This window comes from Balaenoptera borealis (assembly GCF_965194805.1).
Source record: "Balaenoptera borealis genome assembly, chromosome: 15".
NCBI classification, from domain to species: Eukaryota; Metazoa; Chordata; class Mammalia; order Artiodactyla; family Balaenopteridae; genus Balaenoptera; species Balaenoptera borealis.
Window position 1 is genome coordinate 91,933,885 of NC_138871.1, and position 125,953 is coordinate 92,059,837.

The following is a 125,953-nucleotide window of genomic DNA, read 5'->3' on the forward strand; positions in this document are numbered from 1 at the left end:
CCAATACGGCCTCCTGCTTAGTTACAGACACGTCAAGATTTGCAGATGACGGATTAAGAGCCAAGAATTTAAGGGACTAGCCTTGGCCTCAGCGACTGTGCCAGAGTGAGAGCAGCTCCGCTGCCTGCCTGATGTCCTGTGACTCCAAAGCCGCCCCGCGGTGCCTCGCGCTAGCTTCCAGCAGAAGAGGACAAAGACAGGCACGTTTGGGCGTCTCGGAATCACGCTTATGTCAAACTAAAGAAAGTATTTTAATGAAAAGCAAACTTATGGAACTCACTGCCACAAAATGCGGCATAAACTACAGACATAAACGTGTCCAAAGGCATCTGTGAGGAATCACTCCAACATTTATAAACAACCTCAGGGATGACACAGCAAAATCAGGATGTCAGAGGACAACCTGAGTTTGGCATCTCCGAGCCTTCCCAACGGTTCCCCAGAACGCGGAGCCGGAAGGATCTGGAGTCCTTCTCAGGGGTTCCAGTTTTGTGCTCTCGGTGCAAAGCTCTGCACCTGGCGCACAGGTGGACCGGGCCACACCCAGTGCCGTCCACCTGCGCACAGGTCCTCGGCCACAGGCTCGCCTCGGAGGTGAGCTGCGTCCACAGGCCCAGCAGCACAAAGTGGTCAGGTGTGCGGCCGTATCCTCTGCCCCACACAGAGGAGGGTAAAGGCAGGAGAAGGCTTTGATTTAAACTTTTGTTTTGCATTTGTTTTATTTTGCCTATTTTTTCTAAGTAATCTAACATTACCTCTTTTTTTTTTTTAACATCTTTATTGGAGTATAATTGCTTTACAATGGTGTGTTAGTTTCTGCTGTATAACAAAGTGAATCAGCTATACATATACATATGTTCCCATATCTCTTCCCTCTGCGTCTCCCTCCCTCCCACCTAACATTACCTCTTAAGCCAAGTAATGAGAACTTACTTTGCACGCTGCGGTCGGTATTCCTAAATCTGCCGAGAACTATGTCGGCACGTGGTGGGCGCAAGACCAGTATTTGCTGAATGGACGGATGAATTACCTTATGGAAGTTAAAGTTTACGTTTGCTCTTTTCACTGTATTTTTAAATGCACACATGGAACCTTGCCTCACTGGGAATGCTGATCTCAGGGTGAAACATTCAAGAAAAAGAGACAGTTCTCTCAGGCAGTGGCAACTTTCTCTCCTCTCCAACCTCATCTCCATGCCCTCTCTCTGGGCTTCTTCGTTTTTTCACTATTACTGCAAAATGGCTGCTTCCGTTCTTTAGATTTCAGTTCAAATGACACCTCTTCGGAGAAGACTTCTCCAGCCACCTAGTGAAATGTAGGTTCCCCTCTACCCCTTGTCATCCCATCACTCTCTCAGCAATTCTTTCTTCCCTTCTTCTGCATTCTTTGTAACTTGCTAGTTTTTATTCAGTCCTCTATTAGCTGGCGTGAGAACGTCACTGGGCAGGGACCTGGTGCAGCGCTTGATGCACACAGAAGGTCCACGGCTCCGTGGAAGGACGGCAGCTGCCTGGAGGGAGGGGGGAGTGAGGCAGTGAATTTTAGGCCCCCTCACTGGTCCATCTGCCGCTGGCAAACCCTCTGGGCCCATTCTCCACATCCACCTCCAGAGCTATCTACGTAAAATACAAATCTGAGCACCCATGGTCACTTATTACAGATCACAGGAGAGAGTCCACAGAACTCAGAATGGCCTCTTCTCTTCTCGTTTCTCCCTTACGCTCTGCTCCAGAGAGGAACTCCTCAGATGTTCCATATACGTGATGATCTTTTACACTGAGATACCCTCTCCCTCCTTATCCCCCTCCCTCCATAGACCACCTGGCTCCAGCCCGACACATGCACTCCATCCGCCCTGGTCTCACTAACTGACATGCTCGTCGCCCCAACAAACACCGAGTCTTAGAGGCAGAAATCCTCACCTGTGCGTCCTGCGCATCTACCGACTCACAACAGCCGCAGCTGAATGTGTGAGTTCAAGTTTCTCTGCATGAACTCACCCTTCCCTGGCAGAAGTATAGAACTGTTTCTGTTTGATGTCACTGAAACTGAGTTCTATCAGGACCAGGAATCAGCCTGTATGTGATGGGTACTGAGTATACCAAATCCTCTTTGTCTAATGGATTGCATTATAAAAGTGGTAAAAATATTAGAGAAAGCAGTACTGCCATGTTCAAATGTCCCCATGATTATAAGTAAGGGTCAGGTGAGCAAAAAATAGATCATTCTTAACAATTCGTATCCTTAGCCAAACGTACATGTCTATCACCTTCACTTAGGAGCGGATTGTGTGCTGCCTCGGATTCAGCAGTAGCCCTCACCCAGTGGTCTGAGTGCTGGCTGGTCACATGGACAGTTAATACTTCAGGATATTTCAGTCCACTTTCTAACTATAGATTTTCCATGCAGCTGTGAACAAGTCACAAAATGCTGCTGCCCCAGACACTCTGTAGGATTTCGATGATGCTCTCTTTCACGGCATATTGTAAGAAATGATGAAATATAGAAAAAAAGACTTTTAGGACAGTACACGCTAGGAAAGACTTAGACATTTTTTATCAGTTTTTAAAAAAAATTTTAGACACTGTACTAAAAGGTTAACATACATTATCTTGTTTTAATACTCACAAAACTCCTGCAGTAACAGATTCTTGTCATGTCCCTTTTAGACATGAAGAAATGGGGTTCAAAGGGGAATCTCACCCAGGTTCACACACTGGGGAGTGGAAATCAGACCTGAGCCCATGTTCTCCTCCACCCTCCTTGGCTCTTTGGTCAGCAGAGCTGCTCTCACCTACTTTCTTACGGTCCAGACTCCCATGGCTCTGTGCTCCCACCTTGGACTTGCATATGCACATCTCTCACCCCAACAAGACCACCCCCCATCATTCAAGAGCGTTTCAAATATCACTTTGCCTACAAAGTCTTATGAGACAGCTTCAACTGGATATCATCTTTTCTTATTAACAGTATGTTGGTCATGACTTTACCGTATGATCAGATACTTTCTAAAGAGATGGTCCATGTTCAAGTCGTCTTTGTAATTCTACAACACTGGTTTTCATAGAATAGGTGCCTAAGTATTTAAGTGATGTTTTATGAGCATCTGTCAGAAAAAATACATAAAATAATATCTTTATTTGTCTTTTCAAAAATTTTACTTTGCGTGCACAATGTTCCCTGCATGATACTAAGCACTGGCGATATAAAATAGCTCCTGGCTGCAAAAATATGATCGTCTAATGGAAGATACAGAAAAGTAATGCAGGATATCTCGGAAACTAAATGGAGCGAGTGAGGTTGGTGCCGTGATAGGAAGAAGCAAGGATGCAAGCCTCAGGGAGGTGGGGGCAGGGTGTTCCCAGAGGATCTGGTGTCTGAGTTGGGAGTAAGGATGAGTTATTCAGTGAAAGCAAGGAGTAGAAGGATGTGGTTCTGGACAAAAAGAGCAGTTTGGGTGAAGGTCCAGGGGGCAAGAATTTGTGAACAGCTCCGCATGGCCGAAGCACAGATCTTGAGACTGGGGCTCCCTTCAGGGAGGCCAGCGGGCCTCGCAGTCCTGCCTGTCTGCCCCGAGCCTGGCACTTGGCTGCACAGAGCTGGTTGCCGGCACACACTCCCCCCGTCCCGCCGTCCACAAGGGGGGCCAGGGCCCCAGACCCTTGGCCAGGGGTTAGGAGTTGTTTCTTCCTGAATTGCTTAAGGGAAAGAAAGCATAACATGTATTAGTTTTCTGAAGAGAGCCTGCCCTTCCTCCTCACACTGATCTGAACCCACCCCTTGCAAGAGGACAAGCTGGGTGTTTGGCGGGGTGCTGACCACGGGAACTGGGCAGGGGTGCCGTGTCCCGGCTCCCGGTGTGCTCCACCACTTCTCCCGGGCCAGATGCAGAGAACCCAGTGGGGACTTCGGATCCCAGGAAAGACAGAGCCTGAGTGACAGCAGGAAGAGACCACTCCCCGCCACATATTAGAGCAGGACTTGAGAGCAATAAAGTTTTATTGCATTAAGCCTCTAAAATGTATGGACTGTTTGTTAGAGGGGTTATCTTACCCTAAAAAGCACTACTTGGTTTGGGAATATCTTTGGAATATGGCACCTTTTTGGCACATTTGGAAGAGCCTACATGACCCCAATCAGTACATGTGTCTCCTTTGATCAGGATATTTGATCTCCTGCAGAAAAAAAAAAAAAAAAATCCAGAAAATATATTGATGTGGGTATGTCGTATTGCTCCTCAGCATGACTACACTTAGTATGATATTCCCATGGGCAAATCTGACTGTTTATAAATTTGAGATGGGCTTTTTACCAAATAGGAGGGTCTTTTTTTTAATGTGTTGATGCGGGGTGTGTACATTTCAATTTACTCTCACTGTTGCCATCAAAGGTGCCAGACTGGAGCCTCAAAGGACAGATAAGTGTCACCAAGCCTCAAGACATCTTCCCCAGTTGGATTTTATAACTGAACCAGTTCCAAGGAACAAGGTAAGATCCACGCTCCCTTTAAGCCTTTTGCCTCTGCGGAGTCCTCTTCAGCTTGGCCCTGGGGCAAAAATCTGAGCGAGAGTCAGGTCATGCTCAGCGTGTCCCCAGCCTGTGCACAGCCTTCGGCCTCTATCGTTTCTGGACCAGCGTGCAACGTGGTTCTGCAAATCCAAAAGCGTGTATCGAGGAGTGAAAAGGGGGTGGATGAGCTACATATCCTTAGAATAGCATACTCCCTCTCATATCTGAGGGAAAGAACTAGGTAAAAGCTGTATTTCACTAATCCAGAATACACTACTAGGTAGCGTTGTTACTTATAAAGGGTTACATGTGTTATTGATACATTTATACTGAGAAGGTCAGTCCTGTTAGAAAGCTTGTCTTCCTAAATGCTTTATACAGTTTCTGGGACATTCCTAGCGTACTAACCTCATATTAATAGTGAAAATAACAGAGCTGATAAAAGTTAAACATTAAGCAATATTTCTTTATAGCACATAACGTTATCCTTTATGAAAGGTAATTGTTTTCTCTCTAGTAAGAGTTTAGTTAGATTATTAAATGATCAACATAATGGTTGAACAAATGTAACAATTCGTTTTATTTTTTTAATTTTTTTAAACATCTTTATTGGAGTATAATTGCTTTACCATTTTAAAACTTATAGTTCATTAATATATATCTACTTTAGAAGTCTTTAAAGTCAGTTAATAGTCATCTCAAATAAAATATATTCCTTTTGGGGGGGGAAAGAGAAAACTGATTGTAGTTGAAACATTGGAATTTTACAGTGTTTATAAATTAAAAAAAAACAAAAACTTTTTCATCTGACAACATAGATCTACAGTAAAACTAAGTTAAACACAGCTCTTCCCTCTTTGGTTAGTTTTCTTTCTATGATCCAACACAGTTTTCTCAAAATACTAAATCAAATCTAGAAAAATAAAACATTAGTTATTTTTTACCAGTAATGCTAGAATATAGTTTGTTGTGTAATTTTCTCATTTATCTTTTTTGGGCACTTCATAGTAGAAAGTTGTTCACTTTCTAAAGGAGGGAATTAAATTACTTAATATGAATATATCACTTCCTCTTGCCTGAAAACAGATGTGAAACTCAGTGATTATTTCAGTGAATTACCTTCAGCTTTTTGTAGGAAACGTGCATTATGCTGTTTTTAAACTTTGTTGGTAACAATCATAGAATTATATAGCTTTAGACTTCAGAAATCATCCAGTCCAACCACCATTTTGCACAAAAGATAGCGGAGAGTCTAAGCGATTTGCAGCTACGACTTCACATTTCCATGTGAACCGGTTTACAGTCCCCTCTGCCTTCACCAGCACAACTTAACTTAGCCAATCAGGTGTGTTAGCAATCTGCACGATGCACATATTTCTGGTTATCGGAGAGCTCCAAAAAGTTCATTCTGACAATACCACAAATGGAAAAGCTCAGTAGAGATTCTAAATCAGTGCACTCTTTTATTAAGTTGAAAAAGTCTGTAAAAAAGTCTCAAACTGAGGGCACCTACAGTCATTTCAGCACAGAGCTTTGCAAAAACGGATGAACTAACACATGAACTGTCTGATCCTCAAATGCCAGATCTCATGAATCTAAAGACTGACCAAGTACCAGTTTTGTCGCTGTTGTTTATACATCTAAATATCTAATAAGCTGGGCTGAAGCGTTGGCATATCTATAATTGGGTGGTAGAAGGAGTCTTTCAAGGAATCCATTTGTCTGTCCCGTTAAAAACTGCAAAATAAGAAAAAGGATAATAGTGATTACTAACAAGACTTCTTTGGTTGGTGGGGCAGTGGAAGATAGTTCTTACTGGTATTTTTTAGAAAAAATATCTAGCTTTTGATATGGTAAGATACTATTTAGAAAGAAAGATTATTTGTAAATTTAAAATAATATGTGATTGGGCTAATTTCTTTTCTTTTTTCACTGCAGCAAGATGTTTTTCCAAAAACAGATTCACACCAAAATATTTGACAATAGCAGCGTCACATGCTTCCATTATGCCGGAAAGGAGTCCGGCGCAGACAGTACCCGGGCTGCCTGCGGGATGCTGGTGAGTGCTGGCGGAGAAAGACGTCGCTAGGCGGTGCTCTCCCAAGAGGAGCTTAAACTTCCATTTACACACAGAAAGGGGAAAGGGAAAAAGGAAAAATACCTCATTTTATCTGCTTCAGAGCAGTTTGATATGAATTTTTACTGTTTCTAGAGTATATCTTGACAGAAACATTCACATTTTACTCATATTGCTTGGGGAGGGGGGGGGGACCTCACTGAGAAATCAAACCATCTCTGTTAAACACATACCCTTAAAAGGTGCGTGTGCGGAAGGGGCTGGACTTAGATGCTCACAGCTCAGTATCTTTCCTCTCTGTTCTGTTTACCCCACCTGACTCTGCCAAACTCTCTCGTCTTCCTGAGGAAACAGACCGAGGGAAGGGAGGGAGAAGCAGAGGCGCGGCGCGGGCCCTGCCGGGGGCGTCGAGGCCGCCCGGGCCGCGCCCGCAGCATCCTCGCCGGCCATCCCATCCACCCGCTGTGCGCTGCCCGGCTAATGGCTGAGGCTTTTAATTCTGGTCCCCACGCTCCCTTTCGGGTATTGAACTGAGAACACCTTTCTCAGCCAGATCGCCGACTTGGAGGATGTCCAGCTCCTGCCCAGAAAGCGCCAATAAAATGGGAAAGTGCGCAATTGATTGATAATACATTTTACAAGAAAAAAAAAATTAAAGGAGATAAATTGCTGAACTCTCACAAATGTGCCTGCCTACATCCAAAGAACCAAAACTTTCTGAAAGAGTCGGGCCTGGAGGGAGGTGACCCGGGAGCGCTCCCGCGGGCGTTTCCGGGGAAAGGGAGCGAGAGGAACCGGGGAGCGGGTGGGCGCTGACGGTCCAGAGCGCTGTCCTCGTGCGTGGGTCCGCGGGCTGGCGGGGGGGTGGGGGTGGCGGGGGAGGGGTGCTGCCGGTGTCCTGCCCGGCAGCTGTGCCCCGAGGTGCCCAGCCCTAACCCAGCCCCTGCCCTCCGGGCTGCCCGCCTGGGACCTCGGCCCCAGAGTGGTCCCCAGCCTCGCCGGCAGATCCCCCCAAAACGCACAGACTCCAGTTGACTTATTAAATGTCGAGGCAATCAGGCAGCTCCTTTTTTAATAGCCCAAGATCTACATTTAGACAAAAACAGATCCGAGTTCCTGGTAAAGGCGTTTCTTCTCATCCTGTCACAAGTGACAGGAACGGAGGGAAATAGACTGAAGGAGAGAAGGGGGGGTGAAGGGGAGGGACAAAGGGGAGGAGGAGGGAGGTGGCATGAAGGGGGAAGAGGCAGGAGAGGGGGAAATGGGGGAGGTGGGGAAGGGGAGGGCGAAGAGGGTAAGGGAGACCGACAGGGCGGGTAGAGATGGAGGAGAGAGGAAATGGGGGAGATGCGGGGATGCAGGAGGGGGGATGGGAGAGGCGAGGAGGCGGGAGGAGGGGAGCTGGAGGGGGATGGGGAGAGGGGGAGAGGGGGGAAATGGGGGAGATGGAGGAGGAGACGGGGGAGACGCGGAGGGGGCGATGGAGGGGGTGGGGAGAGGGGGAGACAGACGGGATAGGGAGACATGGGAGGAGTTGTTGGCGGGGGGGCGGGGGGGTGTCTGACGAAGATCCGCGCGGGGATACGAACACTTCAGCGGCTTCTAATTAAAGCCCCGCGCCGGGCCCTCGGGGACCCGCCTGACGTCGGCGGCCGCGGGGATAAGAGGCGCCCCGAGGTCCGAGGCCGGACTCTGCCGGCGCGCACTGCAGGCAACCGCGGGCTCCCAGCTCGGAGCTGCCGAGGCACGGCGTCCGCTTCCCCGCGCGTCCAGTGCGCTCCGCCGGCCCGGGCGCCGCCGGGCATGGAGTAGCGAGCGGGGCGCGCGGACGGACGCCGGGGCAGACGCCAGAGGACGCCCGCGGCTGCGGGGCGCGGGGACAGGTAACGCGGCCGGGCTCCTGCGCGCAGGTGGCCCCGAGGGCGGCGCCGGGCAGGTGTGGGCCGGGCCCCGTCCCCGGGGGCCAAGGGTTTTCCAGAGCCTGGCCCAGCGGGCGGCCGGGGCGAGGGTCCCGGCGCGGGAGCTCCTCGGGGGGGATCGGGGACAGCGGGAGGAGGGGGCGACCGCCACACAAAGGCGCTGCTGGAAACTTGAGCGCGGCCGCTCCCCGAGGGAGATGGGTGTGGGCCCGACCCTCCGAGCGGCCGCCGCCGCCCCGCTCGGCGTCTAAAGGGGACGGAAAGTTGTGGCGCCGCGCTGAGCCGCGGGGCGCCGGCCGATGCGCCATTTCCCGGAAAGTTCGGAGGCCGGCGGCGGGGGCGGGACGCGGGCGCAGGGCGGCCAGGGCCCGTGTCGCCCGCGCGCGGAGGGCGGGCGCACCCAAGGCTGCTCTCAGCATCAGCGCGTGGCACCTCGGGGAGGGCGCGTCCTCGTGGAGACCGCGGCCCGGCCTCCCGCCGCCGGGCCCCTGCCCGCCCTCGAGGCCCGGGGCGGCGCGGGGCGGCCCTCCCCTGGGTGGGCGGGCGGCCTCTGGGTCCGCAGGGCCGGGGCGCGCGGCCCGAGGGGAGTGGCCTCTGCCGGCCTCCCCGCTCGCCCCGCCGACTGGCTGTCCGGGTCTCCCCGCACCCCTGTCCCTGCAGCGAGCCGAGCTCCGGGCGCGCGTCGGATCCGCCCCGCCTGGCCGAGCGCAGGATGCGCGGACCCGGGCGCCCCCTCCTCCTGGGGCTGCTGCTCGTGCTGGGGGCGGCGGGGCCCGGCCGGGGGCTCGCGGAGACGCGGGAGGCGGCAGACAGGCAGACGCTGCTGCAGCTCATCGTGGAGATCGTCCAGGAGCTCAGGAAGTACCACTCGGGAGAGTCCAAGAGGCTGCAGCTCTCGGGCCGGCAGGACTACAGCCTGGGCCGCAGGGCGGTCTCGGACTACGGGGCTTACCCGGAGGAGCAGAGAGTGGGTGAGTGTCCCCGCCCGCGTGGCTGTGCAGACGGAGCGGGCCGCTGCCCAGGGCCTCTCGGGTGTGTGCGGCGTTGGCGGCGCGTCCGCCTGTCCTGTCTCGGGAGACGCTGGAAGAGCTAGTACTTGCTTGCAAATAGAATTGTCTTTGAGAACACATAGGTATTTTTAAAATATAAATACATTTTGACTGTTAAAAAAACTGGGAAATATTCTTTTTAGAGAAGGAAGTAGGAATTCCATGAATGACGCGTGGCAGATAGCATAACTATCCCGCCTCCCCTTCTCAGACGTGTGAGTGGCCACCTAGGTCAGTAATTTCAGCAGAGAACTGTCGTCTGTTATTTTGGAAATGGAAATATTTTCAGCAAAGCAGTTTCAACTGAGACACAAATTCCCATTCCCCGCCCCCCCCTCCCCATGGCAGAGCCTTCCCAGAGCGGCTGCCCCTTGGGAAATTACCAAGGAAAGCATGCAAGCTTTTAATGCTTTCATGACACAATTAGGTCAAATATGATAAGGTCAGTTTTATATAGACTGACTAAAGTTAGTTGTAAATGAAGACTGACATTTAGGAGATGTCTGAACCTTGCAAGTAAGATTCTTATGGAAATGTTCCCTCTTCAGATGAGGAGAATTGGTGGTAGTGTGACCATGTGCCATCGCATTACTAGTGCAGAACAGGTGAGTGAAAATGAATCCAGATGACTGTAAAAAAAAAAAAAAGCAGAAACAAGTCTGAAATCAGAAAGAACGTCAGTCAGGTTAGTTACCAGCACTACCTAGGCGCTGGGCCGGTACAGTCTTCCCCTGGGAACTGTACCTTTATCTCATCCAACCAGGTTAATGTCTGTTTCCACGCATTCACACCAGCCTTCATAAGAAGTGGTTTTGACAGCAACTAACCCTTTTTCTAAATATATACCTACAAGAATATATACCTATAGCAAATATTTTGTTTGAAGTATGAGATCAGGTTTTCTTCCTAAACTTTGAGAGGTTGTGGAATATGATTCCCAAGCTCTTCAAGATGAAAGTGTCTACGAGTGGTTTATTCACTGGAAGATAACTGTCACACATACACACCCCTTTCTCTTCCTATAGCTTTACAGTCCCTGCCTCTATCCTAGTGGTGGAGACTGGGCATTAATACCGGAGCTTGGAGAGCAGTTAATACGATTTGAGGAAAATGTGCCCTATCACCCGTCTTCACATTGTCACGTACTGCAATCACGGGGCTGCTGTGTTCAGGGCAGAATTTCCAGTAACTTTAAACATTCACTTCGGATCACATGAAAACATGCTTTTTTCAGGCAATTTAATAATTAATTTACTTTCCCTCAAACAGAAATTGTTCCTCGAGATCTAAGGATGAAAGACAAGTTTCTGAAACATCTTACAGGTAAGCTTTCCACGCATTACTTCGCTGCTCCCCAGCTCCTGGCATCCCGCAGCCCTCACAATCTGTTTCTTCTTCCACGTTCCAGGTCCTCTTTATTTCAGCCCAAAGTGCAGCAAACACTTCCACAGACTTTACCACAACACCCGAGACTGCACCATCCCCGCCTGTAAGTGACTGCATCCAACTCGCTTTAGAAATGCCAGTACAGGGTAGACGCGACTTCAGGCCCCTCCACCTAGGTGAACAGGCCCCTGCCTTCTGTAACCCGGGTTTGCTAATATTTACTCCCTGTTGACTATGCAGTCAGGGGCTGGGGTGAGTAGACCACTTAAGAAGATAAGTACAGGCAGCAGCAGCTAGTGCCAAACGGAACATGGTTTACAGTCACTGGAATGAATCGGCTCTTGGAAGGGGCTGGACTCTTCCATGCACGTTCTCGAATTCTGGTCTGATGCCTGTCCTTGTATCCACTCAACTCTGACAGTGGAACAAATGTTTCAAATGAGTTGCTAAAATGACTACTGCAGGGGTGTAAGGTAACTATGGTTGGCCCTGGGCCATCCCCACCACCCTGGCCAGAGACTTTTTGTTTCCACCAGTAGTTGTAACCCCATCACCCAGGAATTTTGCTGCTATTTCAAAATCCTGCTCTTCTGCTTGGCTTCATCACTAATGCAGCAATGCAGGTGCCCTCTTCTGTCTGGCTCTCTGCTGTAACTTCCTGGTTTGTCCACAACCAAATGTACTTCATTCCCCCAAAAGTGGTTCCCTGTGCTCCTCACAAAACATACAATGATGACAAGTAACTTATTCGCTAGAGTGACATCTGCTAGAGCCCTACACCAATTTTTTTTGTGTGTAGGGACCACAACTTTCCTTCCATTGAAGGCTCACAGGAGGGCAGTTGTACAAATAAGCCAGGTATCTTAGGAGCTGCTTTCAGGACTGTCCCAAGGGGCAGCGGACCAGACCTGCCCGTCCTGCTCAAAACAACAAGCTCCTTTCCATGAAGGGGAAGCCGCTCTGTGCAGGCCGCAGCATCACGTCATGGGGCTCCTCGTCTCGCACGTCCCCAGACATGGCAGGAAGACGGGCAGCGCCTTCAGGAGGGAGCTGAGGTGGCCCCGGTCGAAGCTGTCACAGGGACAGTGGCACAAGTCAACGGGCGGCACCCGTGTCCCAGCAGCCCCATGCTCCAGTCTCACCCTCTCATCGAGGCCACGTGGACCTGGGACACCTCACCTCCCTCTTTCCTTCCTCTGAAATGGAATCACCTTCTGTTTGAGAATTACTAACCTGCTTCTAGGGGTCAGAGAACCTTCTCATTTTGTTTCAACGTGTATATATTTTTATATTAAATCTTGTTTTACAATAACAGGATCATAGATTCTAAATTTGAAAGTGACCCTTAGGGTCATTGCTTGACTCCTTTCATTCACGGGCAAGGAGACAGACAAGGCACTTAGGCTGCGTGTGCCCCATCGCAGACGCCACAGGTGCCACCCACATTGCCGCCTCCTTTGCTGAGTGGGCCGCCACCAAGCTCCTAGTCACCCATAAGGTGAGGCGGTGGGACCAGGACCGGTCAGAAATGCCCCTGGGCCTGGAAGCAGATCTGTGCCCTGAACAAGTGGCTGCTCGTTGGGTCCCACCTCTCTCAGCCCATAAAGAGCTGCAGAGACAACCTGGCCCCTTCTGTGCTGCTCAAGGCTGCATATGCCAGTTCCCGGAATCCTGGCCGGTTAGACAGAAGGAGCCACAGACCTTCTCACTCAAGGTGTGGTCCTGGGGTGAGCTCCTGGGAAGAGCAGGACTTCTGAGTCCACCGCACCTGCTGAGCAAAGTCTGCGCCTTAAGGGGACCCCAGGTGGACATCAGGGTGGAGAACATGTGGCCCAGCGGGGTCGCGGTCGCCCTCAGGATCTCAGGGTGTATGGCAAACGCCAGTATCTCCTTTGAGCTCCTACAGTCCGCTGCTTCCAAATGTGGTCTCTTTAGGAAAACCACATCCTAAAAAACATGGCGCATCTGAAGAAGAGCAGAAGAGCCAGGAATCCTGATGACCTTGCTTCCAGCTGTCGGATGATGTTTTCCTTTGAGCCCAAATTATTATGTCCTCTAGATATTTAGCGGGTGCGTTTTTAGAAGACTTTTAGGTGCTTGCCTAACATGCTGTGCATATTTATTGCTGTCAATCTACTCATTCACTCAGAATTTCAGCTAAGAGTATGAATTCTTCCATCTTTAAGGAGGATTTTGTGACTCTTGAGAAGTGAACTTCATATTGAGGAATCCCTTTATGGGCGTGATTGCTGTCTCCTGTGAGGCAGCACCTGTGAGACTAATGAAACAGGAAACCATATGAGACGCCTAGGAAAACCAGTCTGCGCTCAGAAGTCAGCTCTCGCTTCCCTCCATCGTCCAGCCAGGTTTTTTTTGCTCTGGTACTTGGCTGTTGACCCACTGCCTTTAGAATTTCTGTGCGGAAGGCTTTGTGTTATGATTAACTCAAGAGGGGACTCGGCCTGCACGTGACCTAAAAGTTAAGTAACGCAGGGCACGGGAAGACCGTACTCTAGGAAGCAAAACGAAAGCTGTTTTAATGAGCCCAGCAGCTACTGCGAGAAGAAAACAGGCAGAGAGCAGCCGCGTGGGAGACTCTGCATCCCCACTTCCCACAGCCTCCCAGTTACACCATTTAACTTCTGTCACGTGATGCTAAAGGCCCCGAGGCACCATAGATTATTAAGTCAACAACTTCGAGCCACGATTGCAGATGACAGTCTATGTATTGTTTTCAAGGAATTCAGAATATTTAAAGGAATGAATGGCTTTAGCAGTTGCTATGCTTGTTTAAAATGAATGCTATTCATTTAAGTTGTTGAGGTAGCTGACGAGGGTGTGTGATTTATTTCCCTTGTAGACTATAAGAGATGCGCCCGGCTTCTTACCCGGCTGGCTGTCAGTCCGACGTGCATGGAGGGATAAGGTAAGCTGACAGCCCTGTTGCTGTGGCCCACACACCAAAGACTGGATGCATTTGGGACATGAAAACTTCATGGGAATTCAGAGACAGTCATTCCTTAGGTAAAGTAGGCTTACTCTGAGTAAGGCTGACAGAACACTCAAAATAGCTCTAGATACTGGCCAGCGGTAAGCACACAACACCCCAGGAAGCCACTGAGACCTGTCACAGGAGGACACGCTGGCCGAGCTCACATTAACCTGCACACAGCCCACTGGCTACTGACTTCAGTGCGTGACATGGTGTGTATCTGCCCACCCACTTCTAGGCTTTCACTCAAACATTCATAAATAAGTATATGACCAACCGCATCCATGCAAATTTTAGCGACGTATCTGGCAAATGTTTGCATTGAATTCTACCATTATACCAATACGCTTATAAAGAATAGCTAAGAATAGGTATCCTCTTTAAATGTTTCTATCAAAAAGTTATTTTTTCAAAGCCTCTGATGGTAAAAATATAAATACACATTGAGTTTATGAGCTAAACTTTTTACCTTGGCCTCTTGAGGGCTGACATGTAACACATAAACCCTAACTGTCAGCAAGAGTCAAGGGATGGGCTGAAAGGTTTTATTTTCCTGAGACAAACGCCATCGATTTCAGCCACAAACCATAACTTCACAGCTGGACACTAGCTGTGTGTCTTGGGTGCGAGGCACGGCCAGATGCTGGGTCTACCTCACACTCAGATGGCTGTCCCTTCGTCTCCTGTAAGTGGAGGAGGGGTGCCCACCATGGTGAAGGCTGTGCTGAACAACGTCTGCACAGATGCTCGGGGTCAGCCGGGCAGTGGGTGCTGCCCTGAGCTGCGTCCTTAGCGCGGCTTCTTCCCATCAGAAGTCCCACTAGCAAATGGGGGTTCAGTGAAACAAGTGGCTAGTGGAGGGTATCATCCCACATTTTCCACAAGCTCACTGAAACTTGTATAACACTTTCTATGTGGGGGAAGTGAAAGCACAGTTTTTAATGCCAAAGCTGAGAAATTCCTCCACCTTCACTTCTCATCTGAATGCTGTCCAGTTTCTCTTCCACTGCCCACGTGGCCAACAGAAAACTTCTTATTTTTAAAGCAAGGAATGGATTCTTGCAAGTCTCCCAAAGTACCTGCCCGGGGAGATGAGAATGTTGTCTTTATTAAGCATTTCTTTATAGTTAAAGCATCACTATTTCCAAAGATGAACCAGGCACATCCTTGGAAAACAACTGCCATCTACTTACAAGTGGGGAGACCAGATGTCCAGCGTCCACATCCACCAGAAGAACCGCTCAGGCCACAGGCTTCCTGTCTCCGTGCCCGCGCGCTAACCCCGTGCTTCCCCACAGCGGGTCCCCAAAGACTGCTCTCCTGCAGAGACAGCTCCCCGGAGCGAAAAGTCGAGAGTAATGGTACCCAGGAGCCTACGCCTGCGTGGAACTGCTCCCGAGCACGGGCCTACCTCTGCACCGTCTCAGGACGGGCACACCAGGGCCTTCCCAACACAACACGGAGACCCACATCACACTGGTCACCACTGTCAGTAACCGTGTTCGCTTTGGCCAAGAAATGGGTAGTTTAAAATACAGATATTTCTGCTAAAATAATTTTATAACATTTTGAAAGATTAACTTCTTCCAAGTCCAGAAGTTCTAAACCGCGGTAGCAAACTCTTCACTGGTTGGTGACGATGCAGTCAAGGGTTTCTGGGTACCCTGCCATCCCAGAGGGCAGAGCACACATCCTGCGTTAGCAGTAGGTTTTCCTTAAGTGGCTTAAGCTGTGTCCACATACCTTTCTTCTGCTGCCCTAACACGTGAAGATGTCAGGACAAAGCTGCAGAGTAAGATTCCTCTTCCTACTCCAGACCATAACCTCAACTTCTTAAAGGCTAAGTGTGAAAGAAGTAAGTCTTTAGAGGGGTCCGAGCACAGGGACCCGCCACACTTGTGGTCTCAGAGCAGAGCAGAGCCCGAGCCCGAGCCCTTCGCTCCTTCTTGCTGAAACTCATGACCTGATCTCCTCTGAGCCAAAGAGAAGCTGTAGCTTCCCAGCCATCCTCCCACACAGCAAGACAGCCTCCCAAACACACCCCTTCATTACCTGGACTTGCCGCTCGAGTAAGTTAGAAGTCTGAGCCCTGGAATATTTTCAGAGAAACGGAGTTTTGAGTAACAAGTATCCAGCTCGTTCTACAAAATGCAGCCTCACCTGAGCAGCCCAGGATTGCCCCAAATCAGCGTGGACGGAACTACTGAGGACTTGACGGCAGACGCGTCGACACTGAGCGCTATTCTTCAGATCCTAACGAGCGTTCTCTTCATCTGTGATTTTCATCCCTTTAGCACCGCAGGCCCGTGATGACTGAGGACTGAGTTACTTTCCAGAATAAAGCAGACACACATTTTGGAACACAGGGCAACACGCACACTGTAATTCCTCATATCTAGGCACACATTACGTTGCACGTAATTTAATGTATAGGTCTTCCAGAATCACTAAGCAACTGTGAATCATTCTTTGAAACCAAACGTGTTTGTTTCGCAGTGAGCAGAGAGCACCGTGCAGGAGCAACGGCCCAGGAACCACGAGAAGTGCCTTGGAGACCAAAGGACAGAACCCACTGCCTTCTGGACACACCCCGTGAACAGAGCTTTATTTTTGCAGACAGACTCTTCCATAATTCCTTTACCTTGAGTTTTGTGTGCTGACACCGTCTGTGGACACAGAGTCAGTAAATGGGTGTGCCTGACAGTAACGCTTGCCACTGGTCATTTTAGAAAACCGGAGAATGCTCCACATTTGATGTGTCATGCTGTGAAATGGCAGAGAGATATCTCATTTTCCTGATTAGGTGACATCACAAATATTTCTTTAGAAGCATAAGCAGAATCAGCAGAATCTAAAACTATATTTTCATATAGCATATGGTATTATTTAATATTTTATTACTTTTACAATTAAATTCCCAGAGTATCATTTGGAATTGCATGAAAAATTAAAAAAAAAAAAAGAGAGAGAGAGAAAAGAACTTCAGTTGTGGAGACATTGGAGTGTAAATCTGTGTACATGTTCAGGCTAATTTCATTTGTCCTTTGTATAATAAATGTAAAATAGTATCCAGATACTGTGCAATATGTAAATACTGTAAATAAAACGCAAGTAATAAATGAAGTGTTTGTTATAATGAAGTCTTCAAAGCGACTCTTTACTTCTGAACAAGTTCATCGTTGGGAATTCATGATTTACAGATCTTTTGAAAAGACTGAAATCCTGGCAGGATATCACAGAATATAAAAGGCATGAATAAATAAAACGAGAAAGCTATGAATTCTTGTAAAGGACATCAGCATTTTTTAAAGAGAGTGGCACTATATACTGGCGATATATTTCTTAACGTATGTGATTTGGTAGCGAATATTTCAAATAAGGTTGCATCCGTATTTCCTGTATGACTTTGTATGGAAACACTAAACTCTGTATTTCCTGTATGACTTTGTAATAGAAACGCTAAACTAAGAGGGACCTTAAGACTTCCAAGAAGCTCCAGATTTTTACAGGTGGATATATTTTGAACAAATCTGACTGGATCTAATTTTTTAAGACAAGTGAATTCAGCAGTGAGGTTTTCTGTTCATATGACCCCTAGTGTGGATACAGCCTAAAGACAAAGTCAACTTAGGAATCCTAGGATTTGTCTGAGAATCTGTATTTAAGACATATATGTAAATATTAAAGAAAACAAACTATAGAGATTTATTGATCAACATAAAGGAACAGAAAAGAGTAAGAAATTTCCTTACTTTGAGAGTATTAAGCAATTACGGAATGATTAGGGCACTAGGGTGTAATTTTTGAAGTGCTTTACTTTCCTGTTTGCTAGTTGCAGGTAGACTTTTTCCCTCAATTCTTTACTTTTTAGAGCTACCATTATCAAATTCTCAATCCACCCAACCTCCCACGTTTCAGGATAAGCCCTCCTGGAGCAATCCCGCAGGCCGCCACACACACGCCTGGCCAGTCTTCTTGCCGTGGCCTCCCCAGTGTCCCTGAGTCTGCCGCCCGCGGTGGCCTGGTGGGAAAGCTGCCTTGCTCATCCCTCAGGCCCGAGTGAGTTCAGGACTGAAGGTCCCCCATCTGGGACGCCTGTGATACTAGAGGCCATTCCTCTGAACTCTCCCTGCTTCTGAGCGACCGTCACTCGCACTGATCTGGGCCTCAGAGTCCTCCCAGGATTTCGGGTCATCGACGATGACCTGGGGTGAAGATCGGGAGTGGAGAAAAGCTGTCCCTCATCTAGCCATCCACAGGGGTCTGCTTTGGGGTGCTGGCCCCAGGGAGGAGAACCCACACTCCACTGAAGACGGGGGCAGAGGCAAGGCCACTGTGGCTGCAGGGCTGCCAGCTTCTGCCATGAACTGATTACTCAAGTGGAAGCAACGTGCTTACTTAGGCACTTAGGCTCCTCAGGGTATTGCCCGGCACTGAGCAGACAGGCACACATCACACATCATCCAAAAGGGACAGTGGAGGCAATGCTTTCTGATTCTTCTCCACCTGTCAGTAAAAAAACAGGCAGACACCACACTTGTACTTAGTTGTAGTTTTGTAATTTCCCCAGTTTATTTGAAAACAATCTTTTCTGACATATATTCATATGAATTTTAGATCAGTTATCTCCAAGTGCACAGAAATTACCTATATTTGCCTATAAACTAAGCACTGATAAAAGAATACTTATCAATACTTAAGCATTCCAACATAAAAGGACTTTTTCCCACTTACTATTTTTTTCCCACCTAAGCTGACCTATATTTGACATTCAGGTTAATCACATGCATGTAAAAGCAGACGTGGTCCCCAAACTGACCCTAAGGTAAACCAGCACACAAGTGTCCTTCTTCCCAGACATAATTACGTGTCCAGAGGCAAAGTGGTTCAAAGGGGAACACGTAAGCTAACTTCCTAATGAAATCAACTAGACAGACACAAACTAAGGAGTGAAGGTGCTGAAGATGAGTCACACAAATCTGCCGCCTTCCTGTCCTGTAAATGCACAAGTGTGAACGCTTCTCGCCAGCATCACGGGACACCGGGCCCTGGCATCAAGAGGTAGTGCAGGGCAGGGGCCCCGTCCACACAGAGGGAAGAGGTAGTGCAGATCTTGGAAGCGCCGATGGGCTCAGATGCTGACGGGCCCTACAGTAATGTTTTACTTCATTATGTTCTATTTTGCTGCTCTACTATTTTGTTTGTTCCACTATTTTTGTAACTGGGGCAAAGTGGGAGGTTCAACTAGTCTAAGAACATTTACCCCATAAACTGTCTGAATCAAAATTTTTTATTTGTTCTTCCACCAAACGCAACAACTGATTTCCATCTACAATTATTTTTTAAGGTAAGAAACAGTGAGTCAACTGAAGAAAGGGCTGCGGCCCTGGCTAGGGAATGGCGACACTGTGACACCTGAGAACGCAGGCCCGCGGGGAGGAGCCTGGGCCGCAGCAGGACTGGGCCCGGGTCAGCGAACCTTCTCCAGGAAGGCTCTGCAGCACCGCACACACTGCTGGTAGACGGCCTCAAAGTCAGCGTCATTTCCCTGAAAAGACAGGGAAAAGGAAGAGGAACGAAGCCTGCGTAAGGAAGAGGCCCTTCGGGAGGCTGCCTCCGACTCCGGACGTTAGGGCCCACAGACAGGCTGATCCTTGCGTTACCCCTGCCCTGAACCGCAGGATGGAAGCCTGTAAGCCATACTTACATAATAAGGGTCTTCAATGATGAACTGTTTCTGTGGGTCGTAGCTCCCAAGCAGTTCGATTTTCGCTCTGCAGTTTCTAACTTGATTACTTTTCCTATTCAAATCTCTGTAAAGTTGAAACATGAACTTCGTTTTCAGATCTATGGTTTCAAGGTAAACTGGGACATCTGCTAGGGTTTTATGAAGCCTCCATGTCAAAATCCAGCAAAAGTGACCTGATTTAAAGGGGAAATCAAACACTCGGCAGCTCTGTACGGCCCTCCGTGGGGCTGCGGTCATGGGGCTCTGTCTCTCAGGCAAGGGAGCTCGCAACAGCAGGGGATTTACACTAAACGTACAGCTTCGAGTCAGACAGTAATCAGCATTCTCCTGAGAAGGTGACAGAATGGAACGCAAAAAGCCTTGAGAACCAAGTCCCAGAGGGCGGGAGGTTCCACGCTAAGGTGTCCTGACGGTGGTCCTTGCACCCACTCCACTGCCTAGGGGGGCTCCGCTCCCACCTCCGCTTTCTCACTGAGCTTCGTGTGCACTGTTCCCGCATTAGGTTACCAAATCTCTATGGGGGACAACAGAGTCTAACGGGAAACCCGCGACGCCTCGGAGCACAGACCCTCCCCAGGAAGCCACTGCGGCTGAAATGTGAAGGGCAGGTGGGCGCAGGGGTGGCTCGGGCTGCACCACCAAGTGCCAACCATGTCTGGACATTTCATTAACAGACAGGGTGCCACACGGAGTTCTCTAACAGGACACTGCTGAGGCTACTCATGAGCTATTCTGTGAGAAAAATGAGGACAAAACAAAACTCACAAGCGAAAAACAAAAACAGAAAATCTATGCATTTTAACACAGTTCGTGATTAATGAAAACCTAGGTAAGCCTGTTGCATCGTACCTGTCCACCTACAACAGTGACTAAAGGAAAGAGTTTCTGTTAATCAAACACGTGCAACCTTTACGGGTTAGCAGTGAAGCAAGGCAGTGTGGTTCTGTGCTCACACCGAGGGCTCAGCTCGGTCCTCCCGGTGAGGGCAGACACCAAGGGCCCTGCAGGCGGACTGCTGAGGCATCTCACTCGGCAAGACCTACTGTGTGCCAGGCAGCACGGTGCCCGTCTTGCAACTGGCGCACGGTCTGCTCATATGTTCCCTTTGGTCACTTAGCCCGAGTCTGCCTCTGTATTTGTAAAATATATCGTATTCATTTATCTTTGCATGGTCACATTGTATCATACTGTTTGTTAGGTTTAATTTTAATACATGACGCCCGTAATACATGTAAGCCCACCTCAGACTTCACGAGGAGAGGCCCAGGAAAATGCTCTCATCATTGGTTACCAATGCCTGGCTGAAGAAATGCCACACCAAGTTCCTTGTTGCCCAGATCCATGTCCCCTGAGGTCAAACGCACATGTGAGGCGATAGGGCACGGTGGTGAGTGTGACTCGTGCCTCACAGAGCCTAGGCTAAAATTCCAACACACCCACCGCTGAATCTGTGAACTTGGGCAAGTAACGTAACCTCTCTGTGCCTCGAATTCCTCTTTGATAAGACGGAGCAACAGTGCAAACCTTCAGAGGATGCGCTTTGGCGTGCACAGCACATGATACGCACCATGCGTAGCCATTTTTATCTAATACCTTAATCTGACAGTTTTTGTTTTTTAAATTGATTAAGGCAATCAACAATTTAAATGAACTAAAAAGTCTTCTTTTTTGTTAGTCTTTTATTGGGGGTTGGTGTGGGGCAGCTGTAAGGGGGAATAAGATGAGAAACACAATAAAACACCATGCTGGCCCTGAATCATTATAGCAATAACAAACTCATTCTCCTGCAAAACAAAGCATCACCTTATATATCAGACTTTTCCTTATCAAAGGGTGTGTCTCAGTATAAACAGATGTATGAGACTTCAATTCTAAATTATTCTCTGGATTTCTTACTATTCTAAATAAGTACTTCTACATGTTGTGACCATCACTATATATTAAAAGTTTAAGGTACTAGAAAAGTCATTTTGGACAACAAACTGCTTAGCCTATTACTAAACTGAGTTGAAGAGAAATACCCTTTAAAAATACGATTACCGGGCTTCCCTGGTGGCGCAGTGGTTGAGAATCTGCCTGCCAATGCAGGGGACACGGGTTCGAGCCCTGGTCTGGGAAGATCCCACATGCCACGGAGCACCTAGGCCCGTGAGCCACAATTACTGAGCCTGCGCGTCTGGAGCCTGTGCTCCGCAACAAGAGAGGCCGCGATAGTGAGAGGCCCACGCACCGCGATGAAGAGTGGCCCCCGCTTGCCGCAACTAGAGAAAGCCCTCGCACAGAAACGAAGACCCAACACAGCCATAAATAAATAAATAAATAAATAAATAAATAAATAAAAAAATACGATTACCTCAGGTTGCTTTCATCCATACATAGCATATAATCAAAAGTGGCAAAATCTTCTTTGGTAACCTAAAAGTAAATGAGAAGTGAAAACATAATGTTTACGTTTAGACCAATCAAGCCTAGAGGATCCAAAACAGAACCTTAAAAAAAAAAAAAAAAAAAAAAAGGCTATACTTGAATCTGCTACTCACTAAGTTATAAATCAATTAAGGTACTTTAAAGTTAAAACAGTTAACCTGATTTCCTAAAATTGTATTGCAAATAAATTTTATTTTATACAGTTCCCTAGAATAATCATTAAGTAGTATAATATGTGGATGCAAAGTTTATACTTCATCTTCAACTTCTTAGAAACAAAGTATAATTCAGTTAACTTATTAAAATGTTCTGTATCTGAGCCCTAGTTTTCATTCTACAAGTACTCATCCTCAGCCCCAGTGACATGTATCAACTGCAGCACTGACGGCTGTCCTCGTGGGGCTTCCCTCCTATGCAGGGTGGGCAGCTCTCAGGAGTGACAATGCCTCACAGAAAAATAAAGCAGAAAAGAGGGCAGAGAGGAAGACAACATTTTAAGTAGGGTGGTCAGGCTCACTAGAAAGAAACACATGAGTAACTGAATCTCTGGATCTTCTCTATTCTGACTAAATATCCATAACTTGGACATGACACAGAAGAGAGTGCCACTCAGTATTTTTACTAATTCTAACCTAAACTTTGTACTGTTTTCTGACATAATTCATAAACATAAGCTCACTAAAATATAAACAAAAAACTCATGATTTTTTAGTAGTATAAATAATGACAGAATAAGAAAGGAACAACTATATTCAATTTTAATAACCTATAAGGGAAAAGAATCGGAAAAAGAATATATATATATATATATATAACTGAATCACTCTGCTGTACACCTGAAACTAACACAGCATTGTAAATTAACTATACTTCAATTAAAAAAATGGTAGGCAGGTAGGAAGGAAGGAAGGAAGGGAAACATGCCGTAATCAAGGATGGAAATAATTTCTAAGAATGCTTTCAATACTCATCTTCATCACTAAAAAAATCCTCTAAAATATAGTGGTACAATGAAACTACAAAGATTTTGAATTCCTGGTTAAACAGAGTAGTGACACTCTACTATAATCAGTGTTGCGAAAGAACCATAAATATACTCACTATTCTGTTAAAAATAATAAATTTTGGCTCTTAGTATGCACTTGCATTAGTTTTTAGTGTAGCACATTAATAAAGTACCGGGACCAAATTTTGCTAACATTCCCAAGGTACTAGCTTATTTTTAAATCTATTAGAGCAAACATTACAAGTTATTTCCCCAAATTAGTTGTCTGAGAAATGTCCTGGGATTAAATATTAAACATTGTTTTTAATTTTGGAATGACTGCAATTGCAGATCCTAAGAAAGACTTAGTAACTGACAGCTACATGTAGCTACATGATGTTTAGATGTTAAAATGACTGTGGAAGAAGAGGAACAGCTATAATTAACATCTTATAAAGAATGCATGGTAAAGGATTTCCGCTTGCAGCTATAAATGAAATAGCTTGTGGCAAAACAACCTTATTGCCAGAAAAAAAGTAGAAAACGCCCATCAAAACTAAACACTTCTGCACAATCATTAACGTGCTCCCATGACAGCCAGGCTCAGAAAGGCCAAAATCTCAACCGCGTGCACAGGACCAGGTATGCAAATTGGCGGGCCCTCTGCTGCTACAGATAAGCCTGGCTGCCTGAGAGGGCTGACCGGCCACAAAGGGCAGCTGGCATCTTGCTCCCGCCCTCAAGAGGACTTGCTGACTCTGGGCCCTGGCTAGAGCTCAGAAGAGAGATCTCAAACTTCCTGGATGCAGAAATTTTTAACTCTTAAAAATTATTTAGGCCTTCCCTCTAAACAACTTGTTACTTAGGGTTATATCTATTGTACCAATATTCACCAAAGCTATTAAAAGTGAAATTTTTATAACACTTATTATTCACTTAAAAATAATAAAAATGCATTACCTGTTACTATAACATTTTTATAAATGAAAAGCAGCTCTACTCTCCACACGGAAACTTGGGGAGGAGAGTGGCGCTGCTTTACAGTTTTGCAAATCTCTTTAATGTCTGCTTACTCAAGGCAGACGCTTCTCCTGTGCGCTTCTCCATTTGATCTGCTGAAATATGCAAACCCAGCCGCACACAAGTACGTAGCTTAAAAGCAGTATTTTACCAGCCATCGTGTAACTGTGGATATTCTCTGATGCAACACCAAAGCTCATTAGCAGTGGTTTCTTACAGGTTATTTGCAATGCAGAACATGAAAACATACGAGCAAACTCTTCCTACTCTGTCCAAGCTCACTGGTTATGGTTAGTCTGACCCTTTGAATGGATCCCTGACTCACACATTTTGACCTCAGGGGCCTAGGGGTCCCTGGAACCCACTTTGGGGACTGTGCTTTAGACTCTCGCAGGAGGGGCTGTTAGCAATGTCTGAGGACATCGTGATTGTCACGATGGGGGACGAAAGGGGTGCTCAGCATCGCGTGGGTCGAACCATCCGGCCTCCCAGGTCACGAGAAGCCTGGACAGAAGGCCGCTGATGGGAGGCAGAAGCACCAAAGGGCCAGTGGGCAACCTCACCGGCTGGAGATGCTGGAGGTGAAGCTGGCGCCCACACGTGTTCTCCTCAGAGCATCTGCCAAGTTCCTAAACCATTCAGAGAAAGAAGCCAAGAGAACAAGTGGAAGGCCGCACACAGCAGACTCAGCGAGGAAGGAAGAAGAACTACCTCAGAAGCTGCCAAACAGGAGCAGCCCTGTGTGCCGAACACCTCCCCAGCAGGCGGGGCTCCCGGAAGTTCACCCGAGAGGGGCCCGTCCAGCACAGCCCGAGCCCCGCGAGGCAGGTCCAGCAACCAGTCAGCTCCAAACCAATCCCTGCCCTACCCAAGCGGAGCCATCTGGGGGCAAAGGACCTTCACCCAAAGCTTCTACATTGTTTATACATCATGCTCAGCATTTAATCCAAACTAGCAAGCCTACCAAGCAATACAACAAAGAGGAAAAGAAAAGAAAAGCAGATTCACAGATGAGCCAGGTATTAGCTACTAGACTTTATTTAAAATAACTGTGATCGGAATTGTTCAAGAAAATATAGGGCAAGATGCAGAATTTCACCAGAGAGCTGGAATCAATTTAAAAAATCAAATAACACTTAAAGAATTAAAGAAAGTAACAGACACTAAATATTCAATAAACAGAGGCTTATGGACTGTTTGAAAACATAGAAAGATTTGTACATCACAAAACAGGTCAGTAGGAAAATCTCAGACTGAAAAACAGAGTGAAAATGATGGAGAAAGTAGAAAAAGCACAAGAAATTTATGTTCAAAATACATTTAGGCTGAATTTCAGAAGAATGAGGGCAAGAAAAATATACAAAGATAACAGCCCAGAATCTTCCAGCACTGATGAAAACCATCAAGACACAAATTCAGGAAGTGAATTTGACCACATAAAACTGCTGGTAACTACACACCGAAGAAAAACTAAAGACAGCAGAAGAAAATGACAGCAACTGCAGGAAACAACAAAAAGACAATGGATTACATGAATCCTTCCAAACAGTTAAAGTAGAAACACCATCATTGTTTGACAAAAGTTTTTTAACAGAAGAGAAAAAAAACATTAGCTAACTTGTTTTATGAGGCTGCTCGACCCTGACACAGTGTGTGATGCCAGGTGTGTATCCACCCGACACAGTGTGTGATGCGGGGTGTGTATCCAACAGAACTGCACACATACAAAAATATTCAGTGGAACTCAGCCCCGAACTAGAAACAACCCGAGTGTTCATCAAGAGTGGAACTGATAAATAAACTGTAGCCTAACTGTAAAATGATACTGAGTCCACAAATGAAGATGACTGAAGCTTTGCTATGAGCAACAATATGGAGAATCTCACAAAGGAAAATGCTGACAGAAGTATACACACTATAGGATTCCACTGCCATAAAGTTAAAAAGGTAGACGGCATTTTGAGTGGTGACCTCTGGAGTAGAGGGAGTAGAGCTGGTCGTGCCGTAAGATGCACTGAGCTCCCTGACATCTGTGTATGTGTCAAATAAAGTTTACTGAAAAGGGAAAGAATGTATGATAAAGTAAACATCCCCACAGAACTAACCGGATGTGAGAGTTCACATACCCCAGGGAAATGATTACACACACTAAAAAGAAAAAAGTAACCTAAATGTATTTTGTCTATAAAACCCAGGTTTAATAGAAATGTTAGAATAGTTCTCATACAAATTGTGATACTCACTAAAGATGAAATCTGTAGACATTAGAAAATGCTAAAAAATAACAAAGATCTGACGTGATACTGACATATCCTACTAGGACTTTCAAATTTTTAAAAAAAATCATTGTTGAGAAAATTTTCTTAAAAGCAACAGGAAAAAGAAAAAGAAAATATATCATGTGGAAATACTACTTCTAAAACTGGTAATAATTTCATAAGCAGTAACTTTCTAGCTTTGTTTTTTTAAGGCATGTGTATTTAAAATATTTCATTTGTACCCACTTTTATTATAAACTTAGCGTATGAAAAATAATCTGATCTTAAAAATAGAAAACATGGAAGTATGCTTGCTCATAATTCTGAAGGTCTACTCAAAATAAATCTACATTATTTAAAAAACAGAAAGTAGAAATTGGCAAGGTATGCAAAACCCTGAAGAGATTAGAATGGACAAATGATATAAAAAATGTTTAATCTCCAATGAAAATTCCACTTAAGAAAGGGTCCTTAAAATAGTTAACTTAAATAGTAAATTGTTAACATGCAGAGTCAACTGGTGTAGCCAGAAACTAGTTCACAGGTCTCAGTTATCTAAGTCAAAAATAATGTGTGTATTACTAATTTCTGAGACATTATTAACATATTAAAAGTGTTTCTATAGAAATTTTGTTCTGTGAATTTTCTGGCTCACACCTCAACAAATAAACCTGTAATTAAATCCAAGTTCTACCACTTTGCAGCTGCGTAACCTTCAATAAGTCATTTATTTTCTCTCCAGAACTGTTTCTTGATCTGCAAAATGTGTTTACCAACCATTCCTCTCTGTAATTGATAAAAATTGAGAACGGCCAAAATTTAAAATACGATGTTATATGACAAAGCAATCTGCAAAGTTTTAAATAGAGACAAAATTTAGTATACCAATGACTAAGGAATCTTTATCCAGTCTTACAAAAAGTTCTGATCCAAGCACTAATACTAAATTATAGTTCTCACACTGCCATCCATACTTACAAACATGCAATATATTTGACAACTGATTTTCAAAATATTTGGCTTCTCACTTTAAAGGCCTCAAAAGCTCATCTGACACCAAGCCATGACCTTTCTTGGCCTGTAGAGCCTACGTTCTGTTAGGATGGATACAAAAGGAAGTTAGCAGATTTTAGCGAGGTTTTTAAAAAATCCAACTGAATCGCCACAAAATAATCATATTGATAAAAATAGCAGTCCCTTTAGGACAACACGCTAGTCAGAAATGAAGCGTGTTTCTGTGGCAGCTGGTCCCTGGGGTTATAGAAGGTGCAGCACCAGCACCCACAGCAGCTCCTAGACTGGGAGGGACTGGACAGGCCACCTACGGACCCCGACGTCTCGCCACGAATGCTGCCACGAAAACCTCAGCACCCCACCTCCCGCGGTTCCACGGGAGTCTAGAACCCTGTAGCCCAATAACGTGCCCACCAGACCAAGTGGCTATTTAAATGAGTTACAATTTAAAATTCAGCCTCCATCACACTGGCCATATCTCAAAAGTGCAAGAGCCACATGCAGCTGGTGGCTTCCACCCTGGAGAGCAGATAAGGCACACCATCCTCCTCGCAGGACGTTCTGCTGGGCCGCATTCCAGAACCAAAACCCAGAAGGACTACTGCTGGTGCACAGGACATGCCTCCATAATAATATCAGCATTACCCTGTACTTCTAAGGCGCTTCACAGCTGGCAATACGTTTCTGTATTTATAACAGAAATTTATTCTAGCAACAACCTAGTAATGGAAGCAGACTAAGTCACTATGGCTTAAATGTTTAAAGACCTCACAGATAGAAAAAAAAAGAGATGACAGCTCAGGTCTTCCAGCTCTTAGCCAGGGCTCTCTCGACCATGCATTTTAATAAGTCAATTCCAAGACCATGCAAACCTTTCAGAACCGTGGAACCAGAATGGGTGTATTCTGGCTGGTTAGGCCGACCCTAAATAAACACACTCAAATAAACACACTCATTGTACATAAGTCTGGTTAAGCCTCTCACAACCTCTCAGGTTACGGGATCAACGTATTAGAAATTAAACAAGGTCTCTTCTACCTGTCTTGCTTTATGGGCTGTGTTAATGCCATGATCTCTTAGGCAGCTCACAGCTCTTGGATCTGGTGACCGGCCCACGTTCCAGTCAGAAACAGCGCCACTGTCAATGACCCACTGCAACACAAAACACACAAGTGCACCTTCAAGGTCAAGTACGGTACCTGCCGGGCAACGTGACTCATGGGGATACCATGCTTCTTCATGCAAGCCTGCCCCCGATAATCAGGAGGGTTTCCTAGTTCATACGTGGACGTTGCTGCACTGTCTATCCTCCACTGCAGGAGAAAAAAAGAATTTTTTTCACAATTTTCTGCCCCAAAGCCATTCAGGTTGGCCTCTTTAAGGTAGTGAACAGTACTTACAGTATCTGAAATGTTTTGATCAGTTACAAGTTTCCTGAAAACTGCTTCTGCGATGGGTGATCGACAGATGTTACCTTAAAAAAAAGGAGGGGGCAGAGTGAGCGTCTGGTTTGAGGGAAGCAAGGTACTCTTCTCTGAGGTGACCGTCCTGCCAACACCTGGCAGAACCTGGGGGAACAGCTGAGCCAACCTCGCTCAATGATTTCACACCAACTGTCCAAGTACTCAAAGTACAAATGACAAAGACCTCAGAAATCAGAACAGTTATGACCAAAACCATCGTTTTTCAGGTTGCTGTCACTGACCCAGAAGCGAATCGGGAAATCAACGAAGTGGGTGGCAACCAGTCTATTTTAGAATGAAATACAACAGAATAGAGTTTAAAATATGTATTTTCAAGCATACTGCACATAATACAGACGAATATTGTTTCATAAAATACACAAGCAAATGTGTTCAGGCCTAAGAGTAGTTCCACACAGACTTCTACCGCAGGACCCGTGCGGAGCCCTTGCTTGAGTGCTGTGGACCCAGAAGTCAGCCAGCTGGGGCAGGGATGGTCCTCCAGGCTGTCCAGTCTGCCCAGAACTTACATCAGCTGCAAGTTCACAGATCCCCAGAGCCACCCTCACTTCAAACCAGCTGGCCACTTCAAACCAGCTGAACCTTACAGGTTCAATATTTCTCCAGAAGGATTGCAGAATTCAGGAAAATGCTATACTTATGATTATAGTTTTATTATCACAAAAAGATACAGAGCAGAACCAGCTGAAGTCAGAGAGCACAGCAAAGATTCTGGAAGAGTTCCAAATAGGAAACTTTCTGGTCCTCGGGGACGTGTCACATTCCCGTCACCCATGTGTGACAGTACTCAGAGTACTGCCAATCCAGGACGCCTCCCAGAGCTCCGGTGCCAAGGATTTATTGGCGTTTCATACATAAGCCTAACTGATTGAATTACTGGCCTGTGGCTGAACTCAGTGTCCAGCCCCTTCCCCTCCCACATGTGGCTAGCAGCCTCCGCCCCGAGTTACCTCCTCAGCAAAAGCTGTGTAGGGCCATCCCTGAATCACAAAACTCTCCTATCACTCCAAGGGAATTCCAAGGGGTTTGAAGGTTACCTCCCAGCAGCCAGGATAGAGGCAAGACCTCTCATGAAATGGGGTCAAATTCCTTACTACACAGGGGAAGAAAGATAAAGGACAGAAAATCTTCCCTTAAAATATTTCTACCACGTGCCAAGCAATGTATTTATGGGAGATACGGAATTAGCTATAATAAAAACAAGAAAACAAATGCTGATAGGCAAGCAATATACTACAGGAGCACAGGAAAAGATTCTAAAAAGCATAAAGAATAAGAAAGTTTCTTATGAGAAAAAAAGAAAGAACAATTAGGGCTGGTCTTTAAAGGATGAAGAGTATTTAAATACTGGTTAACTGTAGGAAAAAGGTAATCTGACACCACTATGTTCTCTCTCATCTCCCACTGTGCTGGCTGGGACACAATTAACAGCACACATTCTTTAGACCTTTAAAACATTAAACACTTAATAATCTTGCCAAAATAAGGAGTTCCGTTCTTTTCTGCTATTACCCTTACCAATGGTATACATCTGACACTTCCTTGCACTTCAGTCTGAAAAAGGTCCAAATAAACGCTTTGAAGGAATAAAACTTGTATCTTTCAGAAGTGCACTGTTGTTAGTGTCCTGCATACAGGCTGCCAAGTGAAATGGCAAACAGCAACCTCAAATCCCCCCAGAACTCCACGTCTCACCCCCTCCACCAGCAAAGCTCTGGTCCAACACACAAACTCTCTCTGACTGTGGGTCTCCCTCCTGTGGCCCTCACCCCTTCTCAGTCCAATCTCAACACAACAGCTGAAGGCTTCTTTTTAAACCTCCCACCTCTGCTCAAAATCCTCCAATGGCTTAACTTGCTCAGTGAGCCCAAGTCCTCACACGGCCTTACCAGATCTGTCCACCACAGAACCTAAATGTGGGTCTGAAAACTAGGGCTCAGGACCCACCAGCTTTGTATATAGTTCTCAATGCTAAAAATAATTTTTTACATTTTTCAACCGTTGAAAAAAACTCAGAAGTAGAATACCTTGAGAATATTACATAGAATTCAAATCCCAGTGTCCATACACAATTACAGCCAAGCATAATCATTTATGTACTGGCTAGGGCTGCTTTTGCACTACAGCTCTGGTATGACCTACAAAGCACAAAATATTTCTCTGGCTCTTTACACAAAGAGTTTGCAGACTCCTGCCCCAGAACACTCACTGTATGTGAGGAAGTAACTTCTCCCCTGTGCACCAAGAACAGTACTACTTATGTATCCACTGGGAACTGAGAAGACACTCCCATTATCTCTGAGTCCTCAGGTACAGACGAGTGTCTGACTGAGAAGGTACTAGGTCACCAGGCCCAGAACTTCAGCTTCCCGGCCGTTTCTTGAACGTGGCCAGCACCCTCACTTCAAAACCTTTCACCTGCCTTCCTCTGGGTCCAGGGTGCTTTTCCAAAATACCCTACGCTTGCTTCCTCACCTCCTTCACGTCTTTGCTCAAATGTCACCTTCTCGGTAAGGCCTCCCCGGAACAGCCTACTTACAGCTGCACTCGCCTTCCTCTCCCCCTTTCTTCCTGCCTTACTGTCCTAACCAAATACTTGATTGTTGATGACGGAATGTGAGCTCTAGAGAGGCAGGGATTTTTGTCTGTTTTCCTCACCACTATATCCCTAGCACTCAGAACAGTGCCTGGTACCATGGCAGTTGCTTTGAAAAAAAAAAAAAAAAAAAAAAAGTGCTGAAGATAAATACTTACAAGCAGACATCTCCCATTAAGAACCACCATACTGCATTATGTCAGCCTAATCAACAATACTAAGTGAAATAAACAAGGCAATGGAATCCTGTTAGATGCCCAACCTGGGCTGAACTGCCCTTTAAATAAATGTGCTGAAGCCATCAGTCAGCCTTCAGTGGAGAGCTTAAAAATCAAATGATGCCTACTGTCAAAGTGAAACAAGGAGGCCTTTTACTTTTCCCCTAATAGAAATTCAATTCTGCAAATACCTAGTGTGCATCATATTTTGTCCTAAAGCTGGAAATACAAAGAGAAATAAGCCACAGTTATTGCCTTCAAGAGGGCTAAGTCTAGCTATAATCTCAGGAGGCTATCAAGTAATTATAATAAAATTTGTGTGAGGAAAGGTGTCTATAAAGGGTCATGGGAACAACTACCTCTACCTAGAGGGTCTGGAAAAAGTAACGAAGGGAATACTTGGGTCTGACATTTTAGAAAGGCTTTCCAGGCAAAATGCAAAATGGGTTCCCAGAAAGAAGCACACAATGGAAGGCACACTGAGCATCTGAAGTACTGGGGAACAGGCAGTCCAGAGGGTGTGTGGGTAGGAAACGGTAAAGGGGATAAAGTGGGAAACGCTGAGCACACTTCTGTGGTCTTCTTTAAGGGTGCACCTAAAGAGGAGAGGAAGGAAATGCAGGAAATGCAGACTCATCGGAAGGTTTTAAGTCACTGGGCTATTGACCATGTAAGCCTTCCTCTCTGGGGAATTAAGGAGATGGGGTGGAAGCACTGAGGTGCCCTATCAAAGGAAAAATCCTGAAAGCTAAAGGGAAAGTGAGCTCTATTTTAAGTAAGGGAGGCTAACTGTTGAAATCCTAAAAATGAAAATAATTCTGAGCTGGAAGGTACCTAAAGAATTAAAAATAAAAAATACCTTCATTTTCATGTAGAGGAATACTGGCACATGGGGCTGTTACATAGCGAACTCGGGAATCAGGTCTCCCTGGTTTGGCTTTTACAATCAAGAAATCCTAAACCTTTGCACTTCCCCTGCCTTTAGGTCAGATCCATTTGTGAGCACGGGCCAAGGAAACAAGCCAGCAAACCAGTGTTGTCATGGGATTCGGCGCATCAGGAGGCCCTTAAAGGACAGATCAGTCCAGTGGCCTCGAGTCTACCTGATGAAGGGGAAAAAGGGATTCTAGGCAAGTGCAATGCCAGGAACCCTGGCTTGGAGTACAGGTGCTGCAGGTGAGAAGGGAACCGGGCTTGGAGAAAGGACTGTACAGAAGCTAGAGGTCCAGGCATGCATAGAGGACTTCGGCAGGTGACAGGGGATCCGACTCGGAGACAGGACTGAACAGGGGACCCCGCTTGGAGAGAGAACCGGGCCCGTCAAGGACACCCCGCCTGCAGAGCTGCCCGGGCAACTGCGCCACGCTGACGGAGAGCGCGGCGCCCCATGCCACCCTCGGGTCTCCCCTCTCCGGCCTCCTCCGCATCACCGTTCCTGGTCCAGCGGCGCGGCCCAGAGCGCACGAAGCCCTCCCCAGCCCTCCAGGAAAGTCAAAGTGGGGCTAGATCGGCGCTGTCTCACCCAGACACACGAACAGCACTGACTTGGTCACCTGTTCGGCCATCTTCCCGCGCTCATAGAGGCGCCCACTAATCACGTCGGAACTTTTCTGGCGCGGCGCATGCGCACCGCGAGGGGCCCGCTGCGCGCGCCCACTTAGTCCTGCCCCGGCCCCACCCGGAGCGAGCGTGCAGTCTCGCGCTTGCGCAGTCTGGCCCCAGAGCCGCCCGCGGGAGGCGGAGCCGAGAGCCACCCCGAGGGCAGGGGGTGGGGCGCGGGGAGGGGAGGGATGGGGCGGGACCAAGAGCCACCTGGAAGGGGAGGGGCCCAATGGGGGAGAGCTGGGGTCACGCGGCTCTGCGGAGTGACCACCCGAGGGCGGGAGAGGGCGTAGCCCCGAGCCCCGGGGTCTTGGGGGCCACAGACTGCAGCCAGAGAGACGGGGCCTGATGGGTCCCCGAGTGTCCTCGGAGAGTAGGGAGTCAGTCCTGGGGTTCAGGTGAGCGCCCGTCACCTGGGCCGCGCGGCCGAAGGTGAGGCCCGCGATCAGGGGCTGGGCGGGGTCCGCACGGGCACCTCCTGGTACCCCCGAGACCCCCGCCCCCGGTGCCCGGGTCGGAACCGCTGCGCAAGGTCCGCTCTGCGGCAGGACGGCCGCTGGGCTGCCCAGTCGTCGAAGATGGGCTGCTTCAGCAGCCGCCCTGGGACCGGTGAGGGCGAGCGCACACCTCCCTTAGCTGCTGTTTTTGTCCTGCGAATATGTGTAAACTAGGTGCTTTGCCCTGGAAACGCGGGTGTTTACCTGCTCCCTCACCTGTCTCAGGTGTGCACCTCGCTAGACCGGTCCCTGCCCTGGGAGGCGGAGCCGAGCGGGCAGGGCCCCTCCTCTTCCTGGGTAGGTGTCCGCAGCTCCAGGGGCGCCGGAACGGACCAGGCTCGGGGTCGCAAGTGAGTACGGGTGTCGGTGACGCCGCTGAACCTCACCTGGAATCGGGACCACCCCTTACGCTTTAAAAAAGTTTTGCTGGGGAGGGTAAATGTTCGGTGAAAGAGGTAGAAACGATGTCTTTGGGATTTTTTTTTGCTGTTGCGCATCTATTAACACTCAGTTATCCCACAACTGTCAGAAGTTAAGAGGAACCGGCTCCCTGGACTCTCCACAAATGATTGGATCCATATCCAGTTGGATCACTCCATAAAGTGATTCAGGTTTAGCCCCAGTTGATTCAGTTCATAGAATGGCTCTTCTCGTTTTTCATTTTAGCGATTATCATTCACTTCGTTTGTAAATATCTAATATTTGAAAAGCCAAGTTATTAGTCACTATCTTTTTTCGTTCCCGACTGTTTTAGTGGGGGACATTCTGGACCTTTGTTGGACGGTTTGGGCTCAGTCTGCGCCTGGTTCGCGCAGCACGAGTCAGAAGGCTGCCGTTGTTTCCGGGCTCCCCAGGTGTAAGTGCCAGGCCCTCCACACCTCACCTGGCCCTGCCTGTGATCACCCGCAGTTCCGGGGAACCTCTTGGGGCAGAGTGGCCGCCTCCCTGGTGCTGTGAGCGCTGGACCTTGGACCTCTTTACTTTACTGTGGTGGTTTTTCCTTGTGTAATGAAATAGGAAACTGCTCTGAACAGGTAGATGACCATAAGGTAATGAGATTTACCCTGCTAGCTGGAAGTGTGTCATTTTCACTTCATCTCAACAAATAGTTCTGTGTCACCACTGCTGCTGCTGAGGCTGAGTTGCAGAGAATGACACAGACAGGGGACCCCTGCCCACAGAGAGTAGGAATCTGATGGCCCCAGAATGTTCTACCAAAGGGGTGGAGGTTTTCAGGTTTTCTTTTGTATACGGAACAGGCGTGTACTGCATTTCTGTCCTTGGGAGAGTCTTTATTGAGGTGTGGGAGATGCCTGAATTAATAATGCGTTAGTCAGAAACTCTGCACACACGCACTTCAGAGAAATAACAAGTCTCCATGGTGCTGTTTAGTTCTTTGTGTCACCTGCTATTGGAATACCTGCGCAGTGGCCGGCTGGAGGTTAAAATCAGTTGTTACTTCCATCCTGTTTATCATGCATAAACTAAGGAGAACTGGTTATCTGGTTTACAAGTGTTCTATTTAAACAAAGTTTCTTTAAAATGAGTTAATACTATCCCTCATCTTTTGTAAGATTAAAAAAAATATTTAAAAGAAATCTGTGCTCATCAAGAGTGATTTGATGCTTTTATTCCATTTAGGAAATTTTCTCAGGGGCTTTCTCACTGTTTAGAAAGAAGGATATGGTGTTTGGAAAGAGAACGCTGACAAGTCAAGGGGATGTTGCTGCCGTGTCGCTGAGTGACCGGTGGTCACAGACGTCTTTCTACAAGTTGCCTTATGTGCAAGTGTGTCATGATAAGACATCATCCTGTGCAGTTTACGACCTAAGCACACTGAATTTTTACTTTCGTCGGGGGGAGTTCATTTTTCACAGTCACTGATCAGACTAAAGTGGCATTGTGTAGTTCTGCTCTGAGCCAGGCTCACTCTTCAGTTTGAGAAAAGGTGAAGTGGTGTAAGTCAAGGGTCTCCTTATGCTGGAAGTTACGGTTCTTGTCACTCCATACTCTCTGTCCCCTGTCTGAATCCTGTGGTCAGGGGAACAAGAAAAGAGGCACAGGCCACGGTAATGTTTGGGGCTCAAATCATCAGTTTAGTTTGAAGTTTGGATTAAAAGGTTAATGACCTGACCAGAGAGACCAGTTTTGATTTCTAGAACTGACAGACTTTGTCTCCTTAAGACAAAGGAAGCAGTTAAACCCAGGCCACAGAGAGATAAGAATTAGTTTAAGAAACAGTGGTGTCTGCCTAGAGGGGTGGGATAGGGAGGGTGGGAGGGAGACAGAGGGAGGGGATATGGGGATGTATCTATATGTATAGCTGATTCACTTTGTTATACAGCAGAAACTAACACACCATTGTAAAGCAATTATACTCCAATAAAGATGTTAAAAAAAAAAAAAAAGAAACAATGGCCATAGTTATCAGGTGGTAGTGTCCGAGATGATAACGTCCTAGTAAAGCTAAACTCAATATTTCAAAGGCTTTCAAAAGATTACATAGGTACATAAAGTTTCTTTTATTTTAGCTAAGGTTTATAGCCACAATAAAAATTAATTAAAGAATTTCCTATAGGTAGCCCTCTCATAATTGAGACTCCATTAAGGAAAATAGTATATTAGATGCTTGTTGACAGAGGGAAAGTTTGGGAAGCCCTTGAAGTCTTAAAATGATGAGGTATTGGGGGGGGGCCTTTCCTCTCCCTGCTTTCATTCTAGACTGGAGGGCTAGACTGGAAGCTAGTCAGTTTTCTCACCCCAGGTGCCAGTTTACTCCAAATAGTATTCTAATGTCACTGTGGCCCCCAGTCACCCCAGCCCTGAGTTTATTGCCCTATGACCAATATGGGAATTATTTCTACATCTTAAGCTCATTTCAAGCTTTTGAGGTTTCCAAAGTAAAAATTTTCTCCTCAGTATTAAAAAAAAAAATCCTCTTAATTAAAAAACAAAGTCTTAGTATGGAAATTTTCAAATATTTCAGTTACTTTTTAAAGAAAATTTTACATCTGTTTTCTTGGCTTGAGGTTTGGCATCCATCCTTCTCTTAAGAGGAAACTCAAATATTTATAGATGATTTCCTTTGCCTTGGAATTCAAGAGACTTAAGAATTTTATGAATGTTGAGATGCAAACCATGACTTAATAGTGACCTTATCTTCACAACTTCAGCAATATAATGATATCAACATTCTGACCAGACCGTGCCCCTCTGCCTAATGGCACAGCAGAGGAAAAGTGGATGAGCCATCACTTGATGCTGAGGACAGGAATTGAGGCTTGTCTCTAAATCGTTGTTATTATTTGTTGGCTCTGACAGAAAAATTCACCATTATACAACTATTACCTGGCAATATGCTCTTATTAGAAATGTAATAGGATCTGTACTATTCAAACAAATTAGCCAGGTTCTTCTGGAATTCAGCTGAACGTGAAGGTGTCCTCACCATGACCAGCCTTGTGACACCCGGCTCGCAGTGACACAGGGCTGTGTCTAGCACTCAGGCTTAGTGATTGAGCTTTGTGGTCTGCAGGCATCCGGGCTGCATGTGAATTCCCCAGTCCAGTAGCTTTCCTTCCCATGTTTATAAAAGAGGCTCTGACCTTCCCTACACAGGATGTTTGCAATAGCAACTCTCAACTGTGGAATTTGCTTATTTAACTGGTTTAATTCTGCTTGGTTGATGGAGTTCAAAGTAGAAAGTCTTTTGGGGGTAAGGTTTATGTATCATTTACTAAGCTTTAGTTGCACGTGCCAGAAAATCTGATCCAAATTGGCTTTAGCAGAAAAGTATTTTACTGGTCCATGTGACTGAAGAGTCCAGAGCTGCTTGTGGCACCAGCTGTGGCCCAGCCCTGGGCTCAAGCAGTGCCGGCAGAGCCCAGGTTCTTTCTCCAACTGTAGTCAAGCGCTCCTCTGCATGGCTTTGCTCTCAGGCTCTCCCCAGTGGTGACAAAACCTTGCAGCAAGTCCAAACAGAAGTGCCTGTGAAAGAGGCAGTTCCGGCAGCTCCCACACAAGCCCTTGGTCAGATGCTGATGTGGATCAGCCTTGGTTACAAAGCTCTGCTGTAGCACAAGGAGGACACTTGGTCTAGTTCTGCAAATGGGTCCCCTTCAGGTGCGGCATCAGTGGAAACAGACACACTGTGCTGGTTCCGAAACCAGAGGCATAGATGTTCAGTAGGAAAAGGAACCAGTTTCCACTGAAGTTTATTAATTCAAGTCAGTGAGATGTACTGAGCATCTGGATATACGAAGAGGGCTCTGCAGGGGCACAAAGCTTTGTAAAAAGCACTGCTTCTGTCCTGTAAGGATTGCAGCTGAGTGCTGGACAGCTGTGTGGGTATGAGTATCAAATCGCAAACTCGAGTGCCGGAAATGTAAGCATTCTGTTGAGTCCTCGTTTTCAGTCACGTCTCAGAGCGGGTGTTAAGAAGAAGCATCAGGTGTGTGCCGTCTCTGCCCACTCAGATTTGCTTCTGGGTCTTCAGTTATCATTAGTTCTGAAGCTGGCCCCTGCTGCACTCACAAGGCCCTGACATCCCGGCTCTGATGGAACAACAGCAGAGTTTCCTGCAAGCAGAGAGCTGGCTCTCCCATGCCTTCTGGGCTGAAGGGCTCCTAGTGGGGTGAGCGCCACTCGGAAGTGGGGCTGCGTGAGGCTTTTTAGACCAGTGTGCTTGTTGGTCTCCTTACACTCAGATCTCCTTAGCTTGTGGTTTGGTTTGGTTTGGTTTAGTTTTGTCCTCCCTTTCCTGTGACAACCTAGAAAGGACTATTTTAAGGTACTATGCCATCAACTTGTACCACGCTTCCCTCTCACCCTCCTCTCTCTTAAGATCTAGGAAATGTTGCAGAGTCTGAGAGTCAGGGAACCTTTGCTCTTACTCAGCACACATTCTTCTAAACCCACTGGATTTTCTATGTAAATGAGCCTTTCCTCACAGGGTTTTGATCTTTAATTCCTAAAAGCAACAAATGCTTTATTCATTTAACAAATATTTATTGGGCACTTACTGTATGTTATTTTGGTGTGTGTTGGAGACATTACAGTTAATAAAATAGTCAATGTGCTTAACCTCATGGCACTTACATTCTAGAGAGGGAGATTAGGTTAGAACGATTAGACTAGATAGATAGATAGACAGATAGACAGACAGACAGGGTAGATAAAAGCCATGGTGTAGACTAAATATGGTGGAAAAACTTTGAGGCGTGTTATCAATGAGATATTACTTAGCGCATTTCTTTGGAGAAATGACCGTAGGTGTTCAGGACTGGAAACAGAAACCACAGAGGAAGCTGCTGAACAGACACCACCGGAACGGATATTCCCTGGGCGGGACTGGTGGCAGGGGAGGGGGGGAGATGTAATCAGATTCGGAGCATGTTGAAGGTCTGTAGGGTGTGAAGGTCCAGTAGGGTGTGCTGGTGGATTGGCACTGGGAATGAGAGAGATACGGAAGTCACAGTTGGCCCAGGTGCTGAGTGTGAGCTCCCTGATGGATGAAACCTACCTGGAGAGGAAACTCGGGGAGCAGGTTGGAGAGGAGGTTAGGGCATCACAGTTAAGTCTAACTGTGATTAATTTGAGATGCTTACTTGGATACTTGATTTCAAGGTCCAATCAGTAATTGATACGGTGAGTCTGGCATTTAGGGAAAGGTTAAAGAATAGATCAAGCTTGGAGGATTATCAGATATAAATGGTGCTTCAAGTCACAGGACCTGAGGTGTGAGTGTGAATAGGAAAGGTGGAGCCTTGGGGAAGCTGAGAGGACCCTGAAAGGGCTGGCCTCCACTTCTTGGCTCCTTCTTGGAGGCTGTCGATGGGAAAAAAAATGCACAATGTGAGAGTTGTGAGTTAAGTTTTATTTGGGGCAAAATGAGGACTGTAGCCCCGGAGATAGCCTCTCAGATAGTGCTGAGGAACTGCTCTGAAGAGATGGGGTGGAGAGGCCCGTATACACGTGATTTCGGTGAAGGGGGTACATGTAATCAAGCACACATTTTGGCAGAAGTTTGCTGCCAGTCACAAGGAGCACGTCTCTATCGATGATTTTAGTGCTTTTCTAGATATGAGAAAATGCGAGAAACTGTGCTCTTAAAATCTTCTCCTGAAAATATCTAAGTATCTGAAGGCCTGTTCTGCCAGTTCTTTCCAGAGCACAGAGGGCCTCATTCCTGAACTCCGCCCTGAGCTCCTTTCAGGGTGTGTTAAAGGTCAGCGACTGCAGTGACCTAATCTTTGTAGAGTCAGATGGCAAGTGACAATTTTCAGTTGGCAAGACAGACGAAGGCAGTGTTAGCAACCTTGGCACTGCTGGGTCCTCTGGGACCTCTGCCACAAGACATGGGGGCAGGTGTCTTCCTTGCTCCTCGGGTCATCCGTTGTTTTGTGCGGCCCAGGTGGTAAAGCTCTGCTCAGCTGCCCCAGGAAGGGCTGGCCCCGGGGTGGGGGGCTCTTGCCAAATCTCAGGTCTGGTCTAAGATTCAAGTTACTCATGGTTTCAAGTAGAAGCGGTGTTTAAAGTTGATTTTGAAGAATGAGTGGAATTTTAAGAGGTCAGAGGTTGGCATTTTTTTTCCTCTAGGGCCAGACAGCCCGTATATCAGGTTTTGGGGGCCACGAGGAAAACTGAGGCTGTGTATTGACACTTACACAAGAGAGAAAACAATCTTCCACAAATTTTTATTGATGAAAACTGAATTATAATAATAATTGAGAACTTCTTTTGTAATCCAAGTCTACTGATGGGTAGAATGTGATTCTCTTTATGGGAGAACGTTTTCAACTTGCGTTCACTATTTAGCGCCCCTTATCACGATAGATCACCAATGTTCAGCAATCAATGCTGATCTATGATGGGATGTTACCTATTTCATCTTTGAAAGTGTGTTCTCACACAAACTATTCTTCCTTTGATTCCTTTTTTTCAACCAGCCGTTCCCATGGGAGAACAGGTAGTGGCTGGTTGTGCCGAGTCCTCGGGGCCTCTGAGCTCCGACGCCCCTTCGGTCCGCGCTCTGGGCGGAGCGGTGGGGCTGCTGTCAGGGGCTGACGCCGAGCTCCCTCGGGATGGGGCAGGCAGGGCTCAGCGAGCGGCAAGAGGCCATCTGGCGAGCCCGTTTGGCCAGAGGCCCGGGAAGGCCTCTCAGAGTCCTCTCCACAGCCCCCTGCGCTCGGAAGCCAGAGGCCCCACTGCTCTGAGGACTCGGGCCCCTGCCGCACCCACGGGGAGCCCAGCCCGGCGGAGCCCAGCTGCCCGCCGTCCTCGGGCTGAGCGACAGCTTCTCCAGGGAGGGCTGCACCTCCTCACATTTCCCCCCAGGACTGTCCCTCAGCCGAGGGCGCCACACAGAGTGAACAACTCCCACAGTTAATATCCCCTCTTTGACCCGCCGTGTGCATCCCACCTGCCGTTGGGCTCTGCCTGCTACACCTTCTCCAGGTGACCAGGGGGTTACGGCCGGAGGCGTAACTCGGGCACAGTGAGGAAGGCACAGGGAGGGCCCTGTAACATGAAGCTGTTTTCAGGCACGTGCTAATAGGAGCGCTTGGTACAGCAAAGATCTATCTTTCTATCCATTTTAACATTCAATAAAAAGGTAAAACTACTGCCTTGCTTTTTTAGAAGGACCTGCAAGTAGTCTATTAGGAATGCAATGTAATCAAAGAGAAAGATATTAACATATGGTATGTTATATTTTATGTGTTTTTACCCATTTATCTACCCCCCCAAACTAATTAAGTGATTAGGATGTATATAAAACAAGTCTAGTCCTAAGTTAGAAAATAAAAATTACAGATACGTCTCCATCTTTCTTCTGCAGCAAATACCATGGAGAGATGGGAAGTAATTTTTAAACATAGTAAGTAGGGTTATGTCAGCTGCAGCAACGAGCCCCCACATCTCGATTTCTTAGCACGGGAAGAGCTGTGGTGGGCACCTTCCCCCGTGTTCTGATCCAGGGGTCTCCACCCCTCCCACTGCGGCTGTACCCTGGAGACCCCTTCAGGCAGCCAGTGACAGGAAGGGGGGTGCAGAAAACGCTCCTTCCCACTATCTTGGCGTCGAAGCGACACCCATTACTGTCTCTGGGCAGCCGCTCCCGGGGCCAGCGCTGTGCTGACGCGGGAAGCACACGGTGTGTGGGAAACTAGCTAACACAGCAGACCCCCTGCATGCGACTTGTTCATTCCGTAAAGAGTAAGGTTACATCATCTTAGATCCCAACAAAAATTAAGAAAACAAAGGCCTCATCTAGTCCTACGCCAGGAATCAAAGCACGTGCGTTACAAATGGACGGTGCACGTTAGTCGGTTTTCTAGTCGCGCTCCGGTTGCCTTGCTGATCGCCAGCTCGGTGCCTCCTTTGTAGCGACCCAGCGGAGAAGAGGCGGGCTCCCATCGAGTCTGTTCACACCGGTTGTGGTTTTCAGAAGCTGTCAATACCATATCGGAAACTTGGAAATGCCCCCTACCATGTACACTTTTTCTTGATCACTGTGGAATACCAAAAACAATTGTATGTCATTAGCCTGCTGCTGATATTAGTCAAGTCATGACTAACAGCTACTTCCATAAAATGTACTTTAAAGGCCCAAATATCTACATAAATATGCTCACTTGGAATTTTATAGGTTGTATTTTTTCTAAGACCTTCTAAATCCAGGCTGTATAACCAAAGCATTGATAATAGGAAAAGTTTAAAGACCACTAGTAAATTGACATAATTTTAAATGGATGTCTTAAGATTCCTTCCCTATTTAAAAATTATGTGCTTCTGAGAATTTTTCTGTGTTCATCTTTGTGTTTCATATTCACCATTGCAAGTGAAAGTAGAGAACCAAGAGTATCAACCTTTCAGTATCTCAGTACCATCATCAAAATGGGACAGTGTGATTTTAAACAAATACATGATGGAGAAGATGAAGAGCAACTTTATGTTAGTTCCCAAAAATTCAAATTTCAGAATTGTCAATGATATACAAATGCATATAATAACAACTGAATATTTACCGTATAGCCACTCACCGAGTCCCTGTCCTTTGAATTATGTGTGTGCGTGTGTGTGTGTGTGTGTGCCCACACGCTCGCACATGCGTGGGGGAGGGGAGGCTGTGTGTGCTCTCTTGTTTGTGTAAAACATAAGGGTACATTTTTCACTTTTCTACACCTCTTCACGCAAGACATGTTGTTGGCTGTGAGAGGTCAGATTTTAAACAAAAGACAACTTATGGAGTAATTATTCATAATGTACATATTTTTTTACAGCTGGAGTCATACGTTTCCACTAATATATTAAATATTTAATAGTACAGGATTCAATTTATGCTGAACAATCTTTGTTCTGTAATATTTCAGACATACAAAAGACTATTGAGAATAGCAATTTTTACATCCATGACTTACTATACACAGCCTAAGGGAAAAAAGTACAGTTTCCAATAAGCTTCCTATATAAGCCTTCCCCAGGGCCACCCCACCCCCCAAGTCAAATATCATTTTACTTTATTTTTATATATAAATATTTGTATAACATTTATGTAAATGTTTACGTAAATGTGTGATACCCTATATATCTTTATGCAACTTGTTTTTGCTGTCAATATTATTCACATTTTGCCATGTTGATACAGTAGATCTAGTTTATCTGAAGTTCTGTATAGAATACAATTTTAATACTACACCAAACTAGATATATCCGTCCTCCTTTTGAGGGTCGTTTATCTCCTGTTTGAATGTATTTATTTCTTTGTGCTGTTAAAGGCCCTGCCTCGGTGGCTGGGCTGCCGCAACAAGTTACCGCAGACGGTCGGCTTACAACAGACACGCCCTGTCCCGCGTGGAGGCGGCCCGTGGGCTGTCACGCGCTTGGAGGGACGCACCCCTCCAAGAGTCCTGCCTTCTCCCTCCCAACTCCTGGGGCCCCAGTGCTCCCGGGCTTGTGGCCGCACGGTCCAGCCTCTGCCTCTCTGGCCACGTTGCCTTCCCCTCCTCTCTGCATCTTCCCCTTTCTGTCTAATTAAGGACTTAGGGGCCACCTGGGTGGTCGAGAATGATTAACTTAATTCCGTCTGCAAAGACCCTGTTTCCAAATAAGGTCCGTTTCACAGGGTCCAGGTAGATGTGAATTTGGGGGCCGCCATTCAGCCGGGAAGCCAGTGCCTCTGAGCACGTCCAGGAGTAGTATTGGTGGGTCATCTCCAGCTGTCCTCAGAACAGCTCCCACAGCAGCTGCACTTACTCACGTCCCCACCAATGGGACAGAGGCTTCCCTATGTGCCCCGCACAACCTACACATGCTCATTGGCAGGCTTTTTTAATTTCCGTCAACCTAAAGGACAAGAAACGGTAATGCATTATGGTCTGGCTTTGCGTGTCCCTGGCTTCTAGGGAGTTTGATCAACTTTTCATATATTTATTGGCCATGGAGGTTTCCTCTTCTGTGGATTAACTAATTGAACACTTTGCCCCATTTTCTATAGTGATTTCATATTTTTATTGATACTCTGGGTGTGGTACATATATACAATGGACTATTACTCAGCCATAAAAAAGAATGAAATCATGCCATTTGCAGCAGCATGGATGGACTTAGAGATTGTCATACTGAGTGAAGTAAGTCAGACATAGAAAGACAAATATATGATATCACTTATATGTGGAATCTAAGAAAAGGGTACAAATGAACTTATCTATAAAACAGAAAAAGTTACAGATGTAGAAAACAAATTTATGGTTACCAGGGGTTGGGGGGAGGGATAAACTGGGAGATTGGGATTGACATATACACACTACTATATATAAGATAGATAACTAATAAGCATCTACTGTATAGTACAGGGAACTCTACTCAATACTCTATAATGGCCTATATGGGAAAAGACTCTAAAAAAGAGTAGATATATGTATATGTATAACTGATTCACTTTGCTGTACACCGGAAACTAACACAACATTGTAAATCAACTATACTCCAATAAAAATTAAAAAAAAAAAGAAATGGAAGAAGCAAAATGTCCAGAACTAAAGAAGGATTTAAGAATTCAACTTGATGAATTCTAAATTTTAAATAACAAAAGAAAAGTAGAAGATACTAAAGATATGATAGAAATACAAATTGAAAAATTCCAATTTATTCATAACTATAATAAATCAATTAACCATAAATCATATCAATCATAATAAATGTAAATAAATTTAAAATTTCTATATTAAAAAATAAAAGATCTTTATATATTCTGGATTCTAAATCTCTTGTCACTTATGTTTATGACAAATATCTTCCAATCTGTGGCTTATATTTTTATTTTTTAAATGTATGTTGATACAACTTTTTAAACTTTAATGTAGTTGAATGTATCTGTAGTTTCCCGTTATTGTGCCTTGTTTGTAGCATTCCTCCATCCTCAAATCATAAAGATATTCCCTATTCTTTTTATTCTAAAAGTACTAAGTTTTGCTTTTAATATTTAGGCATTCAATTACATTGAATTTTTGTGTGTGTGTATGATGTGATATTGTAATCTAATTTTATTTTGTTTTCCTTTGAATGACCTAAAGTCCCAGAATAATTTATTAATCTACCATGTCATCTCTGTCATATATATATATATTTTTTTTTTTTTTAACATCTTTATTGGAGTATAATTGCTTTACAATGGTGTGTTAGTTCCTGCTTTATAACAAAGTGAATCAGTTATACATATACATATGTTCCCATATCTCTTCACTCTTGCGTCTCCCTCCCTCCTGTCATTTATTTTTAAATATATGAGTATATATATATATGAATATTCCTTTCTTGCTTTTGTCATGAAGGTAGCATTTTTAATTAAGTGCTGTGGATTATTCAATAAATTGTGTTGTATATTTTTAAAATATTGGGTTCTTACTTCATATCCTATACCAATGCAAGTTTGAGGAGGGTCAAGTATTTAGTGTAAAATAAAAGCTCTGGAAGAAAATTTAGAATAATACTTGTATAATTTTTTTCTTAAAGGCCTTTAGTCACAATAATAGAAAGATGATAATGGTAGAAAGCCCAGAGAGATATTGCCATATAAATAAAAACAAATACTGAAAAACTATACATAAAAGTATAAAAACAAGAAGCTGAGATACAAACTTGCGACATGATTAAAATTATAGACAAAAAGAGTATGGCGGGCTTCCCTGGTGGCGCAGTGGTTGAGAATCTGCCTGCCAATGCAGGGGACACGGGTTCGAGCCCTGGTCTGGGAAGATCCCACATGCCACGGAGCAACTGGGCCCATGAGCCACAATTACCGAGCCTGCGCGTCTGGAGCCTGTGCTCCGCAACAAGAGAGGCCGCGATGGTGAGAGGCCCGCGCACCGCGATGAAGAGTGGTCCCCACTTGCCGCAACTAGAGAAAGCCCTCGCACAGAAACGAAGACTCAACACAGTCATAAATAAATAAATAAAAGAACGTGAATTAAAAAAGAAAAAAAAAAAAATAGATACTTTCTCTGGGGCAAGTACTCTAGTAGATGCTCCAGATAGTCTTTTAAAAAAGAAAGAAAAAAAAAAAAAAAGAGTATGGCACCAGAAAAATAGGCAAAGAACATGAAGAGAAAATATGCAAAACAAGATGTAAACCAAGAAAATTCTCTAGTATTCAGATTAAATTCAAATAAAAACTTGTCATCCTTTCTGATGTAAAAGAGAATATGAATTTGATTTCATTTTTTAAAAAGTAGAAAAACCATCATAAGAAAATTGAAAAGACAAATGGCAAAGAGGAAATCAATGTTTGTAACTCATATTCTAGAAAAAAAGGTTAATTCCCTTAATGTACAAATCAATAAGGAACAGAGAAATACTCTCCATAAATGGACAAGAAATAAGAAAAGATTTGACAGAAATGGAAAGATGCTCAATATTACTCATCATAAAAAGCAAAAGTACACTGAGAGCTTCATGACAAAGAAACTGGTACTGGAATTGCCACTTGCCGTAAACAACCAGAAACGGGACAATATATGGGGCATCTGTTTTCATGTTGGACAACAGGCGAGTGGGTCTAGGATCCCAGAGGAGAGGGGAAATTGAGGCAGAGTCCACAATTGCCCGTGTTTCTGCCTGGAGTACTTTCCAAGCTGCAGCACAGGGAGGGAAGCCCACCGTGGCATGGGTTCCTTCTGAATGGGAGAGACACATTGAGTTTGGAGAGGCTGAGCAACTGGAGTTTACAGACCAGATTCCCAGAGGAGAGTGAATCAGAGATGGAAGGGGCTCAAGAAATCTGCAGAGGGACCCTTGAGTCCTTGGCTGAGTAGGAAGCATTGTGTGAAGGGGACGCTTTCAAGGCAGGGCCAAGAACGACTCTCAGGAAGCTGTGAGGCAAACAGTCCTCAGAGCTTATGCAGCGTTGGGAGCAGTAGTTCCAACCAGCCGAGTGGAGAGAGTGTCACACCCGAGGACGTTCAGGAGAGAGCCCAGAGTCACATGGTAACTGCAGGCCTGGCACCGAAGACTACACACTCCAAGCCGAACATAAAAGCAAGCCTTGGAACGAGTGAGCTGATCTGCAAGTGACTCCCGGGCGCCAGCACAAACGCAGCAGCGCTGTTTAGAGACGACGACAAGATCTAGATCCACGACGTGGCAGCGCCCACAGTTCTGGCAGCCACCAAAGTTCACTAGGATGGGCAGAAACAGTGAAACATAACCCATAACTAGGAGAAAAGTCAGTCAAGAAACAGACCCAGAAAGGGCAGAGATGACGCAATCATCAGACAAGGATATAAAAACACTTTTTAAAATATGCTCAAGGATTGAAAGAACAACAAAAACACAATGAGGATAGAAATGGAAAGAATGAAAAACAACCAATGGGACTTTCAGGGCTGAAAATACAATCTTTGAAATGAAAAATTCATCTGATGGTCGGAACAGCAGGATTTATATGGAAGCCTCTTGATTTCTTTGACTCTTCTGGTTCCTTGTCCTGTGATAAAGGAATGATCCATCCCACATACTTCAGCGCTGGAAAGATTATGTGAGCATTGCTAGGATGCATAAACCTTCCTCTGAGTTTATGAATACCCAACCAATGCTGAAAACATAGAATGCTATACAAATGCAAATGTCCATTAATGGAAGTAATCACTCAATTCCTGAGTCTACTAGAATTTCACTGATAAGGAAAATCTGTGCAGACAGGTCAAACATTTTCAACACAATAGTCAAATATATTAAATTTTATATTATCTGTTATAGACAGTAGTAAAATACATCTTTTGTTCATTCTTAACATTTTAATATTTTTTGTTAATATTGTGGTGAGTTAAGAATTACAGGGAAAAGATATATAATTGGGAGACTGGACCAGATTTTAAGATCCTTTAGAATTCCATGATTTTATAAGTTCTGAGATTTTGAGAGTTTAGGGTTTCCCAATCCCAGTGAATTTCATTTACTAGGAAAATAGAGATGAAATGATCAATAAATAAGGATTTTCAGTTTATTTCCTTTGGTAGGATACAATTTGATAATGCTTAATTTTGTATGAGAAAAGTGAAATTACAACAAATTTCTAACTTCTATTTAGTAGATCTCTTCATTAAAATCATTTTTTTAATCTTTCAGTGAATAACCCTATACCTTCCAATTTGAAATCTGAAGCAAAAAAGGCTGCTAAAATTCTAAGAGAATTCACAGAAATAACTTCCAGAAATGGACCTGATAAGATCATTCCTGGTAGGTAAATAAAATACATACTTGTCACTTCTACACCTGCTCTGTTTCTTAAATTACCTTCTCAACCCTTGACTTCACACAGGTCCTCAGAGCACCTTTCTCCTCTGAGCCCGTCTTCCCGGCTGGGGTCCTGGGTGGCCTACCTCTCCCACCCGCCTTGTAAGACTCCCTCTCCTCCTCGCCTTTGCAGGGCCCATGGCCCTAAGTACCCTGTGTCCTTTTCCACTTCCACTTTCCTCAAACTCACAGGTCCTTGTCCTCAATTTCTGAGGACTTTCGCAAACTCATCTTGCAAACTCACTAGCTAATCTCATAAATAAATTTTAATTTTGTGTTTTTTCTTTCTAGGTAAGATAGTTATACTTTATAGTGGTTTAAGAAGACTAATCAATGATTCCCAACACAGCTACACATCTGTATTCCCTGGGTCATTAAAGTGCAGTTCCTAAACTCCCCCCGCCGACCTGCTGAATCAGACCCTGGGAGCAGCGTGGCCAGGAGTGCAGACTTTATCACGTCTCTAATGTGATTCTCCTGTAGTCAGGCTGACCACACAAGACCTGGTCCAGAGGCAAGCTTTTGGGAACCACTGTCTGTTCATTACTACTACCAGTTATTTCTAAAAGGTGTTTCAGAGAATATCTGTCTGATGCAAAGACACTCATATGCAGACGAGCGTAGGCAGCTGCGGGCTAATTTCCCTCTTAGTGCATAACTCTCATCCTGCATTAGAGAAACCAGTTTAATTTCTTAAGCCAGATTTTCTGAAGTTATTTAACAGACCTTTAAGGGTTGTAAGAATTTCTAATTTGTTGTTGTTATAGTAATAATATTAAGTGCTGTTATTTTGGCCCAGCCACTCCTCCCATCTTAAGAAAACAGCACTTCATAGAGCCTTGCTACTCGAAGGCAGATGACCACATCTGGGCATCACCTGGGAGCTTGTTAGAAATGCAGGACCTCAGGCTCCTCTTCGGCCTGATGAATCAGAATCTGCATTTATCACAAGATCTCCAGTGAGTTACATGCACGTACAAGTTAGAGAAGCACTGTGTAACACTTGAAGAAAATTCAACCAGAAGAACTCGATTTTCTATAGCTCTATTCTGAAGCAGGAGGCAGAAGACATTTCTCAATATACAGCAGCATCTACATACGTGTCAGGCTAGATAAGCTGTGTTTCCTACCATAAAAACATTTGGGTACGGATTATTTCTCGTGGATTTTGTCCAGCAAAATTCTGCCTTGCCTTTATTCTGCTTCCAGTCAAAGGCCACCCGACGCCCTTTCACTGGGTGTAGCTCAGAAAAGGAAAACCCGTTTACACAGCAGCCTGAAGAAGAGCGAAGTCCCGCAGGGCTGCGGGCTGTGTGTCTGATGGAAGCCAGAGAGGCCGCAGCTGCCAGATGACCAAGCCTCATCTTTCCTTGGGATGAGGAGGGAGGGCCCATTACGCGTACATTAAAGCTAAGGAGGTGTACTATGTGATAGGAGATAAAATCTAAAAAATATTTTAAAACAAAATGCCCAGACCCTTAGCCTTTCTTAGGCTGTGAGTTCACAGTCCTCTGGTGTGAGGGGCTCTGAGACGTAAGTGAAACTCAATTTAGAGAGTAAATCTGCAATCAGTGCATCTACATTACAAATGAAGAGCTAATTGAACAATTATTTAGGGATTATTGGTATTTTAATGTCCCTGAATCTGGGTGGATAAGATATAAAAACACACCTGACATTTGAACTATGTTCATTTTAAAAATATACTTCTGTTATACCTAATGTTCCTGAATAGAGGCACTACTCACTGTAAAAGCACTGAGAATGGCATGTGAGGATATTCTGCCAACAAGTGTTGTATAAACAAACCTACCTGATGTATAATGAAGCTGTCAACATCATTACCATGTGTCACACCCTTTAGAACACGAACTAAGGCACACTTAGTTGATGACCATCGGAGAGAAGAGAGCCTTACTTCTAAGCCTTAAGTACCAAGAGCTCCAGGAATGGTGTGTGTGTTACCCTACTCGTGCTCTCGGTTGAATCGTCTCTGAGAGTCTGTTATTAATTTAAATTTTGAAATGGTGTGCATAAGTGTATTAGAAATTTAGTGTTTCCTAGGGACACCTACAAAGCCTTTTTTGTGTATGTGAGTACACTGTCTGGTTTGACTTCCTTGACAGCATATTTGACTAAAATGATGATAAATTAAACTACCGTAAAAGTAACATTGGGATCCAAGAATAATTTCCAATGTTTAGGCTTCCTTTGTTATTTGAAAGATGTACTATTATGTAAATAAATCCACAGACTAGTAAGGCACTGAGTTTAGTGGGTACCTATGTTAATAACCTTCCTTTTATGTAACGAACTTCCCTGAAATGTGAATAAACCAATATTTTGTAAATTGAATTATATTTTCAGTGCCCTGGTAGTTATGTGTTATTCGAATACTGATCAGATCACTTTATAAAGTCAAAAAACTTTTTAAAGTGGCAAAATCATTTAATTTTCCTGGTTTTGAATCCAGATTTTCATATTAATAGAAGCTGAACTCAACAATGTGGCTCTAAGTTCAGACCTTCTGCTGCACACTGCATGCCAGTCCCTTTTGAAGTTTCTCCTTAATACTGTGTAGATCTTAATTTCTTTGAAAATACTTTTATAACTTGTAAAATTGTAAATTATGTTGTAAATTAATTGAAATCTCCAAATTATTTGTCCTGCTACTAGATATCAGTACAGTCTCTTCCCAGTGTCTCATTTCTTGTGCCCGCTGCAGGATTCTGAGCACCCGCCCTGTCGGCTTAGGGCCACCAAAGGCCTCAGGCTCCTCTGTCCTGAGGCTGTTTCCTCGCAGTTCCCTGCGCTGCTGAGGCCACGGAGGCCCTGGTCCCGGGAAGCAAACCTGCACGCACGGGCCTGCTGAGCTGTCGCCTGCCGGGTGCTCACCTGTCTTCATCTTTTGCAGCACACGTCATTGCCAAAGCCAAGGGCCTGGCGGTCCTGTCTGCGATAAAAGCTGGGTTTCTGGTCACCGCGAGAGGGGGCAGTGGGATCGTGCTGGCGCGCCTTCCAGATGGAAGTAAGCTAGCATCCCTTCACTGGGAGGGGCAGAGAATCCTCGTCCCTTTTTTGTTCTGTTTCCACTGTGAACAGGTTTTGTAGGGAGAGAGACAGGTTTTCCGGTGCCGCCTGGACCACCTTCCTCGGGCCGCTCCCTCGGTTTTCTCTGTGGTCAACCAACCCACCCGTGAGACTCAGAATATCCGAAGATGGGGCCCCCGTCTTTACACACTTCATTGTCCTTCCATGGAGCGTATAGTAAACACTGACATTGTATTTCTGTTGTTAAATATGCATTCTTATTCCTCGGCTTCACCTTACACTTGCTTTCTTTTGTTTCATGGAAGCTTTTTTACCCCATTGTTCCTGTGCGGTATCTTAAAAATCGAAACATTTTAAAGAACATCCCCAGGGCAGAATCATATCAAGATCAGTATAATTTGGTTTTACTTTCTGAGGCGAAATCTAATACTTGATTTTTCAGACATGACATCAAAATATGTTTGCTTGAATCCCAAGAACCAACATACATAATATTTAAAATGTGTGTAGGTGTGTCATAACCAACTAAAAGGCTTTTATATGAATTTAACATTTGCTGTTCAGTTATATAATTGAGCACATTTTTCTGTTAATAGCTCTTTTTAGTGTAGATAATTTAATTTTATTTTGAGGGAGAACGTGGGCCATCCACTGACAGGAGAGACACCTGGCATTTGGGGGGTGCACGGCCCCAGAACTTGAGTCAGTGGGATTTGTTGTCCCCTGTGAGGCGTCCCCACAGCAAATGAGAGTTCGTTCGCCCCTGAGGTTGTGGTTCAGATTTCATAGCTCTGGGCTTGGCTACGGAACAAAAAATGACATCATTCTCTTCTTCTCAAGAAAAGAAGCATTACCCAAATTTTCATGGGCAGATTCCCAGCAGTACAACCAGACAAGTAGGCACACTCAAATCGAGTCCACCGTGAGATGGGCTCCGAGTCTGCAAGGAGCCCCCAGCCCTGCAGGCCCCAAATGGTCATGGACCGGTGACTGTCAGAAAAGGGGGAGGAGCCGTCGACACCTGGGGCTCCTATCAGAACCTCAGGTGGACCTTCCTACTGGGTTAGATACCTAAGTTTCTCTCTCCCATCTTCCCAAGTAGCTGCTGGTCGCTCTGCAGAGGGTAATATAAAAGCCACCCAGTGGGGCACAGCAAATCCCCAGACCCTGGCCAGGTGGGCAGTTTTTAAACAGGGCCAGTCCCTAACATAGGAAGTGGAAAATAACTTCGAGATTATGAGACATTAATTTCTGTAATCAAAACCCCTCTAAGCCCAGATAGATTAGTTCTGGGTATATTCAAGCACTAGCCTGTCATCTAGAATACATGATAGCAAGAAAAATTAGGCTTAGGGAGCTACTGAGCATTTTCAGAAAGTACTTCATCTAGACTATCCCACCCACCCCCCCCCAATTATTTTTTTCTAGACTTGTTTAACACAATTGTGTCTAGATCAGGAAAAATAGGCACACAATAATCCTGAAATGTACCATATCATGGCAAATGGAATTATTGTACTTAGTTTCCAAATGTAAGGATATGTATCTTGATAGAATTTTAATAATCTTGAATTTATAACCTATTTCTTGTGCTTCTACTAGACACAAAGGGTGTCAAAACAGTTTTTGCCCTCCAGAATTTACAATAGAAACAGTTTAGTATTATGTTACCCTTAGAAGTGATTATAATGAACTCTTTTGAATCCATTTGCTCTCTTATATCTATGATAAAATACTAACAAAAGACTAGAATTCCAGCTCAATTATTTTGTAAAACATTATGAATACTGATGGTTGAAATTATCAAATGCTATGTATATTTAATTGGTGAGAATTCAATAGTTTGGTATTATGCATGTTTGTAGGGAAAGATTAGAAAACATAGACTTGTGAGTCTGTGCGGCTCATAATGAATACCTAACACCTTTCAAACCTTTTTAACTTAAAAAATTATATATATTTATTAAAGAACATTTAAAAACATAGGCAAAAATGCCAAAATCTCCTTATTTTAAGAAGAAACACTATTAATTCACATTTTAGCATTTTTCCTCCCCATATTTATGTGCCAAGGAGTTTTAGAGTAATGTTTGTTTGTTTTTATTAGAATGGTCTGCACCTTCGGCCATCGGGATAGCTGGGCTTGGTGGAGGATTTGAACTAGGAATAGAGGTGAGTGGGTGATGTGTGTACGTACAATTGCCCTATTCTCTAAAAGCAACTGATACGTGAAAGTTGAGTGATCTCCTACTGTTCTTGTTTGACCACCTATGGAAATTGTTCCCTTTTATTTTCTTGAATCTCTACCTGAAGCTATATAATGTTTATCATTTTTCTCCTTTTCCTTCATTGAGGGTAGAGTTTCTTTCATTCACCATCTCATCTGCTTCCATCTTCAGCACATCAGTAGAACACATATTCTCAGATCTGACAAACTACAATTGGCAGTTTATGGCTTCTGATTGCAGAGTCATGGGTGCAAACAGCTCAATGCCATGTATCAACATTTGTGGCAAAATCCAGTCTGGTACCCCTAATGTTCAAACTACTTCCAATTTTTTAAGTAAAGATTGACTTTGTATTGTTTCATTTTACAACTTTGCTGCTAATGATTATGGTTTCTAGCCCATTTCTAATCAAATGGACTCGAAATCATACCAGCACACAGAGGTCACTCCCACAGGGAGCATCTGCATGATATCAGTCTTTCAGCTGCTGCTTTATTGCTAAGTGATTGGTAAATCAAATCTCCTAATATTCCCAAATCATTTTCTTCTCAAATTTCAGTCAGTTTCTTCCTGAACTATCCTTTTATGAATTTGCTCTGTTGCCATAGTTTTAAATGCCCTTGGCCTTATTAGGAGGAAGTATTTCCACTACTGATTTTCATTTTTATTTGACCTTTACTTGCTGCTGCATAAATCTGTGATATAAAAAGAGGAACATGTTTTAGTTTTGCTATCATGACTGCCTTTTGGTTGTATATTCAACCAAATCATAGCCTTCAGAAACATCGCACTCGTGTGGAAAGCGTATTTCAGCATCTGTTGTGCACCCCTGCTCACACCTCCTGGCACTGTACCCAGGTGTCCCTCATCACTGCCCTCTGACCCCAGGCTTTGGGGCTCCATCTCAAAGAGCATTTACTTATATTTGCCATTTGTGGAAACTTTGAATGCAACTTACCCTCGTGGCTGTATAGAAATTAACTCTGGAATTCCATTTAAATACTGTACATGGAAGGTAAGTGTTAACTTTTAAAAATATCCACTTCAAGTAGAGATTAGAAGACTGTCCTAGGAGTTTGTGCCTCTTGAACATGACCTGACTTTGCTTCCCTGAGTGTAGCCGTAAGGTTAGAGCTGTCAGTCACTTTTCAGTGCTAATGAGAGGCCGTGCTGGTTCCCCACGAAGCATCTCAGACCTGGCCAGAAACACGCAGTTACCTTCTGGGTGCAGCTCTGGCCCAGGATGAGCGAGGGAGCTTGGGGGTCAGCGGCCATGCGCCCGCGGAGCTCCCATGGCTGGATGCTCTTGTCGCCCCAGCTCCAGTTCCAGTGAAGTGCAGCAGGCCGTGACCGACGCAGGCAGGGGGACCCACGCCCTCGAGTCTGCAGCCCCCCAGGCTGCCTGGGCTCCTCTCTGGCGTTCTTCTTCCGCCGCCCGCTTGCTCCTAGCGGGATGGAGCGCTCGGCACATGCGCCAGTCTGGAGACTTTCTTGCCTGGCCCTTACCTAGATTTTGAGTCCTTCAAACCTGTGTCCTCAGACTGGCCAAGTATCAAGCACAAGTAGACACCCAAAATAAATCTGTTTCTTTAAAGCACTGTATCATCGGTTCAAACTATTAGATGTTTGTTGAATACTTTAATTATCTGCCATTCTGTTTTGGAATGGAATAATTAGCAATAATGGCTAACATTCACATAAAACTCTCACATGTACTCTCATGGAATCACTTCCGTGCCGTAGGCACGCTGAGTGGCCGTCGCTGCCGTCATTGTGTAGGTAACTGAGTTACGTGACGCCTCCAGCCGGAGGGTGACAGGCTGGCCATTCGGGGGGCCTCTGGCTTCCTGGCTGCTTGCGTGAGTCTCCTCGCTTCTAGTGCCCCGTCTGGTCCGAACTGTAACGTCCACCCGTGTGACACGCCGTGGATTTCAGGGCACGGATGAGGTAGGCAGGGCGCACGTGATTATTTTCAACGCACAGAGGTGCTAAGCAGCTTGCAGAGGTGGTGTGTGGTTGTCTCTAACTGGTTTCACTGGACACAGAGCCTGAGACGGGGCTCATGGTGCACGTGACTTACTGAGCAAATGTTCTGGGTGGGGGGGAAACTCTAAGGGGCTGAGGGAAGCAGGACAGAGAAGGGGAAGGGTCCAAGCAAGGCCATGGTTCCAGGTAAAGTCGCCCTGGTCTGATGACGGGAAGAGAAGGCAGGTCTTACGAGAGAGGCAAGGGGGCTGGCGTTTGGGGTCGGCTGCTCTCGCCACCTGGCAGCACGTGGGTGTGGCGTGTGGTGGCAGGGCTGGAGGAGACTGCAGCGCCCCCCACGGTGGGACCAGACCCCTCTCCTGAGCCCAGGACCCCCTGCGAGCTTCCGCCCCCGTGCTGCCTCCCCCAGGTGGTGACCCCTTCATTACACGTGGAAAGCGGACTTGACTATCAGGAAGTCTAGATTTAGCTCCGCTTTGGAATCTCGACCAGGTTAAGGTTCTGAAGGTATGTGAAGTTAGGGACGTGTCGTTTTTTGACAGAATCTGTTGGCCTTCAGGAGCTTGGGCATTAGTTAAATATAGATTATGGCACTGGTCCACTCATGAGAACTGCTGAGAATTCCCAAGGTTGTGTAACTCACACACACCCACCAAACACAACAACAACAAATGAAAGATTTAAAAGTCAGTGGAGTAAGGAAAGATAATGCTAAGACTTGGTTTAAACACCATTAATATTTTCTTTCCAGGACAATTATAGCAGAGCCCAAAGGTCTGAAAACCCTGATACCTTGGATTATCCAATTGTTCGTTGTTTACCAAAATCCAGAATCCACACTGGGCCATCAAGTCAGATCAACCTCGCTTTCACCCAAGATTGTACTGTGAGAAAAATGACTCCGCTTTTTCCAGGAGAATTTGGATGAACTCTTTTACTTTAATGATGAGGAAGGCATCTAGGCTTAAGTTGAGAGACTACTGTTAGAGATCAGAGTTCAGTTTCCAAGTCCCCTAAGATTGCTGTGCAAGGGGAGGATCTGTTGGTGTGAGGAGTGGAAGGCGATGGGAACCCCTCAGATGTGGGTTGGACGTTGAGGCTGATGACGCCACGTACCGAGAGTGTGAAAGCTTACTGCCCACACGATGAGGCTTTCTGGGGAGTGAGACAGACTCCCGAGCAGAATGGCTTGAGAGATGGGAAAGAAGACCCTTCTATGGAGGGTAGGGATGGGGCTGGGGGACGGTCTCACTAGAACCACCGGAGGGAGCCCTGGGCTTTCTCGCCAGGTTGTCTGGATTTGGGGCTTGAAAGCTATCGCTTCATAACAGGACCACAGCATCGGGGACTCGGTGGCTTGGGTTCTAGGTGGGTAAACACTTGAGAGGGAGATGGGGCAGTGCCGTGTTGGGGACAGGGTGTCAGGGGACGAGAAGCCCTCTGGTTCCTGAGAACATTTCCCCCCCCCCAGCTTTTCCTGCATGATAGTTGTATTTTTTAAAATTCTTTTTAAAGAATTGAGTTTAATTGTAAAACTCACATTTTATTTACAGTTAATTGTATCTTAATGCAAACTTATTAAGAAGCCTCTATCAAATTCTTAAATGTCTGTCTTAACTGTTTATGGCTCCATTGCTCCAGTTTTCTTTCAGGAAATCTGTTTTGCTTTTTATTCTAAGCTGTGGAAATAAATCAAGAGCCATTGGCCGTACTGCTGCTCTTCAAACTGTGGTGCTTTGGACCTGGTTCTCTGATTAGTCATGTCACAAAAGAACACAGGATTATCTTACTCTTATTTCAGGAGAACTGAATTGAGACTAGACATAAAGTTAAAGGATTAATTTATTTTCTTTATTGACTCATATAGTTGTGCCTTACTTAACTATCCTAAGACGTACCAAGTAGAAGGAGACATAACAACTAGAGTATCCACAAGGTCATGGCTAGAGACTTATACTATCTGAGTGTGTATACTCTAAGCATTACGCAAAGTAATTTCATATATGTTATCTTAAAAAGTATATAAGATTTGGTTATATAATCTGGCAAAATTGCTTAGCTTTGCATGAGAAACGCTAAATAATTCTGTATCATTCAACACTATGATCCTCAGAAATTGTCCATGTATAAAATGGAATTAACAGTTGACATGAGTCACAGTGATATGTCTGGCATGCATCAATTAGCTGGCGTGTTTGGTCTGTCCTACGGAACTTGAGTGTGTTTTTTCATGAAGGAATTCAAATTAAACTGTATCAGGAATTCCACTAGGCCCTTCCAAGTGCAATCACGTTTGGTAATAATCGGATTCTTCTGTCAGCTGAAAACAAAGATTCAAAACATTTAAAGAACGATATAAATGAAGTCATCTTTTAAACATCTGCTTGGCCTTTGCATATTTTATTGAGATGTGGTAAATATGCCAGGGTTTACAAATGATTTCAACTCATCTTTCAAACAACCCTAGATTTGTGTATATGCATACATACATGTATATACATATACCTATACGATTATATATACTTATAAATGATTACTATTATACCCATTTTACAGAGGAGATTGGGGCTTTGAGCCGCTCAATCATTTGCCCCAGGTCATGCAATATGCCAGGGGCAGCAGTGGAATTAACACCCAAATGGTTTCCATTCTGAGCCCAGATTCCCAGCGCCAGGCCCTCAGGCCTTCTGTTCTCCGGCACTTGACACACGTGCTTGACCTCCCCGTGGTTCAGGGAGCAGGTCCTGCCCTGGCCTTTAACCATGAAAAGGCCAAATGGAGCCAAAATGCCCCAGATGGCCCGGTACTGCAAAGAGGAGCTGGGCTTGAAAGTCTGGCCTCCCCAGCCGGCGCCTCTCCCCTGGGCTCGTGGGGTGAGGGGCCGTGGCCTGGGCACCCTGCCCGGCCTCACCGGGGGTCCCGCCCCAGCGGAGGCGAGTCTGAAGAACACGCCTTGTCCCCAGCGACCCGCCCAGAGCGTGGAGACTCGCTCCAGCTTTGCTTTTACTTGGAGGGTTAACCCTGGTAATAGGCATAACTGCTGGTTAACTAATCTTCCTCCTGGTGTGCTGCACTTTTGGGGCGGCTCCTGCTTGGGGGTCGCTTGACCTGCAGGGGCGCTGGTGGGCACTAGACTCGGGCCCCCGGACCTTCCGACCTGCTCCTCGTTCTCGTTCTCCGGCTTGGCTTTGGTGAAGTGTTTAGTTTGAGGAAGCCTTTTGACCTTTCCCACCTACCTGTGTGTGACCTGTTCAGGTGTCACTAGGACACGTCACTCAGCCTCACTAACCCGTGAGGCTGCTGAGAAGAAATCGATGCCCGGAGACCTCCCACCACGTGCTCGATGCACAGTGGCGGCCCGGAGGCCTGCGCGCCGATTGCCTGCGGGAAGGTTAGCTGCTTGCACCCTCAGCTCAAAATACAGCACCACTCTGCTTTCATACGCTCTTTCTTGCTACATTACATATCGTATGTTGAGTTTTAGTAAACATATATTTTAAATGATATTTAGGCATGATTATTTTAAAATAAATGGCTGTCTACATTTCAGGTATCGGATTTGGTAATAATTTTGAATTATGACAGAGCAGTAGAAGCTTTTGCAAAAGGTGGTAACCTAACACTTGGAGGGAATTTGACTGTGGCAGTTGGGCCCTTGGGAAGGTGAGTACTCTGAAATCCCTTTTGAACAGCTCTTGGATAGTAAAGGCTTTAAAACTATATTGTTTTTCATTAAGAGAAACGAATTAAAATGACAGAAATTTATGATTTACACGTGTCCCAGAGGGTTTGAGGCTGCTTACAAATAATAAACAAAACACAGCCATTGTGATAAAATGAGAAAATCTGAAACTAAAACACACAAAAAGAAATTAAATATTTCAGAAATGCAGGCTGTTGTATCTACCGGAATCAACATAAAATTTACCTTTAAGCTTTGAAGGAGCCAGGTCGAGTCAATTTTAATTAACTGAGAAAGGGCAGCGTTGATCAGGGAAAAAAAGGGGTTTTTTTTTCAAACTAAATTGTGAAAAATTGAAATGGAAGTGTTCTCCTTGAGTGATGTTTACAATACTTAAAGTGTATTTTCCTTCTCTATTAATCAATAACTATTCTTGAGTTAATTGAGCAATTAAATATTTTAAACCCAGACTGTTTATAGAAGTTACTCAGTAAAATCATTTAAAAAGGTTTCTAAGTTCCATGAAAATACTCACTGCAGAAAGAACCACAGTCTTTTACTCTTGAGGTGTGTTTCCGTTTTAGGGAAGGAAGACAATATGGGAAAATATCAGCTGTGCGTGTGTTCTCCACGTGCATCACACTGTTCTACAGCCGTCTTACCTTCTATGTACTTGCCACGAACTGTCCGTCCTCTAGACCACTGTGAACACACCTAGCTTAGGCCAGCAGGAAGTAAAATATGTGAAAATGATTGAAGTTGGGGATGGGGTTGGTGGTGGGATGAATTGGGAGATTGGGATTGACATATATATACTAATATGTATAAAATAGATAACTAATAAGAACCTGCTATATAAAAAATAAATAAATAAAATTAAATTAAAAAAAAAAAAGAAAGCCCTATGGACGTGACCTCATTAAATATTCAATAAACAATATTTCTTACCCCCCCCCAAAAAAAATGATTGAAGTAAGTGCAGAGCAAGATCCTTCTTTCGGGTTAGAAGTACAGTGCCAAACAGTCATCCTTAAGTGAAGGTGCTTACAGTTCTGTGATGCAAAGCCTTCCGTTTCGCAGGAATTTAGAAGGAGACGTCTCCCTAAGAAGCTCAGCTGCTGTCTTTACTTACTGCAAGTCAAGAGGCCTCTTCGCTGGCATATCTTTAGAAGGTAGCTGTTTGATTGAGAGGAAAGAAACTAACCGAAAGTAAGTGCAAGGCAAATAATTTTAATTGATTTGAAAAACGTGCGATGGGAAAATAATACTTTGTAGATTCATGTCGTTCTTAAGAGTGTACAGAGTACCTCTGTACAGGCAAGTGTTGTGTCGGCACCATTTTTCCAACAACATTTGCTCACTTTGTGTCTCTGCATCACATTTCGGTAATTCCTGCAATATTGCAAACTTTTTCATTATTACTACATTGGCTATGGTGATCTGTGATCAGTGACCTTTGATGTTACTATGGTTATTGTTTGGGGCACCAGAAACTGCACCCCTATAGGATGGAGAACTTAATCAGAAACTGTGTGTATATTCTGATGGCTCCTCAGACTGGCTGTTTCCACTCACCACCACCCCCTGCCCCCAAGTTTCTGTCCCTCTCCTCAGGCTTCCCTATTCCCTTAGACACAACAATATTGAAATTAATAACCCTACAAAGACCTCCAAGTGTTCAAGTGAAAAGAAGAGTTGCACGTCTTTTACTTTAAATCAAGAGCTAGAAATGACTGAGCTTAGTGAGGAAGGCATGTCAAAGCCAAGATGGGCCGAAAGCTAGGTCTCTTGTGCCAAACAGTTAGCCAAGCTGTGATTGCAAAGGAAAAGCTCTTGAAGGACATTACAAGTGCTCCTCCAGTGAACACACAAATGATAAGAAGGCGAAACAGCCTTACTACTGATACGGAGAACGTTTTAGTGGTTTGGACTGAAGATCAAACCAGCCACAACATTGCCTTCAGCCAAAGCCTCATCCAGAGCAAAGCCCTAATTCTTTTTAATTCTGTTCAGGCTGAGACAGCTGAGGAAGCTGCAGAAGAAAAGCGTGAAGCCAGCCGAGGTTGGTTCGTGAGGCTGAAGGGAAGCAGCCGTCTCCATAACGTCGAAGTGCAGGGTTCCTCATGAGAGGTTTCCTATTGTTTCCTATTAGGCTCAGCCTTTGTCTTTCTTCCATAAGATAGAGACCAATTTTGATTTAAAAAACACAAGATTTGGAAGTACCCTAACAGGCATCGAGGAGCTTCCACTTTAAACTGGCATCTGGCTGATTTTTCCCAAAACTGCTCTTCTGTATTTCCACTAAAATATGTCTAATTGCCCAGAAAAAGATAAAAAGCTAAGACTGAGAGGACTAATTTTAGAACCTGGCAGGAATCCCACTAATAGTGACCCTGACAGGGCTGCCCCAGCTGGTGGTGGACACACGTCTGCCGCTTACAGCAGACTTGAGAGAAGTTGGGTACCAAGTCTGCGGTGCCCGTTTACCAAGAATCCCAGAGCACACGCAGAAACGTTCAGTGCAGACCTCAACAACCAGAAGATAGGAGGAATGGGGGGAAAGTAAGGTTCGCAGAACTCTCCATCTTGTAAAGTCAAGAGAAATGTTTTTACTTCTGGTTTTATAAATTTGAGAAATTTAAGTTAAGAATGCTTTTAGAAATTTGTGATTCTAGGCCTTTGGAAGATTTTCCAACTAAAGTTCACCTAAATCCTGGATAAACTAAAACACGTATACTTCTTAATCAGTTGCAGGGCTTCTAAACGTGTCAGGCAAATCCTTACATAATTTTGATACAAATAAACATTTTAAGGAAACTATATGTTCGCACCATTTTTATAAGAAACTTAAAAAGTAAAAACCTATAAAGATGTATACGTATGTGATTGTAATTATATGTGTATAAGTGTTTATATGAATATTTATGTGTTTATTATATGCATTTGTATATAAATGTTCTATATATGTTTTTATGTATAAGTGTTTGTATGTATATATGATGTGCTTTTATATTATTGGGAAAAGGATATAAATATCAGACCATTTATGGTGATTGCCTCTAGAGGTGAGCTTGGAGAGGTGAATTTAGAGGCTTTAACATGGGTTATGGCTTGTAGTTAGTGTTTGAAAAGTAGTATATATGAAGTGCTATATGTGAGTAAATCATACACACATACACAGGCGTGTGTCCTACATTTAACTCTAGAAAAGATCTCTGTCTGCAAAAGAAATGTTCTTAATATATTTCTTATTAGATTTTATTGTCAAGACATTCGAGCTTATGACATTTTATTTGGAGATATACCACGGCCTGCTGAAGCAGAAGATCTTTATGAAATTCTTGATTCTTTTACTGAAAAGTATGAAAATGACGGACAACGAATCAATGCAAGAAAAGCAGCACGGGAGCAGAAGAAGGTTTCTGTAATGCTTGGTTTTTATATTTTTCTTAGTAGCCACAGAAAATGTCTTTATATAGAACATTCTATCCTTGATACCAGGTTTCTAATAACCTACTACGCTTCCCTTGTCATTTCATTAACATAAAGTTCTTGTGAAAATGTCATAAAACCTTGACAGTCATCTATGCAAATTTCAGGAAGAAACATGGTTTTCCATGATTGCATTTCTGCAAGGATAGAACTTTATAATATTAATTAATAATACTAATAACTGCCACTAGCCCGGGGCCTTGACGTGCAGAGGGTTTTGTGCGCCTCGTTCTTCGAGTTCCGCACCTTTCGGAGCCGCGTGGCCCTTTCCATCCGGGTCCATCGCTCAGCGCCTCGCTTTGCTCCGCCTGCGCGGTGTCAGAGGTGCCGGGATGAGGGAAGCTTCCGGTTATAGAAGCGCGCCCCCTGCCGTCACCCGCATGTTGTCCAGTTCAACCAGATGTGGCCCAGAGCAGTACATGTGCTCTGTTAACGAGTGCACAGGATAACGTTTGCGTGTACACCCACTGGGGGGAGCGGGGGGAAAGCCTTATGTGGTCCTAAGTAAAAACAGAGTTTTAAAATCACGTGCATTTTTTGTTGTTGTTGTTCCTCCCAGGCTAAAGAATTGCCTTCAAAACCATTGTCAAGACCACAGCAATCGTCTGCACAAGTACAGCTGAATTCTGGCTCTCAAAGTAAATATTTGTGTTGCAATTCAAATATATTTATAATTAAGTAATCGTGAAATATTATTAAGAAATCAAGCTACATTTAATGATAGATCTAAAGTCATTACTTTGCATCAAATAGAAGAACTAATGAGTATTAAAGAGAGAAAAACAAATGCTCGGCCTCTTCTAAACATACAAGGCAAATTCTCATTCCTGTAATTTGTGAAAACGTCTATTCTCATTCAGAAAATGCTTTTTCCAATTGACAAAGTGATTTATCTTTAAAGTTTTTCTTTTTTTGTCATTTCTTCCAAAGACTATTATCCTGCTAATTTGAAATGGAAACAAAATAAGCCTATTTTTCTCATATACACATAGATTTATATTTCTGAATATTAATTTGACCATACATTCTTGGGAGCTCAGGGTTTCATAAGGTGGTTTTAAAAATAGGATAAATTCGTAAAGCACCAGGTTTTTGGCCTTTACACCTCTTTCCATCACTCATTTTTATGACAGTCACTCTTGGAATTCTGCTTTTCATGTATAGAGGTTACCAGTAAATAGCAATATATTAAAGTAGGCAATGTTTCATGTAATAATTAACTGTTCTGCAAGTGGCTTTGGGCTGTGGCTTTTGAGAGCACAGTGATGAATCTAACTTATCTCCTGCCTTTAAGGAACTTTCCTTCTAGGAGCAGAGATATTACAGGTGGAAAAGTAACTGCAGTTACTGGAAGGAAGTACCGTTGACCCTTGAATAATGCACAGGTTAGGGACACCAAGCCCTCATGCAGTCAAAAATCCATATATAACTTTTGACTCCCCCAAATAGCCCATTGCTGACTGGAAGTCTTACTGATAACATAAACAGTTTATTAACACGTATTTTGTATGTTATATGTGTTACATACTATATTCTTATATAGAGTAAGCTAGACAAAATATTATTAAGAAAATCATAAGGAAAAGAAAATACATTGTACTGTACTGTATATATTTATACCATAAGTTTACATTGTTTCCAAGATGAATTGTCTGTCAGTATGTACATCAATATTGTCTTATATGATACAAAAAACTGTAACTGTTTTATGTATTACTAACACTAGACATAAAAATGAAAAGATAATGGAAGAAGAAATTCGTATTTGCAGGTATAGTCACTCATGCATTGATGAAAAAGAAGCAGCAATGTGACTGCTTCACAGTAGCCTAGCCTATACACTCATGAATGAAAAGTTATGAAATTTTTATGGCACACAGTATTACAGCCATAGTGATAATACAGTATTAGAAACATTGTTACATTTTTTAAAAACCACTTACATGCGATGAAGTCTGATAGTTTCTCCAATTATGAGAGAGAGAGAGAGGGAGAGAGGGGCATACGGTACAGCAATGTAATTCTTTGAAAGCCAAGTTATAAAACAGTAAGAAAACTAACACATTATTAACTTTGTATTAAATATGACTCCCCTTATGCCTATGTGAGGATAGGCTATCCGCTTCTATACAAGTCTTGCCCATGATGCTCCACACGATGAACACTTAGGCGATGATGGTGATAACACAAAGACGTCCCATACAATGATTAGATTTTCACATGAGGACATTCACACATACACCACAGAAAAGTTTATTAACTGAACAGCATGATGATTATTTACTATTCGTGAAGTGGAGGTGGATCATCGTAAAGGTCTTCATCCTCCTCGTCCTCACGTTGAGCAGGCTGAGGAGGAGGAGGAGGAGGTTGGCCTCAGGGGTGGCAGAGGTGGGGGAGGGGCGGGGGAGGGGGAAGCAGAGGAGGCAGGCACACTCAGTGTAACTCGATGGAAATGCATCATAATTTCCGTCTGACATTTTTGCTTTTTCATTTCTCTAAAAATGTGTCTATAGGATCCCAGTCCTCCTTCCACTGTTTGCTTTAGTTTCAGTGCCCGTATCGTACAAGTTAAAAGCAGTCTTGAATAATCAGAACCCTCTTCCGGATTGTCTGATGTCAGTTTGTTTGTGGCACTGCTTCTACATCTTCTTCCTCATCATCTGGCACTGGTTCAGAAGCTCTCATCTCCATCTAGTATCTTTTGTTAATTCCTCCGGTGTGGTGTCTATTAGCTTTTGAAATTCTCCAAGACCCGTATCTTGAAACCCTTCACAGCAACCCCCCGCCCCCATCTATTTTGCCATATCTACAATCTATTTCATGATTTCCTCGATTGGCTCTGCTGTAAATCCTCTGAAGTCATGCACGACATCTGGAACAGTTTTCTCCAGCAGGAGTTTGTTGTTTCAGGCTTGATGGCTGTCATGACTTTTCCTATAAGAAATAGCATCTTCAGTGGCGTAAGCCTTCCAGACTTTCCTAATGTTCTCTCTATAGGCGTTTTCTTCCGTAGCATCAACAGTTCTTTCCGTAGAGTACCATGTGTGATGAGAGCCTTTAAAGGTCTTGATGATCCCCTGATCTAGAGGCTGGAAATAGAGACGTTGTGTTTGAGGCCAAGTACACAACTTGGTGGTCTACTCATGGAGTTGAACTCACGGGGTTCTGGGGGGCCAGGGGCATTGTCCAATATCAAAAGAACTTTAAAAGGCAGTCCCTTACTGGCAAGGTACTTCCTGATTTCAGGGACCAATCCAGAAAAAGGGTTCTCATGATCCAGGCCTTCTTTTTGTACAACCAGAAGATGGGCAGCTTGCGTTTATCTTTTCCCTTCTAGGCTTGGAGTTTAGCAGTTCTATAGATGAGGGCAGTCCTGATCATAAACTCCACTGCCTCTGCACAAAAGAGCAGAGTTGCTGTATCCCTTCCTGCCTTAAATCGTGATGCTCACTTCTCTTCCTTACTAATAAATGTCCTTGGTTGCATTTTTCTTTCTCAGAATAGGGTAGTTTCATCTGCATTAAAAACCTGTTCAGGCAGATGTCCTACCTCCTCAATGATTTTCTTAATGGCATCTGGGAACTTGTCTGCTGCCTCTTGGTCAGCAGAAGATGCTTCTCCTGTTGTCTTGACAGTATTTAAGCAGATAATTTACTAAAATTATCAAGCCAGCCTTTGCTGGTATTTAATTCTCCAGCTTTAGATCCTTCACCTTCTTTTTGCTTTAAGCTGTCATATAATGACTTTGCTTTTTCTCGAATCATATTAGAGTCGATAGCAATCCTGCACCCACATTAAAAACTGTATTTTTAATACAAGATAAATAGGTATTTCACAAAAGATGCAAGATTTATGCGCCTGTCCGTGTAGCTGCAGCAACAGCTTCAGGAATTTCCTTTTCTTTCTTTTTAATTTTTTTTTTTTGATGTGGACCATTTTTAAAGTCTTTATTGAATTTGTTACAATATTGCTTCTGCTTTATGTTTTGGTTTTTTGGCCACGAGGCATGTGGGATCTTAACTCCCCAACCAGGGATCCAACCTGCAACCCCTGCATTGGAAGGTGAAGTCTTAACCACTGGATTGCCAGGGAAGTCCCTCCTTTTCAAATTTTACAACGGTTCTTACACTGAATTTATTTATGTTGGAATAGTGGGGAGCTGCAGCTGCAGACCTCGATTTACAGTGTACATCAAGCAGTTCAGCTTTTGCTTGTAATGACTTTTCTCTGCTTCTTGGAAGCACTTCCAGGACCACTAGTGGCACTTTGTATGGGTCCCATGGTGTTATTCAAGGTTTACGGTATCATACTAAATACAATGAAAAATACACCAGAACCATGAAAGCGGACTTATTACAGTGACACACAGTTTACTGGAGAGATTGCTCCTCGTGTGGGGATGATTACGTGCGACCCTCGGCTCACCTTGGCGCTACAGCAACAGGAGGTGGCTACAAAACTATTGCAGTAGTGCAGTACGTACATTTGTGCACTTACGATTTAATACTGCAGCTTTACATTTGTTTACATGTCTCTCCACTGCTAATAGTGCCATATAGGGTCTATAAGTGTGTGTGTGCATACGTTTTGATAAATTTTAACTTTTAGTAAAAGATTTGGGTATATTTTATGGTGGCACATGATAAAATAGACTAGTATCTACATAAATTCCATGCATTCATGACACACCTAACATTTTCTTAATTCTTTTGATATTTCTGGGTTGTGCATTTCATCTGTGAGTTTTTTCAAATTGTGGCAAATCTCAGACAAATTTTCCAGTGTATTTATCGGAAAAAACCCACGCATAAGAGGACCCACGCAGTCCAAGCCCATATTATTCAAGGGTCAACAGTACATGATAAGTTCTGGGAGGAGGACCGGAAGTGTCAAAGTGCTGCCGAGGGCACGAAGCCTGTTCTGCCCCTCCCCCTCCGTGTTCTGTATCCATTTGCCCAGTTTTCATGCCCAGGTGAGAACTGGGCCTGAAACATGACTCATGGCCCTTATATTGATTCCTGGCTGTGCCTTTAGCTTAAATTCACCCCTTCCAGGAAGATCCTCAGGAACTAGACCTATTCTTCTTTATTACCCACCATCCCCCCCTAACAACTTACTCTGTATCCCATTCTCTTGGGATGCTGCTTTCTTCTTCCAAATGGGATAGTCTATTTTTCTTTCATGTTGTGCTGATTAATTTGTTTACGCTCTTATTTTCAGTAGCAAGATGTGAGCACTGAATCTACTTTTATTGATATTTTAGATCTGAGTGATTACATAAAATTTGACCCATGTGTATACTTTAAAATACATAGTGTTTCTAAAATTTCCTTGCTAAGAGAATAGGTATCTGTATCATGCTTACATAAAAATCCTGTTAGTCCTCAATATCAATTCCTTGTCAGTGTAGATTAAGAAGCTACTTACCTTATCTCAAGAAACTCCTCTCACCTAACAATGGAAAAATCTTGGAAGATTTGTTTCTCTTGCATATTCTTCCTGAGCATGTATTTTAAAATCTCACCATCATCTTTGGTCACTGGATCCCCTACCCTAGCCAGCCTTGGCTTGTCTGTTTCCCACAGTGATCTCGTGTCTTCTGATCTGTCGATCTGTGTCGGCAGGGGCTGGCTGCTCTCCCTACTTTTTGCAGTGTCCTTGCCAGCCCACCTTCTTGCCTGTGCACATTTCTGCAAACTCAACTCTATTCACCATATGTCCTTGTGAACACTCTCCTCTCCCTTGACGTTTTCAGCTTCCTTGTTTGTTGCTCGGTTCCTATTTTGTTCACATGCGCATCACCTTTTCTCACGCAGCGGATCATCCCCAGTTGCGAACACCCATTTTTTATTCAATAAAAGGAAAATTTTAAACTGGTATCTATTTCCAACCTTTTATTTTTTTATTTATTTTTTATTTTTTTATAAATTTATGTATTTACTTATTTATTTATGGCTGTGTTGGGTCTTCGTTTCTGTGCGAGGGCTTTCTCTAGTTACGGCAAGCAGGGGCCACTCTTCATTGCGGTGCGCAGGCCTCTCACTATCGCGGCCTCTCTTGTTGCGGAGCACAGGCTCCAGACGCGCAGGCTCAGTAGTTGTGGCTCACGGGCCTAGCTGCTCTGTGGCATGTGGGATCTTCCCAGACCAGGGCTCGAACCCGTGTCCCCTGCATTGGCAGGCAGATTCTCAGCCACTGCGCCACCAGGGAAGCCCTCAACCTTTTATTTTAAACCTGACCTATTCCTAAGTTCTTTATTAAAAAACAAAATCTTAATTTTTAATTTTTTATATATCCTCACATATATAATTTTATATAAGTACATACGTGGTTCATAAATATGGTTTTTGAAAGCATTTTTTTTCTTTTTCTTTTAGGAGTCATTCTCTTTTTCCCATTTCTCCTCTGTCTTAACTTGCACGGCACCCTCTTCCATACTCATCCCAGCACACCCATGTGAACAACAGGAGTGATATTTTTCTCCGTGTTTCTATACTCCTACACGTGGGCACGTGTGCAAACACGTAGATACGCATGGGCAGAATATTTTGCTGTTGTCTCACAAAAATGCAGTCGTATTATTTATGCTTTACTGTAGCTTGTTTGTTTGTGGGTTTTATTTGTTCCTTTTGCTCAACAGCACCTCATGGAAATCCCTGAATCAACTGATACAACTCTAATTAATTCTTTTTAAAGGCTATTTAATATTCCATCGTGTAGATGTACATATTTTATTCAGCCACTCTCCTACTGATAGATATTAACTTTCAGTTTTTTTCCCATGCCGAGCAATGCCACAATTAATATCTTTTAAAGTTAAGTTGTCTACAACATTGACACTTTTTAAAAGATAATTACCAGGAAAGGACATGACAGGTCAAAGGATATATTTTTAAATTTTTAACAGATTTGGTAGATTGCTTTTTAAAAGTTTTTACTACTGCAGAGTCTCATTAGCCATTCCCCACCGTATACACTCCCCACCATATACACTCCCATCATATACCTACACTCCCCACTATGTACACACCCCACCATATACACTCCCCACCATATACACTCCCCACCATATATACTCCCCACCATGTGCACCCCCATCATATACCTACACTCCCCACCATATACACTCCTCACCATATACACTCCCCACCATATACACTCCTCACCATATACACTCCCCACCATATACACTCCTCACCATATACACTCCCCACCATATACACTCCTCACCATATACACTCCTCACCATATACACTTCCCACCATATACACTCCCCACCATATACACTCCCCACCATGTGCACCCCCATCATATACCTACACTCCCTACTATGTACACACCCCACCATATACACTTCACACCATATACACTCCTCACCATATACACTCCTCACCATATACACTCCGCACCATATACACTCCCCACCATATACACTCCTCACCATATACACTCCCCACCATATACACTCCTCACCATATACACTCCTCACCATATACACTTCCTACCATATACACTCCCCACCATATACACTCCCCACCATGTGCACCCCCATCATATACCTACACTCCCTACTATGTACACACCCCACCATATACAATTCCCACCATATACACTCCCCACCATATACACTCCCCACCATATACACTCCGCACCATATACACTCCCCACCATATACACTCCTCACCATATACACTCCTCACCATATACACTCCCCACCATATACACTCCTCACCATATACACTCCTCACCATATACACTTCCCACCATATACACTCCCCACCATATACACTCCCCACCATGTGCACCCCCATCATATACCTACACTCCCTACTATGTACACACCCCACCATATACACTCCCCACCATATACACTCCCCACCATATACACTCCCCACCGTGTGCACCCCCATCATATACCTACACTCCCTACTATGTACACACCCCACCATATACAATTCCCACCATATACACTCCCCACCATGTGCACCCCCATCATATACCTATACTCCCTACTATGCACACGCCCCACCGTAACATTCCTCACCATATTCATTCCTCATCACTGCTAGTGTTGGAGTGTCTTGAAGTGTTTACGAGTCTGAGGGTTGGTTATATCTCCGTGTTAATTGGATTGTTTTTGTCCCTATTAGTGATTTAAATATTTTTTCATACTATTGCTGGTATTTGGAATTTACTCTTGTCTGAAAAGTCTCTTTATTTCATTGGTTAATTTTTTGCTATTGGAATATTTGTTGCATTTTCAACTTGTAGGAGTGCTTTGTATATTAAGGGCTTTGTCATTTGGATGACAGTTTTTTTTTCTACATGTATCATTTGTCTGTTGATCTTATTTCTCATGTATTTTACTATATGAAAGTTTTAATTTTTATGTAAAAATATATCTGTCACCTATTTTCATAGGTTTTGTATTTTTTAGTCATGGTTAAGGTTTTCCCTCCTATACAAGATTGCATTCATGGTATCCTAAATTTTCTTGCAGTGTTTTATTCTTGCAATTACTGGATACTTACTCTTCATATACTTTAAGATCATTTTACCAATACTCCCCTCGACCCCCAATATGCAATTCTAGTTGAAGTAATATTATGTACTTACATGAATTCTGTGATTTTTTTGATATTAATTCCAGTAACATTACATATATAAGCTAATAAATTTGGCATTTGTATGACAATCTTCCTGTTTTATGCTTTCCATTTGTTGAGATATTATTTTATGTCTTTCCTAAGATTTCATAGTTTCTGTGCCTTTCTTGTTAAATTTATTCCTAAATACTTTGTGATTTTGGTTTGCTGTGTTGAATGGAATGTACTTTCCCATTTATATTTCAGAGTGCTTATTTTAATAGTTGAGAAAGTCTTAATTTGCATATATTTTGTCTTATATATGGTCACCAACCCCAAATCCCTTGTTTATAGTCAGTTGTTAAAAATAGATTCTCTGATATTTGTACCCTCTTCCCCACCTTGCCAATGTTTATTTCTATATTTTTCTGTTCATAAACTTCTGAGGCCACTGGCCTTCAAAGTGGTGTACCTCTATCCTTAGGGGGAACACAGAGACTGCGGAAGTGCACCTGGGCATAGGTAATTTAAGAGATACAGTTTACAGATGACCAGTTTCCACATGTGTTCTTTCTTAAAGCCAGTCCAAGTGAGAACATGACGTGCAGGCTACCCTCTCTGTGTTCTATCCTTTCACAGTAGTTTGTTTTCATACTTGAATAAGAAAAGCAAACCCCAAACCATCTTAATCATACTACAGTACATTGTCCCCAAAAGGTAAGAACAATGATCCAGTTTGAAATATGGATGTTAATGTTGGTATAGTTAGTTAAGTCTGATGAGCAGTAAATACTTTGTAGATTAGGTGATTTACATTTTTTTTTTTTTTTTTTGCTTTCAACAAAGCTGAAGAGAGACCTAATGGCACTGTTATCTGAATTTATAATAAGAATAGTAATTAATATTATCATTATATATTATTTTTTAAATCACATAGCTACTTATCACCAAAATAAAAAATTATAATAGTAATAGTTTATTATTTCATAAGTAATATTTTATTATTGCTATTGTTTTGATGATAGATCACTATGTGATTTTTTTGGTTTTTTTTACCTCTATCTTAGAAGGCACATAAAAAATTCTGTTACATTCCTATAAAATATCTCTTTCTTTCCCTCTCTAGTTTTTATAACAGCCAGCTTTCTTAACACCTATATCTTTAAAAAAGAACACTGAAATACAATTTTATGTTGAAACTATGTCATTCCAGAAATACTAGTCATCCTGTGTATATGAACTAATTTTTAAAAGTCTTGTCCACTTATTGAGATTCATTTCAAATAACGTTTTACTTTCCTGTTTAGTAAATTAACAAATTCATACTATATTTAAAGTTTTGATCAGTGTGTGCTAATAATGATCATGATAACTCAATCTATAAGAAATTATTTAATAGATGATCATGTTACATAAAATAAAATTTTAAAAGTAAATTTATGTACAAATTTTTGTTGTAGAAACTTACATAAAGTACAATATTAATACATTGCTAAAAAATCTTTGGGACAAATGAAATGAAAATATGATTTGAAGGTTAAAAATTAAAAACATCTTGTTGATTTTCTTTAATGAATGCTGATGGGTTCAGATCACTATCCTATTTAGATCCTTTTATCCAAAAAGGGAGTGATATGAATGTGAATTGATATTGAAATATGCTAAAAAGTACACCCTTAAGCTTACAGTTAACAATTTTAGGTATCAATTTAAAAACATACAAGTGAATAATTGCTGTTTAAAAATTATTTTAGATGTTAAGCAAGCAAGAATGTCTGAAAATCACTGGCTTGGGGATTACAAATTTTCTTATTCGGGTATTTTCTGGAAAAAGAGGTGCCTGTGTTTTTCATGAATGTGTAATTGCAAGGCCATGAGTTGTAGTTTATGTGCGTCTGGTCATACGGATATCAGACATTTACCATCTGCCTTACGTTTGGTCTATTTTCAGGTAGAAAATAGGAATACCTGAGGAATATTCAGGTATTCCTCTTGATTTAAAGATGATAAAATAATGGTATTTCTATCAGTTAGAGTGATTTAAAATATTTGCTTAACAGAACAAGCTTTGACATTCTTGGGTATTTTATATACTATATACTAATAAGTTTTCTAAATGTTCCCCCTCTTTTATTTATCTATTTACTTTTTTTCAGGTAACAGAAATGAATATAATCTCTATCCTGAAATTTCCAGCTACCGTGAGAGAGTTGGTAAGTAAAAATATCTCTGTTTTAAAAATGATTCATAACCATCTTATAATCACAAACTTCCTAATTAATCTGGCAGGTTGTGAAAATACCTGGGAAGTTGTTCAGCACCGCTTCTTTGATTTATGGGTTATCCACGTTATCCTGAGAAGCACTTCATTTAAAACACGCTCCGCACGGTTAGAATGATTAAACTTGATAAGGTCAACAGACAGGCTGGACTTGCTTGGGGAAGGGGGCCCATCGGGACCTGAGGGATAAGGGACATCGGCTACAATTGAGCAGAGGCTGTGGTCCCCCCCCCCCCACCAATGTGGATCCCCCCCAAGAAGGCCTTGGCAAAGTGACTCTGGGAAGTAGGGTTCCTTTTCTCAGATTTCTCTAAAGTCTGTACCTGTAGTCTAGATGCCTAATAAATATTAGAAATATCTCTTAAAAAGCAATGAGGGAAAATGTCTAATAATAAGAAACAAAACCCTAACTGGGCTCTGGAGACACAGGCACTGACTTACAGCCAATACTCTCATTCACTGGCTGTGTGATCCAAACACAATGTTACTTCCCATGGTTGGGTGGTTGGTTGGGTTTTGCTTTTATATTTGAGAGTAGGACAAGTTAAGTGGTATAAACAGCATGTAATAAGTTAATATAAATATTAATTTCTTTTAGTTCTTTCTGAAAGTATAAGAGATTTTGAAGAAGAAAATGTAAGGAAAGATTTAAAGTCTATTTAAAAATTAAATCTTACTTTACATTACTGTGTGAAACAGTTAAATTCTTACCAAGGACTTCCTTACACCTGGTCTATCAGCCTTGCAGGGAAAAGTCATGACCCACAGTCCTGAGGCTCAAGTTGAAAACCCATTTGAGCGGGACATCTGGCTCCCCACAGCCTGTCCCGTGCCCACAGACGAGCTGCAATTTTGCACGGGCATAACGATAATTCTCCAGATTGTACGTACTTTTGCTTTGCACCCTTTGGAAGCTCCAAACCACCTTGTCATCTGGCCTCTCGGTGAAGCAAGCCTGGAGCGTCCACAGCCCTGTTTACTGGGGTTTTTTGTAACTGAAGGTCTGTACCTCCTCGGCCAGCCTCCATCATCCGCTTCTCACCCACCCTATGACTGTCAGTGACACTTTGGGCACAGTGGACAGCTCTCTATTGTGCGGCTGTCCTGTGCTGTGTGGGTTTTAGCAGCCCCCATGGACTAAGCCCACTCGATGCCAGTAGTACCCCCTCCCCAGGTGTGACAACCACAAATGCCCCAGACTTTGCCTTTTGAGAACCGCTGGTCTGGTGGCCTTGCCTGGGAGCCTCATCCGGCTCACTCGCCATTGACCCTCACACTCCTACAGAGGACGTGGTCGCCAAAGTTATAGACGCCACACGTAGCCTGGAGGGTCGTGGGTGCTAGGATCAAGTCAGCCACCCAGCTCATCACTGCAGTAAATGTGAAACAAAACCAAAGCTGTGTTCTCTTATTTCTGGTTGCTTCTTGAAGGGGACCTTCCAAAGGCTGAGATTCTTCTTCTGAGTCATGTCTTGGGCCAGATGCGTCGGCTGCATATGGGTTACATGACGCAGGCTCCGCTGAGAAGTAAAATAGCAGCATCCCGTGGACGCAGACTTGCTAATTATGAGCCTCAGAGCAGCTGCCCATCACCAAAGCTGATTGTAGTCTGTTTCCTGTTAAGCGTAGCCCTGATTTGGGAGAGAAAAATAACCTCTATTTGAATTAAACTTGACTATTTTGATGAACATTGTCAATTGCTTCAGAGATCCTCCAGATTTTTTTGAGTGCAGGAATATAAAACTTGAAGTCATATATTACTCAGAAGGAAGGCGTCTGTGAACACTGGCTGCTATAGTAACCCAGTGGGCTTTGCGTCCATGGTTTCCAGGGTGGTCTCCCTTCCTGGAAGAACGTATCTCCTTGGCTCACCTTTTCTAATGAATTTTTTTGTGGGCATTAAACTTCTCCTTATGGAAATTATCACAAATATTTACAGTAAAGAGGAACTTTAAGTCATTTTGAGCTTATTGAAGAACAAGCTAGCAGCAGGGCATGGCACTGAGCGGCCTGTGAACGGGGGTCCCTCCTGGGAGCACCTGCCCTTACTCAGGCCCGGCTCACTCCTTTGTTTTCATGTGAATGAACTTTCCCAACAACCCCTCAACTCCCGACTCTCCTACACTCCTCCCAGGAGGTAGAGGGATTTGCCTGACTGGTGAGTTGGGTGAGGAACTTGGCACACCTCTGTCTGCCTGTCTTAGCCATATTCTTCACTAGCTCTACCAGCCATGACACCTCCCTCTCTGCCTCACCTCTGTTCGAAACTCGGGTGGGAAGAGGAACGCTGACTATTGGCCTCCTCAAACCCAGCAGCACTGCCTTGTCCTCTGCTGCAACTCAGAACCATCTGCTTTGCCCTTCTACCCATCTTTCCCATTATCTTATTTGGAAACCGCAATTCAGAGGCAATGGCAACCCCTGGTCGGGGGGCAGGGATTGAACCAAGTCTGTGATCCCCTCTGTCTTTTCTTTAGGTCATAATATCATTCTTCCTCTAATTTATTCATCATAAAATATATTTCTAAAACTGCTAAAAACAAATTCAGTTATCAGTGATGACCAGGGGTCATCAGCATCGGATATTCTTATTATTTGTACAGTCTGGATAACTCAGTGATACAGGAAAATATAATAGTTCTCCTTGAAAGTCTGCCTAACAAAAGCAAAATGCACTGATGAATCTAAGTTCAGTCTATTGAATGCAATTTAAGACTCATATGGTTGCTGAGGACCCTGGGGTATAATCTCAATAGTGATTAAGATTGCCTGGAGACAGACTTCCGAGATTCAAATCTCACCCCCTTGGGCAAATCACTTAACATCTGCAAGTCTCAGGTTCGTATTCTGTGAAGTGGGGATGCGGGAGCTGCCTCCTAGGGAGTGAGCAACAAGGGTGCTCATGACAGTGCCCGGCTCAAGGAACAGGAGCTGCTCTGATTATAGCCACACTGAATGACACCTGTTATCATGGTGATCCCCATTCCTATGCATCTTTGATTTTGTAATTAGTGCTACAGATGTGTACATGTGTGGCAGCTAAGATGGCTGTGGCTTCCAGAACATTCCCTGATATTCACAAGCACTCTTTTTTTACGTGCTTCTTTCTATTATCCGAAATGTCTGGGAGACAAGAGGTGGAGGAGGAGTTACTCAAGGGTTTTCATTAATTAATATAGGAAAATAGTTTTAAGAATGATTTTTTTCTTTAACATTAACTTACATTCTTCTGATCTAATCACGATGAGGCATGGCATTTCTGCACGTCCCATCTCAATGTAGTATTATAGCTACTTTTCAAAGTACATAGTAATGACTGTTCATTCATATGTGTTAGTAGTCATTTAGCTGGTTTTGATTTTATCCAGACTATATCAAAATTTTATTCTTTTAATGACATACTTTTAATCTCATTTCTTAAAGTTAACAGGTTAAAAGTAAATACAGTATAAAATATAAAAATATACAGAACTTTTCTGTTTTATAGAAAAAAACTGTACCAGTAATATCGCTAATATAATTAATTATATTAGTTATTATTAAAGTTATTTCTTTAGGAGAACTCAACTACATGGCTCATGCTTTATTGAAAGAACTGTAGCACCATCTTGTGTGAGATACACATTCAGTGCTTCAATAAATGTAGTTTAACTAGAGTGTTGACTATTTTCATTTCTTACTAATAGGCCAAGGTCACTTTATTTTTTCTTATTATAGTATTATAGGCTCAAATAAGTAACTGGATTTAGAATTTGGTTATTTATATTTTCAGTACAACTGTACTGAGATGCATTTAACAAGCATCTAATTGCACAAAATTATATGAAACATGGAAATACCGAATTCCATGTAGCTGAGTACCCAGAAAGTATCTGTTTCTTTAGATTTCTTATGATGCTATACAGTTTGTAATATTTAATGTCTTTTATTTACTCATGTTACCCACTCAATTCTCAAGGTATTTTTTTCCCAATATGGGTTGAAGTTCTGATTAAATATATGTAGACATGCTTCTTGATGTGCTAATTTGAATTTCATCTCTCTTTTGAGAGAAAGGATCAAGTAAGTACAGAAATGAAAACAGCCGTAAAAGGCTGGGGAAAAGAAGTGTCTACTGATGAAACAGCAAATGCATCCGAGCTGGAATCCTCATTATCAATGACCACAGAGCACGGTTTTTAAATTGGATCTTTTATGATACAATCAAGAGCATAAATATCAGCTTTTATCTAATAGCTATAATTCATTGAAGCTACCATGACTATTCTATTAAAATTGGAAAAACAATAATATTATCTTATAGTTTAGTCAAAATTTAAACAATTATAACCACAAATATTTGCCAAACACCTATTTAAGTACATAGCAATATGCAGTTTGACTTGTGTGGATTTAGGAAATGTTATTACCAAATATTTGCTCTTTACAAAGAAGAAAAGCGTAAGTTTAATAAAGTGATGAAAATCACACAGACCATGTGCTGTGAGTTCTGCTGGCCTCCGACATCAGAATACCAAGCCCTGAGTTGTTAATTTATGTCTTACCTACACATACTTCCAGTTTTTCTCATAAAAATGTGAATAAATACTTTTTTCTTGTCTTAGGCAATTTGAACCAACCTATAGAAGTGACAGCACTATATTCTTTTGAAGGACAACAGCCAGGAGATTTGAATTTTCAAGCTGGAGACAGAATCACAGTTATAACAAAAACAGATTCACATTTTGATTGGTGGGAAGGAAACCTTCGAGGTCAAACTGGCATTTTTCCAGCCAACTATGTTACCATGAATTAAAGTTTATATTATTTTCTTCTTTGAGAATTACAAAAATATTATTACTATACTGGTAGGATTTACTATTCAGTTAAACAATGTTTAGTATAAGTTTAAAAACACTTCTGTTTATTCCATAAACTTTTATCCAGTATGTAAAAGATTTTGTTTATATATATATATATAGAGAGAGAGAGAGAGAGAAAGAGAGTGTTACATATCTTTAAATACTTTCCACTGATTTTTATCACAGATACTATTTAATAGTTTAATATCCTCCAATTTATATGGTCATATTTCTTTTGTGTTCATTTTCAAACATCACTAAACATTTGATTTGGCTAGGTGTATGATGACTTTATTTTATCTGGAGAATCTTAAGGATAGGGCCATGAATACTAATTTATATATTTGCAAAGTGACTAGAAAAGAATAAATCAGCTTAAATAGTGTATTAAGTAATACTTAGAGTTGTAGGTATTAACTAGAATATTAATCCTTAAAAATTATCTATAAGAAATACACTATGACAAAGAAATTCAACCACTATGCATTAAAAAAAGATGACATCTGTTAACTTTCCTTCTTTACGAGGTTACGCTTGTTCATTGGTAGCAGTAGAATAAAGTTATGTTGATATGGTTCCATTGTCCCTAAATAAATGTTTTTAAAATGCTAAGTTAATGTCTTGACTTTGTTTTTCTTATTTTCTTTTTGTAAAGTAACCAGAGGTCTGTGGTTGGTCTGGATGTTAAAACCCACCTCCATGACTATGCTACTAACCTCTTTTTTTCAGCTTTATTAATATATAATTGACAAAGTTGTAAAATATTTAAAGGGTACAACATGATGCTTTGAAATACATATGCATTGCAAAAGGATCCCCACTTAGTTAATTAACACATCCATCATCTCACATATTTACTTTTTTGTGGGTGTGAGAACACTTAAGTTCTACTCTCTTAGCAAATTTCAATTGTACAATGCAATATCATCAACCATAGTCGCCATGCTGTACACTAGATCCCCAGAACATATTCCTCGTAGAAACTGGAAGTTTGTATTCTTTGACCAACATCTCTTAATTTCACCCACCTCCTGACCCCTGGTAACCACCAATCAACTCTCTGTTTCTAGGAGTTTGGCTTTTTTAGATTCCCATATGAGATCATACAGTATTTGTCTTTCTCTTACTGACTTATTTCACTTAGCATAATACTCTCATGTTCCATCCATATTGTCGCAAATTCCAGGATTTTCTGCTTTTATTTATATACACCACATTTTCTTTGTCCATTCATCTGTTGATGGACACTTAGGGTTTTCTACTTTATCAGTATATAATGACATTCTTTGTTCTTACGACAGTATTTGGCTTAAAGTCTATTTTTTCTGATATAAGTATGCATGCCATCTGCAAACAGAGATAACCTTACTTCTTCCTTTCCAATTTGTGTGCTTTTCATTTCTTTTTCTTGCCTAATTGCTCTGGCTAAGGCTTCCAGTACTATGCTGAATAGAAGTGGTGACAGTGGGCATCCTGATCTTGGAGGGAAAGTTTTCACATTTTCACCGTTGAGTATGATGTTATCTGTGTGCTGGCCATATATGAGCATGTTGTTTAATATCCACATATTTGTGAATTTTCCAGTTTTCTTCTTATAGTAGATTTCTAGTTTCATATCACTGTGGTCAGAAAAGATGCTTGATGTGATTTCAATATTAAATTTATAAAGACCTGTTTTGTGCCTAACATAGGCTCTATCCTGGAGAATGTTCCATGTGCACTTGAGAAGAACGTGTATTCTGCTGCTATTGGTCTAACATGTTATTTAAAGACAATGTTTCTTTATTGATTTTTCTGTCTGGATGATCTATCTATTGGTAAAAGTGGGGTATCAAAGTACCCCACTATTATTGTATTGCTGTCTATTTCTCCTTTTAGTCTATTAATATTTGCTTTATATATTTAGGTGCTCCTATGTTGGGCACATAAATAATTACAAATGTCATTGCCTCTTGTTGAATTGACCACTTTATCAGTATATAATCACATTCTTTGTTCTTATGACAGTATTTGGCTTAAAGTCTATTTTTTCTGATATAAGTATAGCTACCTCTGCTTTCTTTTGGTTTCCATTTATGTGGAATATCTTTTTCCATCCCTTCACTTTCAGTCTGCATGTGTCCTTAAAGCTGAAGTGAGTCTCTTGTAGGCAGCATATAGTTGAGTCTTTTTTTTTTTTAATCCATTCAGCCAGTCTATATCTTTTGATTAGAGAATTTAGTCTATTTACACTTAAAGTAATAATTGATAGGTACGGACTTACTATTGCCACTTTGTTCATTGTTTTCTGGTTGTTTTGTGTTTCCTTTGTTCCTATATTCCCCTCTTGCACTCATTCTTTGTGATTTGACACTTTTCTGTAGTGGTATGCTTAGATTCCTTTCTCTTCATCTTTTGTGTATCTACTGTAGATTTTTGCTTTGTGGTTACCATGAGGGATTACATAAAACATCTTATATTTGTAACAGTTTGTTTTAGCTTGATAACAACTTAGCAGACATATTAAAGCTCTGCATTTTTACTCTCCCCCCCCCCCATTTTATGCTTTTAATGTTACAATTTATCTCTTTTACCTGTGTGTCCATCAACAAGTTCTTGTAACTATAGTTATTTTAATGCTTTGTTATTTAACCTTCACACTAGATTTATAAGTGATTTAACCACCACGATTACAACAGTAGAGTATTCTGAATTTAACTCTAGCCCTAGACTATTGTCACAGCTTCCAGTTTTGATTCCTTGCTTCCACACTGCAGCCAAACGATACTTATGCTCCAGATTTTTATCCTGCTTTGTGTTCTTATAGACTTACATTTTATACATACATGTGTTGACTTTTTTATAACATAATTCTTAAGGCATGGACAAAGAATGAAGACTCGCATTATCATCACCCAGCAAGAAATAAAACACTCTTCCCAATCTCCCTCCCTTTCTAACTCAAAGGTAATCATCATCCTGAATTAGCTGTTTATTAATTCCATATATTTCTTTATACTTTTATTACATATGTATGTGTCCCTAAGCGCTATGTGGTATTGTCTTGCATACTTGTAAGCTTACAAAATTTAAACTTTTAAACTTATAAAAATTATACAGTGAATGCACTCATTTGCAATGGGATTATCATAAATTATGATGTATACATTCAAGGAATTAAAAGACAGGGTGGAGAATTTCAGCAGAAAATTGACACTACAGGATAGAAATGAAAAAAATTGGAATTGAAAAATAGAATAAACCAAGAACACAATAAGTGGATTTAACAGTAATTTAGACATGGCAAAAAGAGAATCATTGAACTGAAGGTAGGTCTAAAGCATAGTGAGTTGAAAAAACTGAAAATACAGGAAAGACTTGTCTGCTCATTTTTCCACACTGATTGGATTACAAGACTTAATGGTATTTTTTAAATGTAGCAAGTTAAGCAATTCTTCTCATTTTTTTTTTTTTTTTTTGCAGGCTTCCCTGGCTGTTCTTTTTTGTTTATTTTCATGTGTGAACTTAAGAATCAACTTAACCATCTCCAGAAAAAAGACTTACTATTTTTTTAGTGGGATTGTGTTAAATTATATTAATAATATATATACATATATATATAACGTAAGGAAAATTGTCATCCTTATGATGTTCATTTGTCCAAAGCAAGGATAATGGATGTCTTTCTATTTGTACAAGTCTAATGTTGTTTTTAGAAGTGTTTTAAAGTTCTCACATGATATTTGCATATTTCCTGTTAAGGTTACATCTCGGCACTTCATCATTTTTGTGGATATCTTAGTTTCGCATCTACCTACTTTAAATATCTCATCATCTCATTAGTTTACATGCCTCCCGTTTCACCAAAGGTCCTTGAGGAGAAGACCAAGTCTTATTCAACTTTGTATTTAGTGCCCAGCAAAATGCTCTGTTACTGAATGAATTTCCCTTTCTCAATTGAGGAAAAGAAGAGAAGACTCAAGAAAATTAAACCGTTTGCCAAGGGTCACAGACTGTTAAAAAGAACTGGAACTTAAAATACAGTCTTCTGAGTCTACAGAAACAGTCTATATTTAATGGAATTAAACAAAATCCTCCAACCATTATTCATATATCATATTTGTTTTACACTTAAGACTTCACTAGTAGTCAGCTTTTGTAAAAAAGATAAATTTTTTTTTCTCATCCAAGATGTTCATCAGCATTTCTTCAATATTATCTACAATTTGGAAATTTTATCAAGAGGTTCAATTAGAATTAAAAATACTTAAAAAAAAAAAAAGCTAGAGGCCTAAACACCTTTTGAGTTTTGTCTTTTGCCATCTAGAGTATTTTCTGTACACTCTCTCTTCAATTTCAGTATTCTCATTTTCCTGCCTATTTAAGTACCTCGTTAATTTATGGTCACATTGGGTGGCCTGGGATTTGAGACTCAACATCGTGTGCTGTCAGTCAGGGCTGCATTTACAAAAGACAGCAGTAAATTTGAACAACTACCCCCCCCCCCAAGTGTTTCCAACATCACCAGGCCTCTTCTTTTTGAAGTTGTGTCCCAATGTGGTCTTACCTTACTGCTTCTAGGAAAGGTAAAATGAGGCCACGGGGTTTCCTGAAAACACGTGTGACACAGTAGCCAACTCAGACCAGAGAGAGACAGCAGGCAGGAAGACGTCGACAGCACAGCCCGCTGTGGGGCAGTTAGGACGGCTGAGCCCAGAGCGCTGGACACCGAAAGGCAGATCTCCCTGCCTCAGAATGGGGCGCATTTTAAATCTGACTGTCACAGAGAATTTATGAGATGGTCCCTCTTCCCAAAAGCTTGAAGTGTAAAGATCAGACCCCTCAGTGCTTGGCATGGTTTTGTGGGTAGACATCAGGCTCAGCCAGTTACCTGCTCTAACAGCTTAGAAATTCACTCCTGAAGACACTGGCTTGGCAGGGCCCCGAGGAGGCCTGCGTGAGCAAAGAGCCAAGCGCTTGGCACCTCATACGAGTTCAGTATTAGCTCATCCTTCCCGGGACAGTACTGGCCGTTTTCACAGAACACCTGTGTTATGGTGCACCCTGTTTTCCATGCAAAAGTCATGCACAGATTTTTTTCTTTTTTAGCTAAATTGAAAATTGAGTAAGTGATCCTTATGTTGCATAATAAAAAGCCTTGCACTTACCAACAGAAGGTAGTTCTTTAACAAAAGTAATCCATCATTCTAGAACCTCCCCTGCAATCAGATTTGCCCTAAAAGTAATGATAAAAATGAACAGGGCAATGCCTTCTACTATGGATATAACAATTTATTTCGTGGCTTTAAAATTAAAATAAATTTTACAGAACTACAAAGAAAATCCAGCCCATTCATTAAAATAAAATGAAATTGTAACAAATGTACCACATTAATGCAAGATGTTAAAAACAGGGAAAACTGGGGGTGGAGGTGAGGGGGACTTGGGAATTCTCCATACTAGGGGCTCCTTTTCTTCTGTAAACCCAAAACCTGCTCAAAAAGTAAAGTCTTAATTTAAAAATAACATGAAACCAATTCATTTGATCTTGTAACTTAATCCACTCATAAGTAAATTTTAACAGCTGAGGAAAATATAATTTCTATTTTTCTATGACAGTATTAGCCCTTGTTTTCAAGATTCAAACATCACTATAATTATAGCATGTAATTTAAACCTTTCAAGAAAATTAGAAGTTACAGGCTGAGGATATTCTGGGAGAAGACATACCACTTTTTTCTTTCTCATAGGCAAGAGCTCCTGAAGGCCGCATGAACAAAAGCATGGATTTTGAAAGAATGTTCAATTCCATGTGAAATTGGATCAATAATAGAATTTCTGAGTCTTGGTAAATTTTTATCATAGCCACGTAACAAGCTTTTGGGAGGATTAAATGAGCTAATGGATGTGAAAACTCTGCAAACCTCCAAGGAGAGCAGCAGCAGGGCAGGGCTGGAAGCACTGGCTTCTCCCTGGGGGGGCGGGGCGGGGGGCCCTCCTCCACACACACTACCCCTGAGGGCCAACACTCCTGAGCTCTACGACAAATATAAGTCGGATCCGAGGTAGGGAAAAATGTTTGGAACACTTTAAAATGCTATTTCCCACAGCATAAGGAAGATGCAAAAGGTCATGAATGAATTTTTTAATTTCACACGTATTCGAAGAACGTTCAACTGAAAGTTCCCACTGAAGTCATCTAGGAGCTAATTGATGACTACTTTGCGGTGGGGGAGAAATGCACCCGCAAACACAGTGGTGGTTTCGGTCATCCCTGTGAAGATGGGGCTCATCTAGTGGGCAGAGCCCATGTTCCCCTAGTGATACTGGCAAAAAATCTGTCCTGGAGGAGATTCTTCGGTAACAGGAGAGTGAGCCCAGCAGTTAAGACTGCAGGCTCCGGATCCAGCCTCCATGACTGGGACCTCAGACAACTTATTTAATCCTTCTGTGCCCTAGTTGCCTTATCACTGACGGTCACATGGAGCACTTAGAACAGTGCCCAACACGTGAAAAGCTCAATAAATATTAGCACTTCTTTGCAACCAGAAGAATGTCTAACTGACACACTGGCTTAACCAGCTTTTTCAAGCAATCGCTTGTACTGGCAGTTTAGATAAGCTATATCAAAAAGGGAAGAAACAATTCTCTCCTGCTCCGGAATGCGTTGTCGTATGTATACTGGTGATGGGGCCAGCTCCTTAGACGCAGACGGGGATGTTTCCTCCAGGTTTGATAGTCACAATAGCTCCTCAAAACAAAATTCTGCTAAGCCCGGGTCCTCCACGGGTCTCACTCCTGTCGGTTCCTCCTGCCACCTGCTGGGTGAGCCCCCAGAGGAACGAGGCTTCGGCACAAACAGCTTCACACCTGGCTCTGCTGGAAGGAGCCCCTCCCCCTCCTGTTTTCCACCCTTGGGCTGATTCCAGCTGCAGGGCGGGGAGGACTCTCAAGGCTAAAAGCGTGGGCGGGTTTTCTTTGCTCTTTGGCAGCTTCCCTCATTAATGGGTCAAATGTGAGTTATGCTGAAGATTTAACATGACGGTAAAAATTGTCAGTTACGGTTAAGAGCAGGATACTGCAATCTCAATTTTAAAGAAAGTCATATAAAACATTTCAAATTTGAGCTTCACGGATATTTTCTCAAGCCAGGTGGCAGTAGTAAGTGAAAAAATAGACCTTTTATGCTCTCTTTCAAGACATTATGAAATAGTTTAACACAGCAAAAGAACAATCCATTGCTCTAGAAGTCTTTTGGAAACAAAAGCATTTTTAAAAATAGTTACTTTCTTAATTTTCGTTGTAAACTAATGAGAAATTAATGAGAAGTAGTGGTAAAATAATTGTGATTTTTTTCAAACACATGAGTTGGTATTTGGAGAATGGTTTAACATTTATTTTCTTAAATAAAACATTGATTTTCTTAAATAAAAACTTACCTTTTTCTTAGAGTAAATGACATCTACTCAAAATATATATGTTACTAACTCTTCATAAATCACCATTTTTTCTCACTTGGGAAATATCTAAGTTTTCATTTTGTAAAACCAAATAGCTATATTAAGATATGTTTAATTATTTTTATTTATAAAAAGTGATCTTTTTTTTGAACTCAGGCTTACATATAAATATTTCCTGTTTTTATTTATGTCAAATGATACCAATTTTCCATTTAAGATGCCAATACAAGATTTCCTTTTGAAAAGTGTTAAGTAACAGGGAAGATGGTTTTCTGATGTGGTAAAAAATCTTGTGAAATTATATATAATCACTGATGTTTGAGAAACAGTACCTTAGGAGATATAGGCACCCGCTTTTAAGAAATGTGGCAAATATCTGCTTCCTCTTAAACCTAGAATTTCACGAGAAAGATGCTGTTACTGCAGTAGAATTGTTTAGAGAGAACGTGTGAAAACGAATGACATAGATCACTGTGAAAGTCAGGTTCCATGTTTGATCTCCAGTCTACAAAACAAACAATGCAATGTACAGTCAATGAAACACATTACTGATTTAATTTCACTTAAGTTAAATTGGGGGGAGGATATAAAATAAACACAATCTGACAAATGCAATACTACAGACTAATGTTAATGTTATGGAAAATTGGAATAATAATTGCCCTTCCTGACCCTATTTCTACTCAAAATTTTCACTAGCGTGTTGGATTTCACTATAAAGGTCTTGGTTATCACATTCTTAGATTAAGCAAATTTGGCAGGGATTACAAATATGTAAAATGACAGTTCAGTATATAAATGTGTTTACGAACTAGAGTAAAAGGGCAAATCTAATATAATCCAACTACAATAAACACGAGTCAGCATCTTCTTCCCCTCCCCACAGCCCATTCCCCCGGTTGAATAAACAAAGGTGGCAAAGGAATAGTTTTAAAAAGCAAACATGGCAATTCAAGAATTTCCATACTCTTAATTCACAGTCTATCTTCAGCAAGATATTGGGTTGGCCAAAATGTTATTGAAAAACCCAAATGAACCTTTTGGCCAACCCAATATCTATCTTAGGCAAAGGAAAGGAAGGAAATCTGTCTTCTCAAAATACGGTTTTCTCCTCTTGGGACCTGAGAAAAGTGGGCCAGCCTGACACTGTCTCCCTGGTTTGATCCTGCAGTGTCCTTCGGAATGCAAGAGTGTGATTAAGTGACTAACGTCAGCATGGATGCTGACGAAGGAAACCACACAGGTAAAAGCATGTGGGAGCGTCGGGCATTTCTGGGGGGCACCCAGGAGAAGATGGGCATGTCTGACTTGGAATCGTCTGGAGTTGGACAGGTTTTGTGCTTGTCTGGAATCCAATCTCTGTTATAGTATTTTTGGAAATGCCTCTCTATGTACAAGAACACAAATGAACATCTAAGGTCCCATGATGTTGGCATTCACCTCCAGGGAGCAGTTTCCAGTAAATTTAACAGCAGTCTTTGGAGATCACCATGTAAATAAAGCATCATTTTAAACTGCATCAAAGAACATGAAAGTGACATAAAATGAGAGGAAAAACCACAGAATGAAACTAACTGTGTTGCAGGTGAGTCAACTGGAAGGGGAAGGAAGGAAAAGTGCTAACCTAACTTTGACAGGATTTTGACTGAAAAAAACAAACTTAAAATTATGCACTAGTTCTACACTGTAGTTAGTAAATGTGTTCAGTGGTGTGGGGTAGCAATCATAACTCTGTGAGCGCTAGGACTGAACAAACAAGAAAGCCCTGTTTCTCATCCTCAGGAAAAACAGTTACAAGTACAGCAGGGAATAAGGCGAGAATGAGCCCTTGGTTTGGGATTAGGATCAGAGGCATCCCCACGAGCTCATGGTTTTTAATATGTGTACAGATAAATGGACACAGAATGTCCACACCATGCATTTCCAGCTCTGTCCCCTGAGACAGCCCAGGAGCCATGGCACCCTGGTTGTCGTGAGCTCACCCAGCACCCCCACCCCAGATCCTGGCTTTGAAATACCATTAAAATACCATCTAAATATCAATAGAATTGGCTGATTCCTGGGTTGGGGGCAGGGTAAATACAAGATGAGCCTGGGAAGTCTGTGGGACCAGAAAGTAAGGAAGCGCTCAGAAAGGGTCTGCGGATGTGGGGAGGGCCAGGTATGCACTGGGGAGAGCTCCCAGTGACCTGAGCTTGAATAATCTGAGCAAAAAAATAATGAAAACTTTCTATTATAACCCAGTAAACAAACACCCAGAGTCGATACTGATATAAATAATTGAATAAGTAAGTAAATGGGGAAGAAGGGCAGCTCTTCCTCAGGGAAGATTCTAATCAATAATGTGAAAAGAATCAAGAAAATATAAAATAGCCATTAGAACACTACAGTAATCATTCTTGCAGGCCAGATCCACTCACGGATGCAAAATTAGAGGCAAGGGATTCATACATATCTTCAAAGTGTCTCCCCAAGATCTTTGATTAAAAGGGATAAACAGTAACCTTACAACGGAGAAGCCCAGTAGATAGTACTTCAGCCAAGTGACCAGGGCTAACACCATCAATAATAACATTGAGAAGCAGTCTGCAAAGTACCTGAGCATACTCTCCAAAAGCACTTTCTCAGTGTGAAAGATGGGGAGACTGAGAAATGTTAGATGTTGAAGGAGAGCAAGGAGACAGATTCCTGGAACAACGAAGGGCATCGATGGAAAAACATGAAATCCAAATAAAGTCTGCAGTTAATCGTTTTGATAACTGATAAGATATTAACATTGGAAGGAGATGGGTGAAATGTATGTGGAAAATCTATGCAGTATTTTTGCAAATTTTCTGTAAGTCTAAAATTATGTTAAAATAAAAAATATCCAATTGCAATTGACTTTTGTGCATGAAGAGTTTTTTAAAAGTTTTGCACGTTTTTAATCATTGCTTGAGTATGCCTTTAAGGCCCGAGCCTCTCTACTTGGCATTCTTAAGGGTTAGGGCTAAATTGCTGTGCTTGGCTGGGTTGTTATTGTATTTGGCTTTTCTGTATGTTTTTATATGCACGTTTACATTATTTCATAACTGTGCTTTTATTATCATAGCAGAGCAAACAGCGCTGTCTGTCTTCAGACATAGCTCTTGTGGGACTGCATAGCAAAGGGTGGAAAGTGGAAACCAAGGAAGGAGACTTTGCCTGAAGCAAGGGGTCCTTCTCGCTTAGCTTAGCAGGTCACCTGGTGGTCCTAGGGCTGCTGTGCTCACGTAGGAAGTGAGATTTCTGGGAAAGCTTCCCAGACTTTGACATTAGTTTGAAACAAAAAGAAATCAGTCCTGAGTGATTTCTCTTTCCTTTCTCAGCCTGGACAGAGCCGTGCTGTGAGCGCACTGCGCCTGGACCAGCTTGTTCTGCCGGTGGTTTCCAGACGTCACCTGGTTTCCACGTATGGTTAAGGTTCATGCTCAGATAAACTCTGTGGGGCCAGTTTAGTATCTGATAGACTGATCCCTCCGTCAAGTACCCCCAAATCCTTACTGGTTACAGTGTAAATCCATAGGACTTGTGTCATACTAAGAAAAGAGTGATTAAAGAACTTAGTTAAAAACAATAAAACAAAATTTTAAAATCTCATGTCATTATTTTATATTCACAAAGGTGAGCAATGTTTTTTTTCTTTAGCATGTTGAATTGTCCACACTTTCACTTAAGTCAAATAAAAATATTACATGTGTATTTCAGTCCTGGCAGGTACCAGGTACTTTCCAAACCATTCTCTCATTTAATCCTCACAGCTGAATGAAGATAGTACCATTGTGCAAATATCAGTGGTGAAGAAATTGGGTGTCCTGCCCAACATCACACCGCTAGTAAGTGGCAGACTCAGAGTTCCAAAACAGGTGGGTGTGCTGGTTCCAAACTTACATGGAGGCTCCAGTCAGCCCTGAGACTGTGGGGAAACCAGCTGTCTCACCGATGGCTCTCAATCATCTACAGGTAGGGGCCTTTCTACCATATCCTGTCTGGGTCCTGAGTCTGAAGTAATGTATATAGAGTCACATAAATTTTAAGTCAATGTGATATGCTAGAATTAGACTGCTGAGCACAGTGGTAAATACCAGACCTGGACTCAACTGCCTACAAGCTCTATGATTTATGTAAAGGACTTTCCATCTTTGAACCTCAGGCTTCCCATCTGTATGGGAAACAGGTATGAAATGAGATAATGCATGTAAGTGATTTCATTGAGTGCTGGGCATTTAGGAAATGCTCAATAAGCATTACTGAAGTGTTTTTACTATTGTCACGTAAAGTTTGCAACTTGAACTGGCGATCATCGTTGATTAATATGCATAAACCCAACTGGGCGCTCGGATGTCAGTCACCCGTAGAGCCGGCGTGCTTTACTTAGCTCTTGCCACTTTCTGGCACGATCATCAGTAGACATGATCATCAAGGAACATGAAAGTAGGAGATCCTTGAGCATCACACAGGGCTGTTAATTCAGGAATCACTGCACCCAAGGATTTTGTGGGTACCTTCTGGTTCTAACTGTAGTTTCTGAGGCATGCTTATTGAGGACTGAACCTACCTCTAATGCACACTGTATTCTCTATGCCTGTTTCCATCTCCCTATGTCCCTGATAGGACGGGGCTTTGTTGTTGCGCCCTCGGAGCTTAGCCTACTAACCGACCTGCACTAACTGCCGGTTAATAAATGGAAGTTGGGTAAGTCTTGCAATTCCCATGTTAAAATTTTGTACCTACATATATAATAAGACAACTTTCTAATGAAATCTATACTAGTCTATTATGTTAAATGCCTATTCGACCATCTATACATTCGATCAACATGTGTTTATTGAATACTGTGTGCCAGACACCGCTCAAGGCAGAGAATAAAAAAGACAAATATCCCCGTGCCTCTGTAGTGGTGTGAGAATTATTACTGTATTGGTGCAAAATAGGAGGTTCTAGCACTCTTGTCACTCATCAGGGTCTAGAAAAATAGCACAAGGATGCATTAGAAGCAGTGTTTGGTAAAACAACTCTTTCTGATGCCATACTATGAAATAAAACTGAAAGTCATCCAGGTTGCATGAAATCTTCTCAGATCACCTCCTTCCTGCCCCAGACACCTTGAAGCCAGGTGTTTCCCACAGCCAAAACCCAAGCCTGCTGGTAACAGTCTTTTTCCTGCCTGCGAGCTCCTGAGGCGCACTCTGTGTCTCGCTCGTCTTCTCTCCTCAGGTCTATCACAGAGCACACGTCAGGTTGGCAAAGCCCCAACGCAACTGAAGTAAGTCTGTAGCTTGCATTCTTGCGCTCTTGCAAAGCGGTTGAAAACAAAATTAAGGCAGAAAAAGCCATAAATACATATGGGTGTAAGTTTGAGGAACTCAAAAATAATCAACAGACTAGCAAGGCTAACTTTTAGTCAGTGTTTTGGACTTTTATCCCCCTAATTATTCTAAAATGGTCACATTGCTTTATTCCCACACAATAGGCACAAAACAGAGGAGGAATACCTCCTTTTACAGACCTTGGTTTTTCTGAGATGCACCCATCTCTCCAAAAGGCACCCTTGATCTGAATTTATTTTTATAATTACATGCACGTTATCTAAAAGAAACAAAGAACATGGGAAAGGATAAAGTTTAAGATAAACTTTAAACTGTGGGAATGCAGACAACACAGCTGGAGAAAAGAGAATGACAGGGAGGGTTGCTTAGTGTCTCTGCTGTAATATACTCACCCCAGCAAGATGACCCACACCATGGAGACTGGAACCAAGGATGCAAGAAATGAGATAAATTAATTTTATTTTTAAATATTTCATGAGTTTCAAAGTACGTGAAGCCCAGGGAAAAGCCAACTATTGTTGGCCGTACAGGTAATAACATTTAACTTTCAAAGGCCCTTCGTGGTTCAATATTATTTTATTTACAGCCATATGAACATTATATTTATTAGTGTTGAGAAATTCTGAAATATGACACAGCCGTTACCATTATGATTATGACAACTAAATAACAACTCAGAAAAGTGCTTACAATATATTGTTCAGAGAAAATTAGGATACACAATTTTACATGCGTTATGACCAAGTGAAATGTATACATGCTTGGAGGTTGGAAGGGAAAATACAGGTGAACACAGGCTGTGTGTCAGGGTGCTGAGGTTGTGCAGTAAAATTTTTCTTTGTCTAACATTTTATATCATGTTTTATTTTCTTAATAACAGCTAAAAAAGATTTCAAGCAGAAATTAACTTTTTTCCAAAGGGTAAAAATAAACATAACCAGGATATTAGTTTGCTCTTCTTTGTTCTGGTGTACCTTTGCCAGACAAGCTGGAATTTCTCTCTTAGCACCTCCGCAGAGATTATAATTTCAGGGTCAGTCCTGAGGAGAGAACTTCCCATGAGGTTACACGGTCAACCCCGTAGAAGCCAGGTCGGTGCATTACAACGTGGATGAGTTAATGTGTCACTTAGGTTCTGAAAGTTACCTGGGCAGCCCTCCGCATCAGTACGTTTCCTGTTTAAGTCACTAGAAGTAAATTGTCTCTTACTGAATAGGAGTAACGGTGACTACGTAGCAGCTGTTCCCCTGCTCCCCGCCTGGGTGACAACGGAGGGGTAGCCCTTGCTTGGGCCTCCCTGCCGCCCACTGCCCAGGTCTGCCCTGGGGTGGCTGCAGCAGTTAAGTTGGGTCCACTTGGTCCGGGTTTTTAACTCTCAACAATATTTGAAGGGTTTCTTAAATATAGGACTTTAAAAATGCTATAAAATATTTAGTTGAAAAAGATTGAGTTCATACTATATGCATGCAGGCACAAACCACATAATTCTAGAAACAAGGTGATTAAAGTCCTTAAGTTTCTGTTTCCCAGGCAGTTACAATGATTTCACTAAGGCTCCCACATTCTATGGAATGGAAGTTCTATTTTCAGTTTAATTCTTCTCCCAGGAAGAAGTTCTCAGTATTGTGAGCTGAATACTGCTGTGAGTGGTAATAAGGGACCTGAGGTAAGAATTCAACAACACTGTAGCATAGGGAACTCCACACAAAACTGAACACTGGATACAGAATGAAATCCATCCTGGACAAAAATTATTTCTAACTACTGACGACGCTGCACTTTGCCCAGCCCTGGGCTCCTGGCAAAGAGCAAAGGTTAGGCATCCCCCCTTTGTGTTCTGAGAAAGGACCAACTGCCAAGAACACCTTCCCCACACCTGAGATGAGACCCCCTTGTTCACCAGCGACAAGGCCACTTGTCCACGTTCCCGTTCTTTGTCCCATAAACGGTTAGCTGAACTGCTTTGTCGCCACTGCTGCAGGAAACACACCTGTCGGCTTGTTAACCAAACTTTGGCTAAGATTCGCTCCTCCCCGTGGCCCCTGAACTTGGACCCTCCCTTGAGCATTAAAATGAGGAATGCCCCCTCTCACTGCATCTCTGTGGAACAGCTGACCTCTGATCTCCTGCCGTCAGGCTTGCCCACACCCGTCTTCTTATCCTTGTCGACTCCTCCCCAGAAAGACCAAGACTCTTCTGCCCAGGCTGGAGATGCTTGAAGATCTCACGGTCAGAACCTCCCCTCCATTGTCATAAAGTCCCCTCCTCGAGGTTTGTTTGATCTGACACCACGCTGGTTGAGAATTACACTAAGTTCCTAACCACAACGAAGAATAGCAAAGAGGGCTCACTGTCTGTGATGTGGCGACCTATGGACCAGGGAGCCAGGAAAAACAAAAACAAACGAGACGTTTGAAAACTTACAGCTGACGACATAGACAAATAAAGCAAGCCTTGGAGTGTAATCTGCAAGAACAGGCAAGTCTTGGTTGGCTCAGCACAATGCTAATTCTTGGTGGCCAGAAGTGTGGGATTTCACAGGGCTCACGTGGCAGGAAGTGGAAATGGCCTTTGTAAATTCAGGTCCTCTGAAAGGGGACAACTAGAGTGCTTGAAAAGCAAATCAGCCTTGGAGAAATACTTAGCTCTCTTTGAATCCTGGTGGAGGGAAAACAGGATAAAAGAGAAAAAAGTCACTCCAGAGTCTTCCTGAGCACAACGCTTCAGTTTGGGGCTTCAGTCCACATGCCTCTGTGACCCCCAAACCCTAATTCTAAAATGTAAAGGCCAGGACTAGATAGAGCAAATACACATCCTCTTTGGGACAAAGGGCTTTAAGGATGGCCTGGGTTTTAGGGCCATATAGGCCAAGATCCAAAATTTCAGGCCTTTACAAGATATTTTGGTAGAAGAGTGACAATCAGATGTGCTCTAATGTCAGGGAGTGGTGGCCAAAAAGGGGCCACAGAGGAATTACTGTGGAACTTCCAAATGGCTTGGATGTTGAAGGTGAGAGCAAGGGAAGAATGGGGTCCATTTGCTCGATGGGGGACTTGCAGCTCTCCTTTGGCTACGTAAATTCTCATGTGCCTCTTAGACATCCAAAGGGGTGCTCTCAAGTCAGACCTGTGTCTGCAGACCTAAAGCCCAAAGAAGGCTAACATCTACCTGTGGAACATGCATTTACCTAAAGAAGAATACAGAAGAGGAGGAGGGAGACCAGGTCCTGGGAGAGCTCTGTGAGGGGCAGAGCAAAAGACTGGGGCTATGAGTAGCCAGCGAAGTTGGGAAAAGCAAGAAGATTTAAAACCAAGAGAGGGCTTCCCTGGTGGTGCAGTGGTTAAGAATCCGCCTGCCAATGCAGGGGACACGGGTTCGAGCCCTGGTCCGGGAAGATCCCACATGCCACGGAGAGGCTAAGCCTGTGCGCCACAACTACTGAGCCTGCGCTCTAGAGCCCACGAGCCACAACTACTGAAGCCTGTGTGCCTAGAGCCCGTGCTCTGCAACAAGAGAAGCCACCGCAATGAGAAGCCTGCACACCGCAACGAAGAGTAGCTGCAGCCCACCACAACTAGAGAAAGCCTGCACACAGCAATGAAGACCCAACGCAGCCAAAAATAAATAATAAGTAAATAACTAAATTAAAAAAAAAAAAACAGGGCTTCCCTGGTGGCGCAGTGGTTGAGAGTCTGCCTGCCAATGCAGGGCACACGGGTTCGAGCCCTGGTCTGGGAGGATTCCACATGCCGCGGAGCGGCTGGGCCCGTGAGCCACAACTACTGAGCCTGCGCGTCTGAAGCCTGTGCTCCGCAACGAGAGAGGCCGCGATGGTGAGAGGCCTGCGCACCGCGATGAAGAGTGGCCCCCGCTTGCCGCAACTGGAGAGGGCCCTTGCACAGAAATGAAGACCCAACACAGCCAAAAGAATAAATAAATAATAACTTAAAATTAAAAAAAACCCTTCTTTAAAAAAAAAAAAAAAAAAAAACCAAGAGAAAAAAAATACTTAAAATGAGAGGTACTTGTCAAGAGGACCAGAGCTACTGGGATGGCAAGTGAGGTGGAGGCAGAGGAGAGCCCCTGGGGGGTTTGGTGTGGAAGTTAATGACAGTCTAGACCACAGTCCTTCCAGGGGCGGGTACAAGCCAGAGCCCCCTGGAGTGGGGTGAGGGCAGGGTGAGGGGAACTGCGTGGAGGGAGGCCCAGCGGGGAGGCAGGTGAAGCGTCCGCTGTGAAGGTGGCGGAGAAAAGCGCAGAAGTGGGAGCATGTGGGCAGGAATGACGCCTGCAGGGCCCGGAGGGGACACCTGAAGGGTGGGGCTTCGAGAAGGTGGCCTTTGATGTGTTCAGACTCATCCAGTTACTGTCTCAGGGTGAAAGGCACCCTGTGCTCAGAAATTGTTGGGCTGGTAGGCTTGGGCTCAGAAGACCAGGGCTTTCCCACCTCTGATCTCATGTAGCTCAGTCTCTACATGAGACGTGGGAGGTTCAGGAGAAAAGAAAAAGCATAAAGTGGCCACCGTGGGGACTCGGCGTCGTTTCTGGGTGGCCCGCAGGGCTGACTGAGAAGCATGGTCTGAGGCTAAAGGGGCCCGTCTCCAGGCCTGGGGTCACCCTGGGCTCTGTGGGGCAGAACCAGAGAGGCGTCCACGGCTCCGGGCCGAAGGGCAGGTCAGGCAAACACGCAGGGCAACCCCAGGGAAGGACGCCCACCTGCCCGGATGTCCTAGACAACGGACACAAGGTGCTGGTGTGGTTTACTTTCAGAGTTGTCACCTGACTGGTTCAATTCGGCGCTGATTCTTTGGTTATGTATTATTTGCAAGATTCCCCTTCAGGGGCCAGCTCCTTCTTAGAAGGGGCTTAGAGGCCACTTTAAGAGCAGACAGTGAGAAAAGACCAAAAAAGGGGTGGGAGGACACTCTTTGAGAGGAGAGATGCCTGGCTTCGCTCTGGTACTGAAGACAAACTGTGTGTGTATTTTCCCCAAGAGAGTCGGGAAGAGGGAGGGATGCATGGAGGGGGGACGCCCTGAGAGACAAAGGGAGCCACTCAGGTGCGGGGGTGGCTCAGCTCAGATTATTACAAGTCCTTCAAGTCTGCTTTGGTCAGTAGAAAACACTGTGACTACCTCTAATATTACTTATTTAAATATATGGACATATGGAAATGTATCTCAATAAAGTAATTCAAAGGGAGAATGAAATTATAATAAAAGTTACTCATTGTATTATGAATCATAACGTAATCTAAATGTCCAACAGTAGCACTGAGCGTAAGAGAATCACATATAGTCACTCTATAGGGCATCGTACAGCATCCAAATAAAATCTAAATATGGAGCAGCGCATTATAGTACGCACAATATACTAGAAGTGAAATAAATACCAGAATATTTTTTCTAAGCAATGATTAAAGTGAGGTAAACATGATTATACATATGAACAAGAACTGGAAAAGTGTGTGGGAAAATGCTAACAAGTGACTTGTTAGGATAGGGAGAATGTCAGCGAAAAAGAAAAGGAGTCTGAGTTTGTTCAGTTTTTACAGTCTTGTTTCTGCATGAGATGATCTTTGAAGCTCCACCCATGCCCGCTCTGGTTCACCACAGGTGCATGTCGTGAAGACAGAGGCTCGATGGCGGTAGTCACACAGGCGTGCGTGTATCTATGTCTGCAGACGGGTCCTGGTGAGACCACCGTGGACGTGCCAGGTCCTGGTCCCCGAGGAGGAGCGCTCCTGCTGTCACCGGCTGGGTAACACCGGCTTGGCCTGATTCTGGTCTCTGGAACCCACAGAGTCTGCTGCCCCTCCTGTGTGCCCAGGGCCTGTCTCGGTTCAGAATTAACTTCTATTTAGTTTGCTCTCTATTAGATACAGGTTGTGAGCTAGTAATAAAAAATACATTTTAAGGATTGGTGGTTTTTTTAAATCAACCTTCTCTTCAGGCTATGGTGAGTTATTGGTTATGGGAAAATGTCTATATAGGCCATAGAAGGGCCAAGACAATGTAAAATTGGAAGGTTAAAACAACTCTGAAGTAACCCTCTCTTTCTTTACTTCCCCCAAAGCTAGAACATTTTAGGAGTCAGATGTTTTCAGAAGGGAAATAACGTCCCAGGGAGGACTTTCTGCAACTCCGAGGAGCAGATCTTTGCCTCGTGGCCTATTTATAGCGGCTCTGAGCTTTGGGTGAAGGGAAACGTCGTGAAAGGAGCTTCCGTAGGCAGCTGGCAAGACCTTGTCCTCCAGGCCTGGGGAGGGTAAGAGTCACAATTCTGTGCGCAGCCCTGCTGGTCCAGACACAGGCGGAAGGCGGGCTTCGGTGCAGTGCTTCTCAGACAGCGGGAGCTGACCGCAAGCGGGGCGGGAGAGGCAGAGGGTCCTGGTTTATGATAATGGTCAAGCAAGTAAGGTTTTACAGCTGATTTTCCAGGAGTGAAGTAGACAATCCCAAGCTCTACCAAGGAGCAGGGAGCAGAGGCCAGGTGAGAGCTGGTAGAGCAGCGTGAAGGCCTGGGGGGGTCCCAGGGACTGAGGAAGCCCTTTCTCCACGAAGAAAGACCACTGGGTGTTCTAGAAAAGTCTAGACGTTGTCCAGTGTGAAAGGGACTCTCATGCCCTGGTGGTGAGAGAGCCAAGTGTGGCCACTTTGGTAAACAGTGTGGCAGCCGCGTACAAAGTCAGACACACACCGATGCTGCGGCCCGGCGACCAGCTCCTACGTGTCCGCGCAGGAAAGGCGAAAGCTCAGGGCCCCACAGAGTCTGAATGCAAACGTCAGCTGTACCTGTAACCGCCCCAAACTGGAAGCAACCCGGAGTTTCTCACTGACGAACAAGCTGCGATACATACACTCAACGGAATGCTGTTTAGCAATAAAAAGCAATGAAGCATTGATTCACGTAGCAAAGAAAAAAGAAAAGACACAAGGAGGGAAGTCCAAGACCCTTTGAATAAATAGACATCAATAATAACAGAATGTGGGGAAATGGTCACTTCAGGGCACCCTCCCTGGTCTGAACGGATTTCCGACCATTTGGTTACAGTGGAGGAATTGCTAAGGGTACTCAAGCAGCCAGAGACTCTTGCTGTGGTGAAATGGGAAAGCACAGGTGTAGGGTTCAGAAAGGCTTGAACTCACCTTCACAAGCAGTGACGTGACCTCAGGCAAGTGCCTCACCTGCTCTGAGCCCCAGGCAAGTCCCTCACCTGCTCTGAGCCCCAGGTTTCTTCCTGGGCTGTCCTAGGCATTCAGTAAGTGTTTCTTCCCTCCCTCTCAGCTCTCTCACTGAGAAAATAGTGCCATATTTCCTTTACTTTTCTTCTATCATAATTATAGCAACACTTACTTTCTCTCCAACTTAATTCTCCGATATTTTCACCAATCATAAATCTGGCCACTTGCAGCCCATCCACCTGCTGCTGGGAGCACCTTGCCGAGCGGGCCGCTGCCCTGTAGCAGGTGAACAACAGTGGTTCTGCGAGCTACGGCAGGTGAGGAAGAGCTGGCGGGCTGTGGCTGGGGGTTTTGCAGGGAGGCTGGTAGAAGTAGGTGCAAATAGAAAATTGCAAGTGGTAACACAGAAAACAGAAACACAGAAAATCCACAGCCGTGGGTTGTGGGACAGACCTCAGAGGTTCCTCAGCTTAGCTGGCAGTTCTTGGACCCAGGGTCACAAAGCTCTACCAGTCTGAGTAATTGTGTCCTATGATTGGGTACGCACACATGCCTTCTAAAAATTTTAGATTTTATTTCTGATTGTGGGTACAATCACATTACATTAAATTTGGCATCATAAACATGTCTGAATGTCCAGTTCAGTGGTGTTAAGAGCATTTGCATTGTTGGGCCACACATCCCTAGAACGTCTTCGTCTTGCAACACTGAAACTCTGTGCCCATTAAACACTAACTCCCCACTCTCCTCTCCCAGCCCTCAGCAAACACTTTTCTACTTTCTGTTTCTTTGATTCCTTCTGTTTTTTTGTTTTTACGTTAGATTCCTCATACCAGTGGAATCACACAGCATTTGCCTTTATGCTGAGTGAGATAAGCCAGTCACAAAAGACCCTCAAAGTTCATCCATATTGCAGCATGTGTCAGAATTTCCTTCTTTTTTAAGGTTGAATAAGATTCCATTGAGTGTGTATACCACATTTTCTTTATTCATTCATCTTCCAATGGAAGCTTACGTTGTTTCAACCTCTGTTCTGCTGTGGATAAACCTGTAATGAACGGACATGGGCGTGAGATCCTGTTCAAATTCTTGCGGGGATAACCCCAGAAGTGGGATTGCTGGAAAATATGTAGGTCGTTCTATTTCTAATCATTTGAGGGATCGCCATACTGTTTCCGTGGTGACAACATCAATTCCAGTTTCTCCACATCCTTGTCAACACTTGCTATTGTCCACTCTTTTGAGTGCAACCATCCTTGGTGGGTATGAGGTGGTATTTCACTGTGGTTTCGATTTGCATTTCTGTAATGATTAGTGATGCTGAGAATCTTTTCCTGTATTTATTGATCATTTGTACATCTTCCTGGGAGAAATGTCTGTTCACGTCCTTTGCCCATTTTTTAACAAGATTATTTGTTTTGTTGTTGTTGCTGCTGCTGAAGCGTACATGCTGTTAAATCATACAATTACCTTCAGTTAATAAAGAAACGTGGTGACTTTTTCCCTCAAGTGATACATGCACCTAGAATCTGTCACCTGATATTAGGGTTAATACAAATATTAAAAAAAAAGGAAAAATGTATCATTTTGAGATTTCATTTAGTTGAGGCTTTCTCCACCTCAGCACTACTGACATTTTGAACTGAATGATCTTTGTGATGCATATTCTGTGCATATAGGTGTCTAGTATCACTCTAATCCCCCCCAGTTGTGACAAACATGTCATCAGACATTGGCACATGTTGGGGGGGTAGGGACCTGAACACCCCTGGTTGAGAATCACTGGCTTAATTGTATGAGGATCCAGGAGTCATTGTGATACCGAAGCCTCATTGGAATCTTATTCTGGGTGTTACCCAGGACGCTAAAGTCCTGTTTTGTCAAGGTTTTCCTTTCTCACCCAAGCAATATTTCATACTGGAGTGAGGATGATTTTGTATGCCTTGTAAGCACGTGTGAGAGGGTCAAAAGAAAGATACCTACTAACTCTCCTTTTGAAGGTTCTCCATTGGTTAAACTTTTGGGATACAAATGACTCCAAGGGAAAATGTTGATATTGCAGATGAATTTATACTTTCTTTTTACTTAAAAAAATCTTATCAGCAAATGGTTTGAAGCCAACATGGAGATACAATTTGTTCAGAAAACAACTAGGTTAGTATTATTCCAATTATATTTGACATGTGTACTGTACTCTAAGAATATAAATATAAAACATCTCTCTCAAGACCACTTATAAATAGTTCTAAAAAAATAAACTCTCCATGTAATTGTTCTTCAATTTTGGCATGCGCACATATTCTTTAAAAATGACAACAAAAACTCTCCTTTAAATTTTTCCCTGGTGTCCACTTCAGCAAATTAAGTCTATAGTTTACAAAAAATTGTTTAACACAGCTGACATGTCTTCTTAACTGCATTAATTATTAAAGAAAATATCAAGTAAGTCATCATCTCTTTCCTACAAGGTAATGGAGTATCATATACATATTACTGTATATTTTTAGCATATATGCACATGACTATAATACTTCTACAGATCAATTTGGCAATATATAATAGTATTAAGAAAAGAAGATTGTTTCTTCCAAGTCTGAAATGAACTAAAAAATTATTGCATTGCTATTTTTATAAACTGCTTTTTAGATTTTAGCATTTCTCCATTTTTAAAAAAATCCCTGAACATAATTTTAATTATTACATAATATTCCATTTTTCTCCACTTGCTAAATAATTTCTTGTTGTTATACATATGGATTATTTCCAACTTTTCACTGTCGTATACATCTTTGTATGTAAAGTTTTCTTGTAGCACTCATTTGCCCAGAGAAATTTCTAAAATACTAAGTCAAAGGCTGTATTTCAACACTTTTGATATATATTAACAACTCTTTCTTTAACAAGTTGTACACATTTGTTCAACATCAATATAAATAAGTATTTCCAATATGACATGTTTCCAAAAAATCACAGAGGCATGCTGCTTATAGAATTATATAGGTATGCATTTAAAGATGAATACATTTTTGTTTATAAAAGTAGAGATGTTAAGCAAAGAAGTAGCTGAAATAGCTAACATCCACATGTTTCCCAAAGGCTTTTTTAGATTTTCCAAATGAAAACTAATAACTATTTAAAAACTAAACAGTCCAATGCTTTTGTCTTATACAATTTTTCTTTATTTAGGCAAGTCGGGTTTCTTTCTTAATAGCTATTGTTACTCGACATGATATGATATGTTGACCACAGGATTCCATATGCAGATGACACACTCATAACTAATCAAAAATATAGGCTCACTTGTTTTTGTTTTTAAACATAATTTCTTTTTTATTTTATTTAAAAAATTTTTATTATTGAGATATAATTGACATATAACATTGTATTGGTTTCAGGTGTACAAGGTAATGATTGAATATTTGTACACATTGTGAAATGATCACCACAATAATTCTGAGTACCTTAAATATTTGTACACATTGTGAAATGATCACCACAATAAGTCTGAGTACCATCTGTCACCTTGCATAGTTACAATTCTTTTTTCTTTTTTTTTTCCTTGTGATGAGGGCTTCGATTGTGTATTTCTGTTTATTCTCACAACTTTGTTAATCACCACTTTTATAGTTTTAACTATTCTCTTCCTAAAGTTATCTTTTATATTGGCCTTAGGGGTTATTTTTTATTTTTGTATAAGTTGAAATAATTGTAAGAATACTATAAAAAACTTCACCCTTTTTCTCCACTTGTTTACATTTTGCTTCATTTGCTTATTATTTTATAGATCTTTATTTGTTTTTATATGTGCATATTATTTTTTCTGAACCATCTGAGAGTAAGTTAGAGACAGTGGACCACTTTATCCTTAGATACTCAGGTGGATATTTCTTAAAAGTGAGAATTCATGGTGGAGGGACAGATTTATCTAATGCTATAAAACAAATTACACCAAAAGTTACTCGACTGAAACAACGAACACTTCCGTGCTTTAGGGATCCAGGGTGACATAGCTGGGTCTCCTGCTCTCGCATCATCAGCTGGGACTGCACTCTCATTTGGAGGCTTGGCTGAGGCGGGCATGGCTTTCGCACTTGTTCTATGGCTGTTGTCAGGGTTTGATTCCATGGACTTTTGGACTGGGGACCTCAGCTCCTTGTGGCTGTTTGCCCGAGGCTGCCCTCAGCTCTTCGCCTTGTGGGACTCTGCACAGGGCAGCACAAAACGTGACAGCCGGCCTGCATCAGAGCATGCAGAGGCGAGAACAAGAGAGCAACAGCAACGAGGAACTCAGAGTCTTTCAGATGCCTCTGCTGGAAGCATGTCCCGTCACTTCCTCCACATTCTGTTTATTAGAAGTGGGTCACCAGTTCAGCCCACTCTCACGGGAGGACTTTGCACAAAAGCATGGGTACCAGGAGACAGGATCATTGCGGGGGCACCTCAGGGCTGCCTACCGCAAGAAAGATTTGATCAGTTATGACCACCCATCTCTAGAGAGCTTCCAAAAGTTGAATAACTCTTTTGAGGCTGAATGCCACAACACATCTTCCCAAATCAGTTTGATTATGTGTGCTTTATGTTACAAAAAGCAACAAAAACTAATAATACTTTCACATATTTATAATAGAAACACATTTCTATTGATGAATTATTTAACTGGAGTATTAATTTCCCTTAGAATAGTTCACATTCATGGTCCTGGAGGAACTGGAATACAAATCGTACTCCTAACAGTTTCCCTTCCCCAGTGAAGAGCAGTGAATATTTGGAAATAATTAAATAATTTGCACATTTTCTTTAAAAGAGATATCGTCCTGTTTGTTTTCCTGTAAATACGCAAAGGAAGTTTTATACAACTCAGCTACGCAGGCTGCCTGATTGCCTCTCTACCCCGTCTTCAGCTAGATCAACACGCCAGCTGCGTGGCTGAAAGAGCAGCATGTCGCTGTGTGGGGAACAAGAGTGGGCCTGGGACACGGAGCTCTGGGCAGCGGTGTCTCCCGCTGAACTCGGGCACCCCGAGGGCCTGCCCGGGACTCACCCCCATAAACACACTCATACTCCTGAGACAGATGATGGCTCTCGGTTTGGGGCTGTGCCCACTTATTCCTTCCCTTTTTTCCTCTTAGTCTAAAAGCGTGTAGGGAAACCTTGAGCTAGGCCCAGTGGGCGAAAGGAATAAGATGCCGTCCCTGTATTTAACTTGCTCCTAAGGCCAGCAGGGGAAACGAGGCATGCTTACGAATAGCTGCGCTGCGGGTTGAAAATGTGCACAGAAGGTCCCCTTTCATCGAGAAGCACAGGAGTGAAGACCCGCGAGGTTCAGCGGTCAGTCAGGAGTGACTGCCTGCTCCGGTGAGCCCTGGCTTCCTGCCCCCCGCGCGCGCCCTGCCCCTCGTCTGGGACTACGCCCCGCTCTCTGAAGTTCTCGCGCCTTCCGCCTCTGCCTTATACAGCACCCAGCACCGAACAGACCAGCGCACCGACTCCCCTTTCGGGTTCAAACTCTGCTCTAGGCACTTCACCAGGCCACACATTTCACCCACACGTCAGCCCTAAGACACAGATATTGTTATTTTTCTTTAACTAGAAGAAAACTGAAGTTTAAAAAAGTATGTCCACATCTTCTTTACCCATTCATCTGTCGATGGACACTTAGGTTGCTTCCATGTCCTGGCTATTGTAAATAGAGCTGCAGTGCACACCACTGTGAGGCAATTATACTCCAATAAAGATGTTAAAAAAAAAAAAAAAGACAAGCAGTGTCACTTCACCTCGGAGAATCTGAGCTAGCCAGAGCTGACTCTTAGCGGTGACTTGCCCCTTTATTCTAGGAGGTGCTAAGGTTAGCCAGGACAACGTAGTATTGACATTTTTGGTCGCACTCGGGGGTGTATGTGAAGAGCGTGGATGCCCCCAGCCATGGACGTGGGGAATGAAGCAAGGCAGGTGTTTATTCGAGGTGCTACACAAGAGTCACTGATCTTTCTCTGTGGAGGGATCCATCCTTTGAGCAGAGGTTTGCAAGTGGGGAGGGGATGGGGAATTCCTGTGAACTTCAGTGGCGCTGCATAGACAGAGGAGGTGATGTTTTATGTCTTGATGAAACATCAGGGCTTTGATCTTGTCTGACATCTCAGCCTCTCACTGCTCCTCTAAGGCTGCAGCAAAATGCTCACTACATGAAGCTATGACTCAGCTGTGTTTTCTGGTTTGCAGTGATGTCTCTAATACCCCTTGACTGTTTATACTTTATTGGGACTAGGAGGTACTAAAAGTTCCTCTCCAGGCACTGTATCCGTCCAAACACTGTGTACATTCCCTCTCTCTCTCTCGCAGCTGTTCTCTTTTCCTAGAGGCTGTGTGAGAAAATGAAAAGGAAGTCAGTTCTGATGAAACGCAGAGGCGTCTTTTGGTTCTAAAGGGATCTGAGTTGGCTTCAGCAAGCACACGGCCATTAGTGTGTGAATGGGACTCAATTCTGGACAAGATGAGATTGCCAGTAGAGACAGCAGTCACCCTGCGCCAGCCGCCCAGGTAACTGTTTGTCCTTTGCTTGCACAGCTCACCACGTGTGTGCATGAACACGTGATATGCACTCCTGTGTGAATCGTGTACAAATGACCATGCACACACTTGTATATTCATATGCATGTGTGCACTTGTGTGAGTGCACATGTATGCATAACATTCATGTCTGTATATGTGTGCATGCATGTGCACATGCATGTATATGTGTGTGCGAGCTCATGCATGCCTTGTGTTTGATGTGCATGCTTGTGCATGTGCCCACGTGTATATGTGTGCCCGTGTGTGTTTGTACATATTTCTATGTGTTTGTGTGCATATGTTTGTGCATGTGTGGCACATGCATGTGTGTGTGGCACATTTGCTAATTTAGCCTCCAGACATCTGACAAGAGTCAATCTTTCTTATATTTTTATGTGGGTATAAATTCATTTTAATTCCTTAACATGGACATTTGTGCAGTTATCTGGATCATTCCTTCCCAGTGAAGGTTTAATTGCTTCACATCTGGAATATGTCAAGTTTATCCTTCTTGGGATCAGTGTCATAAATGTTCTCCCCTTGGGTCAGTTCAAGAGTCTGCTGCCAACATGATGCTCTCTGGTCACATGGGTTCACATGAGTTGTGACTCCATGGACATATGTTCCTGCGGTTAAGGCCTCCTTCTTTTACCTCCGTTTACATATCACTCTTTCCTCCGCTCTTTTCCCTCTGCCTCTGTCTCATGTTCTTCCCAGGGTCTCGTCTTGCCTGACTTCTTTTGGGCAATGGAAGCAGAGGCCACGGAGTCAGTCCGCCTGACTTCTGGTCCCGTCTCCACTTACTTGCCCAATTAAAGCTGTGTTCCAGAGGAGGCTTCATTTTATTTGGTCTTGGATTTCTCAACAGTTAACAATATTTAGGTATATTAATTTAATTACAGGTTTGTTTAAAGAACAAACAAGACAGTATATGTCAGTCATTTTGTAAACTTTAAGCTCAGATCTTGCTATCATTATTTACTTATAAAATGCTCCACTCCTTGCTTCTTCCTTGATTGCTGGCCTGGATATTGAATTAATTCTATCCTTTCTATTTAAAAAAGTTATTATGTGTGAAATTGCTGATATTAGACTATTTTCACCTCTAAGAATGTCACTTTCATGTGGTTTATCCTACTAATTAAAAATATAGCAAAGTGATACATTTGCATTGTCTAAAACCTAAACAGGGCCAGTAGATGACAACATAAAAATGCTGTTTGTGTCTCATTTTGCTAGGGGGTTAGTTTCTCAAGAATAAGCATATCTGCTCGTTTACGTTCATCTCTTTTTCACCTGGAGATCGTTTCCCTTAAATGTCTGGTGATGCTTTATTTTCTGTTCACAATTAACAGTGTCACTTCAAAAAGGTGATCGGAATCTACATTGTCATTAGTAAGGTTTGTCATTAGCAAGCGGCTTTCTTTGGGGTAATTTGATAGGGAGTGCTCACTATGTTGAAATTTCCCAGATATTAGAAAGGGGTGTCTTTGGTCTAGACTCTTTCCTTTCTCTAGAGGAAAATCCCTCCTCTCCTCTCGGAAGGAGGGCGCACGGTTGCTGGTGTTTTTCTCCCTGGTGGCAGGGAGAATGGGTGTGCAGGGAGGGTTGGGGTGAGGTCCTGAGGGTCCACCATTCCAGGTACAGATTTTAATAAATCCCTCTCTTTTCAGAGAGCTGTCTCAGTTCTGCTCTGGATGCCTTGAATCTCAGCATCCAGAGCTCCTCCCCACATGTGTGGACTGTGGTTTCCTTCACCCTGTGTGAGCTCCAAGTCAGTTCTCGTCTTCTGCCGATTGCTCCTCCACCCCCTATGATAGAGACACTGTGATAACAACGCTTTCTTGGAAGGAAAGGCTATTATGAGGGAGTACTTGGTCCACCATCTTTGATCTGGAAGGCTTTCTCCTCTAACTAATAGCAAAGATTGAGAAAATAAGCAGTAACTCAACTTTGGGGACAATGTGAACATCTTGAGGCACCAACTTATTGTGTTTCCTGAAACTGGTGATAAGAGAATAGTTAATTACTTAGCTTCTGCTTTGTCTTAAATATATTATGCCAGGTTTTTGTGGTATTATTCACCCTCAGAAAGTACAGATCAAATTTTGATACAACATTTTCTTGGAAGAAATTACTTAACTACTCTTTAATGCCATACTAACAGTGTCACCAAATCTTTATTTGAGACAAAATTGATTCCTTTCTCTATATAAATTTTTCTCCATATAAAGATATTGTACTTTGAAAAAAACATATATTATTTGGGAATTCTGATGTCTTTATTGGTTTTCTTGAAGTTTTTGGATAAGACAAAATGACCTGATACCATATTCCTGTTGAACATCTAGCTGTGGGTGCCGGAGGAATGGGAAATTTTTAGAGGAAAACAAGGACGTGGTGGTAACTATCACTGTTACCCTTTCACAGAGGCGTAAACTGAGGCTCAGAAATTTTTCAGGTGGAATTGAAACTAGCACCTGATTTTATATTTTATAATTGAGTGTTGGTTCTCTTATACCACATGGTATTCCATCCTTTTGAGTTTCTTTGCCAAGGCTGACTAGCTATGAGCGTCAGCCCTCACACGCTGAGCAGGCATTTATGTCTCTTATCTTCTGTTGGGGTGCGGTGTGCAAGTAAACTTGGCAGGAGTCTGTACGGCCGCCTCCCGGTGTTTGTCACGTGGGTCTGCACGGCGGCTTTAGTCCTCTGTGTCCTGGGCTGTATCCTCGACAGTCTCGTGGCGCCGCCTGGTGGCCGAGGTCCACCCTGCAGCGCCACCCCGTCCCGGGAAAGGGAAGATTCCAGGGCCCCGTCCTGTCCTGTTCTATCAGAATCCTCCACCTCCAGAGAAATGGGATCCCACATGGAGGCAAATTATCTGATTCAATTAGTGAGATCTGAGAGGCTGAATACCTTTGAAGTCATCAGAGCCAGTAGCTTTCAAAATGCGTTGAGGGAACTCCAAGGAGCTTCATAGACTACAAATTTTATATTTAAATTCCGGTTTAACCACTGTGTTTCCTCCACTTCTTGGCATGCTTTTTCATGTTTTAATATTTCTGAAGTCAGGTCACACCTTACAGTTGCTGCAGTGAGGTCTCTGATCTCTGGCGAAAAGTATCAATTCGTGAGTGGTGAAGGTTCAGTTAACAGGATCTCAACATCAAGAACGTCCAGTTTACAATCATTAACTATTCCACAATGTTTAAATGCAAGAGGATCATATTTCTTCTTTTTTAGAAGTCAAATTAGATCTAGCAGAAGCTCCCATATATCAGGACGTGGAAAACTCCTGTTCACAGAGTTTTGTCTTCTGCACCAGAGCCCTGGACCCTTGGGCAACCTGAGGAAACCCAGTAGCACCTTATTCCTCCCCCTCCAGGCTATTGTCTCGCTCCTTTCGCTATAACTGCCAAGTGCTGGTCCTTCACAGGACAGGACGGGGGAGGGGGGCAGCTGCCCCTGGTCTCCTGGGAGGGGTGCTCCTCAGAGGACCTCACAGCGGTCCGATGCTGGTGGCACTTTTCTCCTTAAACCGTGTTCTGAATTATATTTTGTCTCAGGGTGGCCTTCCTGTCTCTTGTCCTTGCTCTGGCTTCGCATGACCTTGACCCATTAGAGCGATAGCCTTGCTTCTATGTATCATTCTGAATGCTGTCCTCGATTAAAACTTCATTCCAGTATTAGAGCCAATAGAAAAATTAACTAAATAGTTCTTCCATTTCTATATCCACTATCGCTGATAGTTTGTGTTTTTTATAGTTATTTAATTGTCATGCTAATGGACTTTTTTCCCTTCAGTTTACCCGCCTGAAATAATTCCAGCCCACAGAATAAAACACTGAATATTTTGGTAGGTGTTAGGTTAATTTCTGTAACTTTTCCTGATATAAATTGAACTTGCATTGTTTTGTTTTCCACATTTGCTTTCATATAATATCTGGATAATGCTTCTCTGGTCAATAACACTGTGATGGTTAATTTTATGTGTCAACTTGAGGCCAAGAGGTGCCCAGATTAAACGTGATTTCTGGGTGTGTCTGTGAGGGTGTTTCTGGCTGAGATTAGCACTTGAGTCGGTGGAGTCAGTCAAGCAATGGCCTTCCCTCCACAGTGGGCATCATCCAGTCTGTTGATGATGTTTCCATCACCCAGAAGGAAAAGCAGAGGGAGGAGGGCTCACCCCTTTGCTTCCTGGCCACCCGTACTTGGCAGGGCAGGGACCTCTCTTTAACAAGAACACCCAGGGCAGAGTCAGCAGCACCCTTGACCAGGGCAGGAGCAAGGGGTGTGAGAGCCCCGCACTGAAAAGTAATTACTATCAGTATTTGGCAGGATTTCTTCCAGGATAAGCTTTTTAGTCTATTTTGTCTTCTGCTTTGTTGTTTAAACGTTATGCTATACACACTTTTCATATATCAAAAGTATTAATGACATTTATTGGCTAAGTCAAATCTCATTTAACCAAAATATACAATTTATTTAAACCAGTTCCTTATTTGGGAGGCTTTTAATAACTTTATTTCTTCTTCACTTTCTTTTTGCCTTGTATATCTCCAGACAAATATGTTTAAACAAATTTGATCATTTAATTTGGATAGATATTGTGAAGTGGAATTAATAAGGCAAAGAATATAAACTTTTTAATAGTTCGAATGTATATTGCTGCCTTTCTCATCATATAGATATAGTACCATTGTATGTACAGCTCATCACTAAAGCACTGACAATCTTGCTTTCTAAGTTTTTAAAATTCATAATTCGTATTTTATTCTCATTTTTATTAATTCTTTATAAATATATAGGTTCTATATTTCTAAAAAACTATACTGCCCAGTGTTATAGTGTTTATAGATTATTCCTAATTACATGTACCTGACTTGGAGGTTACTGTCTGGAGAGTTTAACCTTGAGGTCCTTAATGGGAGCTATAGTCACTCTGTATTGTTATAATATTATATAAAAGTGTATTTACAGTCACAGGCGCTGACCTCACTTGTGAAGCCATGTCTCGCCTTCACTCTGATGGTCCTGTGAGTTGTCAGCACCACCTGGTAGGTCTGGCTTAGCACGGTGACTGTCATTGGAACCGTAGGTAGCCCTGCTCTCCCAGTCGATACCGTACTGTCTTCTTCGGTTAACCTTCCAGCATCCAGCCACAGGATGGCATCATGAGCTAGGGAAACAAGCTAACTCACTGGTTTCTGATCACCGTGTATTCAGGTTAAGAGTAGGCTTAAATTCTATTCAAAAAATGCACAGATCTCGGAACATTGACTCAGAGGGAAAAGTAGCATGCTTGCTGGAAGGAGTTGACCTTATTTTAATAGAACCAATAGCAATGTTCTGGGCCACTGTAAGCCACTGGCTTGATATAAATTAACCAAAGAACTCTTTAGCATATGGTTTAATCATTCCAACTGTCCAGAAGTCCGGGGATGATAAGGAGTATGGTAAGTTACAGGTATTTATAGGGTTTTAGAGAGCCCTAAGTTACCATAGAAACAAAATGGCTTCCCCTATTGGATTCTAGATGGTTAGGATGATACAATCCATTAAAAACTGGGATGATATAATTCAGTAAGACCTTGATCACCATGTCAACGTTTGTTTTAGCCATTGAGAACACTTTCTTACCTTCTGATGGCAGAATTTCTAGAAAGTCCATTTCCACCAAGTCCCAAGTCATGATGGCCCCAATGGGCTTCCGTGCCTTAGAATAGATGTTCTTCATAAAAAATTTTTCTGACAAACAGCACTCCTTTATGTCATTTCCTGAATTAATTGACCCTGTTACAAGTGTGATAAGAGTCCAAGATTTCCAGTATACACTTTTGTTCAAATGAGTTTGCTGGCATGAAGAAACCACCAGAGCAGATAACAGCCAGGTTAAGGATAACTCCACCGGGCACACTGATTTTCCTGTGGCGTCTGTAGCTCCTCTCAGTTTCCAACTTTCTAGTCCTGGGAGGGTTGCACACTGCTGCAACTGTCAATAGGAGGCCCTGGGCAGAAGTAATGCGGCTTCAGTTTCCCCAGTTCCAACTTTATTAGCCCTTTTTGTGGTTTGGTTCTCAAATTCATGTCCTCCAGCTATTTCATCTTGTTCTCCAGGATGCATTACAGAAATCTGTTAGGTAGGAAACTGCAATGACTCTGATAAACCAGCAACTTTTCAGGTGATACCTTAGTTCCCATCGACGTTAGAAGGCCTCTGTTCTTTCAAATGTGGCCCATGGCATGACAGTCGCCAAACGTACGTCAACCATCAGCAAGGGCGGGTTTTCACTTTCAGACCAGTGGCTCATTCAGCAGTTTGCCTAACAGCTGTGCTGACTTTATGTTTGGCAGAGCATAAGCCCCCGAAACCATGAGGACTGACCTTCGCAGTGTGTCTCTCATGGACAAGCACAGTCAGGTCAGCCCTGGGACCGGGAACAGCATAGGAACAGACAGGATGAGCATCTCCCTGACGGGGAGTTCTCTGCAAATCATTTTCATATGTTACATTCTTGAGACCATAATTTTCTACTATTTTGAACACTGGCATTTTCAGTCTTTTACTAAACATATTCCATATTTCTATAAAGTCCTATATCTGTGCACAATAACTGAATAGGAAGTCTTATGAGAACTAAATGTGATAAGTCTCCACAGGTATGTACTACGAAGCTATAAGTGGTACACAGAGGTTAGGGTGTCCCCTCTAGTGCTGGCCCTAAAGAATGGGTGGCAAGTGTTAATGGGTGCAGACAGAATTTTTCTTACATCCACAAAATGAAGGAATGCAGAAAGTGAATCCCACCAACATTCCCATGAATATGCCAACGCCTTTGCAATGACAGAAAGTCAAAAACACTTCAAAAGTTACACCAGAAGGAGACCAGGAGTTCTTCCTGTTCCATAAGCTGTAGAAATGGGAAACAAATCTGTGTAAGTCCTAGTCGTGGATCATTCTTGTCTGGGAATTCAGCCACTGGCACCGTCTTTCTTGGGGAGGGAAGGAGACTCCATCCGCAATCAGTAAATATTCCCTCTGAACTGGACGGTGGAGGAGAACTCTTCTTGCCTGAGCGTAAACATCAGGACTGTTTCAGGTTCATTAAGCCGTCATTCTAGCTTTTAAGCAAACGTAGCCCTCACTCGTTACATAAACCTTACGCCAGAAAACAGGTTCATTCCAGCAGGTGGAACGTAAATACCAAGCCAGAGGGACCAGAAGAGACCAGGCAAATACAAAATTAAACATAGCTGTTTGGGAACCAACATTTCAAACCATGGGATGTTAGGCGTCTACTGACGTCTATTAAACGAAACATCTGTTAACAGGTTGTTGGCAGAGTGTGACAAAGAGTAGTTACACTTCAGTGCCGTGGTATAAAATGAAACCTGGCATGATTATTTTTACACTGTTGAGCTCTGCCCCACATTCTCTGAGACTGCAGGAGGGAGACCGTCTCCCTGCCTGGGAGAGGGAGCTGCAGAAGTGTGACCCACCCTGCCCGCCCCCCGACCCCCAGGGACAGAGTCTGCAAATGTCTGCAGCTCTCTGCAGCCCCCAAGCCCATCACAGAAGCATTCTGAGTCCTGCATCCTGACTTCTGGGTTACACACGCACATGCGCGTGTGATACAGAGGACCTGTATTTGGTGGAAACCGTCAGCATCTGCATTAGCACCTGGCTCCTTCCTTGTCAGGAGCAAAGACTCTTTATCTGAACAGTGTGAAATAAGCACTCCAGAATCTGACAGACTTGGTTTGGATCCTGGCTCACCATTTAAAATGAACTGTGTGATTTTAGTTACAAAAAAATCTCATGAAAATGCCACTGTTATCTCTAGGGGTCCCATACTAAAAATAAATCAACAATGCGTGGGGCACTACTATATATAAAATAGATAACTAATAAGAACCTACTGTATAGCACAGGGAACTCTACTCAATAAGGTGTAATGGCCTATATGGGAGAAGAATCTGAAAAAAGAGTGGATATACGTATATGTATAACTGATTCACTTTGCTGTACACTTGAAACTAACACAACAGTGTAAATCAACTATACCCCAATAAAAAAATTTTTTAAAAACCTTAAAGGAAAAAAATGAGTAAATGCAAAACAACAACAACAATGTATGGGGAAAAGCAAAGCAAACTTCACCTTGTGCTACAGTGTCAGGAGTTCAGTTACCAGAGTATTTGTTAAACCAATTAATGATGAGTGTTTTTACTGCCTCTGTGCCCATCACTGTGCTAACCACAAGAGGCAGAACATATAAACAAAATCAAACATGACCTTTTCTTCATACATGAAGAAAGGGCAGCTAAAGTTCTGGTACATTCTTAATTCTGATCTTTGGCTATCCTCTTTGTATCTCAAAAGTGGAAAAAAAATCTTGCTGACCAGATGTTATTACCTTTCTATTCAATACATGGTAAAGAATACGTTTAATACTTCATTTCACTTATTCAACAAATATAATTCTATCCAACTCAAGTTTATGCTGGTCTTAATTCTAACCTACTTCCTTTCCCTGAAAACATCATGAAAGGACAGTTTTGCTGGTCAGCACAATGTATTACATTTGGAGTATTAGGAGTTATAGTTTTCTTGATTTTATATTAGAAAGTTAAAGTTTAAAAGCTGTCTGAAAAATAGAAAATTGATTTATGTCATAATTCTGTATGCCCTGGTGAAAATGAGCTGCTTTAACGTCAAAAATGAAAAAGTGAACAAAGTAGTGTTGCCGTAGCTGAGAACTCAGAGCTAGTGGGCTGCTGGCCCAGGGCATGTGCTCTCTCCAAAGCCCGGAGATTTATTCAGTCCACACAGCAGGGCTCCGTAAACCTCTGATGCCGCTGTCTGGTCTCTGCAGTGAAGGAAAGGAGTAACCAAGGGCTTTTGTAAAAGTAACATATTCCCTTTGAATATAATACTCAGTAATGGGTTTGAGTTAGAAAAAATAACTTCCCCCAAATTTTAATGTATTTTGCATATTCTACCAAGATCCTAGAGCAAATGGTGTCACAATGAAAGGGTGCTAGCCCTGCCATCAGGGAGACTTGGGCTTGAAGCCCCGCTCTGCCACTTAGAGCTAAGTGACCTTGGCAAGTGACACTCTGAACTTGTTTCCTTACCTGCAAATCAACAAATACAACACCTAGTAAATTATAGTTGGAGGACTGAATGAGATAAAGTATGTAAACCAGCTGGCACGTAGTGAGTGCTCAGTAAATGGTATACTAATTACCATTGATGTTTACACATTTTAACATTTTTTTATTCTGTATAAGTTACATAAAATTTATCTTATAAGTGTCTCTTCTTTGTCTTCCAAGTTTCTGAGGATGAAAATATGATGATTAAGAGAAAAAAATAGTTCTTGAATATTATTGGCCCAAATCAAAGTAATTTATATCAAATAATATATAATCTTTCACTCAGGGGAATCAGGGTTATGTTAAACCTGACCCATAAAGGCTAATAAGCAGGGGAGAAGGGTTAAATCACTAAATGGTCTCACCTTTAGTAAGGTCTTACCTTTAGTAAGGTCTGCTTATTTCATTCAAACTATATTACAAATGTGTGTTTTAAATAAAAATGGAATTTGCCAAAATGCTAGAATCTACTGAATTTCCTGTTTGTTCCTGGGACATTCTTTAGTGCAACAACTCTTTCAACCAGTTCTAAAGGATAAGCCATTTTCAGTCCTGGGACTTAAAAAAATACTGTTCGCCTAATACAAATATAGAGTTGAAAAGCTTTTTAAGTCAGATATCCAGATGTTTTGTCTACATAAATGTAAACAGTTAACAATTTGGAAACATCCCCATATCTGAGGGAATTTTCTTTTTCTTTTTTTTTTTAGTGTTCAGTTTCCATTAGATTCTTTGGATTAACATAGAAATGATAAATGATTAATATCAGTGAGGAACATTTAAAATTTTGGTCCTGCCTTACTAGGTGGTACTGATTCTTGTATCACATTTGAGTTGCTTTCAGGAAACCAGAAAAAGTATTAATTTTGCTCATTTCTTAGCAGTTTCAAGTAAGCCTGAAAGTCAAGATGAATCAAGGATGAAGAGTCTCTCGGTGTTTGGAGAAGTTGACAGTCAACCTGTGAGTCATTACTTAAAATACACTCCAATTACATGTGCGTACAACCAGTTTTTCCAACAAACACAGCCTCTTCCATCTCCCCTAATTTTAAGAATTTCTGTTAATGTGACATCTTGGCACAGCCAGCATTGGTTTTTCATCAGCTCATAAGTAACCTTGACCTTGGAAAGGTTATACTATTTCTCTGTGAATGCTCTCTTACAAAAAGAAAAGAAAACAAAACTTCTTGAAACGTTATATGCCCAGTCAGATCACCAAGCAAAAAGCTTACAGTCGTTTTCCTAAGAATTTACAGCCAGGTGGCTCAAGTCACTAACTTAATAGGACGGTAAAACTGTCAGCATTATGCAAATACTTCACAAAGGAAGTTAAACAATATACAGTTTATGGTTAGTTCACAGATTTCCAACCTGTTACACTGCTGTGTCAGCACAAGGATCAGAAGAAGACAATAACAGAAGAGTCTTTTGCAGAAACAAAATGCTACATTAACAGAACTAAATATTGTATTTTTAAAGTCAATTTCCTTTTCCTTGGAGGCTCACTGACTGTTATTTATTTGAACTACTAATCAGTCATGACATGCAGCACAAGCTGCCTATAGTTTCTGACCACAAGGAAATCATATTAACAATTGGGGCAGGGGGAGGGGGTTGCTTTAAAATTTCCTAAAAAGTGTCAATATAATTTACATGGCAAATATGCGTCTGATAATTTAGTTTATGGGGACCCTTTACTGTCAGTACTAAATGAAACATGATAATACGATTTGTATAAGTAAGTGTTCAGATATCTGTTTTGTACTTAATTTGGAAACAACTGTCCAGGTAAAAGGCCAATGGAAACAACTGTAATAAAGCTAGTTATGTGGTTGCAGTGCAACTACTGTAATACAGAAACCAGGCTAAGTGATGTGCAGTGAAAATCTCACTTCACCTTTCCAACAATGCTATAAGGTAGATACTGTTATTATCCTAATGTTTCATTTATGGAAACTGAGACACAGAAAAATTCAGTAGCCTGAGTACAGAGCCATCGCCCTTAATCTCTAAACCACGCCCTCTCTACCTGTGTATCTGGACCAAGAGAAAGCAGACCCTGCTTCTTAATTCTTTCTCTCCATCCTCAATGTTTGTACCCCCAATGTCATGCCATGAGTGGTATTTCAAGGAAAGAATTAAGGCTGTGTTATTGGAACCTGATCAATTAGAGTTGGCAGTTTGGCACTGAGCAACAATTCTCTCCTACTTAAGTGATGCACTGCTAGTATACACAGTGACAAAGTAGAAATCATATCCCAGGGGAGGAGCCCATGGTCTCAATTATAGTACCCAGATTTAAAGTAAAGAATTCTCCAATTTCTTTTAAAAATTCAATAAAGATTTTAGAAAAATTGTTTCTGAACCGAAGCAATATTAGCAAATAGTATATGTAAACAAACAATACCTGGTTACAATCTAATCTTTTCTGTCTAATCTTGAACTAGTGGTTCTGGCTCCCTCTAACCTTCTCATGGTCTTTGAAGCTCACCTTGAATTCTGTCGTGAAGTAGTACCTGCTCCTTGGGTTTGTATGTGCTCCTGGGAGTTCATGTCATCTTGCCATAAGACATGTTGCAGCAATTTGTCATTCCATTCAACATATCCGCTGAGCTGCTTAAAGTCGGTGCTTGTGGATACCCTCACTTAAGGAATTGCTCAGATGACAGAGGGCTTTCACGATCTCCTCCTGGAGCCCTGGGAAACAACCCTCCACAGGCTTCAGCCTACAAAAAAAGAAGATCCAGTGGGTAGGGAAGAAGTGGAGAAGAAGGAGAGGGTAGGGAAGAAGGAAAAGGCAGAGCCACCAGTGGAATTCAGTGCGGCTTCCTTACCCAGGCCTGAGTCTAGGGCAGCGCGGTAATCAGAAGAGCCCTCCCCAGCCCCAACCAGACATTCAGGACGGCTTAGGGCTTCTCCCAGTTCTCACCACCCAGGCTGCCAGGCCTCCCTCAGGGGTGCTGTGTCTTACTAGGTGCTCATCTGCCCTCCCGGACGGCAGGAGGGCAGATGAGCAGATGTAGTCCTTGTGGAATCCCACAGCAGAGCTGCTTGGCCCCCAGTGTCCTAGAGGGTAGCTTTAATTTCAGATTTTACCTTAGAAAACCTCCCCCTGTGTCTTCCACCTGTGTCCTGAGAAAAGGGAAGTCACATGACAATAACCCTTCACTCGGAGTGCTTTGGAGGATTAGGTCACTCATCTACTCAAGATCCGACAAAGCCTGTGCTTCCCCAGGGTCCTTGTCTGACCTCAAAGACCTTGGTGATGCAGCCCCCAGCCGGCCTCATCGACCTCATTTCTCCCACCCGCACCCCTTGCTGAGGGCCCCCCGGCCACACCAGCTCCCGTGGTCTTCACTTCGGTCCCCCTCACTGCTCACAGGAGCCCTCCTCCCTCTCCCAGCAGCCTTTTCTAACTCCCCTACTGAAAATGACAGCCTAGACCATCGGGATCTGTCCCCTCACCCTAACTCACTCTTCCTCGCAGTACTTATAACACTGACACTGTACACACTTTATTTTTTCTTCCTGCAAAAGGAAGTAAGATCCTTGACGGTGAGGGCTTTACTCTGATTTGCTCAGTGTGTGTCTTGGTGCCTGTACATCAAGTATCTGATGAATGACCGCAAAGATGACTGGATTAACTCTTTGTGTCTGCTTTTTTTTGTTTGAGTTTTTCACTCAAGATGACTCCTTCTGAAGGGCCCTGAACCTCTCCTCCACACCACTGCCCAACACTATAGAAGCACGTGAGGATAAAACTCTGCCACCTCAGCCGACACATTTGGACATGTCTGAACCCCAGCAAGAGCAGTAGTTGAGTTTTTGCCCTTGAGCTCTCAAGCCACATGCAAGGTGCCACACATCATCCTAGCAGATTTTCTCAGATGTGTCTAAATCCTGCCGAGATGAAAGCTGAGACCTTTTCTATATTTTGCTTAGAATTTGAAAATTTGTAACCACTTTTTAAAAATCTTAAATGTGGTAACAAAAAACTACTTTTAAGCAATGTCCTCTCCCTTTATATTTTTAACTGAAAGTTGCTGTTACCATCTTAAATTTTTAAAATTAAGAATTTAAAATTAGAAAATTCTGTCAATCTTTGAAAAATTCACAACTCAAAACAATCATTCCTCCTAGGTTTTTATGAAAAACAAATGAAATGATATGTTCACACAGAGACAGTTTTGTAATTCAAAATAATAATGGCAACAATGCATTTTTTCTACACAGCTTTAGTTTACTTAGTTCAACATTTTCCTAATTCATTAATTTCTGCTTCTGCCTTTAGTAATACCTTTCTTTTGCTTTCTTTTGATTTTTTCTTGGTTTTCTTTCTAGCTTTTCAAATTGCTGGTTTAATATTTTTATTTTTTTAGATGTAAGTATTGATACAAAATTTCTTCTTGTAACTGCTTCATTTGGTCCTACAGATTCAGATATTATATCATGCTGTCATTGTTACTTTCACGGAAATATGAAATTTCAGTTATTTAATAGCATTTTTTTTTGCTATATTCAGGTGACTGGACCTTTTTTATATTCTTATTTTATTATTAATTTCTAGTTTTAGTACATCATTGTTGGAGAATGCTTATATTTTTACTTAATTGAGGTTTTGTGTCCTATGAGGTACCAGTTTTCAGGACGCTTTCATTATTTGAAATAAAATGTAGTCTTTTTCATCAGGGGCCTGAATTTAATATATCCAGAAGAACTATATTATTGATTATGTAATGTTCTTAATATGTCTTGAACTGAGAAAGGCTTAGTCTGATGTTTCTATATTTACTTTATTGGTTCTATTTTTCCTTGTAGCCTTTGTAGTTTCTAGTTTACGAAAGTTGTTACTTTATTAACTCTTTTTATTTTCTCCAGCTTTATTGAGATATAATTTATATATAACACTGTGTACTTTAATACACCATCACAGCCCCTGGCAACCATTATTCTACACTCTGTTTGTATGAGTTCAGCTTTTTTTAGATTCCATATATAAGTGATATAAATACAGCGTTTGTCTTTGTTTGGCCTGTTTCACTTAGCATAATGCCCTCAAGGTTCGTCCATGTTGTCACAAATGGCAGAATTTCCTTCTCTCTCCTGGCTGAATAATGTTCTACTGTGTATGAGATATATCTATATCTCATATCTTCTTTATCATTTCACCCATCAATGGACATTTATGTCGTTTCAATATCTTGGCTATTGTGAATAATGCTGCAATGAACACAGGAGTGCAGATATCCTTTCAAGATCCTGATTTCAGATCCTTTGGACATTAACTTAGAAATGTGATTGCTTGGATCATACAGTAGTTTTGATTTTTTGAGCAACCTCCATACTGTTTTCCACGGAGGCTGCACCATTTACATTCTTACCAACTGTATACAAGGGTTCCAATTTCTACATCATTACCAACACTTATCTTTTGAGATTTTCTTTTAATAATAACCATCCAAACAGGTGTGAGGTGATGACTCATTGTGCTTTTGATTTGCATTTCCCTGATGATTAGTGATAGTGAACATCTTTTCATATACCATTTGACTATTTGTATGTCTTCTTTGGATAATGTCCCTCAATAGGTGTGTCTGATATTTCTTTCTAATTTGACTCAGATCATGACTCTTTGACAAGCATCAGAGAAGTGATGCTTATGTACTTCTCAGTGCATCCTGTGAGGTGGCACATGATTTCAATTTGTCCCATCACAGTTTATGTTAACTTTGATTGCTCATTGAACGTCATGTCTGCTAAACTTCTCCACAGCAAAGTTGCTATTTTTTGCTTTAGGGCAATAAATATAAAATAATCAGCCTGTAATCTTCTAAACTGTCATGTTTTAGAAAACAAGGCTATAAAAGACAAGGAAAGGCTGGGATTCTTGAATGTGAGAATAAAATAACATCTATTTTATTTAACTGACTCTTTTCTGCCCACCACTATATAAACCCATTCCCAGTGAATACAATGATTTCACTAAGCAGTGTACTGGGGATTTTATTTTAGAATAGAAAATAGCCTAATATATATACATGTTTAATGAGTACTTTGAAGTTAGGCCTTGTAAAAATTTTTTAATTCTTCTTTTTCATACAACTGTAGATTTTTGTCTCTGAAGATGTGATAATGGTTCACAGATATTCATAGAGAGATGTCTTCATCCTATACATGTGGGAAATGATCTGAAGAAGTTAAGCTTCCTGCTCTATAATCAACAAAAATATAAATCATTTGTACTCCTGAAGAAACTGTTATTATCATTAATAAAAGGTACTAAGATAAAAAAATATTTTAACAATATATACATGGGTGTACCTTTTCTAAAAAGCAGCAGCTGTCAACAGCATTTACAACATAAAAACTTTCAAATTGTTTTGGTATTACATAAAGAATGTTATTTGCTATTTTCTGTCTTAAGCCTCCCCAGGTTCTAGAGGATTTCATCAATTATGTTTACAGTTTCTTGCTTCAGGGCTCCCTCATAACTAGTAGCTTTGGACTTCGGGGTCTTCCCTACTAGAAAATCTTCCACAGATGCACACACCTTTTTGATGTTCGCTGACTCTGCTCTGTTTCCTCAATGTGGCCATTAGTCCTGCCCCCTTCATATGTGAACAAGTGGTTGAAGTTAAAGGAGAAATGGCTGCAAAAGACCAACAAGCCACGGCCCAGACTCTCCCCACTTGAACTTCCTTGGACCTGGACTCCCTGTACCCTGATACCCTGATACTACATTCACCTCATGCATCTGCTACTCAGGGCTTGTCCTTTTTGACTTGAGTTTCTCCACAACAGTTTCACTCTGCTTGCCTCTGGCTTTGGCGACTTGACACTTTCTCCAGGTGTGATTTTAGCTTGTACTTTACCAGCGACTGTCCACACTTGCACTTTGTCTGTGATCTATCCCTACCTCAAGCTGATTCTGTTCATGTACTTAAACATTAGCTTCAACAATACTCTCTGACCCAACTACCCTGGCTCCTTCTTGGGCATCCAAACCCCAAAGGCTGTGATGTGAGTCCTACAACACTCTGTATTCACCTACTCACTGAGTAATCTTTCTTTCTTCAGGTCATAACTTCAAGCTCAACTTTAATTGGTGCTTGAAATGCCTTCTACCAATGTGACCAATAACTTTTTATATTTGCAGAGCATTGTATTTTACAAAATGCTTTCACATGTCTTTGTGAGGTAGGCGTGATACGGTTTATCATCTGTCCTGAAGACAGTAGATGTGCAATTCTGAGAAGCTAAACAATTTCTTCAAAGGCATGCAGCTCATGAAGGACAGAGTAAGGGCCAGGGCCCCAATTTTTTGCTTCAAGCCTTGCTCTTCCATTAAGGCATGGTTGCCTAGGTTGTAGTGCTTTTCTAGGTCAAAGCGACAGTGCAGGGTGCCATTCAACCTTATGGCATTATGAATCAGAATAGGTGCTGTTTACATATGTTACTCATACTAGCAAAAGCATTTTTAGACTTTGGTTCCCAGAACCAGACAATGTTTCCCCTCACCACCCCCACCCCACCCAAGATTCTGTTCAATTGTCTTTACACTAAACAGAGGCAGTTAGAAAAGTTAAAGACAACTTATTTTTATTAGATGACATCCCTGGAGAGACAGCAGCATGCAGACTGGTATCACACAGGCTTTGGAATAAGAAAGACATCAGTTTGAATCCTGCCTCTTGAACTAACTAGCTATTTAATCTCATGCTGTTTAATCTCAATTTCCTCATTTGTAAATCTGGAATATTAGTATTTGGTACATAGTGCCTAGTATATATCAGGTGCCCAATTATCATTTGATAAATAATATATAAATATTTTACAAGTGTTCTTAAACTGAGAGTTTTGTGTGTGTGTGTGTGTGTTGTTAGCTAAATCAAGAAACAATGGTGGTGCACATGAAGGGCCTGGATCATAATAGGTTCTCTACAACTTTTTGGCTTTATGTGATCATAGGATGTGAATAGGGCCTCAGAGAATGGGAAAGGCAAAAGGCCATACATTCTCTCAATTTTAGAGTTAAAAGATGATCTGAGCAATTTTCAAATTAATCCTTTTACTTTACAGATAAAGTTTATTACTAATGTTGGTAAGAGGCACGTAAAAGAAAAATTAAAGAGGTCTCAACCACTAAAGTTTATAATAGTTTATCTTCACAACCACCCTGGGAGTTGGTAGAGCAGATGTTAAAATCACCATTTATAGATGAGAAATAAGCACTCTGGGGAGTTAAATAATTAGCCAGAAGTCTCCCCTGAGAGATGCAGGGACAGGTCTCAATCTCTGTTCTTTGGCCTTAAGATCCATTGCTCTTTCTATAGTCATTATGTTTTAAGTAAAGAAACATTAGTTACTTTCACCCTTGGCAATAATTCTATGTCATTAGGGTTGACATATATCTATTGTTATCTGTTATTGTGTCTTATTCTTCTTACTTATATAATATTCATGATAATATCTATCTTTAGATAAAATAGGAAGAAAGAAAAATGCCCTACTTTGCCTTTCTGCCTGGAGGAAGCTCAGAGGGTCTGTAGACAATGAATGTTTTCTGAAGGCAGTAGTTGGAATATATGCATGTTTTTCTCTTGTTTTGATTAGTGCCTAATGGTTTTCCACTTCAGGTTTCTTCAGAATATCCTCAAACACTAATAACTAATAACAGAACAGGTGGCACTCCTTGTTGGAAGTGCTGGGAAGGCTGGCCTGGTGTTTAGTAATTACAAGATGCAGCCAGCACGGACTTAGGAAGCAGGCACCAGGAAGCAATCACATTTAAATCCAGAAAGATCTGCTCAGTCATGATCTCAGTTGTAATAATTCTTGAACTGAAAGCCACAACCTTAATGCTAGTAGGGATATATGCCTTTGTTTTTCTTAGCTTTGTATTGTAGTGCTTTCCCTGCATGCAAATGAGATTCTTAAGAAAAATTTAGCATATTTTTTTTAACATCTTTATTGGAGTATAATCGCTTTACAATGGTGTGTTAGTTTCTGTTTTATAACAAAGTGAATCAGTTATACATATACATATATCCCCATATCCCCTCCCTCTTGCATCTCCCTCCCATCCTCCCTATCCCACCCCTCTAGGTGGTCACAAAGCACCGAGCTGATCTCCCTGTGCTTTGCGGCTGCTTCCCACTAGCTACCTATTTTACATTTGGTAGTGTATATATGTCAATGCTACTCTCTCACTTCGTCCCAGCTTACCCTTCCCCCTCCCCGTGTCCTCAAGTCCATTCTCTACATCTGTGTCTTTATTCCTGTCCTGCCCTTAGGTTCTTCAGAATTTTTCTTTTTTTTTTTTAGAGTCCATATATATGTGTTAGCATACGGTATTTGCTTTTCTCTTTCTGACTTACTTCACTCTGTATGACAGACTCTAGGTCTATCCACCTCACTACAAATAACTCAATTTCATTTCTTTTTATGGCCGAGTAATATTCCATTGTATATGTGTGCCACATCTTTATCCATTCATCTGTTGATGGACACTTAGGTTGCTTCATGTCTTGGCTATTGTAAATAGAACTAGCATAATTTTCTTTAGGAGAAAAACCTTGAGCAGCCATGCTGTAAAAATGCAGTAGAAGAGTGATTAGACTATAAATGTTTAGAGTGAAAAGAAGAAGCAGCAGCTTGGTTTCTGGCCTTAACACAAACTAAATTAAATTGGACAAATTGCTGAGCCACTCTTGGTTGAATATTCTCCTAGTGAAAATAATAACTGTTACACAAGAGTATAACATAGATAAAATTTGCAAAGGTAAGTTAGAAGAACTTTGTAAAATATGAAGCAATTTATGAAGAACTTACAGCATCTTCTCTGGTGTTACCTCTTTTATATCTGGAGGCCCTCTTATCATCCTCATGTTACAGATAGGGATGTCCACCCCAATGTTCCACAGCAAGTTACATCAAAGTTAGAAGAACAGTGCAAGTCTCTTGACCATGGGGCTATAAATTAGCTACCAATATTGTCAAATAAAGAAAATACGTTTTATATGGTTTTGAAGCAAATTTCCTGCTGAAAGTTAGCTGAGTATTGAAATTGTCCTTTACACACCATTTCTTTTTACATCTTCACAGATTAGATACTTAGCATGAAATTGAGGGCAGAGAAATGTTAAAGACTACAACATGATCACACACCAAGTTGCAAGCAGGCTTTTTAAAAATCATATATAAAGAATTATTAAGAAAGTAAAAACATGTATCCTGGAGAATTGTGGTAATCTGTCTGATTGTTTTCTTCAATCTTTAACTGCTTGCTTCTGGAGTAAATTTAAAAATTGAGGAAAATTAACTATTATTTCAATAGTACTTGGAGAAGAAGAAAAAACTTCCATTTGAATGTGAGGTCAAAAAGTGCACCTGCTACTGTCTAGTGGACAAGTCTAACCCCTTAATTCCCAGCATTATGAGAGGGACTTTTAAATGACACAGTGCGAAAGGGGGGTGAACCCTGAGAGAAAAGCCACGCCTTGCACCCCAAAGCTGGCCCGCTGATCTGCTGCTGAACATCAACACCAGGCAGGAGGAAGACAGAAACCAGAGCCCTGGGCGATCACGTCTGAACAGACAGAACATAAACCTCGTCCAAACCACAAAACCCCAGCTGGTATGAATGACGGCTACACAGCTACGTCAGCCCAGCCTCCCACCTCCTGCTAAGACTTGTTGAGACCCCCCAGTCGTAAAACTGCCTGCATCCCCCGAGCCTCTATCCCAGAGGAGAGCCCTGCTTCCTCAGACTCTCCCCCAGATTACTGAACACCAGCCAAATCTGGTAGGGTCCTTCCTAACACCCTCTTGGCAGAAGCCCCAAGGTCCCCCTGTGGTTGGTCTCTTCTCTTTAATGAGTAATAATTTGTGCCTTAATGATGCTCAGTGGAAAGACATGAAATCAGGACATGTCATACAGGAGATGCTGATGACCTTTCATTTCTTGGTCTGAGTGGTGGTCACATTAGTGTTCATGTAATAATTCATTAAACCACACACATGTTTTATGAACTTTCTCACATGTGTATAATACTTAGTGATTAAAATGATTTTTTAATTCTGCATTGGATACAGGGATATGTTTCTTAGCCTAGGAATAAACTATTCTCTACTGTCAACTTATTGGGCAAGACCATACATATATCAACAATGAAAATATTTTTAAATCCTAGAAACATAAGCCTCATGTTTAGACTTTAATAGAGAGGGATAAAAAGACGTGCAATAGACCAATATTATAAAATGTAGTAATAGTTTATATCAACACAAACATTCCTGTCTTTGTTTCCTCAGGTCAAATGTATTTGAACTACCAAATTCATCAAAATGAATAAAGGACATGAGCCCACATGCATTTCAAGCAGTGGGGGAGACACTGAGGACTTATTTTTCACATTGGAGGAACCGCCAAGAATACCCAAGATCGGGTGTTTCGGACCAGGGACAGGAACTCAGCAGGCAAAGTTGGAGGGACCCAGCCTGGGGGAGACTCGGCTCTCTTCCCTGTGTGCTTCTAAGTCCCACTGAAGGC

The 125,953-nt window shown here is 42.6% G+C and overlaps 3 protein-coding genes across 14 annotated transcripts; 2 read left to right on the forward strand and 1 right to left on the reverse strand.

Moving 5' to 3' along the window:
- The first annotated feature begins 8,143 nt into the window (after positions 1-8,143).
- On the forward strand, positions 8,144-18,323 carry ALKAL2 (ALK and LTK ligand 2). 2 transcript variants are annotated; one of them, XM_082358509.1, is made up of 6 exons: positions 8,144-8,469; positions 9,166-9,476; positions 10,824-10,877; positions 10,963-11,043; positions 13,801-13,866; positions 15,060-16,422. In XM_082358509.1, the coding sequence occupies exons 2-5, from the start codon at positions 9,218-9,220 to the stop codon at positions 13,863-13,865; spliced, it is 459 nt and encodes a 152-aa protein (XP_082214635.1). In that variant the 5' UTR covers positions 8,144-8,469; positions 9,166-9,217; the 3' UTR covers position 13,866; positions 15,060-16,422. The 2 variants fall into 2 exon arrangements, with proteins under 2 accessions (XP_082214635.1, XP_082214634.1); XM_082358508.1 differs by lacking the exon at positions 15,060-16,422 and adding an exon at positions 16,429-18,323 and having other exon boundaries at positions 8,145-8,469.
- An 883-nt stretch (positions 18,324-19,206) lies between these two features.
- Positions 19,207-33,365, reverse strand: ACP1 (acid phosphatase 1). Of its 4 annotated transcripts, none has more exons than XM_082358512.1 (6): positions 33,206-33,365; positions 28,786-28,859; positions 28,424-28,537; positions 22,035-22,096; positions 19,640-19,745; positions 19,207-19,480 (listed from the first exon to the last, which is right to left on the reverse strand). In XM_082358512.1, the coding sequence occupies exons 1-6, from the start codon at positions 33,246-33,248 to the stop codon at positions 19,403-19,405; spliced, it is 477 nt and encodes a 158-aa protein (XP_082214638.1). In that variant the 5' UTR covers positions 33,249-33,365; the 3' UTR covers positions 19,207-19,402. The 4 variants fall into 4 exon arrangements, 3 of the variants coding, with proteins under 3 accessions (XP_082214638.1, XP_082214637.1, XP_082214636.1); XM_082358511.1 differs by lacking the exon at positions 28,424-28,537 and adding an exon at positions 28,585-28,698 and having other exon boundaries at positions 33,206-33,361; XM_082358510.1 differs by lacking the exon at positions 28,424-28,537 and adding an exon at positions 28,585-28,698 and having other exon boundaries at positions 19,207-19,514; positions 33,206-33,346.
- A 153-nt stretch (positions 33,366-33,518) lies between these two features.
- Positions 33,519-79,333, forward strand: SH3YL1 (SH3 and SYLF domain containing 1). Of its 8 annotated transcripts, none has more exons than XM_082358505.1 (10): positions 33,519-33,717; positions 48,405-48,519; positions 51,487-51,600; positions 53,731-53,795; positions 59,388-59,500; positions 60,600-60,728; positions 62,775-62,943; positions 63,571-63,649; positions 73,756-73,812; positions 78,485-79,333. In XM_082358505.1, the coding sequence occupies exons 2-10, from the start codon at positions 48,492-48,494 to the stop codon at positions 78,673-78,675; spliced, it is 945 nt and encodes a 314-aa protein (XP_082214631.1). In that variant the 5' UTR covers positions 33,519-33,717; positions 48,405-48,491; the 3' UTR covers positions 78,676-79,333. The 8 variants fall into 8 exon arrangements, with proteins under 8 accessions (XP_082214631.1, XP_082214630.1, XP_082214626.1 ...); XM_082358504.1 differs by having other exon boundaries at positions 33,519-33,683; XM_082358500.1 differs by lacking the exon at positions 33,519-33,717 and adding an exon at positions 33,724-33,894 and having other exon boundaries at positions 48,405-48,515.
- The last annotated feature ends 46,620 nt before the right edge of the window (positions 79,334-125,953 follow it).

Bases quoted from the DNA above. Each gene is read 5' to 3' on its own strand.
- ALKAL2 (XM_082358509.1), top strand. From the start codon at position 9,218: ATGCGCGGACCCGGGCGCCCCCTCCTCCTGGGGCTGCTGCTCGTGCTG. The intron at 10,878-10,962 runs GTAAGCTTTCCA...TCCACGTTCCAG, and splicing joins GTTTCTGAAACATCTTACAG to GTCCTCTTTATTTCAGCCCA. The intron at 11,044-13,800 runs GTAAGTGACTGC...TTTCCCTTGTAG, and splicing joins AGACTGCACCATCCCCGCCT to ACTATAAGAGATGCGCCCGG.
- ACP1 (XM_082358512.1), bottom strand. From the start codon at position 33,248: ATGGCCGAACAGGTGACCAAGTCAGTGCTGTTCGTGTGTCTGG. The intron at 28,860-33,205 runs GTGAGACAGCGC...CTTTTTTTTAAG, and splicing joins AGTGCTGTTCGTGTGTCTGG to GTAACATCTGTCGATCACCC. The intron at 28,538-28,785 runs GTAAGTACTGTT...TTTGTGTTGCAG, and splicing joins ATCAAAACATTTCAGATACT to TGGGTCATTGACAGTGGCGC.
- SH3YL1 (XM_082358500.1), top strand. From the start codon at position 33,864: ATGGGCTGCTTCAGCAGCCGCCCTGGGACCG. The intron at 63,650-73,755 runs GTAAATATTTGT...ACTTTTTTTCAG, and splicing joins GCTGAATTCTGGCTCTCAAA to GTAACAGAAATGAATATAAT. The intron at 73,813-78,484 runs GTAAGTAAAAAT...TTCTTGTCTTAG, and splicing joins CAGCTACCGTGAGAGAGTTG to GCAATTTGAACCAACCTATA.